This window comes from Geotrypetes seraphini, chromosome 5 (assembly GCF_902459505.1).
Source record: "Geotrypetes seraphini chromosome 5, aGeoSer1.1, whole genome shotgun sequence".
NCBI lineage: Eukaryota > Metazoa > Chordata > Amphibia > Gymnophiona > Dermophiidae > Geotrypetes > Geotrypetes seraphini.
Genome location: NC_047088.1, coordinates 233,301,213 through 233,445,391, shown reverse-complemented (window position 1 = coordinate 233,445,391; position 144,179 = coordinate 233,301,213). Strand labels below are relative to the sequence as shown.

The window sequence follows — 144,179 nt, the reverse complement described above, 5'->3', positions numbered from 1 at the left end:
CCTATTGTGGAAGATTATTCCAGTGGTCAACCACCCTTTCGGTGAAGAAATATTTTATGGTGTCGCCATGAAATTTCCCACCCCTGATTTTCAACGGATGCCCTCTTGTTGCCGTGGGTCCTTTAAGGAAAAAGAGATCCTCTTCCACCTCGATATGGCCCGTGACATATTTGAACGTCTCGATCATGTCTCCCCTCTCTCTGCGTTCCTCGAGTGAGTACAGCTGCAACTTACCCAGCCGTTCCTCATACGGGAGATCCTTGAGTCCTGAGACCATCCTGATGGCCATTCGCTGAACCGACTCAACTCTCCGCACATCTTTTTGATAATGCGGCCTCCAGAATTGTACACAGTATTCTTAGCATGATTCTATAGAAGTATGCACACCTAATAGAATCACGCTAAGCCCTAGTGCAGTGTCCTGCAAACTTCGTCAAGCCATGGCACACTAAACATAGTGGCAGCGGCTTGAGGCATCCAGAAGTAAGAAAGTGTGCTGATGTCAACATGATGTCATCACTTGCATGTGTGACATCAGCACATTGATGTCAGCACATGCGTGAAGGCCCTCCAGATGAGCCCTGAGCTGCCAGTGGGGGACGGGGGGTGCCGGCAGGGAACACGCGCAGAGTGAAGGAGAGGCGCTGGCTGATTGCCTACAGGATGAGCCTCTCACCTCGAGAGGCACGTCCTGTTGGCAGTCAGCTGGCGCCAGCGCCTCTCCTCCTCCCCTGCATCTCGCAGCACACCAAAAATCTCAGGAGGCACACTAGTGTGTCACAGCACACAGTTTTCGATACACCGCCATAGTGCACCACATACCTTTTAGGCGCCCACATTTAAGCTAAGGCAAACCAGGCCTAAATCCATGCACCTGGTTTGTGCATAGATTGCATGTGCAGTCACACCTTGGATAGCGAGTAACATGGTTTTGCGAGGGTTTTTGCAAGACATGCAAAACATGTTATTCAATTTTAACTCGATAAACGAGCGCTATCTTGCAGTTACAAGCACATATCACGCATCACGTCATCAGAACCCACAGTTGAAGCGCACACATCTTAACGCTGGGCACGGCTGAACGCAATAAAAGCTGGACATGATGGAAGTGTCACGCCCGATTTACCCACAGTTCAAGCACACACGACATATGCGTATCTTATGCCGAGCGCGGCTGAACGTAATAGAAGTGTCATGCCCAATTTGCCCATAGCTCAAGTGCTCACAGCATACGGTATTTTGCATTAAAGTTTTGGGGTTGTGGGGCAAATCGTCTGAGTTTCTGTTACTTCCTAAGGGGAAATTCGTTTTGACAGACGAGTGCTTTGGATTACGAGCATGCTTCCGGAACGAATTATGCTCATAAACCAAGGTTTTACTGTATTTTATAACAGTGCGTCTAACATTTAGGAATGCCCATGATCTGCTCATGCTCCTCCCCTGGCCATACCCCCTTTTCAGATTTGCGCACTAGAACTGGCACGCAGCACTTTACAGAATACGCTGACCAAGTTGTGTGTGGAACTTTTAACTAGAGCCAATTAGCATCAATTATGAGGTGATACTTGCCAATTGCACCGACTGACGCACCTTATACAGAATTTGGGCGTTGATGCCTAAAATTAGGCACCAAGTTATAGAACTGTCTACTCCAACTAGAGCATCTGCCATGTTATAGATATTTGCAATGAATAGAAATAAACCAATCTTTTTTTTAATGAACATGTCTGGAATATCACTTATAAAAATGTTGGCCTCGAGGCTCACTGCGGTTAAACTTTTTGATTTATTTTATTTATTTATTCAATTTTCTATACCGTTCTCTCAGGGGACCTCATAGCGGTTTACATGCATTTATTTAGGTACTCAAGCAGTTTTCCATCTCTGTCACGGCGGGCTCACAATCTATCTAATGTACCTGAAGTCATTATGCCATTGTATAGATCCATGGGCTAGACCACACCTGGAGTACTGTGTGCAATTAAGGATGTGCTGAGACTGGAGTCGGTCCAGAGGATGGTCACTCAGATGGTCTCGGGACTCAAGGATCTCCCGTACGAGGAACGGCTAGAGAAGTTACAGCTCTATTCACTCGAGGAACGCAGAGAGAGGGGAGACATGGTCAAGACGTTCAAGTATTTCATGGGCCGCATCGAGGTGGAAGAAGATATCTTCTTTTTCAAGGGTCCCAAGACAACAAGGGGGCATCCGTGGACAATCAGGGGCGGGAAACTGCACGGTGACACCAGGAAATTTTTTTTCACTGAAAGGGTGGTTGATCGCTGGAATAGTCTTCCACTTCAGGTCATTGAGGCCAGCAGCGTGCCTGATTTTAAGGTCAAATGGGATAGACACATGGGATCTATTCACAGAGATAGGTAGGGGAGGGTCATTGGAGTGGGCAGACTAGATGGGCCATGGCCCTTATCTGCCGTCTATTTCTGTTTCTATGTTTCTAAGTGACTTTGCCCAGGGTCACAAGGAGCAGCATGGATTTGAACCCACAACTTCAGGGTGCTGAGGCTGTAGCTTTAACCACTGTGCCCTTGGGCTACCCCTTCATTTTCAAGGACATTTGGGTGCATGTTTTATAGGATGGGCATTCCTATGCTGTCACACAGACACCCATGTCCCTTGTTTCCCTCCCCCATTCATAATCTAGATGCTTCAGTTTTTAAAATGAATGTTCATGCTGGATGTTTCCAGTGCATGGATGTCCAGTCCATCTCATATGTATCTTGTTCTAAAACACATGTGAGATGGATGTCCATTTGTGGCATTCCTGCTTGGATGTTCATATTCTGAATTGGACATCCTTTTTAAAAATCCAACTTCATGTTATTATGTTATGTGTCACTAAGTGACAGGTGTAACTTATAGAATACTATCAACTACACACATTGCATGATACACATTGGAGTAAATTCTAAATATGTCATTTAAAAAATTGGCACCAAAAAAATCAGCATTTGGCACTATTCTATAAACTGCTTCTGAATTTAGGTACAGTTTATGGAATCATGTATAGCAGTGTTCTTCAACTGCCAGTCCGCGGACCAGTGCCAGTCCGCGAAAAATTCCTGCCGGTCCACGCAGGGCTGGTGAGATCAGTGCGCAAAATTCCTGACAGACTGTGCAGGGCCGGCGAGAGCTTCTGACAGTAGTTTCCTCCCCTCCACTCCCCTCCCAGCAGCTCTCAGTACTTGCCTGCAGCAGCGATTCACTTAGGTAGCCTTGGGGATTTTGCTGAGTCGCGGCCCACCTCTGATGATGCAACTTCCTCTTTCCTCAGAGGCGGCGCGCCAAATCAAAGGGCCCAAGGCTGCCTAAGTGAATCACTGCTGCAGGCAAGTACTGAGAGCTGCTGGAAGGGGAGCGGAGGGAGGGAAGAGGGAGGAAGCCACTGTTGGAGGCTGGGAAGCTGCTGGATAAAGGGAGAGCTGCTACTGGAGGTAGAAGGAGAGATGCTGCTGGGAGGGGAGAAGGGAAAGGGAAGGGAAAAGAGTTACTGTTGGATAGGGGGAGGAGGGAAGGGAAAAAGAAAAAAGGAAGGAAACAGATGGCATGAAAATTAGAAGAGGGGAAGGAGTCAGGGTGGAATGGAGAGATCAGATGAGGGAAAGGGGAGAGACAGGAATGAGAAAGTAGAGAGAGATTGATGCTGGGAAGGGGGTCAGCAGAGAAATAAGGAGAGAGGAACAAATATGCTAGATCTGGTGTAGGAGAGATAAAAATGAGAGCAGTGAAGCTGGAATGAATTATGTAAAAAGGAGGCTGGACGGAAGGGGAGAGGGGCATAGAAGGGGAGAGAGGCTGGATGGAAAGGGGAGAGGGGCATAGAAAGATGGCAGATACCATATGGAAGGGAGAGAGGGTAGACAGTGGATGGAAGGGGCTGATGCTGGACTGAAGAGACAAAGAGGGCAGGCGCTGGATGGAAGAAAATGAAAAGAAGATGAAAGCAGAAACTAGAGATGACAAAAGGTAGAAAAAATAATTGTATTTCTATTTTGTGATTAGAATATATCAGATTTGAAATATGCATCCTGCTAGAGCTGGTGTTAGACATAACTAGGGACCGTAAAGCCCAGGCAGTGCTTCTTTAGCTTCCAGCTGGCTTAGGCCTCTGTCTGATCGGGAGGTAGTTGCCCTATTTGCACTCCCCTAACACTATTCCTGTCATGTGTGACTGCGGTATTCTGTTAGCATGATATTTCTGTGAAGCATTCTGTAATAATTTGGCTTATTCGGTTTTCTTGATAGTAGAGGGGATATATGTGAAGGGGAGGGGAGACAGGGGTTTTGTTGGTCCTTGCTCTGTATTATTTGTATTTATAAAATGACAATTGTACATAATATTGTTTCTTTTTATACTGTAATAAAATATGTTCAATATAAAATCATAACTAAGGCTTGTGTGGATGGGATCAGATGGTTTGTGGGGACCAAGTTCACGGGGACGGAGTGTAAACATTTTTTTTTTTTAAAATTCAGTCTTATTTTGCCTCTCCACAAAATAATTCTTTTATTTCCGCCGGTCCATAGGTATAAAACGGTTGAAGAACACTGATGTAAAGCCCCTGTCCATATGATTAATATTTAGGCACAAACATATATGCCAATGAAAACAAGATCTAAATGCCTGCATATAAGTTGTACGTGGATTGAGCATATTCTATAATAGTGCGTCTAACTTTTAAGAAGCCCATGACCTGCCCCTGCCCCTGCTCCTCCTCTGGCCACGCCCCCTTTTGAGATCCACACACTAGAATTTATGTGCACCACTGTTTAGAATATGCTTAGAAAATGGTGCTCATAAATTCAAATTTGTGCCAAGAATTGCTTGTTAATTGGCAGTTATCAGTGCTGATCCCAACGGAGAGCCAATTTACTGGCTGCTTCATGAGGGGATCCAAAGAAGAAAACCTTTTAAATAGTGCCACAAAAAAAGAGTTACTCAGGGTTATTCTCTCCCCATTCAAGCCTGCCTGTTCTTTTTTATTTTATTTTTTTTTTTTTGGGGGGGGGGATCTGTGGATGTTCTACTAAGTGATCAAAACATACCTGTTCTTTTTTTAGCAAAAAAATTAGGTGCCACTTTATAGAATTGCAGTGTTAGATTTTAAGCTCTTTAGGGCAGGAATTTACCATGTCTGGGACAATGCTATAAACCAGGTCTAGATCAGTGTTCTTCAACCTTTTTACACCTATGGACCGGCAGAAATAAAAGAATTATTTTGTGGACCGGCATCGGTCCGCAGACCGGCGGTTGAAGAACACTGGGCTAAGTCGTGGGCCAGACCCTGCCCATCTCTACCCAATCTCCACCCCAGACCGTGCCCCCGTAGTCCTAATTGTAACACTATTTTTTCCATTCATTTTTCATATATACACACAATATAATCTTATTAACAACGCATAGATCGCACTGTGGACCGGCAGTTGAAGAACACAGTTTTGGGCCTGATGCACATGCCGGCCCTGTGGACTGGCAGGAAATTTCTGTGGACCGGCACCGGTCTATGGACTGGTGGTTGAAGAACATTGGTCTAGATGATGTAGTAATTGCTTAGAAATCCATATCTTAATTATGTTTAAGTGGATGTAATATGATGAAAATACTTTAATAAAAAAAGGAAGAAAGCAGGTCTAGAAATACAAAGCTATAATTAATGTTTATTTTGTGGTTTTACTGAACATTTAATAATAATAATAATAATAATAACTTTATTTTTCTATACCGCCATAGTCAGGCGACTTCTAGGCGGTTTACATTGTAAGAAGGCTGGACATTCAGCGAATAACAAAGGTCTTAGTACAGTACAATGCTAATACATTACAATAAATCCACATATAATACAATACAGTGAGTCTAAATACAATACTATACAATAAGTTTAAATACAGTACCGAACAAAGAGTCTAGATGCCGTACAATAGTCTAAATGGTAAACTTACATATTAATTGGAGATCTAAGGGTAATGAGTGTCTGAAAGATTTAGAACATCCATGAGGGGGGTCTTAGTGGGGGAGGGGACCGTTTTAGTCAATGAATTTAGCGAATAGGGTGGTTTTGATCGATTTGCGGAATGCATTATAAGTCATATTTGGTTCGTTTATGTGGTTTTTCAGCCAGGTTTGCTGTCTGTTCGCTTGGAACTTAAAGGTTCTGTCCAAGAAGGATTTGTATCTGCAGCCTGTAGTCTTTGGGTATGCAAAGATGTTTTTGTTTCTGGTCGTTCTTGTGAGGGAGTCGATAGGGATGCCACCGCTCCTCCTACTCCTCCTTTTGAAAGACGCTCACTGGCTTCGGGTGGCGCATAGGATCACCTTTAAAACATTTTTCCTGGCATTTAAAGTTCAATCTGTTCACTCCTCATGCCACCTCAAGGACGCTCCGTTCATCTCAGCAATCTCTCCTTGCAATCCAATCCGTGCGCCAAATCGTGTATGATGCTACACGTAAAACCATTTTCTCCCTCGCTGTGGAACTCCCTTCCTATCAATCTGAGACAAGAGCACAGTCTGTCTAAATTCAAATCAGGCCTAAAAAATGTTTCTGTTTCAAGACGCTTTCAATATTTACCCCCTCTTTTTCTGTAGACAGTCATCCGGCGCCGACACCTCTCCTCATCCCCAGTGTACCGCGGCACACCAGAAATCTCAGGAGGCACACAGGTGTGCCACGGCACACCGTTTGCGAGACACTGCTATACATAATGTGTTTGGGGCGTGGCACTCAGAGGTCACAGACAGTGTCATGAGCTGTCAGCCAAAGACCCAGGTCAAAACTTTTCCCTCTGCAGTAAGAGACTATCTCTTTTTGATTCTGACCCTGTGAAGTAACAGGCCTCAGAATTTTGAGTTAATTAAGTGCCTACTTTAACTCTTTACAACCTTGTCTGACAGAGACATTGAAGGTCCACCCTTGACCCTTGCTCGCGGTTCAACAACTTTGCTTAGGGTTTATTATTTGCATATTGTAAAAGTGATAAGTAGATAGTTTCCAAACAAGCCAAGAAATGATTTCCAAGCAAATGACTTTTGTAAATAAGGAAGTGATTTGTACTCGAGGCAATAATCATAATTTTGTTTACAGAGATGCTCGTGAATTTACTTATTTATTGATCACCAAGTCTTTAAAATATACCACTCATTGCACTATATTCATACGCATGAATAGATTAAACTTTTATTCATATTTCACAGTATGTTCGCTCAAAGCCTTAGGGCAGGTGCAGAAATCTGGTTTTACACATGTTCCAGCAATAAAATGGCCCTCTGGGCTCAAATCTGTGCAGGCCATAAAGCAAGATGTCAAATTAATTGTACCGAAATAATGAGTTAGCACCAAATGTTCATTAAATATTGATGGCCGTTATACTTTCAATTATCTTCATTATGGCATGATGGCTTATATGGACATTAAATGCTTGCAGTATCTGCATTTAATTAGCTCTCAGTACAAAAAAGTGAACAGTACACCTTTTGTTTGATGTTATGCATTTAAAAAGCATAGCATAAAGCTTTAAAGTAAACTTTGGATACAATGGGCATTATTATTAATATATAAACAGCTACATTGTTTTGTTTTTTTTTCCAGCCTTCTTTATCTGTAATCTTTTCTCTTTATTGTGGTTTTAAACTCTAGCATTGATCATGATATTAAGATGCAAGTGACATTTAATTGACTTCAGAACAGAAAGCTTACTATCATTACTAAAGCCCTTCCGATGCGGCCCCGAGCTCGAAGCTTTTCAAAACCCGGGCTTTTTTTAGATTGTCCTTTCCTACGTTGAAAGGCGTTACCCACATTGGAAAACTAGGAAAGTCTCTGCTTTTCAAAATGACTGAGCTGTGGAATAATTTTCCTATTCAAGTGTGCGATCTGGGCTGTTTCCAACCATTTCAAAAACATCTGAAAACTTGGCTATTTTCAAAGTTGTCAGCAGCGCGTGTGTGAGCAGTATGGAGTGTTTGTGCCGGTAAGTTGCAGAGAGAGTGTTTATATTGAGTATTTCAAAATGTATTGTTTATTAAGTTAGCAAGCTGTGTGGTGTAGTGTTGATTTGAGTCATCTTGTAATTGTAGTACCCCTCCTGAAGAAGCCAGCGGGTGACACCTAGGTTGGGGGGTCGGTATTGTGAATAAACGGAGGAGCCCGGAGCAGTTATGTGTATCATCCACACCATTCAAAGTTAAGTTGCTGTCAAATTTATTATTTTATTTTCTTCAAGTTTATGTGCTGTTATTTAGTCTTTGTTTGGTGGAGGAGACTGTGAACAACAATGATGGTCTCCTTAATAGCTGCTCCGTGAACTTGTTTCACCGGACCTCAGCTGTGGGTCTGAGTGTTCACTTAACCACATCAACTTGTGTTGTAATTTGTGCTTGAAGTAAAACAAAGGTGATTAGTACAACAGTGATTTATAAGTATCACCTTGGATAAAAATATTCCCTTGCTGTTTTTTTATTTTCAAAGTTGTAAATTCCGCTCCTCTCCATACTATTCCAAATTCATATTGTACTTGTTCTCTTTTCTAATTTCTTGTAAACTGTGCCGAGCTCTATTGTTATAGAGAAGATGCGGTATATAAGCCTAAGGTTTAATTTAGTAATAGTAATAATGTGTGATAAACTGCAAAATTAAATTGTTTATTTCTCTTTTGCATTTAATACTATTTATTTATTTTATTCAATTTTCTATACCATTCTACCAAGAGAGCTCAGAACGGTTTACATTAATTTATTCAGCTACTCAAGCATTTTTCCCTGGCTGTCCTCACAGGCTCACAATCTACCTAATGCACCTGGGGCAATGGGGAGATTGAGGGCTCCTTTTGCTAAGGCGCACTAGCGTTTTTAGCGCACGCACAAAATTACCGCGTGCTACAGTGCATGGTATGCTTCTAGAACAGTGGTTCCCAACCCTGTCCTGGAGGAACACCAGGCCAATTGGGTTTTCAGGCTAGCCCTAATGAATATGCATGAAGCAAATTTGCATGCCTATCACTTCCATCATATGCAAATCTCTCTCATGCATATTCATTAGGGCTAGCCTGAAAATCCGATTGGCCTGGTGTTCCTCCAGGACAGGGTTGGGAATCACTGTTCTAGAATAACACCAGCTCAATGCTGGCATTAAGGTCTAGCGCATGCAGCAATTTAGAGTGCACTATTCTGTGCGTTAAGTCCCTAACGCACCTTTGTAAAAGGAGCCCTAAGTGATTTGCCCAGGGTCACAAGGAGCAGCGTGGCTTTGAACCCATAACCCCAGGGTACTGAGGCTGTAGCTTTAACCACTGAGCCACACACTTCCTACTACTACTACTATTATTTCTATAGCGCTACCAGACGTACACAGCGCTATACAGAGTTACGAATTAATGTCTACCCATTTGTCTTCTTAAAAAAAACAAAACTTATCACCTAAATCAACCCAGAAGTTTAATTCTATCTATCTATCTATCTATCTATCTATCTATCTATCTATGTCTGTTAACCAGTCATAGGTTTTCATTCTTTAATGTTACCATGGCAATCATTTATGATAATTCACTCCAGTTTGCCAATTTTTGCCTGTGATATTGTGTGCGCTTGTACAGAATGTTGCTTTAGCTTCCTGACACCATATACATTTTGGCTTATTGTACTCTCATCCTTTGTGATCTACTGATTTATGTATACTTTCTCTGGCTTGATGTTATTCTTAATATCCATTTGTAATGCTTTCTTTTTGTACCTATGCATTTGTTGCTACTTCCATATCATTGCTGCATCCTTTAATCAAGTGGTTCTCCTTTAAGCACCTTACCATGCTTTTTCTTGCCATATCCTCTTCCTTTATTCCCAAGTCAATCAATTCATATACCAGTCAAACCCAACCATGTTTTCTTATCATTGTTGCCTATTTTAATTGCCCTCTCTAACAGCATGTCTGCCATGCTAGATAAACAAATAAATTACCCTCCATGTGTTGAGAATTTAGACCAATAGGAAATGTCAATCCAAAATGATCTATGCACTAGTCTCCAGGTTTGTCTGGTGCAATATGCTAAGACTAGTTGTATCACAGGGGATATTAGTGTTCAGGTGAAATTGTATTTAGGATCCTAGCCATGTCTTCAATGAGAACTTGGCTGCCAGAATAGCCAGGGTGATCTGTCTATGGTTTGAGAAGATCAGAAAGCAACATGTAGCTGAATATGAATTGTTCTGTAGTTGATCCCTCCTTTTACAAAGCTGAGATATAGTAGTGGCTGTCGCTTGGCAAATGCTCCAACGCCCATTAAATCCCTATGGGCCTCGGAGCAATTACCGCAGCAGCAGCCACTACTGCGGCTTTTAAAAAGGAGCCCTAAGCAAGCAAGTAGAATAAATAGCCACACATAGGGTCAAAGGATTCAAAAACTTGTGACCAAATTCTGTGTAATGCATCTTCAAAATGATGATAAAAATTCTCTCTCTCAGGTTGACTAATAACTAGTAATTATGGGGAATTCCTTTAGTGTTCATTCGTGGGAGTAGTGCTAATATGCATAATTCCCCAGATTTTATAAATTTGTGTGGCCAAATTTATGCCTAGCATGGAAAGTTGTTTATGCCAGTTATAGAAAAAGGTCAATTATATGTATAAAATAATTTAATCATGAGTTGATAATTGGTGTTAATGAGAAATACACTTTCCCCTCCCAATTCGTGGTTTTAGGACTTGCGATTTTGATTATTCGTGATTTCCTAAAACTGGAATCACCCCCACCTCCCGGACCTCCCTGGATCTTACCTTGTGGTCTATTATTATTATTATTATTATTATTATTATTAGGTTCTTATATCCCGCCATACCCAAAGAGTTCTAGGCGGTTTACATTCGTTACATTAGGATCCGGTCTGAACCCGGAGTTACAAAAAATTTTTTATCGGAATTGCAGGTAGCGCAGAAGGAGGCGCAGGTTTATCATAGTTGGGTTGGACGATAAGATGGAGGGGAGTGGGAAACTAGAGGAGGGGGGGGAGAGGGAGGAGGGGGTGGGGGGGGTTGGAGTGTATGCGGGGAGTAAGGACTAAGGGTCTTGTTCGCGGAAGAGGTGTGTTTTGAGAAGCTTTCTGAAGTCTAGGTAGGTCGGGGCCTCTAGGATCATTTGGGCTAGCCAAGGGTTCAGCTTGGCCGCTTGGAAGGCGAAGGTTTTGTCGATGAATCTTTTGAGCTGGCATGATTTTATGGAGGGGAAGGTAAACAACTGGATTCTGCGGGGTTTCTTGTTGGTGGAATACATATTGAAATGTGGGGAGAGGTATTTTGGTGAGAGACCAAATACTGTCTTGTAACAGATGCAGGCGAACTTGAAGAGGACTCGGGATTCGAAGGGTAGCCAGTGTAGTTGGTGGTAGAAGGGGGTGATGTGTTCCCATTTGTTCAGGCCGAAAATGAGTCGGACAGCTGTGTTTTGGATCAGTTTTAGTCTTCTGGTGATTTTCTTTGTGGAGCTTAGGTAAATGATATTGCAATAATCCAGTATGCTGAGGATAGAGGATTGAACTAATAATCGAAATGCAGTGTCATCGAAGTATTTCTTTATGGTACGGAGTTTCCAGAGTGCTGAAAGGCCTTTCTTGACAATGAGGTCGGTGTGATTATCTAGGGATAGATGTTTGTCAAGCGTGACTCCTAGTATTTTTAATGTTTGTTCGAGTGGGAAAACCAATCCTTTCACCTGGATTGTGGTGTCTTTGATTTTGTCTTTGGGGGTGGCTAGAAAGAATTTTGTTTTGTCTGGGTTGAGCTTTAGTTTGAAGGAGAGCATCCAGAGTTCTATCTGGGTGAGTATGCTAGTTATGAAGTTGAGAAGATCCTGGGATAGACTGGTTAGAGGGATGACAATTGTGATGTCATCTGCATAGATGAAGAATTTGAGCTTAAGTTTGTGAAGGAGGTTACTGAGGGAGGCGAGGTAGATATTGAACAGGGTGGGGGATAAGGGGGAGCCTTGTGGTACACCGCAGGAGTTCACCCAGCTGTCTAGCGGTCTTTCGGGTCAGAAGCGATCTTCCTACGCTCCTGCCCTGTGCAGATCACTCATCCAAAATGGCTGCTGTGTGTTATTTTATTCCGTATGTTTTATTGTGACCGCAGAATTGTTGGATGCAGCGAGCTATAAATTTTTAAATAAATAAATCTAGCTGCCTGCAGTTAGTTGCAACCTCTTACACTAGCCTTTGACAGACTTATGCCTGCAATTGCCATTATCAAATCTGCACAGTGGCATAGTAAGTGGGGGGGGGGGCGAACCACCCTGGACACCATCTTGGTGGGGCACTTCTCCAACCCCACACCACGCTCATGCCCTCCCTTCCCCACCTCCTGTACTTCTTTAAAATCTTTTCCAGCACAAGCAGCTACTCTAGCCTATTGCTTATACCGGCCTGACTCCCTCCAAAATCGCTTCCGAGTCGCCGGGCCAGGAAGTGACATCAGAGGGAAAGCCAGTGCAAGTAGTAGGCTGGAAAAGTTGCTCACGCTGGTGAAGTTTTTAAGACGTACAAGGTTGGGAAGGGAGTGTGACGTGGAAGGAGCGGGGGGGGGGTTGGTTGGTGTGGAATTAGTAGGGGGGCAGAGAGGAGGGTGCGGGGGGGGGCACCTCTGCCCCAGGCGCCTTCTACTTCGCTACACCACTGAATCCGCACTTGGCATGCTGTAATCACAGTGCCTAATTTTAGGCACCCTTTCTGGAATCTGCCCCCGTATGTGTCAGAGTCCTTCCTCGCTCTACCCAATAATTTGTCAGTCCTTTATCAAATGTGCTGCTCAGTCCTCTGCATTCAAAGTCACAGTATTATTCTAAAGGTCAGGTTTGTACATTTCTATTTATTCTGCTGTTTAGCTCTCTAAGACTTTAAATATATTTTGGCATCGCCCCTCAGCAATAGTAAAGAGCTACCCCAAGGCACACGAATAACATTTAAACATCATGAGCACATGGGAGTAGCATTAGAGGCTGAATACTCGTATGCAAAGAATAATAGAATTAAAATTTAAAGAATAGAACTTCCCTTGATCATATAAACAACATCTAAACACGAACATATGCAAATGCCATTAAGGCCTGAAGAGTATGCAAACGAAAAGCCATTTAATTAAAAACACTTTCCTAAATAATGCATTTGGAGTTTGTAAGTTTTATGTAATTAAAGACAGAACTTCAATACTTGATAATACATAAAAGCAATTAGAAAAATGCAAATGAGATTGCGTAACAGAAGGCACTTCAAGTGAAAGAAAAAGTAAATTTGAAGGCTTCTGCTGCTTCCCTAAAACAAAAGATCTAGTTAGTTCTTCTTTAATGATAATTTAGTGGGTTCGGTTCTTTTGGAATTTTTTTTTAAATGTAAAGCTATTTTAGGCCCTCTTTTACTAAGATGCACTAACCGATTGGCACATGCTAATCAATTTAGCGTACGCTAAACACTAATGCGTACTTGTTAGTCTATGGACGCGTTAGCGTTTAGCGAACTAATTGGTTAATGCACCTTAGTAAAAGAGGGGGTTAGTGTCCCCATAATTTCTTGAGTTTACCAGCTATAGAATGTACCCCCCTCCCATAGGTTTTTCTTTAAATTTTGTTTTTGTTCCCATGATAGTGAAAAATTTACACAACTGATTCAGTACAGCAACAGAGATCATCAGATTTTTCTCTTTGGATTGCCCTTGTGAATTGTCGTTTAATGTGAGCAAGTGGAAAGTGATGGCTGTGGGAAAGAGGAACTATAGCTATGTGATGCTGGGTTCTGCGTTAGGAGCCACTGCCCAGGAAAAGAGTCTAGGTGTCATTGTTGAGGATACGTCGAAACCCTCAGCTCAATGTGCAACGGCTGCTAAGAAAACAAATAGAATGTTAGGAATTATCAGGAAAGAAATGGAAGACAAAGATAAAAATGTTATAATGCCCTTGTATCGCTCTATGGTATGGCCACACCTTGAATAGTGTGTGCAATTCTGATCATCATTTCTCAAAAAAGATATAGCGAAATTAGAAAAGGTACAGAAAAGGGTGACACAAATGATAAAAGGGATGAGTTGACTTTTATGAGGAGAAGCTAAAGTGGTTAGGGCTCTTCAGCTTGGAGAAGAGACGGCTCAGGGATGATATGATAGAGGTCTATAAAATACTGAGTGGAGTGGAAAGGGTAAATGTGAATCGCTTGTTCACTCTTTCCAAAAATACTAAGATTAGGGTACATATGATGAAGCTACTAGGTCTAAGTAATAGATTTAAAACAAACTAGAGAAAATATTTCTTCACACAACATGTAATTAAACTTTAGAATTCGTTGCCAGAGAACGTGTTGAAATCAGTTAGCTTAGCGGGGTTTAATAAAGGTTGGGATAATTTCCTAAAAGAGAAGTCCATAGGCCATTATTGAGATGGCTTGGGGAAAGCCACTGTTTATTCCTAGGATAAGCAGTATACAATCTGTTTTACTACTTGGGATCCAGCTAGGTACTTAGGACCTGGATTGGCCACTGTTGAAAACAAGATACTAAGCTTGATGGACTTTCGGTCTGTCCCAGTATGGCAATTCTTATATTCTTATGTTTAACAGACTGACATTTTTCCTTAGTATCTGAAGTAAAAACTATTTTAAGCACTTGATTTTAATTTAATTTAATTTAATTCTTATATACCGCTAATAACCGTGAGGTTTCTAAGCGGTTTACAAAAATGAATGCATTAAAAGATACAATAAATAAGATAGGTACGTGGAAATTCCCTAATTGTCCCAAAGGCTCACAATCTAACTAAAGTACCTGAAGAGACAATTTATGAAAAATAAAGATAAAATATAAAGACAGAGATAGAGATAGAGATAGAAATGAATATTTCACCAAGTAATGATGCAAACTCAGTAAGCATAAATGCGCTACCGGAGGAAGTGATCAGGCAGAGTACGGTACAGGGATTCAAGCAGGGATTGGATGGATTCCTGAGGGATAGAGGGATCGTGGGGTACTGAGTAAACCAACCTGGTCGTGCATGTGCAAGACCGGAGGGCTAGGACTTCGATAGGAGGGCAGAACTTAAATGGGAAACCAAGGTGGCAAGGGAGCCCCTTCTGATGATTCAGACAGGCCTTGACCTGTTTTTGGCTGCCGCGGGAGCGGACTGCTGGGCAGGATGGACCTGTGGTCTGACCCGGCAGAGGCACTGCTTATGTTCTTATCTTGGGACTTTTCTCCCTGGAGAAGCGAAGACTTAGAGGAGACATGATAGAAACCTTCAAGATCCTGAAGGGCATAGAAAAAGTAGACAGGGACAGATTTTTCAAATTAAGGGGCACCACAAGTACAAGGGGGCATTGGGGGAAATTGAAAGGGGACAGGTTTAGAACAAACGCTAGGAAGTACTTTTTCACTCAGAGGGTGGTAGATACATGGAACGCGCTTCCAGAGGCTGTTGTGGACAAGAAAACATTAAATGGTTTCAAAGAAGGTTTGGATAGATTCCTAGAAGAAAAAGGGATTGGGGGGTACAGATAGGTATAGACCATTGCTCAGGCAATGGGCCTGATGGGCCGCCGCGGGAGCGGACCGCTGAGCAGGATGGACCTATGGTCTGCCTCAGCGGAGGCAACTTCTTATGTTCTTATGTTCTTATCTTGCTATTGGTTAACTGCCTTAGAAAGATGCCTAATGCTTCAGGAAAGGCCCCCTGCTGATCTATGTTCATTGTCCGGATGTCCCAAACATTTCAAACATTCTCTTTCCCTGCGGTCCCGTTGCCACCCGTCATCTATTCCCTTCCCTTGTAGGTTCCATCTTGAAAAATTAACTCTTATATCCATGAATCTTTTAACTGCAGGGGAGAGTGTGGCGCAGTGGTTAAAGCAACAGCCTCAGCACCCTGAGGATGTGGGTTTAAACCCACACTTCTCCTTGTGAGCCTGGTCAAGTCATTTAATACCCCCCATGGTCCCAGGTACATTAGATAGATTGTGATCCCACTGGGACTGATAGGGAAAAATGTTTGAGAACCTGAATAATGGAATACTATGGAGAACTAGTGTTTGGGTCACTCAAAGCCCAAATGATTAAGTTATGATCGTCTTATTTTGGTCACACCATCAGAAAACAGAGATCACTGGAGAAGGCCATCAGGTGTGGGAAGATTGAAGGAACCAGGCAAAGAGGGCAACCTGCAATCAGATGGTTGGTCACGTGGAAAACAACCATGGGGATGATGCTGGAGGACCTTTGTGGACTAGCACAAAACCGCTTTCTTTTTAGATCTGCAGTTCATCAAGTCGCTAGGACTTGAGCACGAGTTGATTGCACCTAACAACAACCTGAATAAATGTATGTAAACCATTCTGAACTCCCCTGAAAATTGAATAAATGAGTAAATTTACAGCTCCAGTAACTACTCTTACATTCTTCTCAAATCAACTGAGTATCTCCCAATTAGTACACCAAGTTTCCAAGCTCATTCATGTCATACTATCCTGCACCAAGGGTAAACAACCTCTCAGGCAGCCTTCGACAAACACCCACATACTTCCAATTCAGGAAAGTATTGAAAACTCACCTTTTGTCCTCAATGCATTGACCCATTCCCATACAGTCCTCTGCATGATATCTTCCATGCATTTTCTATATAATATCTATGTCTCTGTAGCAATTCTATTATTGTATAAGCCGCAATGATTCCTAGCTGACATTTGTGGGATACAAGAGTTGGTATGGTACGGTATGGTAAAACAAAACAGTTAGCCAATTATAGATTATTTCATATATTGACTTTTTCTCTCCGGAGCGATTGTTTCACCTTGACCTTATTAGTATTTGATTTACATGGTTTGCACATTAAGGACTAAATGATGTATGAGGCAGCGCTCATTTAGACTTATGTCTGGTGCTAGTCACCCATGAGTTGCTTCCTGAGCTCATAAATCCCACGTTTACACTATTGGAGCTCATACTGATGTCCGCTTATTTACAGTGTTTGGAATAGATTTTTATTCCCGCAAGGCCTAACACTCTCCCCAAGGAGCAAAACTGTTAGCCAATTATAGATTATTTCACGGTATGGTAAAAACATCCTGGGTGGCTTACAATCTAAAATCATTTCCAAAGTAAAAACATAAAAATAAAAATATCACATAACATTCAAATAAGGTTAAAAGCAGAACTACATGGGCAATCTTCCTAGCAGAAGGAAAATACTAGCATCATATTTACAAGTTCTATGAACATAAGAATTGCCGCTGCTGGGTCAGACCAGTGGTCCATCGTGGCCAGCAGTCCGCTCCCACGGCAGCCCCTAGGTCAAAGACCAGTGCCCTAACTGAGACCAGCCCTACCTGCGTACGTTCCGGTTCAGCAGGAACTTGTCTAACTGTCTTGAATCCCTGGAGGGTGTTTCCCCCTATAACAGCCTCCGGAAGAACATTCCAGTTTTCCACCACTCTCTGGGTGAAGAAGAACTTCCTTATGTTTGTACAGAATCTATCCCCTTTTAACTTTAGAGAGTGCCCTCTCGTTCTCCCTACCTTGGAGAGGGTGAACAACCTGTCTTTATCTACTGCCACTGTAACCAGACAGCGCAATAGTTGGCTGATTCTTACTATGTCCTAACCCAACCCTCTGAGATGCCCACAACTTGATTAGTTAAAATATAATGCATGTTTTAGCCATGCAGCAGGGGAGCTTTTGAATAGCACACATTTAACCAGTTAACTCCTGAAATTAGTCGAATTGAATCAAACAGATTATTTCAACGTGATGTGCCAATGCAATCAACACTCCCAATCAATTTTTAAGGTTTAGATTCTTTTATTAAGTGTTAATTCTTAACAGCCATAAGAAAAGGCAACCCAAATTAAGAATAATGAAAAGCAAAAACAAAACAGAGACAAAATCAGAACAATATAGCCTGCGTTCAATCATACATGTATAACATAGTCCTAATAAATTGATGTTAGACCATTCTGAGCTCTCCTGGGAGAACAGTATAGAAAAACGAATGAACCAATAAAGTAAGGTGCCAAAAAGATCCACGCTAAACTAGTATTCTAGAAAAGGTGCATGATCTTTGTGGAATGCTAGTTTAATGTGGATCTTTGGTTCATGCTGGGCACTGCATTTATGTCTGCTGAAACCTGGTATAATAATGGCACCCAATTTAGGTGCATATATTACATTCTTCTATAACATCGTGCCTAGCTTCTGGGAACACCCCTTGAATCACCGATGCTTTTATCATAGCTACTGTACATCCCTTTTGAGTTGTGTGCTATGAACTAGAGGATGACACGGGGACAAATTTTTCTCCGTCTCTGCAGGAACTCAATTTCCCCATCTCATCCCCACAAGTTTTGTCGCCGTCCCTGTCCCATTCCAGTAGGCTCTGCCTTAAACGCACAAGCCTCGAACACTTATGATTTTAAAGTGTTTGAGGCTTGAGCAGATGAGGTCAGAGCTTAGGCATTGGTGGAATGAGGCATTATGACATCACAATCTGAGCTCTAGAATGTTGCTACTTATGATATTAAAGTGTTTGAGGTTTGTGCAGATGAGGACAGAGCTTAGGCATGGGTGAAATGAGGTCTTATGACATCACAATCTGAGCTCTAGAACACTGTTCTTCAACCGCTGGTCTATGGACTGGTGCCGGTCCGCAGAAAATTTCTGCCGGTCCGCGCAGGGCTGGCAAGATTGATGAACTTCAATTTCCTGCCGGTCCGTGCAGAGCCAGAGAGATCAATGAGATTTAATTTCCTGCTGGTCCGCGCAGGGTCAGCGAGATCATGGGGAGCCTCCAACAGTGGCTTTCTCCCCTCCCAGCTGTTGTCGGTACTTACCAGCACAGCGATTCAGGAAGGCAGCCTTGGGGCTTTTGCTGAGTTGCGGCCACCTCTGATGATGCAACTTCGTCTTTCCTCCGAGGTGGTGCAACCCATCAAAGGACCCTTAGTGAATCGCTGCGCTGGTAAGTACCGAGAGCTGCTGGGATTAAAGATGGCCACAGTCCTTGTGGTTCATGAATTTATTGTAGCCATGCTTTACAGACGGATAGGATTGTGATTCTCTCGAGTGGTAAAATCTTTTATCTGAGGGGGGGGTCACTGTTTGTAATTCCAGTCAGGTGATTTATTGCATCCTCTGTCCCTGTCACAAAATGTGCATCGGGCACACTAAGAGGAAATTAAAGTTACGTGTTGCAAAGCATTTAAGCCTCATAAGACAGGGGAGAACAGAAGCTCCTCTTATGCTGCATTGGCAGGAAAAACATCACAGTCTCTCTGATTTGAAGTTTGCAACTCTTAAGAAGTTTCATTTTGTACAGGGAGGTGACATTACTCGTTGTTTGACTTATCGGGAGAAGAGAATGATTCTTGCTTGGGGTACTGTGATCCTGGAGGGACTTAATAGGGAAGTAGAATGGACTGTTTGTTAGGCTGCTGGGCTGTCTCCTCTTAATATAAAATGAGCTTACCAGTAAGCCATGTGATACGATCCAACTTGTCAGTTGGAACTTCGGCATCTGTGGGCCCTGTGGTTTCTCCAGCTTTAATGTTATTTTTATTTTTAACTTGGGTTTTGAAATCAGTGTGTTGCCTTTTAGAAGCAAGGTCTTTCCTTCTGAGGAAGCTTTAAAGTGAAACACAAAATCATGTTAAGGAAAGGAAAAACAGTTTTAAAGTTTGTTATTGTTTGGACACTTTTTTCACTGGGGTTTTCAAGTTGGAGGCTGGGAAGCTGCTGGACAAGGGAAAAAAAGGGACAACTTAGAAGTTTGATTAAGCGATTAATCAAGACACCTAATAAACTTGAAACTTGAAACAACTGCTACTGGACCTGGAGGGAGGGAGAAGGTAGATGCTGCTGGGAGGAGAGGAGGGAAATAAGTCTGAGAAGCTGCTAGACAAGGGGAAAAAAAAGGGACAGCTGCTACTGGACCTGGAGGGAGGGAGAAGGAGAGATGCTGCTGGGAGAGGAGGAGGGAAAGGGAAGGGAAGAGAGTTACTGCTGGACAAGAGGAGGAGAGAAGGGAGAAGGAAAAAGGGAAGGAAACAGCTGGCAGGGAGATTAGAGGAGGGGAAGGGGAGAGACAGGCATAAGAAAGTAGAGAGATTGATGATGGGAAGGGGTCAGCAGAGAGGGACAACAATGCTAGATCTGATGTAGAAGAGATAAAAATGAAGAGAGCAGTGAAGCTGGAATGAATCATGTAAAAAGGAGAGAGGGGCACAGGCTGAATGGAAAGGGGAGAGGGGCATAGAAAGAAGATACATACCATATGGAAGGGGGAGAGGGCAGACAGTAGATGGAAGGGGCAGATGCTGAATTGAAGAGACAGAAAGGCAGACGCTGGAAGGAAGAGAGTCAAAAGAAGATGAAAGCAGAAACCAGAGATGACAAAAGGTAGAAAAAAATAATTTTATTTCTATTTTGTGATTAGAATATATATCCTGCTAGAGCTGGTGTTAGACATAACTGGGGACTGCAAAGTCCAGGCAGTGCTTCTTTAGCTTCCAGCTGGCTTAGGGCTCTCTCTGGCCAGGGGACAGTTGCCATAGTTGCACTCCCCTAACACTATTCATGTCATGTGTGACTGAGTATTCTGTTAGCATGATATTTCTGTATATAGCATTCTGTAATAATGTGGCTTATTCAGTTTTCTTGATAGTAGAGGGGATATATGTGAAAGGGAGGGGAGACAGGGGTTTTGTTGATCCTTGCTTTGTATTATTTGTATTTATAAAATGACAATTGTTCAGAATATTGTTTCATTTTATACTTTAATAAAATACATTCAATATAAAATCATAACTGAGGCTTGTGCGGATGGGATCAGATAGTTTACGGGGACCGAGCTCACGGAGACAGGGTGGAAACGGCGTTTTTAAATTTCAGTCCTAGTAGTTTGCCGGTCCACAAAATAATTATTTTATTTCTGCCAGTCCATAGGTGTGAAAAGGTTGAAGAACACTGCTCTAGAATGTTGCTAGAATGATTTTAAACTGTTTGAGGCTTGTGCAGATGAGGACAGAGCTTGCAGGGATAGGACAGGGACAGGAAAAGAACTCAGAATGGGAAAATGAGATCGTGTAGGGACAGGGAAAAATGTGTCCCCATATCATTCTCTACTATGAAAGTTAGGTACAGATGTTATAGAATAGTGACTAGAGCAGATGTGTGTGTAAACCCCTATTTGTTGTGAATTAACTTCAATTATTGATTGTTGATGCTTTTTCGATTGAGCTGTACCGAATAGCATATTTTACTATTTGGCTAAATATGAATAGTGGCATTGAGCTTTAATTTAACAAATAATAAAAGAAGCAATGTCAAACTAGAGATCAAGGGCATCATTTTCAAAAGAGGAAAACGTCCCAAAAGTGGCATAAAGAGGAAGATGGACATTTTGCTCACCAAACCCTTCCAATTTGCTATTTGTGAAACCATTTTCTAGACAGATTGGTATGCTGTTCATCCACAGTTCCTCTAAATCACAGGGGGGCATGTTAGAGGCGTAGTGTTGGTGGGACTAGGGTGGGCTTAAGACTTGGTTGTTTTTCTGTCATAATCAAATATTTAAGAATACATCTAGGGCACAGTTTGGGTATTTGGGGCTAGACTTGTTTTAATAATGAATGCCAAAACAGTGCCCTAACTGACCAAATGACCACTGGAGGGATGTACCACAAAAGGAACAGGAGATACTACCTTCTCAAGGTAGAAAGCCAAGAACACCAACAAAGGCCACCTGAGCCGCTCAATTTCTTTATTATATCAATCAAGACTCAACACGTAGGTGTTTCAAACACATTGGCCTGCTTCAGGATTCTGAAGCAGGCCAATTTGGCCAAAACACCTACGTGTTGAGTCTTGATTGATATAATGAAGAAATTGAACACTTTGGGTCACCTTTGCTATTGTTCTTCACTGGAGGGATGTAAACATGACCCCCCTCCCTCTCCACCTGTGACTAATGACCCCTTCCCACCCTCTAAAGATGTGCATGAAACAGTACATACCTGTCTGTATGATAGCTTCAGATGTTATGGTCAGTCCTAGTAAAGCAGCAAGCAGATTTCCTGGACTACCCTAGTGGGTGGTACAGGCAACCATAGGGATGAGGACTCAGGCCCATATCCTACTCTAACTATTACACTTATGGTGTAATATGTGAGCCCAATAAAGGGGTACTATATTCTTCTTCCATTACTAGAGATCTTCAATCTTACTACTAATTATTTTTAGTAGTATACTGGCATGCCTGCGATATTTTAAATTTGCTAATTTATCTAATCTAATCTAATACTTGACTTTATATACCAAGTTTTCATTCTAAGAAAGCTCAACTCGGTTTACAATAGTTAATTCTATAATAACATTTATCTAGTGCAGGGGTCTCAAAGTCCCTCCTTGAGGGTCGCAATCCAGTCGGGTTTTCAGGATTTCCCCAATGAATATGCATGGGATCTATGTGCATGCACTGCTTTCAATGCCTATTCATTGGGGAAATCCTGAAAATCCGACTGGATTGCGGCCCTCAAGGAGGGACTTTGAGATCCCTGATCTAGTGCATACATTAAATCCAAAATCCTTTGTTTTTGCTTTATGTTTGAAGTTTCACTTGAAACAGATAAAATAATGAATTGTTTGCTGCTAGGGGTTTTCTTAGCACCCCCTCCCCCTCTCTTTATAAGTCTAACTTTTGATTGTAAATAATGCTGAATAACTCAGAAGTAAACAAGGATGGGTAGCCCAGTGGTTCATTGGCAGTGTACAGCTGGATCTGGGGATGCTGTGAAGCCATCCTTCAGAGTCCCCAAGGGAGAGGAAGTCATGGTGGTCATCACTTAAACCAACTTAAAGCAAAGGTTTGTGACTACAGGGTTCTGGAAAAATTCTGGTGCAAGGCCCCTGTCTAGGGAGAGAAAGGGCATGTGGAGATGGTAAGTCCCAAATTTTCAAGGTACTGGCACTGAATTGTCCATACTCCGCTCTGCTAATATGACCTTCGTACATCTTGTCCCTCCAAAAACTATACCCATGCTCTTAACGATCCCTTTTGTTGCCTGACTAGGTCCATTTTGAAAGAAATATTAAATAAGGGTAAAAAACTTTTGAGAATTATGACTGCATGTTCATGGTGCTGGTTCTATTTGAGTTAGGGGCCCAAAAGATCAGGTTTCTTGAACTCAAAATCTGACCTATCAGAAAGCATATAAATATATAAGAAAAATTATAAATAAAAACAATGTATTATAGAAGTGAAGAAAGGTACTCGCTCATATTTTTTTTTTAATTTTAAATCCTTCTATTTCTCTCATATAATCAAAAAATGGCCCCCATCAGCCAGTGGTTGAATTAACTGGGGGGGGGGTATCAATTGTGCTCATAAATTAGCATAGCCCCACGCCTACTCATTTTCAAGAAGGGGGAGGGGACCTAGGTGTCTGAGTAGAAAAAGAGAAGTGAATTTGAGTTGGATGGCAACAGGAGTGGAGCTTACTAACTGAAGAAGATTTTGTCCTTTGAAGGGGACGAGTGGTGGTTTATGCAAGTGGGCAAGCTCTCTTGTCTTAGTTTGACCCTGCTAGTTTGACTCCAGATATGATAATCAATACACGCAGTCTGTTATTCTGAAGCACTAGAATCAAAATGGCAAATATTACGTAGAAATGCAACAACAAAAATTTTGTTCATGATGGATTCCTTTACTGCTATTCAATCACAACCAAGATAAATCTGTAAAAGTTTGGCATTGAGACAAATAATAATAATAATAATAATTTTATTTTTTATATACCGCCATACCCGGAGAGTTCTAGGCGGTTTACATCAATTAGATTAGGATCTACGTTTACAAGCAGATTTACAAACAAATAATCGATTATGTAATAAGTAAAAACCGAAATTGACAGAGGATGGAAGGAGCTTGTTGAAGATAGGGAAGAGAGAAGCTATTAAGAGGGGGGGGGAGAAGGGGGGGTTGCTATCACCAGTGCATTGTGTGCATTGGTGATAGCAAATAAAGTGATTAAACATAGAAACATGATGGCAGATAAAGGCCAAGTGGTCCATCTAGTCTGCCCATCTGTAGTAACCATTATCTCTTCCTCCCTTCAAGAGATCCCACGTGCCTATCGCACACTTTCTGAATTCAGACACAGTCTCTGTCTCCACCACCTCTTCCTGGAGTCTTTTCCACACATCTACCACACTTTCTGTAAAAAAAATATTTCCTTAGATTACTCCTGAACCTATCACCTTTTAACTTCATCCCATGCCCTCTCATTCCGGAGCTTCCTTTCAAATGAAAGAGACTTGACTCGTGCACATTTATGCCATGTAGGTATTTAAATGTCTGGAATGCGCTTCAAGAGGAGGTGGTAGAGCAGAGTACGACTTTGGGTTTCAAAAAGGAACTGGACGAGTTCCTGAAGGAAAAGGGGATCCAGGGGTACAATTAAAGGGTTACTATACAGTACAAAATGCTTTAGAATAATAAATCACTACAGTCATTGACCTGGGGGGCCGCCGTGGGAGCGGACTGCTGGGCATGATGGACCTATAATCTGACTTGGCAGAGACAATGCTTATGTGCTTATGTATCTCCCTTCTCCTGCCTTTCCACCAAAATATGCATATTGAGATCTTTAAGTCTGTCCTCATATGCCTTATCATGAAGACCATGCACCATTTTAGTAGCCTTCCTTTGGACCAACTCCAGCCTTGTTATACCTTTTTGAAGATGTGGTCTCCAGAATTGTACACAATATTCTAAATGAGGTCTCACCAGAGTCTTATACAGGGGCATCAATACCTCCTTTTTCCTACTGGCCATACCTCTCCCTATGCATCTTAGCATCCTTCTAGTTTTCGCCGTCACCTATTCAACATGTTTGGCCACCTTAAGATCATCACATACAATCACACCCAAGTCCCGCTCTTCCGTCGTTCACATAAATTTTTCACCCCCCTAAACTGTACCGTTCCTTTGGGTTTTTGCAGCCCAAATGCATGACCTTGTATTTCTTAGCATTAAATTTTAGCTGCCAAATTTAAGACCATTCTTCAAGCTTTGCTAGGTCTTTCTTCATGTTATTCACTCAGGGTGTCTACTCTATTGCAGATTTTGGTATCATCCTCAAGAGGCAAATCTTACCTGACAGCCCTTCAACAATATCGCTTAATAAACATAGATAAAATCCAACGTAGTAGGGATGATAGAATAGAAGGCATTTATAATTAGCAAAGAATCATCTACTACTACTATTTATTATTTCTATAGTGCTACCAGATTTATGTAGCACTGTACATTAAACATGAAAGAGACAGTCTCTTCTTGAAAGAGCTTACAATCTAATGATGACAGACACACAGGACAAAGAGTTAATCAATATATGCTGCTTATGAAGGGAAATACAAAGGGATGAAGAGGTAGAGAGGGTAGGGGTTACAGAGGGAATGAGAAACAAGATATAGTGTAAGACAAGTTGGAAGGGTTAGGACCTAAATGCAGATTCAAAAAAGTGGGCTTTGAGCCTGGATTTGAATACCACCAGATATGGAACCTGGTGAACTGAGTCCGTCATACAGCACAGCAAAGCAGAATGGATGGATTCTGGAGTTGGCAGTAGAGGAGAAGGGTACAGACAAGAGAGATTTACCCAAAGAATAGAGTTCCCAGGGCGGGTTTAGGGAGATAAGAGAGGAGAGATTGAGGAGATGCAGAGTGAATACACTTGTAGGTCAGTAAGAGGTCTCTGTTAGGGCACAGGTCTTTGACCTGGGGGCCGCTGCGTGAGCGGACTGCGGGGCGCGATGGACCACTGGTCTGACCCAGCAGCAGCAATTCTTATATTCTTATGTTGAACTGTATGTGGAAGCAGACAAGGAGTTAATGAAGTGACTTTAAGAGAGGGGTAATATGAGTAAGGGAAGAACTGTAGATGGAGAAAAGATGAGGTCCCAGAACATAGCCCTGAGGTATGCCGACCGATAGTGTAATGGTAGCAAAGGAGGATCCTCCAGAGCATACTCTAAAAATAAGATGGGAAAGGTAGGAAGAAAACGATGAGATAGCCTTGAAATCTAAGCAAGGATAGCGTATTCAAAAGTAGGTGGTTATCTATAGTGTCAAATGCAGTAGATAGATCAAGAAAAATGAAGGCAGAGTAGTGGACTTTGGATTTGGCTAGAAGCAGGTGACTGGAGACTCTACTAAGGGCAGATTCCATAGAATGGAGAGGGTGAAAGCCCGATTGAAGGTGGTCAAGAATAGCTCAAGATGAAAGAAAGTCAATACAACGGCAGTGAACAGCACATTCAAGTAGCTTGGATAAGAAGGGAGGAGGGAGTCAAAGCGACAGTTGGAGGAGCAGGTAGTGTTCAGTGAGGGTTTTTTGAGGAGCGGTGTAGTTTTAATAAACTTTGATTTCAATTCCAAATTCTGGTAAGGTCATAATGGGGGGTCAAACTGATGTGGTCAAAATGTTCCGCTTCTCTCCCGCTCACCTTGTAGGGATTTTTTGTTCAGCTTGAAGCGGTATTCAGGCTGGTTGTGAAAAGGGTGTGATTTTGTTGCAACTATCTAAACCTGAATCCCAGTTTGGAGGAATGGAGCAAATTTGGTAAATATGGGCAACTCCACCATCTACAGGCCAGGGTAGGATAGGGAAAGAATGGATATCTGGCTACCTTGCATCTCTGCAGGTTCTAAAAAAACAAGCAAGCGATCTGCAAAATCTGTAAGATCCAGTACAAAATTAAAACCAGCAGACCAGCATAAAATATATAAATACATTGTTTTGTTATAATGAACACTGACAGTTCTCAATTGCTCAACATGACTGTGTTTTGCCCCTCTGGGGCTGTTTCAGGGGCTGAGACAAAAACAGGTTGATAATAATCTCATTGTAAACACAGCACACAAGTCAGTAGCAGCCTAATTTTAAGCACAGCCTGCTGCTCTAGGAGGTCCCCCCCAAAAAAAATAAATAAATAAATAAAAAAATCCCCCCCAGGTTCTGCCATTTTTTGTGTGGAATGAAAAATGCCTTTATGATATGGGAAACTATCTGGGCTTGATTACTAATAATTACATAAGAACATAAGAAATGCCTTCACTGAATCAGACCTTAGGTCCATCTAGTCCGGTGACCCGCACACGCGGAGGCCAAGCTAGGTGCTCCCTGATGAAGACCCTGTTTTACCCGTATCCCTCAACGTGATTTGCAAGAAGGTGTGCATCCAACTTGCCCTTGAATCCCAGAATGGTGGTTTCCGTCACAACCTCCTCCGGGAGAACATTCCAAGCGTCCACCACTCGTTGTGTGAAACAGAACTTCCTGACATTTGTCCTGGGCCTGTTGCCCCTCAATTTCAGTCCATGACCTCTTGTCCGAGTCACATTTGACAACGTGAATAACTGAGCTGATGTTATATGCCATGCCTGTAGGTAAAAATATGATTTGTGGCCTTTGCTGCCACTGACTTAATGGATTAAATTTCATTATTTGTCATTGGAAGAGGGGAGTGTGGATGCAAATTGTGGTAAAGAGGGTTAACCTATGAATGCCTATGTTATAGGGTTTCTATGGATTGCTCTGAAGCTGTACGGAAAATGTGCTATAGGATCAATTCTGGATATTCCTTGTTTACCCCAACTCCCTTTTACAAAACCACGACAGCGTTTTTAGCACAGGCCAGTGTGCTGAATGCTCTGTGGTGCTCCCGATGCTCATAGAGTTCCTATGAGTGTCAGGAGCAGTGCAGAACACTCAGCGTGCTGGCCTGCGCCAAAAACTGCTTTTGCAGTTTTATAAAGGGGGGGGGGAGGGGGTTAGAAGGTTCACCATATTATTCGGTACTGAAATAAGAAGAATTAATGTTTTTTAAAAAAGTATTATACTTTTTATCATTAATGTGACAAATTATACTTATCATTTTGTCACTAGAATATTCGTTTCACTGTCAAATTTCACAAGTTAACAGGAAATATACTCGTGTGAAAATCAGAAGAATGTAAAACAGTTTCTAATGCATAACAGATTTCAAAACAAGTGCAGTTGCTATGTGTGGTGTCAAATTAGATTTAATTATTCATTAAAATATACAGCACATCTCCAGGAAATGCAAAGCAACACTAATGCTGAGGAGTTTTTAGAATTATCTCTTTTTCTGTAAAATCCATACAGTTTCAAGAAGAAAATGGGTGATCTAATAAAGTACCTTAGCAGAAAATATAAGGGGGACAAGAACACTAATTTACCCCACTGGCCTAAAGTTTGCATTTCCTAAAAAAGAATGCTGACGTTTTCAGGTTTATTAAATTCTTGCTATCCCACACTAAGGTCCTCTTTTACAAAGGCGCGTTAAGCGTTTTGGCGCGGATTTAGCGCACGTTAAATCAATGTGTGTGCTAACCACTAACGCATCCATAGGATAACATGCACGCGTTAGCGTTTGGCACGTGTTTAGCGTGCACTAATATTTAGCGGGTGCTAAAAAGCTTAGCGCACCTTTGTAAAAGAGGGGGGTGGGGCATATCTTCAAGGCAGCTTGCAAACTATGGGCTCCTTTTACAAAGCTACTGTAGACATTTCTACCATGGACCGGCGAGATAAATGTTCCGATCCTCACAGAATTCCTATGAGTGTCGGCAGTGGCATAGCAAGGGTGAGTGGCGCCCGGAGTGCTGGCACCCCTCTCGGCCCTCTTCTCTATCCTCTCACCATGCATCCGTCCCCCTTCCCTTTCCTCATACCTTTATAACTTCTCCATTGTGAGCAGCATGCCCACGTCAGTGTTGGTTTGCCCTTTGACATTACTTCCTAGGCATGGGTCCTGGAAGTGACATCAGAGGGAGCGTTGATGCTGACGAGGGCAGAAACCTCACACCGGGGAAGTAAAAAAGGTATGGTGGAAGGCAAGAGGCAGGCACTTGGCAAGGAGAGGAGCGGGGGCTGGGCGTGGAGAGGAGGAGGGGTGCCACACCCCTTAGGAAGACTGTGCCCGGAGCAGACCGCCCCCCGCACCCCTCTTACTATGCCACTATCAGAGCATTTACCTCGCTAGCCCACGGTAGAAATCTCTACCGCTGCTTTATACAAGGGGGCCTATATTGGAGGAGAGAACAATAGGGAAAATCTGGGTGTTAGGCCCCTCCCCGGTGCATCCCACGATGCAGCGGGAAGGGACAGGCCCACCATTCAGTGGAGGCGGGCCTGCCAGCCGGAGGGAGAAAGCATCCCTCTGTCCGGCCAACTTAAAAAAGGTACTGTGGGGTCTGGATGGGCTGGGATAAGAGGTCGAAGAGCATGCCTTTCAATGGGGAGGGGGTACCGACAGGAGGGACTGGGCATCCTTCCTGCTGATGATCTTAGAAGGGGTGGGGGTACTGGCAGGAGGGACTGGGCATCCCTTATGCCAATGATCTTAGGGGGATGGAGGGTTCCGGCAGGAGGGATTAAGCATCCCTATTACCGGTGGATACTTCGACAAGGTGGCGGCAGGTGGAATTTAGCACTCCTCCCATTGCGGATATTCAGGGATGGTTTCTGGGGTTCCAGCAGGAAGGACTGCACATCCCACATCTAAAAGGTCTTGTTCTAGGCATTTGGGACTTGAACAAAATTTTGGTCAAGAATGCAGTATAGAGATAGCCGTAGTGGCAGTCTAGGTGATTAAACACCTGTGACGTACAGGTAGATGATTTTTGAAAAAAATTAAAACATTTTGGATATACTTTTTGAGAATAGACATTTTGCCGCTGCCGACTTTGAGTGACTAGCCTTATGTGCAAATCAGACTTAGACATTAATTTTGATTATGCCCTTCCACGTTACTAAAAAATGAAAATGACTTTATGTAAATATGATTTTTGGGAAAAAAAAAATATCTTATCAAATGTCTAATTTTTAATCAAACACATTTTATATTTTCTAGATTTTAGAGCAGTGCATCGCAAACTGTGTACCCCAGAAGATTCCAGGTGTGCCCCGAGATGCTGGTGAGGAGGAAAGGCGCCGGCTGACTGCATACATGACCTGCCTCTCACAGCAAGACGCACGTCCTATAGTCAGTCAACTGGCTCCTGCGATTCCTCTCCTCACCAGCGCCTCTGCTCCTTCTCCACACCTCCCCTTCTGCAGCACCCCTCCACCGCCAGTAGTAGGAGGCTCAGAGCTGTGGCTGGAGGACATCCATGCATGTGAGGATGTCGACGTGATGACATCATGCACGCGCGTGACATCATCATGTTGACATCCGGGAATTTCTGGGTACCCTCCAGCTGCAGCTCTGAGATTAATGTGTCGCAGCTTAAAAAGTTTGAAAGTGTAATAGCAGAAAACCATCATTCCACTAGTTCATTCCTTAAAATTTGGAGCCCAGTTCAATTTTATTGTGCTTTAGATGGTTGACAAATAGTTTCTCAGGATATTTTGTTAAAAGATTATACTGATCTCCTCCCCTTAACTTAATTTAATATGTGATGCTCGTTGAAAGCTCTTATACATGTGGATGATTGCAAGTATGCCATTGGCTGATAACATGTGTGCTGGTAATGCCATGTACATTTGTCTTATTCATAATTTAATATAATATATATATATATATATATATATATATAATACTTATGCTTTGTATAATCAGATTGTTTCATGTTTTATTTAATATTTTTATACTTTGTTATAAAATCAATAAAAAATATTTGAACTTTAAAAAAAAAAGTTTGCAACACACTGCTGTAGAGTTTCAGGGCATCGGACATTTGAAAAAAGGTCAAAGGACTTTCCTAGGGGCCCTTTTACTAAGCTGTGCTAAGCATTAATGGTTGCTTATGGCAAGCTAAAAAAGCACTACCGCTGGGCATGCTTGGGTGTCCTGTGGTAGTTTTGGGATCAGCAGGAACTTCCCGTGTGATTAAAAAAAAAATGGCTTCTTATTTTTCAGTGCCGGGGGCGTGTCTGCAACTGAGCGTAGGTGTGCCTAGTGCTAGCCCGAGAGTTCTTACTACCTAGAACAGCGTGTCGCAGACTTTTAAAGGCGTGGCACACTAATCTCAGGGCCGCAGCTGGAGGGCACCTGGAAAGGCGTGGATGTCAACACAGTGAAATCGTGCGCATATGCGATGTCATCACATCGACATCTGAGCGTGCGCAGATGTCCTCCAGCCAAGCCTCCTGTTACCGCTCGTGGGAAGGCGCTGCAGAAGGAGAGGTGAGGAGAAGGAGCAGAGGCGCCGGCAAGCAGGAGAGGCACAGTCGCCGGCCGACTACAGGACGTGCCTCTCACTGCGTGGCACATCCTTTAAGCAGTCAGCCGGCCCTTTTCCTCCTCGCCAGCACCTCACGGTACACCTGGAAAATGCCATGGCACGCTAGTGTGCTGCGGCAGATAGTTTGTGATACACTGGTCTAGAAAATAGGTGTTGGTAAGGGCTCCTGTGCCAATGGCCACATGCTAATTGGGAAAACAGCCCCTAGGCATTAATGGAGGAAACAGGAAATGCGGTCATTTTACAGGCCACTTTTTTTTTTAGTGCAATTAAGTTGAAGGGCTGCTAGGTATGTCCAGACATACATCATTTTATCAATCATCTACATAAGAACATAAGAAGATGTCTCCGCTGGGTCAGACCAGAGGTCCATCGCGCCCAGCAGTCCGCTCCCGCAGAGCTGTGGGTGGAACAGGGTGTGACTTGGGTGGGGCTGGACAGAACTGGGCATGCCTGGGGGAGGAGCTATGGATCCAGATTTTCATTACAGAAAATCTGGTAACCCTAGCCTGAATAGCAGTGCACCTAAGGGTTCAATGCCTACTTGCTCTTAAGAACGCTTAAGTGCCATGAGGTGTGATTCTATAAATGGCACCTAGTGGTTGGTTGTCAACCGAACTGAACAGCACCTAGGAGTTAGATGCCATTTATAGAATCAGGGACTAAATGTCGCCCAAAGAGGAAAATGTAATAGTCCCATAAAAGAAGATTTGGGTCTAAAAGATAAATGGCAGTTCGATTAGTAGAAGTCTTCTCCAGCACCACAACTTGAAGGCGCCAATTTTTCTTCTATCTGCTTTTATGAGTGTCCATGTCTCTCAGTCATATGTTATGATTGGGAACACAATGGCAATGATCAGTCTTTGTCTGATGGTGACTGAGACGTCCTTGCACTTCCATATTTGGTTCATGCTCACCATGGCTGCACGCCCCAGTGCTAATCAGTGAGGAAAACAAAGCTGTCAACCACTTCTATTTCTTCATTGTTGATCTTTATGTGGACTTTCTTGTTGGTGGTAGTCATGATTTTGGTCTTCTTGATGTTCAGGTAAAGTCCAGTATTCTCACTTTCTTCTTTCAGATTCAGGATCAACTTCATGAGGTCCTTCTCACTCTCTGCCAGCAGGGTAGTATCATCTGTGTATCTCAGATTGCTGATGGTTCTTCCGCCTATTTTCACCCCAACACTCAAATCATCTAAATCCAACTTCCTCAGGATTACTTCTGCATTGAAGTTGAAAAGAAAAAGGAAAGAGGATACATCCTTGTCTTGTACCCTTTCTGATCTTGAACCATTCTGTATCTCCATACCTGGTTCACACTGCAGCTTAAGGCGCTGTGTAGGAAAATGAGTCTTTTGGCTAGAAAATGTATACTTCAATATTAGACGATCCCTGACCCTCTGAGGTTTTGGCATTGGCGGAACCAATTACATCAGTTGGCCATTTGGGAAGCTAGAGATGCTGGAATTACAAGAAAGCCAAAGATGTTGTTTATACAAATCTGGGATTCATATTTGCAAGCTTTGCATCCTAAGAGCCGTAGTGCGATTTTAAGTTGGGTCTCTTAATTGGGCTTTTATTTAGTTGATTGAAGAGAGTATTATTGGATAGAGAGTACCATTGGGTGGGGAGGGGAGGATGTGGAGAGGGGTGGTTGATGTTATTGAAAGGTTCAAACACATAATCACATATAGATAAAGTGGGGGTTTATTGAAAGTGGAATATGTCTATTTTAATATGTATATTATATTATTATATTTGATGCATTATTATTGTAATCAATGCTTTGATGTTGTATTTGTTGTATCTGATGATGTTTGCATCAATAAAACTATTTGAATCTAATTTGATTAACCTGATCAGGTGTGCTGGCACTCCTACCTCACTCAGTGCTTCCCAAAGTTTGTCATGCTCAACACAGTCAAAAGCCTTGATATAATCAATGAAGCACAGGTAGAGCTTCTTCTGGTACTCCCTCACCTTTTCTATGATCCTTCTCAAATTTGCAATGTGATCACAGGCCCCTCTGCCCTTACGGAATCCAGCTTGAGCATCAGGAAGTTCTTGATCAGGGATGTTGCCCAAGTGCCTCTGGATGATCTTTGAGTACATATGCTTTGAAAGTGAGTTCCCAAGTGTCCATTTTGAATATTAATGTATAGTGAACATTTAGGTGGCCCCTCATTTACACCTGGTATACTTGGCATAAATGAAGGCACTTAAATGTAACAGATATTACTATTACTACTACTTTTTATCACTTCTGTAGTGTTGAAAAGTGTACACTGCGCTGTACATTTGACATTTAATAGACACAACTGCCATTATGAATACTAGTGTAAGTTCACAATTTACGTACCTAATTTTAGGCATGAACGTTACACTAATTCAGTGTTTCTCAACCCAGTCCTTGAGGCACATCAATCCTATTCAAGATATTCACAATGAATATGAAGGAGATAGATCTGCATGCACTGATGTAAATCTATCTCCTGTATATTCATTGTGGATATCCTGAAAACCTGATGGAACTAGGTATGCCTCAAGGACAGGGTTGAGAAGCACTGAATTGCCGCATTTTTCGCTCTATAAGACGTACATGACCATAAGACGCACCTAAGTGTAGAGGAGAAAAAAACCAAGAAAAAAAAATATTCTGAACCAAATGGTGTAAACTGTTCACCCTTCCTACCCTGTCTCCCCTCTGATGGTCTAGTGGTAGGCCGGGACAGGAGGGGGCGGGGGAAGATGTGCCACCTTATTGTGCCTTTTGGTATAGGAATTTCCTGTCATCAGAAGTATGGTAATTCTTTACAGCTCCATGGTTCATTGATGTCTCGTTTTTTTTTAACCCCCCCCCTTTGTTGTCATCTAAGAATACACATCATTGTTTCCATGTTTTTTACTCCCAGTCGTCGTCTAAGAATGCACATTGTTTCCATGTGTTCTACCCCCCACCCCCGTACCTTTTAAAATCTTGATGGTCCAGCTATGTATCAGAAGGAGCGAGCTTTCCACGCTGCTCCCTGAATGGCTGCTATTAGTTCTCATGAATCCCGTGAGAACTGACATCAGCCATTCATGGAGCGGTGCGGGCCCAGGCAGGAGCGCGGAAAGCTCGCTCCTGCCGATACACCGCTGGACCACCAGGATTTTAAAAGGCGGAAAAAGGTAATATTCACTCCATAAGAAGCACAGACATTTCTACCCACTTTTTTGTGTGTGTGTGGGGGGGGGGGAGGGAAGTGCTTCTTATGGAGCGAAAAATACGGTAGTTTAATGGCTAGAGTAAATGTTATATCAAAGCAAATTGGTACAATTTTTCTTGCTAGACCAACACTAGGAACTTGATTGTACCTTAGTTCAATAAATAGAAAAAACATCAACAATTAAATAAATAAATAAATGAGTGAAAGGGTCTCCATACGGGCTCAATTATCCCTGCGAGTAACCAAAAAGCCCCAGGCAGGTATTTATGAGTGACTAGCACTAGACCAAAGGTCTAAATAAATCCTGCCCTGTACATCATAATATCCTTATATTTCATTTGAATGTCTCTAATGAATAAATATAAAGTGCAAACGTGCATCATTTTGAATTTTGGTATGGGCCAATTCGTTTTTTCACTACCCCTCTCATTTTTTTGTTATATACGTCATCACGTTATTGTGCGTTGCTGTAGGCGGGGCCTTTGTTCTCTTCTTAAAATAAACCCTCCTAGTACACCATTGTGCTCTCAGCTTCAGCGTGATTGTGCCATTGAGAATGGAGCAGTATTTATCGGACTGTGAACTTTGGATGACAGTTTTCAAATAAGAGGATTTACTACTTTGTTATTCTCCCTCCTGACGAAGTTATCGAAACAGGGCCTGTCGAGCGGAGATGCAGTGCTGACCTGAACTTATCCTCTGAGAATGAAATGGAATGGAACGGAGAGTTCAGCTATTTCAGCTAAGTACAGGAATTGATTTTGCATGATGACTCGAATCAAGACGTAATATTGATATGAACTTGAACATATGAATTGTAATATCCACTTTTAGTTCATGCAGTAAACTTAATCAAGTCATTTGACTGATTGATTAACTTCCTAACGTCGTGCTTTTTGATTTTTTTCTATTACTGTTTTTCATTGATTGCTTGTTCTTTCTTAATCGGAGATTCAATGGCGTGTTTATATGAATTTGTTGATATAAAATTTTACATGATTTTTTATATCAAACTTTATAGGACTTTTTGAAATCATTTATTTTTGAAATTATTCATGAGTTATATTTTCATGGGTTATGATTTAGAGGTGTTTACAGTTTTTTTTATTGGTTTTTGAATTTTTTGTCTTTGTGAGGGGTTTTTTCATACATTTTTATATTTTTCTTGTACCCACTATGGATGCACGTTTGCACTTTATATTTATTCATTAGAGACATTCAAATGAAATATAAGGGTATTATGATGTACAGGGCAGGATTTATTTAGACCTTTGGTCTAGTGCTAGTCACTCATAAAAACCTGCCTGGGGCTTTTTGGTTACTCGCAGGGATAATTGAGCTCGTACTGAGACTCTTTCACTCATTTATTTATTTAATTGTTGACGTTTTTTCTATTTATTGAACTGAGGTGCAACCACGTTCCTAGTGTTGATCTAGCAAGAAAAATTGTACCAATTTTCTTTGATATAGTTTATCCATTATTGGTATTTATATTTTTAGAGTAAATGTTAACACCATAAAAGCTAATATTCTGAAATCCACAGATCTAACTACCTGATCTGCCTATGACCCTCCAATGTCCACACCCCTCTCGAAGATGTGTGCTCTAGAATTTGACCTTGCAACTTATAGAATAGCCAATTATAGCCTATTATTGAACATTAATGCCAATTTTTGACTCGTTATTTTACTGTTATATGTTCAACTGACCTTATTGTATAACTTGTGTGTGCAAACTTGCAGTTAGAATCTGTTGAATAGCGGCTTGTACAACCCTTAATTGGGTATCAGCAGATACACTGCCCACAGATCTTTGGAAATTTGCCATATTTTCCTTAGCTTCTTTTTCAAGTTATAGCTAGAAATCATAGTCATTACATATATAGCAATACCATTGTAGAAGTCAAAATGCTATTGGAAGACTTAATGGGAGGCAGCTTTTCAAAACAATTGAGCATGCTAACCTCGACACAAATCATCCCTCTTTGGACACAGTGAAAGAGTTTCTTCAATATTAGGGAGTGATCAGGAAACCATAGAATTGGCACCTAGGGAAGGATTCAATAGGAAGAAAAATACACCAAAACTGCTTATTGTGAGATTCCAGAAGGATAAAGGAAAATCAATAAATTATAGTGTTCTACCAAAATGTAGAGATATGAAAACAATGTGCATAAAAAATAAGTTCTTTCAGTCAGGACTGAATATTGCTTGAGCTGACCTGAAAAAATTTTTTGTGGCAAACAAGAATAGCCTTACTGGGTCAGATCAATGGTCCATCTAGTCCAGTAGCTCATCCTCACGGTGGCTAATCCAAGTCACAAGTACCTGGCCAAGACCCAAAGAGTAGCAACATTCCATGTTACCGATCCAGGGCAAGCAGTGGCTTCTCCCCAGTCTCTCAATAACAGATTAAGGACTATGGAAAAAATGCTATCAACCAGATACCTCCTAATAGTCTTTCATTGGCATGTCTCTGGAATGTTCTGGAATTGGGGCGCAGGATCTTGGGAGCTACAACCACTCATTCATTTCCAACGTGAATATTGAGTAACAAACAGATTATGGAGTCAAATTTAATAGAGAAAGTAGAGATCAGAATTGGGACATTGAGGTTGAGATGTTCTCAATCCTGGTGATATTTTGTAAAATGATCTGAAGTTGCAGCGGTTTTTCCAATCAACCTGCAGGACTGCATGGGTAGTTGTTGGCACATAAGTGGAGGCAACCATTTACATGAAACTGTCAGCTTCCACATGGAAGTGTTAACACACATGGATGTGGTGATGTCATAACTTTCACATGTCAATGGTGCCACAACTATATTTTAGCTGCCCCATTTTGCAAACCTAGTAACATAGTACTTTAAGAATAAATGGGACATCCACGTGGGATCCCTACGAAGGTCGAGCTAAGGAACTAAGTCATATGCACTCAGACTTAATGGGGTGGGTCAGTAGAGTGGGCAGACTTGATGGGCTGTAGCCCTTTTCTGCCGTCATCTTTCTATGTTTCTATAGTAGATAAAGAGACCCGTATGGTCCATCCAATCTGCTCAACAAGATAAACTCATAGCATAAGTTATGTTGTGAATCTTTATATGCATACTTGATCTTGATTTTTGTTTGCCATTTTCAGGGCACAGACTATAGAAGTATACCCAACTTTGGCTTTGTTCTCCAACTACTGAAGTTGTCATCAAAGCCCCCAAATATGTCCAGCCATGATCAGGGCACAGACCACAGAAATTTGGCCAGCACTGACTTTGCTTATCAATTATTGGAGTTGCCATCTGATCACCGCTAAGCTTGCTTGGGTTCCATGCTTTCCGTCCATGATTCCTTTATGTTTATCCCACTCACCCAGAAACAAAATCAAACTCACTCCATTAGTAATGTTTGTGCATCAAAACAATAATTAACCAGCAAAAGAAAAAGCCTCAGAGTGTTGGAGGTGTGAACCTACACTCAGCCACTCTTACGTCATTGGCAGAAAAAACTTTGGCACAAAAGTTAAATAAGCCTTCAGGTAAGCAATTCTACTACCAAATTGACACAAGCTGTTTTAACATAGATAGCAGTGATAAGGGCCAACGATCGTTTCATGGCACAAAATCACCACTGCCTCAGGGGCACCCACAAGAACTAGCTATCCTAAAAAGGAAATAAACATAATGTGACCAAAAATAAATGCATAAATAGGCTTACCTCATACTAAACTGTAAAATAATATTCACGGTTCAGCGGTCTCTTTCTCAACTGTTTGCCGCGAACCAGCAGAACTTGAGCACGTCATTCAAAAAAAATGAGCAGGAACCAATCAGGAGCAACGCACAGCCGAATGGACCGCCCATGAAGACTGGCCAGTCAAGGCAAGGGAAAAGGTCTTTCATTCAGTAAAGAGGATATGTGTAACACAGACGAAAATGTGTAAATGCAGACAAGAGCAAGTGCTGCCCATTAAGGAATAATTTTAACTTGGTTTTATTTTAGAGAACCATAAACAGTGGGGGATTGTGGAGCATGGCTCCTTTGATCTCTTGGGTGAAGCCCTGGCCATAATAAACACTTTCTTAAAACTATACTTGTCTTTCAGCTGGTGCAAAACCTAACAAGGATATTTTCTCCATACACAAGTATTCCCTTTGTAAAACTGTGTACAAGTTGATCCTGCCCTAACTATACCACATGTAAATGGAAGCTTTCTAAAAGTAGTATTTACACATATATATGGTAATGCATGTGTAAATAATGCCATGTACGTTTCTACAATAATGTTTCTACAATAATGCCCATAATTACTGATTTTTCATCAGTATGTAGTCCGTGGACAGGGGAATAGTGTACCTGAATTGAACTCATCTTGAACCTACTATTGAAAAGCCACAACCTAAAGCCAAATAGCCACTTGAATACTATTTTTTTTATTATAATGTTTGATATTTTTTTTACTGTTTGACACTGGTGTTTTATAAATTATTTTCCAGACACCTGTTTCAAATAAAATACTTTGTGAGAGTATCACGCATGGCTGTGAGAGTATCACGCATGGCTTTAGAATCACGCATGGCTGTGACTCTTTACGCCACATATCGAAACTTTCTGATTCATTCCTTGTGTTAAACAGGTGTTCCATGTCAGACATTACATTTGTAAATGGACATTACATAAAACAGAGCTGAACCTTTGTAGATTAAAATACTTAGTTTACAGCACTAACACAACCACTATTTTATTTTTCACCTGATAGAGAGCCATTCTCAATCTGCAGAAAATGAATGAAAGCTTAATGTTGAAGTCAATAACTTTTCTGCCATTGCTGGATACCTATAGCAATTTCCTGAAAATTATACCAGGTTCCCATAATAGAGATATATCAACCAGAGGACAAATAGGGTGTCTCACTATGATAATTATAATCAGGGCAGACTTTTTGCACAAGTTTATAATCTATACTGTAAAAAGCAATGTATATGCAGATAACCTTGAATGGTTTAGAGCACAGCCAAGAAACATGGCTTTGTGTCTGTTCTTGGTAGCAGATCTTAAAAGGATCAAAGTTGCACGACGCAGTCTTCTTGGCTCGGTCAGTTTTTTCGTATTCGATTCGACAGTTGAAAGACTTGGAATCCTTGGTTTCTAGGGTTGACTGTGGAGACGCTTCAAACTCCACCACCTTAGAGGGTGGCACAAGGCTGACAGAAACATTTCCAAGGCCCGTTGAATTGTGTCGGAAATATACGCTGAAAGTCCCATTGCCATGGTCGACAATTTTCCCTGTTATCAGAAGGTTCAGTTTTACAGTTTTGATGTTAGAATGGAAATCCCCCCAGCCAAACATTTTCTTGAATTTCCCAGTTTTTACGATTGGTCTGCGTTTAGTTCGCACAAGGGACTCTTGTGCATCAGTTATGTTGGATAACCAATCCCAGAAGTTTTCTGTGCTGTCCAAATATGACATTTGACTGTGCTTGGTCACTGGTGATTGTTTAACAAACAGACGCAAAGGACTGATGATCCGAGAATGGACAGTGTTTCCAACCACCGACTTGGCAGCATCCTTTTCTTCCCACTCCAGCAATTCCGTCGCACTTATTATTTGCTTGCTGTTACAATAAATCTGTTTGGGGGGGGAGGGGAAATAGAAGCAAATGAATATGAAACAACAAAAAAAAAAGTTTATTTCAATTTTATATAGACACACACATAAATATATACATATAGGCCTGGATTCTTTGTAGGGCATCAATATCGGCGGCTGCCTAAAAATATGGTTGCTGATCGCATGCCAATCACACAACAGTGCCCTATAAAGAATCGTGCCTCTGTGAAAGATAGGCGGCAGAAATGTAGACCAGGCTTTACTGGGCCTACATTTCTGGTGCCTACCTTGGTCGTGAATCGTGCCTACATAGGCGATTTAGGCCGCCTAACATCACTTCTGCCATTAGCCATACCCATAGTGGCATTCTGTGGCCTAATACGTACATGTGTTTCCAGTACATATTATTTAGGTGCAAGTAAGCACTTTAACGGTGCCATTTGAAATGGCGCTGGTTAAATAACTTAGACACCGGTAGGGCGCCTACTAACTCCTAGATTTAGGTGCCGTTTCTAGTATTTCCCCCCTACTCTTTAGATGAATAGACTGTATGAAGAAACATTTATTTATTTATTTTTTACATTATAGGTTTTTTTCCACACGATTTTAAAATTAATATATAACAATTCAGCACTTCCATTAGAAAATTAGACCAATACAAACTACAGAAAAAGAACATAGGGATCCTTTTACTAAGCTGCGGTAAGCACAAATGTGTGTTTATTGCAGGGCATGCTGAGGTATCCTGAGGCAAATTTAAAATGCGTGCGTACTACCTAGATACTAAGAGGGCATGTCTAGAGGCAGAACGCGGGTATTTTGTGCTAATCTGTTACTGTGTCAGCATTGCTCCTTGCTAACAGATTGGCGCAGGATTAGCACATAAGCTCTTAGGCCCTGATTCTATAAAATATGCCTATACTTAGGCCCCTAGATCAGTATGCCTAGCCAATCTAGGCACCTAACTTATGCCCCCTTTTATCAAGCTGCTCTACTGAGCAGCGCGAGCTAAATGCCGAGCCACCCACAGAAATAGAATGGACAGCTCAGCATTTAGCTTGCTCTGTCAAGCAGCACACTTGATAAAAGGGGGAGGGTTAATTCTTTAATTGGTTCAATCAGTGATATTAATTCAACAGCACCATTAAAAATACCAATTGAAAAAAACATTTTTGGGTAGGTGCCTAATTCAGTGGGTGCAATGTAGGTATCTATACCAAGGCTCCTACCCATGCCTACCCAAAATGTGAGTGTGGTTAGGGGCCAAGTTTAGGTGGAGTTTGGCTTAATACCCTATGCCTAAGGCCCTCTTTTACTAAGGTACGCTAATTCGATTAGCGCATGCTAATTGGTTAGCGCACCTTAGTAAAAGAAGGGATAAGTTGTAGACGCCTACAGGTGCCTTACTTGATTTAAGCACTAGCTTGGTGTGATTCTGTAAATGGTGCCTAATTTTGAATAATTCAATTGTATAAATAACCGATCCCCTCCCTATATCATTTTAAACTTATTACATTATATGTACATTTCTCCCTCCGTATTCACGGTTTTAGCATTTGTAGTTTCGATTATTCACAGTTTTTAGTCTGCTATTTCCTCCCCCCAAATTACATCAGCTTGCATAGAGAAATCACTGATTCCAAGCGTTTACAGAGAAAAATTGCTGATTCTTAGCACTTTCTTCACCGTGTTTTGCCTCTCCTTGAGGAACAGGCCAGGTCTCCCACCATGTTATTCGCGGTTTCACCACATTCACGATGGTTTTTAATAGAAAAGAGCGAATAACATGAAAAAGTTATTTGCGGTTTTTCTGTATTTGCGGTTCTGTTAATCCCCTATCACAGCAAATACGGAGGGAGAAGTGTAAACTAACTTCAGAAGTGCTCAGAACCTGCAGGTAGAGAAGCTGTAAACGGGGACACGCCCCAAAATGTGAACCCACTTGGTCTATAACTGCACTTTGTCCTACACTAAAAAACTGTTTAATTAATCTTATTATTTTACTTTATTGTGATTGTCTTCTTTTAGTGCTTGAAATTCATGCTTAAGATTTCACTCATTTCATAAAAACGCTAAAAAAGTCCGTAGCCTGGTGAAGTCAATGAAGCTGACTGTGATGGTACTATCAGGTTCTGACGCATTTCGCCCTCGCGGACTGCCTCAGAAAACCCACCACTTCTTGTGACAACCAAGAGGGCTTCTGCTTCTCCTACGACAAAGTAATAGAAAGTTTTAAAATGTAATACTACTTGCTGTTAGTTGTTCACAAGCTTCCATGACGCTGCTGGAGAGTGTCTTCCGTTCTTCAGTGCATTTCCTGTTCAGCTACATCACTCTTTCCTTATCCAATTAAACCCCTAAACCTAATGTAGAAACGCCCACAAGAAGTGGTGGTTGTCACAAGAAGTGTTGGGTTCTCTGAGGCAGCCCGCGAGGGCGAAACGCGTCAGAACCTGATAGTACCATCACAGTCAGCTTCACTGTCTAAACCAGGCTATGGACTTTTTTTTAGCATTTATATGTAAATCATAATAAAATAAAATAATAAGATTAATTAAACAGTTTTTTAGTGTAGGATGAAGTGCAGTGATAGACCAAGTGGGTTTGCATTTTGGGGTCCCCGTTTGCGGCTTCTCTACCTGCGGGTTCTGAGCACTTCTGAAGTTAGTTTACATATAATGTAATAAGTTTAAAATGATATAGGGAGGGGATCAGTTATTTATACAATTGAATTTTTCACCTTTTGGATCAACCAAATAGTAGATTTATATTCTCCGCGTATGATTTTGGGCCCAATTTTGAATGACATGTAGGTGCCATTTTCCTAGGCACCTACTGATTTAGGTGTCATTTATAGAATTAGGTCCTTACCACCTACAAAATAGGTGACAGTAAGGGCACATGCTAGTTTTTGTTAACAGTTGTACATTAATAAAAACATTAGCGCATGGCTATTAATTCAGAAAGTGGAAAATCAGCCACTTTCCAGTTGTGGTAGAAATGACCTTAGCACACAGGAAAGACTCGTGTAAGGGTGTGCTAAGGTCCGCTTTCTACCACAGCTTTGTAAATGAACCCCATAATCAGGTACAGACTTTGAAGGAAAATAAGCTAACTCAAACATTCTCAAATATTAAAGTCCATGAATTGGGGCAAGAGCTACGAGAGGAGAATAATTGAAGAAAAACATTCAATTATCTTGGTTTACAGTACTCCCCCGAGATTCGCGGGGGTTCCGTTCCAGGAACCCCCGCGAATCTTGAAAAACCGCGAATACGGTTTTTACCGGAGGAGACAGGAGAGGGCAGCCAGAGAGGCAGGAGAGAGCAGCCGGAGCACCAGCAAGTGAAGGAAATCACTCGCGGTATGCTCCGACTGCCTCTTCCTGCACTAAAGTCAGGCCTCACCAATCAGGAGCAGATAAAGAGACCCGTATGGTCCATCCAATCTGCTCAACAAGATAAACTCATAGCATAAGGTATGATGTGAATCTATATATGCATACTTGATCTTGATTTCTCTTTGCCATTTTCAGGGCACAGACCACAGAAGTATACCCAACTTTGGCTTTGTTCTCCAACTACTGAAGTTGTCATCAAAGCCCCCAAATATGTCCAGCCATGATCAGGGCACAGACCACAGAAATTTGGCCAGCTCCTGATTGGTGAGGCTCGACTTTAGTGCAGGAAGAGGCAGTTGGAACATACCGCGAATGATTTCCTTCATTTGCCGGTGCTCCAGCTGCTCTCTCCTGCCTCTATGGCTGCCCTCTCCTGCCCGGTCAGAAAATACTGAGAATGACTGGGACCGCGAATCGCCGACTGCGAATGACCGGGGAAGTACTGTGCATCTAAAACAGATTGTTTTTTTTCTATTCCCACATGCTATCCTAAAATATAAGAGCCAAAAAATAACTGTGAAAATAGTACAAGAGCATTTCAAAACTCTTATCACCACATAATTCAATTTTCCTGCATCCTTTTATTTTCAAAGCATAGCAGATTTGTTATATCACAAAGTTTTGCAGTAGTCTTATTAAACTGTCAGTTTATAGCGGTGGATTGTTCTACATCAGCGGTCTCAAACTCATACACTTTGCAGGGCCATATTTCGGATTTGTAGGTACTTGGAGGGCCGCAGAAAAAAATAGTTATGGCCTCTTTTACAAAGCCACGCTAGTGGCTGCGCTGCGCTAACGGCCTCAAAGCCCATAGAGATTTAAAAGGCTTCGGGGCTGTTGCAGCGTGACAGCTGCTAGCGCGGCTTTGTAAAAGAGGCTGTTAATGTCTTATGAAAGAAATTACAACTTTTGATGAGGTAAAACTCATTATAGTTTACAAAGCTTTCCTTAATTGCTTCTGATCATTTCAGCTATACACAGCTGAAAGCAGCGCAACATGCAAAAAGTGAAGTTTAGATAGTTTTTCACTTTCTCCATGTTGCGCTGCTTTCAGCTGGGTATAGCTGAAATGATCAGAAGCAATTAAGGAAAGATTTATAAACTATAAAGAGTTTTACCTCATGCAAAATTGTGATTTAGATTCTAAAGTATCAATTGCAAGAGACAAGATTTTGGTGTAGTCCTCTAGGCTTTTTTGTAGAGAGAAAAATCAATATCTGACTTGTGCCTGGAAAACTTGTGCCTTAAATGTCTGGTGGTCACATCTGCAACCGCCTTCAGCTCTCACCTCCACAACCACCATCTTATATCAAGCAGTCACCGCCATTGTTCTGAATTTCACAAGAGTTCACGAGATTATGTACACACCCACAATTTGCACTGCCTCCAATGGTTATTTTACATTCTGGAACATTGCCCGCCTTACTGCTGTAACCTCACGCAAGGGCTTTCCTGCGTCTGTATGCGATTGTCCTCTCCACTCCACCACACAATCGCGTACAGACGCAGGAAAGCCCTTGCGTGAGGTTACAGCAGTGAGGTGGGCAACGTTTCAGAACAATGGTAACATATCAAGGGCCTCAAAATAGTACCTGGTGGGCCGCATGTGGCCCCTGGGCCGCGAGTTTGAGACCACTGTTTTATAGCAATAAAATTATGTGTAAGACCTTGTAAGCTTTTAATTTTATTTTGCAGGCAGGAAGACATCATGATACTATGGATTGCAGCAATATGTTTCAACAGCAATGAAAAGCTGGCAGAAACTTGTCTAGTATTAGCAAAGAGGTGGTCACACTCAGGGCCGCCATCAGGGCAGTACTACCAGTCCTGCATTCAGGGGCCTGGAGCTGACAGGGGGCCCGGGCTCCCCCAGGGTCCTAGGCAGTGTTCCCGGTGAGCGCATGAGCGATCACTCACTATTTTCAGTGGCGTCGCTCATACGCTTTCCCCTGTCGCTCACTCGAGGGCGGGAGGAGGTCAGAGAAAGCGGCGGCGGCGGCCTGTATTTTAAAGTTAAAAGATGCAGCGGCGGCTCCTCTCAAGATCCCCGACTGCATCGGACTTCCGATGCAGGTGGGGATTCGTGAGAGGAGGCGCTGCCACGTCTTCAGTGTCCTACCAAGGGGGAGGGGGCGGTCCGCCCCGGCTGTGCACCCGCCCTAAGGCTGCAGTCGGAGAGGAAGTTCGGGCCAGCCAATCGCTGCCTGGCTGGGCGGAACTTCCTCTCCGAGGGCAGAATTGACATCGGGGGAATGCTGGTCGCCCAGTAGGAAGCAGAGAGAGCTTGGGGCAGCCGCGGTGGTGGCTTTGGGGCCTGTTTCCCCAATGGTGGCAGCAGTGGCTTTGTGGAGGGTAGGAGAAAGAAAGGGGGCAGGCAGGGAGACAGAAGGGAAACAGAAAAAAAGAAAGGGGGCATCAAGAGGAAAAAAAAGAAAGAAAGGGCAAGGAGAGAGGAAGAAAAAGTTAGGGGAGAGAATGAGGTCTGGTGGAGAGGAAACATACAGGCTGAAAGAAGGGAAGAAAGATTGGATGCACAGTCAGAAGATGAAAGTGCAACCAGAGACTCATGAAATCACCAGACAAGGTAGGAAAAATTATTTTATTTTAAATTTAGTGATCAAAATGTGTCTGAATTTATATATGCTGTCTATATTTTGCACTATGGCCCCCTTTTACTAAATCGCAATAGTGTTTTTTAGTGCAGGGAGCCTACGAGCATCGAGAGCAGCGCTGGGCATTTAGCGCAGTTCCCTGCGCTAAAAACTGCTATTGTGGTTTAATAAAAAGGATGGGGGGTATATTTGTCTATTTTTGTATGGTTGTTACTGAGATGACAATGCATAGAGTCATCTGCCTTGACCTCTTTGAAAAAACCCCATAATAATAATAATAATTTATTTCTTATATACTAGGAATGATAATTAACATTTTCTCAGCGTATAGTGTGCTTTGTGTTTTTTAATTTTATTGTTGGTAGATCATTTTGACTTGGTCATTTTAAAGTAGCTCGCAAGCCCAAAAAGTTTGGGCACCTCTGAGCTAGAGCGTTGAAGCTGTGTATTTGTATTTTATCCCCCCTTTTACAAAACTGTGGAGCGTTTTTTAGCACCAGCCGTGGTGGTAGCAGCTCTGATGCTCAGAATTCTATGAGCGTCAGAGCTGTTACACCGTGGCTAAAATCCACACTACAGTTTTGTAAAAGGGGGAGGGGTTAGTTTGTGATTACATATTCCATACTAGGCAAAGGTGTTTTCTGTGTTCTGTGTGTTCGAAAGACATGGTTTTCAGTTAGGATTGGCGGTTTAGGATTGATCTGTGCTGGTCTGGCTTGTTTAGTTTTACAATGGGTGTATTGATGTACTGCTCACTGCAATATGTAAGATGCTGCCTTTTCCTAGGTACTCATGTGTGACGTGTGGTTTGTTACTAAAAATCATGTTTTTCTTACAGATGGGGGGGGGGAGTGCCCAAAAATGATGGGCCCCGGTTGCTACATATGCTAGGTACGCCACTGTATGTAAAGATACCAGAAAGCTGGCATAGCAAAAACTTTAAGTAAATTGTTATTCTTCTAAGCTTTGAGTATTTAACCCTCCCACAATCTCATGGGCACTCGTTTCAAGTTTATTGAGATTTTGATTTAAACGCAATATCAAATATTTTTAATGCGTATAACAAAAATAAATTTGGGGAAATAAATAAAACCATTTGAACAATAAACATACAAACATATCCATAGATGATTAAAATTACACAAGGAGTATAAGGATAAACTACATTTGTTTAAAAATGCGTCCTCCGCGCCTGCTCATAAATTTGTGGAGTATGTAACTTGTCGCTCATGCATATTTTTTTTTGCACACACCTCATCAATCCTTAGAGGGAACATTGGTCCTAGGCCACCATAGCACAAATTCCTGTATTATGCTTCTGCTGTGCACAACAATAAACAATAAACACTGCTGTCATACTTTTTTTTGTCCCCTGCCGATTTCCTGATAGCACCCCCCGGACAAAAGTGGGGGGAAGGGGTGCGTGGGGGGGCTCAATAGGATTGCTCAGTAAGGGGCCCAGAAATTTCTGATGGCGGCCCTGTTCACACTGGTTCTGGAGGGCTGCTAACTGACCAGATTTTCAGAACAACCTAACGAATAGAGATGAGATAAATTTACCTGCAAATTTATTACATAAATATTCATTAGGATTTTATGGATTACTTGGCTAGTTGATGGGTCTATAAGAATTGGAGCTACCACCTCTGCATTAATGCTAAAATAGGTATAAGTATGCAAATTTTATCTTTCAAATTACATAGGAAGAAGGGGTAATCATGTAAGAGATCACATTTTATTAAGTGAAAATATGCTACGTTTGAGAGTAAGGTTCCAGAAACTGAGTTTATGCTTTTAGGTAGAAAGTTGAGATCAGAATGTCCCCTAAAATTCTTTGAAATGCTCCCTATTCAGGACCAAAGAGGTAGGAAGAGCTCTGGAGTCTCAATGTGTACTGCAAATGAGGTGATTTTTTTTTAATATACTACAATGAAGGTTGTCTAAGTGGTTTATATTCAGGTATTTGTTCCTATCTGTATTGGCAGACTCACAATCTTTCCAATGTGCTCAAGGAGCAGCATGGGGCTTGAACCCACAACCTCAGGATGCTAAGGCTATATAGCTCTAACCACTAGGCCACTCCTTTCACTAGATGTAGGAAGAAGGGATTTAGGTTTATTAGGAACAGTGTGTTTCACTGGAGTGGAATAACCTTCCAGGATATATTTGGCAACAGCAAAATTTACAGAACTTTAGGAAAATGCTGAAAAGATACCTGTTCTGTAAGATGAAATAAAGGATCTGAGTTTTTGCTGAAGGAGAAGGAGTGATGACTGTTGAGTGCTAGTCACTGAGGTTTTCGATGGTCCGGTCTGTTCTGTTTGGCATAATGATGTTTGTCATTGAGGCGTCCTGTATGCTAAATGCAATTTCATATTTTGATGTATTTTAGGGTTTGGCCAGTTGTTTGGCCTTAAATGATGTTCGTCGTTGATTTGACGTGTATATCATATGCAATTAGATTTTTATATGTAAGTGTGTAATTTGTTTTATAGTGTGTTTTTGATGTGATTTGTACGATAAATGTTATGTCTTATTTTGTATGTTAATATGTAACGCGCCCTGGATAAGGGCGGGGGGATAAATAAACAAACAAACTAGGCAACATTCTGGGGAAAGCAGGGCGCTATTCAAAAATAACGGATTTTACCCTAACTGGGGTGGAACTAAGTTGCTGGTCCTAATGTCTAAAAAGGAGTTAGAGCACTAGAGATACTAGAACCTGTGGGAAAGTTGACAAGCACTCAAAAGTGCATGATTCAGAATTGGTATCTTTGATAGATACTAACAAAAAAGGATGTTAGCGCATCCCAAAAGAGACATAGAAACATAGAAAGATGACGGCAGAAGAGGGCTATAGCCCACCAAGTCTGCCCACTCTACTGACCCACCCCATCAAGTCTGAGTGCCTTACTAGGCCTCTGTAGGGATCCCACGTAGATGTCCCATTTATTCTTAAAGTCAAGCATGCTGTTGGCCTTGGCCACCTGCTCCGGAAACTTGTTCCAGTGCCCCACCACTCTTTCCGTGAAGAAATACTTCCTGATGTCACCCCTAAATTTCCCTCCTCTGAGTTTGAGCGGATGCCCTGTTGTGGTCGAGGGTCCCCTGAATAGGAAGATGTCATCTTCTACCTCGACACGACCCGTGATGTATTTAAACGTCTCAATCATGTCTCCCCTCTCCCTGCGCTCCTCCAGAGTGTAGAGCTGCAGTTTGTTCAGTCTCTCTTCGTACGAGAGACCCTTGAGCCCCGAGATATTCCTAGTGGCCATCCGCTGAACCGACTCGACTCTAAGCACATCTTTGCGGTAATGTGGCCTCCAGAACTGCACACAGTACTCCAGGTGAGGTCTCACCATGGTTCTGTACAGTGGCATTATGACCTCAGGTTTCCTGCTTACGAAACTTCTATTGATACATCCCATCATTTGTCTTGCCTTGGATGATGCTTTTTCCACCTGTTTTGCAACCTTCATGTCTGCACTGATGATCACTCCCAAGTCTCGCTCTACTGTCGTCTTAGCCAACGTTTCTCCATTTAAGGTGTAAGTTTTGCACGGATTCCGGACGTGTCAATAAAAGCAAAAAAAAAAAGCTCAGATGCCCTAATAATCAAGCTGATATTCAAAGCTATTAAAACAGTCGGGAACAGGGCAGGATTAATTCATCAAGGGCCCCTGGGCACACAAGTGCACTGGGCCCCCTGCCCCGCCCCACCCACCATGCGCCCAGGCAGAAACAGGAAACTGCGTCGGAGGGAAGCTTTGGGCAAGCAGCACCGCTTGCACAATTACAGTTCCCGTTGCCTTTCTTACCCGCGTTGCTTGCTTGTCTTACTTTCCGTCGATGGGGGGGGCCCGCGTTGCTGATCGGGGGGGGGGAACCCGCATTGCCGATCGATGCTGGAGGGGCCCATCGCCGTTTGGAAAAAACAATGTTGATGCCTTCCTTCATCGGGCCCCCCCTGACCATTTCAGGCCCTAGGCAAGTGCCTACTTGGCCTATTGGTTAATCCTGCCCTGGTCAGGAGCAGCTCTTGGCAGGTTAAATAGTGTTTGAGGCCCTGATTCTAAAATTAGACACCGATATTGGCACCAATTCTGTAAAAGGTTATGCACCCATTATAGAATCATACCCAGCGTCATGTACCGTATGCCTGCTTAGGCGGCATTCAGCATCCTATTATTTACGCACACCATATTTATGCCAGGGTTTTCTTTGCCTAAAGTTAGGCACCTAACTTTAGGTGGATTTTATAGAATCAGGGCCTTGGTGCCTAACTGCGTCAGACATGCTGGCCTTCACAGTGACTTTACTGCAATTCCAAACTCCTTACACCATCTGGCAATGATTAGCTAACAAAGTTATTGAGAAAGACATGGGGAAGCCACTGCTTGCCCTGGATTGGTAGCATGTTATGTTGCTACTTCTTGGGTTTTGGCCAGATTTTAGGCACCTGGATTGCCAACCGTGAGAACAGGCTACTGGGCCTGATGGGTCATTGGTCTGACCCAGTAAGACTATTCTTATGCTCTTAAAGTTGTCTGATTTTTCCATTTTCCTTTTTCTTTTTGTGTATGCCATATAGGGCTTTAGGTACTTACATTTAACTTTTTTTTTAAATTCCTGTGGACAATTGTACAGAATCATCATTCTAGGCTAGTTTAATGTGGTGTTACTGTGTGGGCCGCAGGGCTAAAATGTTTCAAAAGATTTACACTTCAGATATTCAGCAGGAGATAACCGGGTATCTCCTGCTGAATATCCATAGTTAGCGACCATATCATATGACATACATTAAATTAAGTGACTCTGATATGCTGCCAACAGCCTTCCTTGAACTGTCTCTCTGCCGCAGTCTGCCCTGGAAACAGGAAGTTGCATCAGAGAGAGGCAGACTTCCTGAATTGGTGCATTACACACTGTCTCTGGCCATATTCAAATCCTACCTAAAAATTCACTCCCCCCCTCTTTTACTAAGGTGTGAATGTCGGGGGGGGGGGGGGGGGGCGGCGATCTGGCAGGAAGGGTTGGGCACCCTCCTGCCGGCGATCGGACAGGCGGCTGTGGCCGCTATACTTATCGCAGCAGGGAGATCCCTTGCCACGATAAGTATAGCGGCAGTGTCTATTTACAATGTAGGCCAGCATTTGCTGGCCTACATTGTAAGCATCTCTTCCTCTACTAGGGAGACGCGCAGGGCTGCCTAGATTCGCCTAAGTCTCTTAGGCGTGCTTAGGCAGTCTTGTAGGCCTTCCTAGGCTCCCGGAGGCACCTTCAATATAGGTGGCCTGCCTGGGGAGCATTTTTTTTTTAAACGTGCATCCCAATTGGCTGATTAGATAGCTGTAGGACGCCTACAGCTGCCTAAAATCAGGATGCACTTTGCAGAATCAGGGCCTTAGTATGATTTTATGAAAGGTACACGAAACCTTGTAGAATTACATTAAGCATTGTTCTAGTCAGAACTATTTTTTTGGCCATTATATACTGTGTAAAATCAGGCCCTACGTACTTAACCGGTTAGCGATGAAATATCAGCATAACCAAAAATGAAAATGGATATTCAATGCTGGTGGTTGGAAATGGCTTGGCATTGAATCTACAGACTTACCGCTGGCAGCGGACAGCAAAAGTACTGCCTGCACCTATGGTTACCCCATTTTACTCCTGTATAAACCAGACCTATAGCCCCACTCCTAGGCCCATCCAGTTCCACCCAGCTCTGCCCCAGCCCCGCCCCCCCCCCCAGCCATGCCCCCCTCAACCTGTTCTTGTCCACGCATGCGTGTGACATCACCACACTGCATGCACGCGTGCGCAGATGCCCTCCCGATGTGGTCCCGAAATGGAAGTGTTTAAAAACCCGGACAAAGTGCCAGGTTTTAAAAAGCTGTCCGAATGCCTGGACATGTCTGGGAAAAACCTGACATCTGGTAACCAGCACCAGCTGAATATCTGGCCCAGTAGCCACTGTTTGCAAAGAGGGCACACTCTTTTCACAACAGTTCACAGTCTTTCCTGAAAGTGCTTGTCTGTATAACTATTATGTGCATTCTTGCACATGTACACTCTTCACTTTTTCCCAAAGAGTGTGCCTTCTTTGCAAATAGTGCCAAGTACTTGCAAATAGAGTACGTTATTGATGAGTGGAAGAGTGGTCTAGCAGTTAGAGCAGCTGTCTCAGTCCCCTGAGGATGTGAGTTCAAATCCCACCGCAGCTCCTTGTGAATCTGGGCAAGTCACTTAACACTTCATTGCCCCAGGTACAAAATACTGTAAGTACTTTTCTAAAATATATAAACCACTTTGATTGTAACCACAAAGAGAAAGTAGTATAGCAAGTTCCATCCTCTTACAATAGCCCCCCCCCCAAAAAAAAATGAAGACTAAACAAAACAAATAATGCTACAAATAACACAAGAAGCAAAAAGAAATGAAACAAAAGACTAACGAACACACATAAAGGACCAAATTCTATAAATCGGGAATGAGAAAAACACGCTAAGTGATATTCTATAAATGGCCTGTGGCATAGCGAGGGTGAGTAGTGCCCAGGACCTGTGGTGCCCCGCCCTATTCTTCACCTCCCCCACTCCTTCCCCCCACCCCGTCGCGCTTGAGCCCCCTTCCCTTCTTTTTAATTTTCCAGGCGGGAGCAACTTGCTGCCCGTGTCGTGTTGGTTATCCCTCTGACGTCATTTCCTAGGTGCGGGACCTGGAAGTGACATCAGAGAGAGGTGACACCGACGCGGGCAGCAAGTTTGTAATGCTGCACACGCAGGGAAAATGAAAGAGGTACGAGAGGAGGGAAAGTAAGGGGGACTGCACCCGGGGTGGACCAACCCCCATCCCCCCTTACTACTCTATTGTAAATAGCGCTCATAGTTAAGCATTGTTTAATGACTAATGTATAGCACTGGGATCCACATCCTGAACTGGGCATCGATCCAAGATGTGCGCTCAACCAAATTGGCAAATGAGCCAATTAGTGCTAATAATTGGGTGCTAATTCTCACCAATTTGAATGTGGGCACACATCTTGCTATCAACTATTCTATAACGATGTGCGCCCAAATACTATAGCATGCAACCCAAATGAGAGCATGGCCATGGGAGGTGCATATGTAACATTTGTGCCCAATGTTATATATAGAATACCAAGGATGTGTTCCCAAATTGGGAGCCAGGAATTACTCTTGTTTTCAGCAGGTGTAACTCCTGGCTATTCTCTAACGGGTGCTATTTTTTTAACCCTCATTTTTGAACCCCGTTTACTGAATCTATCCTTTAATGCCTGGAATACCTCCCCTCTCCTGTCATGCTCTATTACTGTGGCCAACACTCTCCTACTCCCTGTCTTGTCATCTTGCAACCTTGGGGGTGATCTTCGTCTCCTCTCTCTCCTTCTCCACTCAGATCCAACACACTGCTAAAACCCGTCGCTTCCTACTCTATAATATTGCCCAAAATTCCAACCTCTTCTCTCCGAGCGCACTACCAAAACCCTTATCCACGCTCTCGTCACCGCTCTCTTAGACTGCTGCAATGCACTTCTCTCAGGTCTTCCGCTCAACAGCCTCTCTCCCATTCAATCCACTCAAAATGCTGCTGCAAGGCTCATAGTCCATGAGAGCCATCATGCTCATGTTACCACTCTTGTCAACTCACCTAACTGGCTCTCCGTCCATTTCTGAACACAGTTCAAACTCCTCTTACTGACTTACGAGTGCCCCTCAATCTCTCTCCTCACTTATCTAATCTAATCTAATCTAATCCTTAGGTTTGTATACCACATCATCTCCACGTTCGTAGAGCTCGACGCGGTTTACAGTAGGAGAAATAGGAAGGAACTACAACAGAGGGTTAGAGGTAGAAGTGTGAAGAAAATTTAGAGGACTTGGGATGCCAAGATATAAGAGTTTCCTTGATTCCTAAGTTGGAGGGAGACTTACATTTTTTGAGAAAAGCCAGGTTTTCAGATGTTTGCGGAAAACTTGGAGAGAGCTCAAGTTCCGAAGAGGGGAGGTAAGGTTGTTCCAGAGCTCAGTGATTTTGAAGTGGAGGGAGGTCCCTAGCTTTCCTGTGTGGGAAATGCCTTTTAGCGAGGGGAAGGATAGTTTTAATTTCTGGGAGGATCTGGTGGTATTAGGGTTTGAGGAATTCCAAGAAAGAGGGATAAAGGGAGGGAGGATACCATATAGGATTTTGAAAGTTAAACAGGCGTATTTATAGTGGACCCTGGCGATTATCGGAAGCCAGTGGAGCTTGGCCAGGAGCGGGGAGACATAGTCAAATTTACTTTTAGCGAAGATGAGCTTGGCTGCGGCATTCTGAATCCGTTGGAGTCTGTGGAGGTTTTTCTTAGTTAGGCTTAAGTAGATAGAGTTGCAATAGTCCAATCTGGAGAGGATGATGGATTGGACAAGGAGGGTAAAATGTTTTTGATGAAAGCAGGATCTAACTTTCCTCAGCATGTGAAGGCTGAAAAAGCATTTTTTACCAAGGATTGGAGGTGGTCGTTGAAGGACAATGTGGAATCAATGATGATGCCCAAGACCTTGCTCGAGAACTCAAGTTGCAGAGAGGAGCCAGAGGGTAGTGGGATGGAGGTGTCTAGGTGATCTTCCCCTATGCTTCCCCCCCCCCCCTCCATGACCTCCATTCATCGGGTAAGTCCCTCTTATCTGTACCCTTCTCCTCCACCACCAACTCCAGACTCCATCCCTTCCTTCTTGCTGCACCGTATGCCTGGAATAGACTGCCAGAGTCAATATGTCATGCTCCGTCTCTAGTATTATTCAAATCCAATCTAAAAGCCCACTGTTTTGAAGCTGCTTTCATTTCTTAACTCCCACTCACTGTGAGATACCTATACCCAGAGACATAGTAAGGGTGAGCAGTGCCCGGGGAAGTGGTGCCCCCCCTCCCACATTGGTGTCGGCTTGCCCTTTGATGTCACTTCCTAGCGGTATAGAAAAATAAAGTTATTATTATTATTAAAAAAGATACAATCAGAAGTGGCGAGAAGCAGCATAGAACGCTACAAGAAATTAACATAAATTATAGAGGCTTTGATTCCTTAATAAACATAAAGAAAGAAAAAAAAAAGATACAGGTGAAAGCAAGGGGCACGTGCGCATGGCAAGGAGAGGAGTGGGGGGTGGGGGACAGAGAGGAGGAGGGGTGCTGCATCCTTAGGAAGACCATGCCCAGAGCAGGCCGATCTCCTCTCCCCTTATTACGCCAATGCCTATACCCATCACATCATTCCTCCTACCAGAAACTGCCCAACCCTGAGATGTCCTGTCTGTCCAAATTAGACTGTAAGCTCTTCTGAGCAGGGACGGTTTATTGAATATGAAATGTACGGCTCTGCACACACCTGGAGCACAGATTTCTATAAATGACACCTAACGTTAGACACCTACCGTATTTTCACGCATATAACGCGCGCGTTATACGCGTTTTTACCTACCGCGCATACCCCTCGCGCGTTATATGCGTGAGCGCGGTATACAAAAGTTTTTAAACATAGTTCCCACCCCGCCCGATGCCCGATTCACCCCCCCCAGCAGGACCGCTCGCACCCCCACCCCGAACGACCGCTCGCACGCGCTCCCACCCGCACCCGCATCCACGATCGGAGCAAGAGGGAGCCCAAGCCCTCTTGCCCGGCCGACTCCCCGACGTCCGATACATCCCCCCCCCGGCAGGACCACTCGCACCCCCACCCCGAACGACCGCTCGCATGCGCTCCCACCCGCACCCGCATCCACGATCGGAGCAAGAGGGAGCCCAAGCCCTCTTGCCCGGCCGACTCCCCGACGTCCGATACATCCCCCCCCGGCAGGACCACTCGCACCCCCACCCCGAAGGACCGCCGACTTCCCGACAATATCGGGCCAGAAGGGAGCCCAAACCCTCCTGGCCACGGCGACCCCCTAACCCCACCCCGCACTACATTACGGGCAGGAGAGATCCCAGGCCCCCCTGCCCTCGACGCAAACCCCCCTCCCCCCAACGACCGCCCCCCCCACGAACCTCCGCCCGCCGCCCCAGCCGACCCGCGACCCCCCTGGCGACCCCCACGACCCCCCACCTCCCTTCCCCGTACCTTTGCTAGTTGGCCGGACAGACGGGAGCCAAACCCGCCTGTCCGGCAGGCAGCCAACGAAGGAATGAGGCCGGATTGGCCCATCCGTCCTAAAGCTCCGCCTACTGGTGGGGCCTAAGGCGCGTGGGCCAATCAGAATAGGCCCTGGAGCCTTAGGTCCCACCTGGGGGCGCGGCCTGAGGCACATGGGCCCAACCCGACCATGTGCCTCAGGCCGCGCCCCCAGGTGGGACCTAAGGCTCCAGGGCCTATTCTGATTGGCCCACGCGCCTTAGGCCCCACCAGTAGGCGGAGCTTTAGGACGGATGGGCCAATCCGGCCTCATTCCTTCGTTGGCTGCCTGCCGGACAGGCGGGTTTGGCTCCCGTCTGTCCGGCCAACTACCAAAGGTACGGGGAAGGGGGGTGGGGGGGTCGTGGGGGTCGGCCAGGGGGGTCGCGGGTCGGCTGGGGGGGTGGTCGGAGGTTCTTGGGGGGGGCGGTCGTTGGGGGGGAGGGGGGTTTGCGTCGAGGGCAGGAGGGCCTGGGATCCCTCCTGCCCGTAATGTAGTGCGGGGTGGGGTTAGGGGGTCGCCGTGGCCAGGAGGGTTTGGGCTCCCTTCTGGCCCAACTATACAAAGGTACGGGGAAGGCGGGTGGGGGTGTCGTGGGGGTCGGCCAGGGGGGTCGCGGGTCGGCTGGGGGACGGGCGGAGGTTCTTGGGGGGGGGGGGCGGTCGTTGGGGGGAGGGGGTTTGCGTCGAGGGCAGGAGGGCCTGGGATCCCTCCTGCCCGTAATGTAGTGCGGGGTGGGGTTAGGGGGTCGCCGTGGCCAGGAGGGTTTGGGCTCCCTTCTGGCCCAACTATACAAAGGTACGGGGAAGGCGGGTGGGGGTGTCGTGGGGGTCGGCCAGGGGGGTCGCGGGTCGGCTGGGGGACGGGCGGAGGTTCTTGGGGGGGGGCGGTCGTTGGGGGGAGGGGGTTTGCGTCGAGGGCAGGAGGGCCTGAGATCCCTCCTGCCCGTAATGTAGTGCGGGGTGGGGTTAGGGGGTCGCCGTGGCCAGGAGGGTTTGAGCTCCCTCCTGGCCCGATATTGTTGGGGAGTCGGCGGTCCTTCGGGGTGGGGGTGCAAGTGGTCCTGCCGGGGGGGGGATGTATCGGACGTCGGGGGGGGGCATCAGGCTTTCAGGATGGGGACAGACCTTCAAGGGGGGACAGGACTTCAAGGGGGGACAGTGCACGGAAAGTCAGGGGGGGTGAACGGAGAGTCGGGACAGCGCACGGAAAGTCAGGGCAGTGCACGGAAGTCAGGGGGGGGGAACGGAGAGTCGGGACAGCGCACGGAAAGTCAGGGCAGTGCACGGAAGTCAGGGGGGGTGAACGGAGAGTCGGGACAGCGCACGGAAAGTCAGGGCAGTGCACGGAAGTCAGGGGGGGTGAACGGAGAGTCGGGACAGCGCACGGAGTGTCAGGGCGGGCAAAAGGAGCGTCGGGCATCATGCGCGGTATACCCATGAGCGCGGTATACAAAAGTTTTTGTACATATCATCGTGATTTCTGCGCGCTATACCCGTGTGCGCGTTTTACACGGGTGCGCGTTATTTGCGTGAAAATACGGTAGATCAGCGCACCTAGCCAATTTAGGCACGTAACTTAGGCCTTCTTTTTCAAGTTTTTTTTTCAAGTTTATTAAAAATTTGATATCCCGTCAAATCAGGTTTCAAGGCGGTTAACATTTTTTAAAAAGACAAATAAGCACAATATAGATAAACACAATTCATGGACTAAACAGGAACAAAAAGGAAAGAAGAACTACAATATTTTGGATAGTAAAGAAGGGAAGGGAAGAACGAGGGGGCGGGGAGACAAAAGGTCGGCTTTTGTGCCGGTACAAAGTAGAAGCAACATCCTTAAAAGGACGATCATAAATCAAAGGCGTCTTTGAAAAGAAAGGTTTTCAAGTTTGATTTCAAGATGGTAAGTGATGTACTTTCTCTTAAATAATTAGGAGCTGCGTTCCATAACGTAGGGGCGGTCACTGAGAAAATGTTAATTCGCATAGGGTTGATGTGTTTCAAAGATGGGACCGAAAGCAGATTTTGACTAATAGAACGGAGGCAGCGTTGTGACGAGTGTGGAATTAAAAGTCTATTAATGAAGTCTGGCTGACCTGAGGCTCTAACTTTGTAGGTCAGTAACATAATTTTATACGTAATGCGGTGTTCGAATGGAAGCCAGCAGGTGTTAATCAATAGGGGGGTAACATGATCAAATTTCCTCTTATCGTTTATGATTTTAATGGAAGAATTCTGGATAATTTGCAGGCGCCTAATTTCTTTTTTGGGTGATTCCTTTGTATAAAGCATTACAGTAATCAATACAAGAAATTGAGTGAATGAGAATGTTAAGTGCAGAGGGGTCTAGCAGTTTGGCGAGTGAACAAATCGTCCATAAACGATGAAAGCATTTCTGAACAACTGATCCTATCTGTTCATGATATGATAATTTTCCAATAATTTAATTGAATGCACTGTTTGGATCGGGGTAGATTCTAGCTCAGTCGGACTGGGCAAAGATAGCCTTTCCTTGATGGGGAAAATCATTGATTTTGATTTGCGCTCAACCAAGCTGCGGTAGAGGTTTCTTCTGTGGTCCAGGTGCTAAATGTTCTGACGCTGCTCCGGCACTCATAGGAATTCTATGAGCATCAGAGCGGCATCGGAGCATTAGTGATCCAGGATGTGGTAGAAACCTCTAGGGCGGCTTGGTAAAAGGGGAGGGGTTAATTCTTTTAACTGACTTAATCAGCACTAATAATTGAAAGTGCAATTAAAAGCCAATAAAAAATTATTTAAAAAAAATTAATTTACTGGTAGATGCCTACTACTTTGAGGTAGTAGGCATTTTCCCATGGTAGCTTTTAGAAGAGCGAAGACGATTGGGCAGTTTTTGAATTTTAAGAAATTTCAGGGCAATGACATCTCCACCACGGGTTCACATTCCCGGTGTGGTGAATGCCAGTGGTGTGAAAGGACGATTGTAGGAACCCAGTGGGAAGTCCCGGGGAAACATACCACAATTAGGGCCAGAAACAACACCAATTGTAATAGTAAAGGGGTTATATATGCCATTGTTTGCCCCTGCAGTTTAATTTACATAGGCAGAACAAGTCGCCAAATTAAAACTCGGTTAAATGAGCATAAGTCAAGAATCAATAGGGGCATAATGCTAGCCCCGATGGTTCCCCATATGATTAAATTTAACCATACAGTAGCGGAATTAAGATGGTGTAGAATTGACGGTATACAACAGAATGGGAGGGTGGGTGGTAACATTGAAAAAGCTCTTAACCAGAAAGAACAGCAGTGGATCTACAGGCTTGATACAGTAGTCCCACTGGATTGAATTTAGAGATTGAGTGGGCTTCTCTATTCTAGGCTGTTCGTGTGATGTTGATAAAGATGCATGTATTTTGAAATTCAGACTAGGGAAGGCCTAGCACACTGGGGCTGTGGGCGAACCCTCTCTGGTCCTATCCCATGGAGAGGGAGGCCTCTTAGCATACAATATAAAAGGAGCCTTTAAGATGTGGCAACCATCTTACAAACAAAGATTGATTAGAGTTGGATGGCGGCGGCATTTGTAAGTAGAAGGAGTTTTTAGATTCTTGTAGATTTGTGTAGAGTAATGGCACATGGGAGGAATATTAACCTGACTAATATATTTACTCTAGGACAGACCCCTGAAGAAACAATTGTGAAACATGTCGGGTCTTACCGCCAGTCTACCGTGAGAACTGATAGTTCGCCATTACTAAGATAAGTAAATTTAAGCATAAGAATTGGAGGAATGATATAAAAATTTAAATTAAATAGACCGGTGAGGAGTGCACCACTTGTATATCCCCGTGATTACACTTCGGTGGGACGGAGGAGTGGTGGTTCTGAGGTCTATTAAACAAATATTTATTAAGGTGACATAAGACGTTAACTGAGCACCTTAGAAACCATTTATTTATATACTACTTTGAGGTAGGCATCTAAACCAAGGCGCCTACCGGTGCATATATGGTAAGTAGGTGTGGTTAGGGGTGCATTTGGGGCAGAATTTGGGCATGGAATGACACTCATGACATGGAATAACAGGTGATGATAGTAGGGTTACCAGATTTGTTCCACCCTCAGCCCTGCCCCCACACAAACCTCACACTTTCTTCCCCACGATATGGCCTGTGTCTAGAGGGCCTCTGTGCATTCGTGGACATCAATGCGATAACATCATGCACATGTGCGCATGTATGTGATGTCATCACGTTAACATTTGCACATGTGCCAGAGGCTCTCCAGATGTGGACCTGAGCACAGGGCCTTTCGAAACCTCGACAAACTGCCGACAAATATCTTCCTACTTGGGGCCATGACACCAATAATGCTTTACGACATTCATTCCTACCAGAACACCTGGCTTTGGCCACACATGCAGAACACAGGTAAACCCTATGCAAATACAAGACCACAAACTAAAAGTCCTAATATATTAATTTATTTTTAAAATTTCTAAACCGCCTATAACTAAGCGGCTAACTGTTAAAACATGCACAGTAATTCAAAGGACAATACATTTGCAAAATGCAATCAATTACAATCAATTACAAATCACAGCAATTTAAACCACTTACAATAATGTCAGTAAACTCAACAAGTTTGCATATGTCATATCCCCACTCAATAAAGTGCAGCAATCACAATTCTAGATTCTCATTAAATAAGCATACCAACACAATTTCAAAGAAAAGCCTCCACATCTCTTCAACATCTTTTAACACTGTAACCGGTTAGAACAAACAATACACTAACCCCCTGTTTTACTAAGGTGCGGTAACCAATTTAGCGCACCCTAATCAAACTAGCGCACGCTAAATGCTAATGCATGCATGTTAGTCTATGGATGTGTTAGCGTTTAGCGTGAGCTAATTCGATTAGCACGTGCTAAATCAATTTGCGCGCGCTAAATCAGTTAGCACACCTTAGTAAAAGAGGGGGTATGCAAGCAAAACAAAAACCAGAGAAATAGAAAGAAATGCTTTTCATCATGAACAGTGTAAAATATATAAAACAGATGTAAATTCTGAAAACTGGCACTAAATTGAAAATAAAATCACTTTTCCTACCTTCGTTGTCTATTGATTTTATTTTTCTACTCTTCTTTTCCGTCTCTGGTTTCACTTCCTTCTGTCTGTGCTCTTAACTGTTTCCAAAGGCTTCTTATCCAATTGCTGTTTTTCTCCTTCATTTTTTGTCCTGTATCCATCTTTGGCATTAACTTTTAACATTAAACTTTCTTCCATTTTTATGACTCTTCAAATATATCTACTTTTCCATGTCTTCCCTTCCCATCTAAACATACCATCTTCTCCCTCTTTCTTCTCCCCTATTTCCATCTATCTATAAACAGCATTTCTTTCATTTTCTTCCCTTCCCCACTCCTCCAATCCCTATGCACCATCTTCTCCCTCATTCTCCCCTTCTCCTTCCCCTCCCCTCACATCCCTGTGCACCATGTCCTCCCTCTCTTTCCCTCTCCTGTGGTGTGACATCTGTCTTTCCCCTTTCCCCCTTTTATGGTCTGGGATCTCTATCCTATCTTCCCCATAGTCTGGGATATCTTTCTCTCTCTTCTTTCCTTCCTTTCCCTTCTCCCCCCTCCCCACCTCCCCCTCCCTTTTGTGGTCTGCAATCTCTGTCTTTCCCTTCTTCCCCTTCCTCCTCCTTCCTTTCCCTCTTCTGACATCTCTCTCTTCTACCCCTCACCCCCTTCCCCATTCAGTGGTCTGACATTTCTCTTCCTTCCCCTCCTCCCGTGGTCTGGTATCTCTTCCCCTGGAGGTCCAGGGCATCATTCCTTCCCTTTCCTCCCCATTCCCATGGTCCAGAATCTTTCTCCCCATCCTGTGTTTGCTCACCCGGCACAGATGTAAAGTTTTGACTGTCATCAGTATCAGTGAACTAAACACGCTGCCTTTGGCAACCTGTAAGCTTTTTCTCTGCAGAGAGAAAGCTTCCGGGTCATCGAAGGCAGTGTGTTTATTTCACTGATGCTGATGTTGGCTGAAGAGTTATAAAAGCGCTGAGTAAGCACAGGATCCCGCAGGGGGAGCGGGGGAGGGAGGGAGGGAGGAAGACTCCAGATAGGTGCAGGGGGGAGGGCTGGAGAGGCAACAGGACTCCGGATAGGTGGGGTGGGGGGGGACGGAGGGACAGCAGTGTCGGACTTTGGGGCGGGGATGTGCAGGAGAGCAGGGTTGGCCATGGGGGGTGGGGGAAGAATGCAGAAAAGCATCAACTGATATTGAAATGTAAAAATTAAAGTGCCAGCTATATGGTGGACTCGAATATAAACCAAGATCCCCATTGTGGCCCCAAAATCTCATTTTATATTTGAGTATATACAGTACCACATTTTTCTGCGTGATTAAACATAAGAACATAAGAAATGCTTTCACCGAATCAGACCTTTGGTCCATCTAGTCCGGTGACCGCACACGCGGAGGCCAATCCAGGTGTTCCCTGTTTAAGACCTAGGTGTTCCCTGATGAAGACCTTATTTTCCCGTATCCCTCAATGTGATTTGCAAGGAGGTGTGAATCCAACTTGCACTTGAATCCCATAATGGAGGTTTCCGTCACTACCTCCTCCGGGAGAACATTCTAAGCGTCCACCACTCGCTGTGTAAAACAGAACTTTCTGACATTTGTCCTGGGCCTGTCGCCCCTCAATATCAGTCTATGACCTCTTGTCCGAGTCACATTTGACAACGTCAATAATGATGCTTCTTGCTCTATTTTGTCGAAACCTTCTAGTATTTTAAAACTCTCTATCATATCCCCTCTCAGTCTTCTCTTCTCAAGGGTAAACAAGCTTAGTTTTCCGAGGTGTTCTTTGTAGCTCAAATTTCCCATACCTTTTACTAACTTTGTGGCTCGCCTCTGCACTCTCTCCAGCAGGGTTATATCCTTCTTTAGGTAAGGAGACCAGTGTTGGACACAGTACTCCAGGTGCAATCTGACCATTGCTCTGTAAAGCGGCATTATGACGTCTACCGATCTACTCGTAATACCCTTCTTTATCATGCCTAACATCCTGTTCGCTTTTTTTGCCGCCACTGTGCATTGTGCCGATGGCTTCAGGGTCCTGTCTATCAGTACCCCCAGGTCCCTTTCTTGTTCGCTCTTGCCCAATGTCACACCTAACATTTTATAATCATGTTCCATGTTTTTCGTACCCAGATGCATCACTTTGCATTTGTCTATATTAAACTTCATCTGCCACGTTTCCGCCCATTTCTCTAGCTGGTTCAGATCTCTCTGGAGTTCTTCAATGTCCTTTTGTGATCCAACTGAGCGACATAGTTTCGTGTCATCTGCAAAGTTGATTATATTACTCGTTGTTTCCTCTTCCAGGTCATTTATGAATATGTTGAATAATATTGGTCCAAGAACCGAGCCCTGGGGCACACCGCTTGTCACCTTTTCCCAGTCCGAGAACTTCCCCTTTATGCCTATTCAATCAAATTGGTTTAAATAGATATTATAACAAATATAAATAAATAATAAATTTATTTTAATATAAACAATCTAAAGGATCTCTGATGTAACACTTAATAAGCCCTTCAATAGATTTAGATATATCAGAATAAATCACAACTTTGCAGTATCGCTAAAACAGTGTCTCTCATACTTTTCTAGTTCTAGCGCATTATTCGGAGCACATGTTTTATGTGGCACATTATAATTGAAATGATAAAATTGCAAAAACCAACAAAAAATTAAATTTGAGAGGTATTTATTTAAAGTTCTTTAAGCCATGTATGGGCAAACTAAAGCAGATAGACTAGAAATTCTAATCAATGTGATGGATGTGCAGACACACATTTCATCATCCACCATCTGCAGTTCTCTTTTTTTCAATTTAATTTCTGTCAGAGCTAAAAATCCTAGTTCGAAAAGATAAGATCCAAACGGTAACAAAGCGTTGATTGCTTTGTTGATCAATAAAAATAAAGTGCTCCTTTTACTAAGCAGCGTTGGGGCATTAACACGTGGAATAACGCATGCTGAATTGCTGCGCACACTAGACCTTAACGCCAACATTAAGCTGGCATTAGTTCTAGCCACATAGTGCGCGGTAATATCCTGCGTGCGCTAAAAACGCTAGCATCACATCAAAGAATGATGCTTGTCTGGGCGGTTGTATCATTACGCACACAGACGCTCATAACATTAACAGATTTGCATACGTGACAAACTTATCATCTATTCTAGAATATACTTATGAAGGAAATTTTTTAAAAAATAAAGTAACATTCTGGAATCTCTTATGGCACACCCAGAATCTCTTCAGGGCACACCACTGTGCCCTGGCACACATTTTGAGAGACACTGCGCTACAAGATCATCAGAATTTCCCTGTCCAGTAGTTTATATAATTAGATTGGTTTAATAGCTCTGCCCCGTCTCTTGTAGTTAAAGCAAAATGACAAGCTGCTTCAGCAGATAAGTATTTCATGCTCGAACCTTGTAACTCTTTCAGTTTTCTGCTTGAAAATGAATCTTCTAAGGAGCTTTCCTCCTGATCAGGATTCTTCATTGTTTCACTACAGCTGACAAAATTGAAACCACCGTCTGCTGTCTGAACAATAGATTGCCATCAACGATCAATAGTATAGTTTGTCCAAAAGCCATCCTTTTTCTGAACCTGTAGGGATTCTTAGACTGGTGTAATAGGGAAATGACAGATGGGGCATGAGAAATTGCAGACTTCTAAACATCTATCAATACATTATTTTGTGTTAATATTCCCCAACATAATTCGTCATTTGCTGACAAGCTGGTCATGATCATAAAAATGGATCAGTCAAACTCATTTTGCCAATCTGTAAATTAGAAATTTTGCAGAGCTTTCCTTGATTTATTTAACCTTTAACCTTTGTAAATTTGACAAATGTATTTTGAAGCTAACAAAACACAGAAAGTAAAAATGAAAATCCATGTAGTATATTCAGCATTGTTTCAGTGTTTTGAGTTGAAGGCAGTAACTTTCAGCGTGCTTTTAAATAGCATGGAGGCTAGCATTAAATAAAAATCTAGGCCAAGTGGTTCTTAAACCTGTCCTGGGGGTTTTCAAGATATCCCTAATGATTATGCATGAGGCAGATGTGCATGCCTGTCACCTCTATTATATGCAAATCTGCCTCATGCATATTTTTAGGAATATCTTCAAAAATTCAACTGGCTGAGGGACCTCCAGGACAGTTTAATAATAATAATAATAACAGTTTATATACCGCAGTACCGTTAAGTTCTATGCGGTTTACAAAAGATTAGTGAAGTACAAGTTGAGTTGACGTACAAGTTGAGTTAACTTAAGATATGTGGGAACAATAGGGAGAAAGGGCAGGAACACCGTTAGAGAGGGGAAAGAGAGAAGTGGGTCAGCTGTCTAGGTATTTCAGGAATAGGTGAGTTTTGAGGCGTTTCCTGAATACCTCATAAGTGGTGGGCAATAGGAGTTGTTCTAGGTCTTTACCCCATCGAGCTGCTTGATGTGAGAGAAGATGCTCATGGTGTTTTTTAGTTTGCATCCTCTAACCGGGGGAGAAACGAAGTGCAAGTGGGAGCTTCTCTTGTGTTTGTTGGCTGAGAAGGAGAAGAGGTCATTGATGTATTTAGGGGTTAGACCGTAAAACACTTTAAAACAGAGGCAGGCGAACTTAAACTTTACACGAGCTTCCATCGGCAGCCAGTGTAGCTGTTTGAAGTATGGCGTCACGTGATCAAACTTCTTTAGACCAAAGATTAGTCTGACCGCAGTGTTTTGCATTAGTTGTAAGTTTAAGAACCACTGATCTAGGCATTTAATTTAAGAAGTTAGGTGCCCAGATCTGGCAAACTGAACAAAGTTCTCTATCTGATATAAGGCTGCCAATTGGCTCCAGGTTTTCAGGAAGGGCTGAACAGTCCTGGGTTTACCCTATTGCATACTGGAACTTGGGATTCTGATTTCCTGACTGCATTTTCTAGTACAATAACACTACAAGTCTAATCAGTGAGATAAAATTGGGACTGGGCTGACCTATTTTGAAAATTTGAAGCTAATCAGCAATCCTAATTTGAGTACCTAAATTTAAAGGCATAATTATCAATGTTGAGTATCACTAAAATGTTTTATTTATTACAAACATTTGAAGTTATCACAAATTCAATTTTATGCAATGAGACCCACCCCACTCCTTTTCTAATGAGTAGCGCGGGTTTCGGCGCCAGCAGCGGCGGCAACTGCTCAAACGCTCCTAAAATTCCTATGAGTGTCGGGGCAGTTGCCGCTGCTGCTGGCACTGAAACCGCTGCTACGCGGTAGTAAAGGAGGGGGCTAGTTACTAACAATTTGTGTTAGCAGTAAAACAATATTTTAATTGTAGCCCTTGTTGATAATTTCCCCTGTTAGGCTCTTAAATAACAAGACGGGTCAGGTCACGGGAAAGAAGTTTAGCAGCTGGAGTATAATTTTATGAGGGGCATATAATTTAATCAGTAAAGTATATTCCCCTCTTGCTAGTATTTTTATCTTATACAAATGAATGTGCTCACAAATGCACATATACATATTTTGGTGGGGATTAAACATGCTTAGGGAGTGTGTGGCGCAGTGGTTAGAATACAGCCTTAGCACTCTGAGGTTCTGGATTCAAATCCCTCACTGCTTCTTGTGACCCTGGGCAAGTCACTTAATCCCCTCATTGAAAGCATCGGCACAGTGTGCGACAGCATCAAAAAAAGCGAACAGAATGTTGGGTATCATTAAAAAGGGTATCACAACCAGGACGAAGGAAGTCATCATACCGCTGTATCGTGCAATGGTGCGCCCACATCTGGAATATTGTGTCCAGTACTGGTCGCCGCACCTCAAGAAGGACATGGCAGTACTTGAGGTGGTCCAGAGAAGAGCGACTAAACTTATAAAAGGTATGGAAAACTTTTCATACGCTGACAGATTGAAAATGCTGGGGCTGTTCTCCCTGGACATAGAGGAGACATGATAGAAACCTTCAAGATCCTGAAGGGCATAGAGAAGGTAGACAGGGACAGATTCTTCAGACTGTGGGGAACCACAGGTACTAGGGGTCACTCAGAGAAACTGAAAGGGGACAAGTTTAAAACAAATGCTAGGAAGTTCTTTTTTACCCAGAGGGTGGTGGACACATGGAACGCGCTTCCGGAAGTTGTGATAGGCCAGAACACAGTACAGGGGTTCAAGGAAGGTTTGGATAGGTTCCTAAAGGTTAAGGGGATTGAGGGGTACAGATAGAAGTAGAGGTAGGTTATAAAAATGGTCAGGAACTACTTCACAGGCCATGGACCTGATGGGCCGCCGCGGGAGCGGACCGCTGGGCGTGATGGACCTCTGGTCTGACCCAGTGGAGGCAACTTCTTATGTTCTTATTGCCCCAGGCACACTGCATAGAGTTTAAGCCCACCAGGACAGATAGGGAAATATGATAAAGTACCTGAATGTAAACCACGTAGCATATAAGTGGCATATAACAATAATCAGTTTATAAACTGCAGGACCGTAAAGTTCTATGCGGTTTACAAAAAATTAAAAAGAATACAATTAAGAGACAAATTAGATAACCAGATAATTAGAAATAATGCTATGATGATCTAGGTAATTCGTTACAATATCCATACCAACTAGTTGCCTAGATGTTTCAGAAACAAACATGTCTTTAAACGTCTCCTAAATTCCACATATAAATGATTAAATAAAAAATAATAAAAATGAAGGTACATCTAAATTTTTAAAAATACTGTAATTTATGCATGCATTTGAAAAATATTAGCACAGATATTTGCACCAGTTTGGAATGTAAATAAGTAAAAATCAGACACAGATCCTCTGAAAATGAAAAACTTCTAAACTGTGCCGAGCTCTGCGCTTGTGGAGATGGTGCGGTATACAAACCTAAGGTTTAGTTTAGTTTAGTTTCTTAAAAAAAACCTAGTAGTTCTATAAAGTGCAGATTACCGCTGATGAAAAGACGAAACAAAGCACTCTGTCAGGTGCTGTTGGGACCACATCTAATATCCAGCTAAGTAAATTTTGGAATATGGTCATTTTCCAGTAGTTGTAATTGTCCTGGGATTTAAATATTTGGACTATTTTATTACAATAGCAGCACTAGCAATATTAAAAAAAACAACAAACAAACCCAAAAAAGTGAGTGTTAAAGATGTAACACGGACTATGGATATTTCTTGCTTGATCTGCAAAGTTCCGTGACATACCATGGGGATTTCTCTGTCATTTTGAGTTCCTGGTTACTGAAACTCTCATATAAATATAAATTTTGTACTGTTATGAAATTGGAAGAGTTATGATAGACTTAGGGCTCCTTTTACGAAGGTACACTAGGGTTTTTAGTGCACACATAAAATTACCACGCGCTATAGCGCACGGTAGCCGAAAATCTACCGCCTCCTAAAAAGGAGGCGGTAGTGGCTAGTGTGCTCGGGAATTTAATGTGCGCTATTGCGCGCGTTAAGGCCCTAGCACACCTTTGTAAAAGGAGCCCTTAATTATACTTTTTGGTAGGCGAACTTATGTTGCAGTTACAAATATGAAAGAATGAACGCTGAATTTTTGGGATATAATAATGCATTTAGAAGGGTGTGGAGCCCGTTGACATCATTTGTTGAATCACATTAGTTGTCATGTACCTTTTCTTGTTAGTTAATTTCCTTACACATCAAGGGTGGGAAGGAGGGAGGTGGGTAGGCATCATTATTTCTTGCATTTAGTTTATTGAAATTCTATATGTGGTTATACTTTTATGGATGAATGGGAGGAAGGGGGGAGAAAATGATTGTTTTCAGAACGTTTGTATATTTAAAGTGCTTTTCCTGATTCGTTTATGTTTAAAATTTTTGCAATGCACTGTTAATATTTGAAAATTAAGAAAGATTTTTTTTCACAAACAAGCTTCTTTTGTAGTTTGAATCTGGTGTAAATGTAGTGGCATCTACTTGCCACTACAAAAAGTAGCCTTAACATAGATGCCTTAAAAAGGACTTTAGCTAGGTGCCACCTTATAAAATTAACTCTATAGTGGTGATTTTCAGTACAAGGCACCTAATTTAGGTGGCTAAAACTAGACACTATTGCTGTGCCCAGAATCAAGATCCTCAACATTTTAAGAAAACTCTGCATGTCCAGTACCCCTCCCTTCCCTCCAGCTCTGAGCCGCAAATCTAGTACCTCTCTCTTCCCTCCAGCTCCCAGCTGCAGGTCTTGCACCTGTCTCTTCAGCTCCAGTATCCCCTCCACATAGGTTCAATACCTTTCTCCCTTCCCTTCCCTTCCCTCCAGCCCCAGCCCCACCATGGGTCCAACACCTCTCTTCCCCCAGCCTCTAGCCCAGATCCAGCACCGTCCTTTAGCTCCAGCTTTGGAGCCATCCAACACCCCCCCCCCCATCCCTACAGGTACAGCGATAGCGGCAGTGGAACATCCCCTCCATGAGTCTGCATCTCCTGCCTAGCTCCCCTCGTGCCTACCTTATCTGAACGAGCCAGCCATGCCACAATGAAAAATCTTCAGAGACCAGTTTTGCAAAACCAGAAGTTACATCAAGGAGGAACTCATCAGCAGAAAGAAGGCCTTTGAACAGGCCTCTGAAGATTTTTCATCATTGGCGTGGCTGGATCCTTCAGGTAAAACCATGCCACACCTTCCTCATGCTGACAAATCCCTCCTGCGGACTAACCATGATATGCTGCAGTTTACCGTGGGAACCCATCCCCATGTCATTCTCTATTCTTCAGTCCCCCAACCCTTCATTAAACTCTGGAATTTGTTGTCGGAGAATGTGATGAAATCAGGTAGCTTAGCAGGGTTTAAAAATGTTTGGATAATTTCCTAAAAGCGAAGTCCATAGGCCATTATTGAGATGGCTTGGGGAAAGCCACTGCTTATTCCTAGGATAAGCTGCATAGAATCTGTTTTGCTACTTGGGATCTAGCTAGGGTTGGCCACTGTTGTAAACAGGATACTGGGCTTGATGGGAAATTACCACTTCCCCGCAATAGAATCCCCTCACAGTTATGGAACTACTTAAAAGGCATACTACAGAGCAGGGAAGAGATGACTCAGCAGGTCCCCAGCAGGGAAGGCATGGTCAAGACGGGATAAAATATCCTAGCACTTATCAGTCAGAGAGGCCCAGAGGTGAGAAGAGAAACCCGCCACCCTATGCCTTTACCATACAAGTGTAAGCTGCAGAAACTCTACTCGGGTAGGCCAAGTTGATCTTGGAATTCTGCTGAAATTGTAACTTTTGAATTGAGGACCAAGCCTGGCCAGTTGTGCTGCCTTTTGAGAGACAGATCAGCACATGCCATGGCCCTGCAGAAATTGGCCACAAGAGAGAACCTTTTGAAGAAACAAACTACCTTTTAATGTGTTTATTTTCTCATGACCTGTAAGGGGAACAGGTCACTCAATTTTCTGATCTCAAACAAATTGGTTTATTTTTTTCACTTTTAGCCCGCTCTATGGCTGTGTTATTTAAGGCTTCAGTCTGCCCTCGCTCACTCTACTACAGTACCGTTGCTGCATTTACCAACATAAATATAAAGGTTGAGAGCAAGTTATGCTAGTATTCTGTAATGGAATGTGGGTGCCCTGATGCCATTATAGAATAGGCTCTAATATGTGACATTAAAGATATCCACTTATAGAACTGCATCTTTTTTTTTAATTTATTTATCAAGTTTTCAAAATTATCATTTATGCAAATAATGATAAAAAGAAGGAGAGTTACAAAAAGAAAAGTAATATAGTCTTCTAATATAATAAAATGGTAAGTCACGCATGCGCACTTCCTATGCGTGCGTCCGTTTTCCATGAGCTGTAGCGACCCATAGGAAGTGCGCATGCGCGGCTTACGGTCTGGCCTCACGCGAGGCAAGACAAGTGCACATGCGCGCCCTTCCCTGCTCTCCACCTGCGGAGCGGCAGCTGCCGGCCGCTAGCACCCTCTGCCCTCTCCGTAGCCTCCCGGCTCCAGCGGCGTAGGCAGCACTATAAACACGCTGCTTCGCGCCCTTCTCTGCCGATTTCCTCTGCCGCGCTCTGATGACATCATCAGAAACAGACGCGGCAGAGGAAATCGCCAGTAAAGTGCTGCCTACGTGGCTGGAGCCCCGAGGTTTGTCTGCGGTGGGAGGGTCAGGAGCAGGCTGGATTGACAACGGCAGTAAAAGAAGGGGGAGGGGCCGAACGGAGCAGGGAAGAGAAGGTAAGAGAAGGCAAAGAGGGAGTGGGGGAAAATGCTGCTTCTACACAGGAAAGGGGGGGATAGGAGGGAAATGCTGTTGCTGCTGTATAGGGAAATGGGATGGAAATGCTGCTGCACAGGGAAATGGGGAAAAATGACAGACAGACAGCAGGAGGGAGGGAGACAGAAAGAAAGAAAGACACAGGGGCAGGGAGAGGGACAGAAAGACAGACAGAGAAAGGGGGCCAGAGAGAGAGTCAGCGGGAGAAGGAAAGGGGGCTACTTTGGGGGGAGGGGTGTGCTTGGGGCAAACAGCTTTGCTCTAGGGGGGAAGACAGAAGGGGCCATGGAGAGACAGGGAGAGGGATAGGGGGCTGCTTTGGGGGGGAGGGGTGTGCTGAGGGAGACAGAAGGGGCCATGGAGAGACATTTGGGGGGAGGTGGGTGCTGGGGGCAGAAAGCTTTGCTCGGGGGGGGGGGGGGGGGGGAGGGGGAGACAGAAGAATACAGACAGCGGCCAAGGAGAGAGAGATAAAGAAACACAGACAAACAGACACATCTATTCTAGCACCCGTTAATGTAACGGGCTTAAAGACTAGTAATAGTATATTTCACTAACTCCTCAAGTCCTCATAATTGAGAGAAATTATCCTGATATTAACTAAACAAAACATTCAAATAATCATGATAAAAATCAATCAATAACGGTGCTTTATACATCTCAAACTCCAAATATTAATTTGCATGGTGTCTAACTAGTTTCATGAAGTTGTAAAAATTGTTCCAACTGAACAGAGTCCCAATATACATAATCAGTTTCTTTAAACTTAATTAAGCATTTACATGGAAACTTTAGATAGAATGTAGCCCCTAAAGCCAACACCCTTGATTTCAAAGCTTTCCTTCTCAATTGTGTGGCTTGGGCCACATCTGGGAAAATCAATACTTTATCTCCACAACATTTCATTTGCTTATGCTGAAAATAAGCATTCATAATTAAAGATTTGTCTATCTCTCTTGCACATGTTATCAATAGGATGGATCTAGACTGGATTGTATCTTGTGAATCCTCTAGGAAACCAGTTAAATCAAAATCCATTTGTTCCAACTGATCTACCCCCAAATCTGCAGGAATTTTCTTTCTCTGAGGAATATAGTATAAGTTTGTTATGGGCAATTTCTCTACGTCAGCCATCCCTAATACTTCTTTAAAATATTTCCGAATCAATATTTCTGGCGACAACAGTTGAGTTTTGGGAAAATTAACTAATCGTAGGTTCTTTGGCCTCTGAATATTTTCCATTTTCTCAAATTTCATATGAATAATATGAGAATCTCTAACAGCTGTTGAAGACACTGCTTGCAATGTAACCACATGAGACTCTGTTATTCTAATACTATTTTCCATAATCTTCAAATTTGAATCAACATTTTCCAACTTCTCAGCCACTTCTTGTGAAAATTTTACATTCTGAGTCACCACTGACTTTAATAACCCCTCCATTCTAGTACTGATTTGCCATAAATCCTTAAGAGTAACTTCCTGTGGCTCTACTGGGGAGTCTCTTGCAAATAAAGCCTCATCTTGAAAAGATAAGGCTTTAGGTATCGCCCCATAAATTAATGAGGACGAAACCTGTTGCACTGATACTCCCACAAGTTGAGAACTGGAGCCAGACTTGGGCTCCAAACCTACAGGAATATTTGGTGGAGGTGGTGGAATTCTTCCTGGGGGACTAAGAGACGCCCCTGATAGCGAGTCAGCTCCCTGACTTTGACCAAGGACACTGGTAGAAACAAGGTGTCTATCTATGGGTCCAGGTAATATAGGCGTAGACCAGTGGTCTCAAACTCAAACCCTTAGTAGGGCCACATTTTGGATTTGTAGGTACTTGGAGGGCCGCAGGAAAAAATAGTTAATGTCTTATTAAAGAAATGACAATTTTGCATGAGGTAAAACTCTTCATAGTTTATAAATCTTTCCTTTTGGCCAAGTCTTAATAATAATATTGTCATTTATAGCTAAAGAGATATATGATCAAGAAACTGTTTTATTTTACTTCTGTGATTATGATAAACATACCGAGGGCCTCAAAATAGTACCTGGCGGGCTGCATGTGGCCCCCAGGCCGTGAGTTTGAGACCACTGGCGTAGACACTTTTGCTTTCCTCTTTCTTTTCCCCATAGTAAATCAACTTTAATACATACAATTAGTGTCCCCGTGACTCCCAGTGTAGAACTGCATCTTTTATATGTATCATCTGGTATCTAAGCATAAAATGATCATTATAACACCAACAGTACCTCTTAGAGGACTCTTTAAAGAGTCCAATACCATATAGCTCTAGAAAAAAAGAGGACGGATTGAGACAAGGTAGCTGCGCTATATAAGAAGTTTTGTTATGTTATGTTATAACTCTTTGACATCCTGACCAGAGAAGAGAGTTTGTACAGCCCTCACTATTTCCCACTTTTGTTACAAGATGAAAAATATTGCTTGAAGTTCTACTGAGTTATTCCTCACCCAGCTGCAATATCTTGCATTCCAGTAGCTACGGTAATAGTTTCCCCTGGCTCCTAATGCCTGGCTTAGCTGTATTTAGCCACTTCCAGCCTCAGTAGTCTATGCGCTATAACATTCTGCAGTGCTGTTCATTATCAGAGCACTGCGATTGCACTGACCTGAAACGTTTCATTTATGGCTCCAGCACGAACAGATGGAGTAACCTCAGGGGGGATGAGCTGTTTGAACAGGAACAGGCAGTGTGGGGGAAATGAACAGCACACGGGGTTTGGGGTTTTTTTTTCTTCCCAATGACAAATCCACATATATGAAATAAAAAAATGTTTTTGTTGAGTTTCCCCACCAGCTACAGTAATAATCAAGGCTGGTGTTGGACATTCTAGGGCTCAGGTCAGAAAATAAAAGAGAGTACCCCCCCTCTCCAGATCCCCTCTCCTCCTTGCCTTCCCTCTGATCTCCCTACCTGCCAGCACTATCCCACTGATATACCCTCACCAAATACAGAAAAAGGGATCACAATTTGAACTGGGAAGCTAAGTTAAACAGCATGTACCACAACACTGGAGAAATTAAAAAGGGACCTGGGTTGGCCACTGTTGGAAACAGGGTGCTGGGCTTGAAGGACCTTTGGTCTGTCCCAGTATGACAATTCTTATGTTTTTATGTGCGCCAAGTATAGGACAATCAAGCCATTTTTAACTTTTGCTTTTACTCTTTTCTATCCTATTTTTAAACGGAGTTCCTTTCTAGAGGAATGTGTATTATATATTGTACACCACTTGGATCCTTTTTAAGACTGTTATGCGATATAGAAAGTTTTTAATAAACATAAACATTGTGACATCAGTGATGAGGTTAGCTCTTAAGCATTGGTGGAATGAGGCATTATGACATCACAATTTCAGCTCTGGAATGTTGCTACTCTTTGGGTAGGGAGAACGAGAAGGCACTCCCTAAAGCTGAGAGGGGATAGATTCCGTACAAACGTAAGGAAGTTCTTCTTCACCCAGAGAGTGGTAGATAACTGGAATGTTCTTCCAGAGTCTGTTATAGGGGAAAACACCCTCCAGGGATTCAAGACAAAGTTGGATAAGTTCCTGCTAAACTGGAACGTATGCAGGTGAGGCTGGACTCATTTAGAGCACTTGTCTTTGACCTAAGGGCTGCCGTGTGAGCGGACTGCTGGGCAAGATGGACCACTGGTCTAACCTAGCAGCGGCAATTCTTATGTTCTTATGTCTCTGCCAGGTACTTGGGACTTGGGTTGGCCACTGTTGGAAACAGGATGTTGGGCTTGAAGGACCTTCAGTCTGTCCCAGTATGGCAAGTCTTATGTTCTTATGACATCTTTACATAAGAATAGCCTTACTGGGTCAGACCAATGGTCCCTCAAGTCCAGTAGCCCGTTCTCACGGTGGTCAATCCAGGGCACTAGTACGTGGCCAAAACCCAAAGAATAGCAATATTCCATGCTATTGATCCAGGGCATATACAGTATATGAGAAAATAGATTGACTCCTATCCAATCAAAAAAGCTATAGTCTCAAGAGAATGATCAAATACTTTCTTATACGCTTAGAGATATGAAACTCTAATGGGGAGTGAGAACATCCCCCTAGCAGGAGTTCACCATCCAGTCATTGCATTTAGATCATATGATCAATCTCTGTGGCTAAATACCGAGTTGTAACAATATCATAATTTTTAGTTTCTTTTTTGGTGTACTACTGTTGAAGATTATGTCAACAAAACAAGTGACATGAAAATCAGATTCCAACGTATCCCCCTTCAGCTATCAATAAAGCATACAAATGGGCACTGTATGCGAATCAATCCTTGCTATTATGCCCGAAATCCAAACAAGATGAATCATCAATAGTATTGTGTCCTTCCGTATTCCACCCTTGCATTCCACATCAAACGCATTATTAAAACACATTGGGATGTCATGCAATACCAGAACACCCCTAGATTTGCATTTGCAAAGAGCCAAAATCTTAAACAGCGGCTGGTTAGATCCCACTTTCTGAAACACCAGCTGGGCTGCGGACGGTGCAAGGTGCATGAACATAGCACTACCTTACTGCAAATGCAGCTTCCCCACCGGGTTACAGATTGCAATTCTCAACAAGGTGTTTATATTATTTGGTGCCCATGTGCACTGTATTATGTAGGGTGTACCAATCGTAGTATCAAAACCAGAGTGGGGGAAGACATATGCAGGAAGCTCCGTTAGTGGCCCCTGACTAAGGACTCCTTTTACAAAGCCGCGCTAGGGCCTTAACGTGGGGAATAGCGCGCACTAAATTGCCACGTGCGCTATCTGCTACTGTCTCCTTGTGAGCAGGCGATAGATTTTCGGCTAGTGCGTGCTACAGCGCGCTAATCCGGTGCGTGTGCTAAAACTGCTAGCGCGGCCAGGGCAGGATTAACCAATAGGCCAAGTAGGCACGTGCCTAGAGCCTGAAATGATCGGGGAGCCCGGAATGGTCGGAGGGCATCAACACTGTTTTTTCCAAACGGCCATGGGCCCCTCCAGCATCGATCGGCAACACAGCCCCCCCCCCCCGATTGGCAACACGCCCCCCCCATCAATGGAAAGTAAGACAAGCAAGCAACACGGGTAAGAAAGGCAACGGGAACTGTAATTGTGCAAGTGGTGCTGCTTGCCCAAAGCTTCCCTCTGACGCTGCTTCCTGTTTCCGACTGGGCGCATGGTGGGGTGGGGCGGGGCAGGGGGCCCAGTGTACTTGTGTGCCTAGGGGCCCTCGACAAATTAATCCTGCCCTGAGCGCGGCTTTGTAAAAGGAGCCCTAAGTTTAAAGCTATGTGAAGACTTCCTTGAATTGGTGATTTTCTGCCATCTCAACACCTTTTAAGAAAATGTAATAACAAAAAAAAGAAGAAAACACATAAAAAAGAAACTAAAAATTATGATATTGTTACAACTCAGTATTTAGCCTCAGAGATTGATCATATGATCTAAACGCAATGATTGGACGGTGAACTCCTGCTACGGGGGTGTCCTCACTCCCCATTAGAGTTTCATATCTCTCGAGACTATAGCTTTTTTGATTGGATAGGAGTCAAAGTCTATTTTCTCATATATATTTAATACATTTTTACTGATCTCCCATTTTTGAGTCATAGCACCCTGGTTGCTTCAATTGAATTGATCCAAGGCAAGCAATGGCTTCCCCCATATCTTTCTCAATATCAGACTATGGACTTTTCTGCTATGTACATTCCCTGTTGTTTACATATTTGACTTAATAAATTAAAAATAAAATGCTTTTTTTTCTACCAAAAAAAAAAGTTTTGCATGTAAAGAGGGCAAGCATAGAAAAGACCCAGTCAAATTATGTATATTCAGAAAATACACAGGACAGCACAGTTAGACATTTCCCTTTCATTGAAGGAAGACTGGCGAGGAAGAAGTGGGTTAAGAGGGGGGGATGGCTGTAGGAGCTGGATAAGAAGAAGAGTGATTAAGATGAGAGTGTGGGGGAGGAGGGGAAGAAAAAAACAACTGGAGAGTAACAGTGCAGAACAAAGATCTCCTGGATCGTGGCAGGGCTGATCCAAAAGCTGATAAAGAAAAACCGTATAAGAATTACTTATATAATGAGAATGCTATATGAAGACCGTGCCAAAGTCATGCTGTTGTTTCTTTTTGGAACAATTTGCAATGGAATGTATTTGTGATGTCCTTTTGAGAGAAATAGCTATCCTCTATAATAAAACCCTAAGCACACATGCGCACTTAGGGTTTTGTGATCACTGCACTGTGCTGTGTCCCTCCATGCTGAATTCCATTTTGGAACATGGAGGCAGGAAACACGCCGGTGACTCCCCCCTCCCGCCCTCACTCACCGCGAAACAAAATGTTGTCGCCGCCGCCATTCCTTCTGCTCCCCTTCTTGGAGTGTGCAGTGCGGGCCGTGCACGTGGACCCGGAGATGCACCGAGAGTGTAACGGGGTTCCTGGGCAGCCCAGCGCAGTTTCCAGGCAGCCGCAGCCTCAGCAGCTACCGGTCCTCCTCCCAGCTGGCGTCCAGAGTCTTTCCGGCTCCACAAATTTTGTGGCCGGAGAGCGCCGTGTGCAGTGACTGTGTGCTGCAGAGGGTGTTCAGGGAGGCTTCCTGGTGGCTGGGAGCTTCCGACGTGTAGCGGCACCGCGCAGCATGAGCAACGAGAGGGGGAAGAGAACGGCACTCTTCAGCGGAGGTGTTATTGTCAGCCGTGGTCTGGGTTTCACGCCGACAAATATTTGTCTGGGTGCTAGGAAACGGGCCTACGAGTGTGGACATGATGGAGGGATGGAGGGAGGGGGTTTCAGTGGAGACAGCATGTGGACTTTCACTGGCCATGTGGAAAGTAGGCTGTGGCGGCATGACTGAAAGGTTCCTAAGGGAAAAAAAATGGGGGGAGTTGGTAGTGGCAAACGTTGATTGTGAGCTGCTGGATTATGGATGCTGTTACTGCTGGACAGGGGGGAGCAGGGAAGGGGTGTTGCTGGACAGGGGAATTCAGGGAGGATGGAAGGGGCAGGAGAGAGACAGATGGCTTTGGGGACAAGAACAAAACTCAGCAAAACATTGGTATGGCACGAAATGATTGCAAAACCAGAACACTAAAAGATGTTCTAAAGCATGGGTGTCAAACCTTTTGGCTTCCTTAGGCCGCATTGGCTGAAAAATGTTTTTCTGGGGCCGTACAAAAGCGCAAACGCTGCAGCAAGACAGAGGAGGGAGCCAGCAAGACAGTAAACACCCGGGGGCAGCAGAGGAAAACACTGCATCGCCCTCGACCGGGGCCGCACAAAATACTTCACGGGGACGCAGGTTGGACACCCCTGTTCTAAAGCATTATGTCGCATTGTACTGGAAAGAAAAATACTCTGTCATTTAATTCTGGGCTACATTTTGATACCATATCACCGGCATGCCACGCGCCTTGTAGGTGGAACCTGCATGCCCATTATAGCCGAAGAAAACTACAGGTAAAAACGGCTCTGGGGACCAAATTGGTTGTCCGTTATATCCGAAAGTCCTTTATATGCGAGTCCGCTATATGCGATGATTTTCTGTATGTTTATAATGGCGCACGACCGGAACCAGTGGACCTCATCCGCTATAGGCGAGGTTACGTTATAAGTGAATCCATATATATATATATATATATAAAGATCACACATATCCCCTTGTTCTACAGAATGCACCAAAAGTTAGATGCCAATTTGGTACACAAGTTTTGCACTACAGTGGCAGTTACATACCAAAATGGGGATGAAGAGCGCTTAGGCGCTAATCTGTAACATTTGGGGCCTACAAGGCTCATTTTCAAGAGGAAAAAAACGTCCAAAAATTGGCATCAAGTAGCAGATGAATGCTTTTCTCACCAAGCCATCCAAATTGCAATTTTTGAAACCTGTTTTATAGACGGATTTCTACGCTGTTTGGCTGCAGATTGTCTAAATATCAAGGGGGCATGTTAGAGGCATGGTCTGGGTAGGAATAGGGCGGGCTTATGATTTGGATTTTTTTTTTTTGCCCAAATCAAGCATTTTAGAAAATGTCCAGGGCACAATTTGGACGTTTAGGGCTTCGCTCCTCCCCAGCAGGGGAGAGCCGACGGAGGAGGGCTGCAGTCCGGCCATCGGACCAACGGTCGGCTCGGGAGCCCGTTCCAGCTGGACTTCAGTTTTGACTGTTTTGATTTTATTTTCACTTCTTTTTAGTTTATGATATATTTTTTAATCTCACTTATTGTTTTACCACTTGTTTTGTTTTATTTTATCATTCAAATTTCCCCAGAATTCTATTGCTTCAACGGTTCTCCCTCTGCATCTATTCTTATCTCCCCTCTTTTTAACCTTTCAAATTCCTTTAGATCATTGTAATCTTATTAGTATGTTTATTTTCTTATTTTTCTCCTCTATCTCTATTTTCTTTCTTTATTACTCTTCTAATTGTCATTTTTCCTGGTACTTTAGTTAGATTGTGAGCCTTCGGGACAGTAAGGGAATTTCTAAGTACCTATCTTACTTATAATTTTAATGCACCAATATATTCATTGTAACCCGTTCTGGGCTCTTTTGGGAGAACAGGCTAAAAAAAATCGAATAAATAAATAAATAAATAAAAATGAATAAATGCCAAAAGGGTGCCCAAACTTATCAGATGACCACTGGAGGGATAGAAACATGACCCTCTCCCCCACTGCTTTCTCTCCCTTCCGTCTATATATCTCTGCTATCTAATTAAATATTTTTCTTAGGTACTATAATTAGATTGTGAGTCCATTTGGGACAGAGAGGGAAGTTAATTTGATTGTTTGAAGCCTCTGTATTAAATTTTAAAAAAGAAAATGCTGTTGCTGTTCAATTTTTGCAGTTTAGTTTCTGTTTTGTTTAGTTCTATTGGGGACAGAGGCTACTGTCTCTTTAATATCTTGTGGACATTACAGTTCTCCTCCTTGTACATTATGCCATTAACGCCAGAGAGAGATTGCTTAACATTTGCAAGGATCAGTTCATTAGAACACTAATTTCAAGCTCTAATTATCTTTTTGTTAGCAAGGCTAGTTGAACCAGCAGTGCCAATGATATGTTCTTAAATGCAGGACGCTTCACAGCTGTTCTAGTTTCCCACAGCCTACAGCGAGGTCTAAAGCAGCACTTGCTGGATTAAAAAAAAAAGGCATCTGTGAAAGCGATTCAGTGAATGCAGAACCAAAATTCATTTAGTTTTGAATCATTCAGCTCAGCAGACTTACAGCTGCGCTGCTTCTGTTGCAAGGCAAAAGAGGTTATTTTAGAAGCATTTGCTTGTGTAGATAGCGGCATTTACATAGAAACGTCAAAACATGATGGCAGATAAAGGCCAAATGGCCCATCCAGTCTGCCCATCCACAGTAACCATTATCTCTTTCTCTCTCCGAGAGATCCCACGTGCCTATCCCAGGCCCTTTTGAATTCAGACACAGTCTCTGTCTCCACCACCTCTTCCAGGAGACTGTTCCAAGCATCTACCACCCTCTCTGTAAAAAAGTACTTCCTTAGATTATTCCAGAGCCTATCACCTCTTAACTTCATCCTATGCCCTCTCATTCCAGAGCTTCCTTTCAAATGAAAGAGATTCAACTCATGCGCATTTACATTACATAGGTATTTAAGCGCCTCTGTTATATCGCTCCTCTTTTGCCTTTCCTCCAAAGTATACATATTGAGATCTTTAAGTCTGTCCCCATATGCCTTATGACGAAGACCACGCACCATTGTAGTAGCCTTCCTCTGGACCGACTCCACTCTGGACCGACTCCATCCTTTTTATATCTTTTTGAAGGTGCAGTCTCCAGAATTGTACACTGTATTCTAAATGAGGTCTCATCAGAGTCTTAAACAGGGGCATCAATACCTCCTTTTCCTACTGGCCATACCTATTCCTATGCACCCTAGCATCCTTCTAGCTTTTGCCATCACCTTTTCACCCTGTTTGGTTAGAGCTGCTGAGGTTGTGCATTTGATCCCAATGCCACTTCTTGTGCCCCTGGTCAAATCACTTAACCCTCCAGTGCCCCAATGACCATAGTTAGGTTGTGAGTCCACCAGGACATTTAGGGAAAATGCTTAGAGTACCTGACTACTATTCAAAGTAAACCACCTTGGGTGAATCTCTTCATAAAGGTAGTTAATAAATAAATAAAAAAATATGTCTGGATGGCCAGGAAACTTAGGGCTCTTTTTACTAAGGTGCGCTATGCTTTTTAGCACGTGCTAACCATGCGCTAAACACTAATGTGTCCATGTTAGTCTATGGATGCATTAGTGTTTAGCGCATGCATAGATTTAGTGCATTGTAAGCACACGCTAAAATGCTTAGCGCACCTTAGTAAAACAGGGGGTTAATTTCAAAAGAGGAATGGTTTGGGCAGATCAAAATATTATGGTGGCAATTATATAAATTTGCGCCAAGATTTAGGCACCCCAATGCCATGCATGTAGCTCCATTTTGGCACCAAGGTGCTTATGTTTATTGAGAGCTTCTCCACCACTACTAATGACTGGGGAGTCAATTCAGAGCTTCTGTAAAGGCGTTACGGTACATGAGCTTCTGTAGAGATGTTACCATACGGAGTTACGAAGAGCTTCTGTGAGGTGTTACAGTGCAGAGTTATTACTACCATCATGATTATACAGTTAAAGTGTAAGTTGACATTGGTGTATCCAAAGATAGATACCAACAGTTATGCCAAGTCAATGGCAGTCATAACTATTGGCATATAAATGTACTCTGAAGTGCTTGTAACTTACAGTGTTCTATAAGATATGCGCCTATCTCAGAGACATGCCCATGATCCGCCCGTGCTTTACCTATATGTAAGACTACCCTCACACTTAAGTGCTAAGGCTCGGATTCTATAAATGATGCCGCCCATAAAAGTGGCAACCAATTGCATGTCAATCACACGATGGCACTGTTTATAGAATTGTGGTTACATCACAGATAGGTGCCAGAAATGTAGGCCCGGGTTTTCAACGCCTACATTTCTGGCGCCTATCTGTGATGAGAATCATGACTATGGAGGTACCTACCGAGGCCTAAGGGTACTTCCAGCATTAACCATGCCCATTTTACCCTTAGGCACTGGTAGGCATCTCCATAGTTGTGATTCTGGCGCTGTTTGTGGAGGCACCATCTTTTAAAAAATGTGATTTTAACTGATTTTATACTACGTGATCAATTATCATGTTGATTAAAGGCATTCAAGCCAATTAAAAATGGTGCTGATAGGGCAGCTAATGGTGCCTAACTAGTAGCACCATTTATAGAATTTGGGCCTAAGCAATTCTGGTGCATAAGTTGTAGAATAGTACCAAGTACGTGGGCACATACAGTATATGCTAAATGTTGATGCCAATTGCGAACATACTGTAAGTGCTAGTATTCTATAATGTATGTATATGAGGGGCCACTGAAAAGTTCTCAGCCCAACCAACAAAGTTGAGGCAGCTTCCATCAAAGGCTTTACACTTAGGGGTAAATTCTGTGAAGGATGCCTAAGTTCTGCCTAAAGTTAGGCTGGACTTAGGCGTCTAAATAAAGAGGCTAACAAGCAATTTAAGGGTCTTAACGAGCAATAATTGGAACTTGGACGTACAAAGGATGTGGATGTCAGTTTCGAGACATGTTCACAATTTCATGGACACCCTTCGGAAAAAGCTGCACCTAAGGAAATAGGCGTAGGCGTGGTGTAGGAGTGGCATGGGAGAGGCTTCGATGTGGATGTCTGTTGAATGATTTACATACCACTGAGGGCCCGAGCGCATCTATCTAATGGAAGTGGAACATATAGACAGATAAGATAGAATGATGGAATTTAGATAGAAATAAGGGCAACTAACAAGAAAACATGTATCTGGAGTCAAAAAGATGCAGGAAAATGATCTCAACTAAATTAAAAGTGTAAAACAAGCCCAGCTACAGCTGATTACTTAGTAATCATGATTACTAGGGAGGGCCCAAAAGTAGGACGTCCAAGAGGGATTTTCAAATGGGAAGAAACATCCATGTCTAAAAAGAAGGACATTTTTATCTAGACCTGTTTCAGACATTTCTAAGTTACAAAAGGTTGCTCTGATTGAGCAATTGGCCACTGAAGGGATTGCAGGGGTCTCAAAGTTTCAGGATTTCCCCCAATGAATATGCATGAGATCTATGTGCATGCACTGCTTTCAATGCATATTCATTGGGGAAATCCTGAAAACCCGACTGGATTGCGGCCTTCAAGGAGGGACTGAGATCCCTGGATTAAGGCATGACCACTTCCTTAATCCCCCAGTAATCACTGTTCCTTTCTGCCTCCCCTGAAAGTGAAACTGGAAAGGAAATTCAGACGCCGAAGAAAACAAGCAGACCAGAGGAGTAGCCAGGGCCGGATTTTCCTATAGGCTAACTAGGCTTCAGCCTAGGGTCTCAAGATCAAGAGGGGCCTACATTCAAATTGTTAGCAAAATTAAAATTACACTATTCTAAAAACAGTGAACACTAAAACACTGAACCGAAAATAAGAAGAAATTCTACGCATATGACTAATAAACAAACATAAAAATGTATTGGTTAAGATCAATGCATTTGGCTCATTGGGTCTGTTCGTTTGTATATACTAGATTGCACCAAAGTATAGTTCATACGTTCACTGATTGCTATGGCAAATATTGACATGCCTTATGCTACTAAGCTGCTCAAACTCCTTCTTTAACTCTTCGCGATCCACTCGTCCGAAGAGATTTCTGCGAGCTGAAAATTTTGAATTTTCAATTTGTCTCGCCTCCATCCGTTCCAGGTTAGGGCTCCCGTTCTGAAATCACATTTGAAACCTCATTCTAAAGTGCCTAAATATTTATCAGACACTAGGTGGGAGGTACACGCAAAAGCTACAGAATTATGGAGATGATGCGGTATACAAACCTAAGGATTAGATTAGATTAGATTAGATTAGAAAAATGTCTATTTCACAGCCTTAATTGAACAGGAAATCTAAACATTTATGGCTATGAGGTTGTCAAGTTTTTGGCTGTTATAAGTAGGCCTTTTTTTGGACTTAAAGACATTTTTTATAATGTCTCTACACATGTGTGAAGACTATAGAGCAATGGCTCTTAAACCTGTCCTGGGGGGACCCCCAGCCAGTTGGGTTTTCAATATATCCCTAATCTGTGAGACAAACTTGTTTTTTTTCTGTTACATAGAGCATTATGGACCCCTGTTCGGTTACAAAAATTGGATAGCTCTAAGTCTAATAAATTATGGCACTGTCATCTCGAAGCAGGGACTTTAGATCATTTATTATTCTATTGTCCATTCATTATAAATTTTTGGAAATCAATTTGGGACCAAATTAACTGTTTATTAGATAACCCTGTGGCATTAACATATGATACTGTGCTGTTTTGTATGGCAATGAGAGCAAAAAGTCAGATATCTACAAATAATACCAAATTATTACTTATAATGACTGGGGTTGCCATTCAACAAATTACATATAATTGGAAAAATTGGAGTAGATTAAATTATAATTTTTGGTGGAATTCCTTATGTCATATTTATAAAATGGAGAGACTTATTGCGATACAACGGGGATGTTTCAGGACATTTCAACATATTTGGGAGCCTTTAACAAAGTATTGTACTGATTAGAAAAATCTTTTTTCCCTTAAATCTACAAGTTCAATTGTGAGGGGAGGGAGGGGGGTATTTTTATTGTTACAAGTTGTATAAGGTATTGATTATATGATAGGTAAGGGTGGGAGATAAAAGAATATCATATGTACCATTGTTGATTATTAAGTGATATATTTATGGTTAATTTGTTTGGATATATTATCACATTTGTTGTAAGTTTGAAAATGAATAAAGAATTAATATATATATATATATATATATATATATATATATATATATATCCCTAATGAATACGCGTGAGGCAGATTTGTATGCCTATCACCTCTATTGTATGCAAATCTGCCTCATGCATGTTTATTAGGGACATCTTGGAAACCTAAGTGTTTGGGGGGGTCTCCCAGGACAGGTTTAAGAACCACTGCGCTACAGTTTTGTTGTACACATAGAATCAAATATTAATTTAAAAACATTATTTTAAATAAATGTTCAGAGACCTGAAAAACATTTAATAGATAAAAAAAAAAAAAAAAAAATTAAATAGCTACTGTTATTGGATAGCAATTAGCTTCACTACTAACATAATTACATTGGCTAATTTCTTTCTAATGTAATTTCAGGCAGAAGAGAACATCAGCAAATATTTTCTTCCTCCATAAATCAGATTTTTTTAACTACCATTATAGGACTAATTCACCATGCTTTTCTACCATGCATACAGAATGGAAGAAAAATCTTAGTGATTCAGACTCTATACGAGTATTTTACTTTAACACTATTTCTGAGTATTTTAGAAATACGTATGTGAATGTTCTTTAAATCAGTGTTTTTCAACCTTTTTACACCTATGGACCGGCAGAAATAAAATAATTATTCTGTGGACCGGCATCAATCCGTGGACTGGCGGTTGAAGAACACTAGGCTAAGTCGTGGGTCAGACCCCGCCCATCTCTACCCAATCTCCACCCCAGACCCCGCCCCCATAATAGTACTAATTGCATTTGCACTTCCTGTGCCTCATCTGGAAGCCTTCCTCTGACGTTGCAACATCAGAAAGAAGGCTTCCAGTTCAGGCGCAGGATGCCCGTAGGAGCCACTGCCCGTGGCTTTGTGCACTGAATCAGTTACGAAGAGGGAGCTGGCTCGAAGATAACGCTGCATCGATTGCACCGTGGACCGGCAGTTGAAGAACACTGTTTTAGGCCTGATGCACGTGCTGTCCCTGTGGACCGGCAGGAAATTTCTGTGGACCGGCACTGGTCCATGGACCGGTGGTTGAAGAATACCGCTTTAAATTATTATGTTCCTCATTCCATAAATGTCACATGCAAAGATGCCCACCAGGCACCAAAGAAAAATAGGATAGTATGGAGGAAAAAGGGGATAGGGTTAGGAGGGAAAGTTAATGAAAGGAGAGTTTGGATTGGAGGAGGAGTTGTTGTTAGGGAAGGAGAAAGGAAGGGGAGAGAAGTGCAAGGAGATTGGTGAAAGATAGAGAGGTGGTGATTGGAAGGGAGAAGTGTGGATTTTGGCGGGTGAGAAGGCATGTTGGTGGAGGGCAGGGAGGGAGAGGGTTGGATAGGAGTTGTATGAAAAGTCCTTCCCTCCCACCCAGCCTGGTTATCATAATGTATCCATGGAGTTGGGGAGAGTTTGGAGGGGGGAAATTGATTATAGCTGAGTTGGGTGGTTGTGCTGAAGCTGGGGAGATGTTGGGTCCTAATGTGGCTGTGGTCTGAGTACATGCTCAAGTAAAGTTGGAGATGAGAAATGGGTCACTCGTGGGCGTCACCGCCTTGAGTTGGAGGTGTGACCTGACAATACCGTGGGTCATGCCTTAGGATGAAGTGGCAAGGGGTTGCCAAGAAGTACGAGCTAGTCGGGGCAACCGCTTTGGGAGTTGGGCAAATGTTACTGAGTTAAATTGTGAACTGTCTGACTATGTTAAAAAAAGGATAGTGGGAAATAAAGCTGTGACCAAACATTTATTTCACAATTATAGTATATGTGTTGCATTTGGAGTGATAGACTTATGGGTGGAAAAAGTTGCTAATGTTATTTCACAGTTGTGTGCATATTTATAAAATAGTACCATTTATGCATGTAATTTCATTGCTTAATTGGCCTTAACTATCATTAATTTGCTATTATATGCAAGAATTATGCCCCTTTTCTATAAAGTGCATGCATAAATTATAATTTATAGTTTACAGCTTAATATTTATGGTCCACCTTTAACAAGGTGGATTACAACTTTACATACATAATAAGCATTCAATACAACATAAAGCTATTACAACACATCAGATATGTCTCACTCATCATCCCATGTCTATAAAACATCAATAATCATATTTCATCTTACAGAATAAATGACGCTTCAACATTTTCTTAAAGTTACATAAGTCCTTCTGCTGCCCGATGTAAACGGGGAGCTTTTTCCATCCCGAGGGACCTGCATTTGCAAAAACACTGGTTCTCACCCTTTCCAAGTGCAGCTTCTTTCGGGTGGGGCTGATCAATTCAGCGTGCGTCGCAGAACATAGGGCTCCTTTTATCAAGCCGCCCTAGCGGGGTTAACGCACGTGACTTTTCATAACGCGTTAACCCCTGCGCTGGCCAAAATCTACCGCCTGCTCAAGAGGAGGCATACCGGCTAGCGCGGCTGGCGGTTTAGCACGCGCTATTATGCATGTTAAACCGCTAGCGTGCGTTGATAAAAGGAGACCATAGTGCGTGAGAGGGTGCACACAGCAACACAGAATTCTGCAAATAATTTGGTGCCAATTGATGTATGCTTAAGTAAACCAGTGTGGTGCAATGGTTAAAGCTACAGCCTTAGCATCCTGAGGTTGTGGGTTGAAACCCATGCTGCTTCTTGTGACCCTGGGCAAGTCACTTAATCCCTCCATTGCTCCAGATACATTAGGTAAATTGTGAGCCCACCGGGATCAGACTGGGAAAATGCTCAAGTACCTGAATAAGTTCATGTAAATCGTTCTGAATTCCCCTGGGAGAACAGTATAGAAAATCCTCTATAATAAAATTTCTATCTCTGGTAATCAGAGCTGGTATTGTGATGTCATAATGCCTCATTCCACCAATGCCTGACAGCCAACCTCATCACAGATGTCACAATAGCTTGGTTGTCCTATGTTTGGCTCACTTTCACTACATTATGATTTCTAGAGTGGTGCAGTGGTTAAAGCTACAGCTTCAGCACCCTGAGGTGGTGGGTTCAAACCCATACTGCTCCTTGTGACCCTGGGCAAGTCACTTAATCCCCCCCATTGCCCCATGTACATTAGATAGATGGGGAGCCCGCCAGGACAGACATCTAAAAATGCTAGAGTACTTAAATAAATCCATGTAAACCATTCTGAGCTCCCCTGGGAGAACGGTTTAGAAAATTGAATAAATAAATAAACTTATATTGTACTCTATATTGCATATCTCACACGTAACTGCAAAAAGGGTGTTTACATAAGAAGGTCATGAACAGGCCAGGGGGTTCTGACTATTCTCGCATGCTCTTTTTAGAATAATCTCATTTAGATATGCAACTTCACATTTAGGCATTATTATTTATACGCCTGAGAAACAATATCTACATTTGGGCAACCCTTATATAATTGCCTCCCGTGGGGGTAATTTTATAAAGTCCTTTTTTTTCTTATATATGGCTACATACATGTGTAAATGGCCTTTTATAAAATTACCTATAATAAAAAAACTGGGTTGTTGAAGAGAACTCTAAATATAACTCATACACGCTAATAGCAGTAATCAGCTTATAAAAATATGGAAGGAAAAAGTTCAAAGAGCTTCAAAGGCCTAGTTCACTTTCAACGTTGGCAATAAAAAAAACAAACAACCTTCCATAAGTCCAAAATAACTTTAAAAAATATTTGCTCAACTGGCAAACTGTGACTCATTTATTGCATAACAAATATGTTATTCTCTTTCAGCTCAATGTGTTAGGTCATTTTCAGATGATTAACTTGCCCATGACCAAAATTTTGTAAAAATTTCTAAACGGCATAAAAGTACGTTTGTCGACTTGATGGTATGTACTTAGTAGGCCGGTATATATATAGGGGTGGAGTTTGGGCACAGTGCGTGGATGGAGTTTGCAGGTAGGCGCATAAAACCAGATTCAGTAAACAGCACTCAAAATTAGGCACTGGGAAAAAAATCTGTTTGTGGCACAGTGGTTAGAGCTATAGCCTCAGCATCCTGAGGTTGTGGGTTCAAATCCTGTGCTGCTCCTTGTGACCCTGGGCAAGTCACTTAATCCCCCATTGCCCCAGGTACATTAGAGGACTTGAGCTGAATTTAAGCTAAACATTTATTTGATTTGATTTGATTACTATGTATTTTACCTTTGAGTATTGTTTTCCTGCTTTTCTTCAACTTTCTGTACAAGTGGATACTTGATTTATAAAGTGTAAAAAATGTAAAAAAAAAAAAAATAAAGATTGTGTATGAGCCCACCAGCACAGACAGGGGAAAATGCTTGATTACCTCAATGTAAACTACTTAGGCCAGGGGTAGGCAATTCCGGTCCTCGAGAGCCGGAGCCGGGTCAGGTTTGCAGGATATCCACAATAAATATGCCCGAGATAGATTTGCATCTCAAGGAGGCAGTGCATGCAAATCCATCTCATACATATTCATGGTGGATAGCCTGAAAACCTGACCTGGCTCTGGCTCTCGAAGACCGGAATTGCCTACCCCTGACTTAGGCTAAAAGTGGTATATAGATGCTTAAATAAAGAAACACTAGAAGGCACTTTGAGCTGAGTGCCCTTTATAGAATAGTGCTTATCGTGGATTCTTGGGCCAAACTTTGGGTGCAAGGACTTATGTCATCTGAAATCTGATGTAATTCCTGGCTCAAAAATTGGTGCATAAATAATGCTGCACCTAAATACATAGAATGCCCCAACCCGTCAAAGCCCTTCCCATGGCCCCTCCCCTTTTGGGTTAAGCACAAGACACTTTGGGCCAGATTTTATAAACATAGTAAAATGACAGCAGAAAAAGACCTGAACGGTCCATCCAGTCTGCTCTATAATTACATGCATTACAATTTCATGAATAAATTGTCTTTTTTTGTTTGCGCATTTCTTGTGGGCCACAGACCTTAGAAGTCCACCCGAACATATGCAAGTAAGTAGTTATGGTGGAAATCAAATAAATGCTGCCCTGACACAGTTAGTGAAACATGCATGTCGGCATACGGTTTGGCAGCGAGCCAAACAACGGCAGTTTGAGATAAGCGCACACAGAACAAGTTTTTAAATAATATCGGAAATAGTAAAAAAAAAAAAGTGTTGCCATAATAAAATTGAAGCCAATGAGGAAGCTTGTGGCTATATGAAAAATTCTCATTGGGTAAAACATTTCCTGTAAGAGAGCTGCTTCTGAGGGTTTCTAAGAATATTAAATATTGAAACTGATATGTATGCCAGAATAGAAAAGGTTTAATGAACAAGCCAGATGTACACATTGCATGGAAAAAGATTTATATAAGCATATAATTTAGGAATAAACACCTATATCAGCCATAAATGTTTATGCCTAAATACTGTACAAGTTTACAAGTATACAGTGTTCCCCTGGTCGTTTGCGGTTGGCGGTTCACGGTCCCGGTCATTCACGGTATTTTCTGACCGCGAACCGCCAACAAGGAGAGGGCAGCGGGAGAGGCAGGAGAGAGCAGCCGGAGCGCCAGCGAGTGCAGGAAATCACTCACTGTATGCTCCGACCACCTCTTTCTGCACTAAGTCGGGCCTTATCCAATCAGGAGCTGCTTTGACATGCAGCTCCTGATTGGTAAGGCCCTACTTAGTGCAGGAAGAGGCGGTCGGGCATATAGCGTGTGATTTCCTGCACTCGCCGGTGCTCCGGCTGCTTTCTCCAGTCTCCCCCATGAAAAACCGTATTCGCGGTTTTTCAAGATTCACGGATCGGGGGAGTACTGTATTTACAATGCAAAGATGCATTCGAGTCATAAACAGGATAACTCTTTTATCAACAATCTCAGGTTCAAATATTTATATCTAACCAGATCTGTATATAGTTCACAACTTCTCCCTTTCATTTTTAGACCTTGTTTTATTTGTAAAACATTTTTAATTACCCTCCTGATGTTGTTTTTCCTTAAATGTTCTCTTACTTTCTTTAATAATTGTAGTTCAATCCTTTTTCCTTATGTATCACTTATCAATTGTGTACATTGATTGTATGTTTGCCTGTTTAAATTGTTTTATGTTGTCCTTCCCCCCCAATTTTTTTTTATTGTTATACACATTGAAAATATTTGATATTGCGTTTATATCAAGATTTTAATAAACTTGAAACTTGAAAATGCCTATACAGGCCTAGGCAGTTTACAATTAAAATTAGCGGGTAGCTTTAAAATGACCAATACATTTAAGAACAGCAAATTTGACAGACTGACTTACTTGTACAATAGGATAAAAGGGGAGAATTACAATATTGGATAGGAAAGAAACAAATTGCGTAAAAACAGACGGTAAGGAAGAAATAATACCACACATACAAGTGTAACTTACAGTATCCTATAAGTTTTGCACGCATGAGTCTCTCCCAGACCCTGTCCATGCACTATGTAAGGTATGTATTTACATTATAGAGCTTAAGTAGAATTTTGCCATATATGAACATGTATGCTATTATTCCAATGACCTAAGCCTGTAACTGTTCACATATACTTTATAGTAGTGGTTCCCAAACCTATCCTGGAGGACCCCCAGGCCAGTCAGGTTTTCAAAATAGCCCTAATGAATATGCATGACAGAGATTTGCATATAATGGAGATGCCAGGAATGCAGATCTGCTCCATGCATATTCATTAGGGCTATCTTGAAAACCCGACTGGCCTGGGGGTCCTTCGGGACAGGTTTGGGAACCACTGCTTTATAGATTTGTCCAAAATATGTGCAAACTCATGCACTTTACATGAGACCGTTTTTACCTTCCACCAGGCAAACTTAAATGGTTAAGGCATGGGGTAATTCTGTAAAGACACATTAGTGTCTTTATGTCTTTTTAAAACAAACTACAAATAGGCTTTTTTTTTTTGGCCCTCTTAACCAAGATGTCTTATATAAAATTACCCTTATAGAGCATATGCACATAGCTGCATTTGGTTTGAAGCCTGTATACAATAAATATATCCATATGTCCTTTGGGAATACTGTATGTTGGGCTGAGGGAAGGATACAGGAGCTACTATGTCACAGTGCTTCCTATACAGTTCTAACTATGCAATAGTTTCTTATTCTATATTTTAACTGCTATACTTATAATTGAAAACCACCTTCATGCATTTATTCAAAAGCACTAGAGCAGGGGTGTCCAACCTTTTGGCTTCCCTGGGCCGCATTGGCCGAAAAAAAAATTTCTGGGGCTGCACAAACGCGCAAACGCTGCAGCAAGACAGAGGAGGGAGCAGGCAAGACGGTAAACACCCAGAGGCAGCAGAGGAAAACACTGCATCGCCCTCGACCAGGGCCGCACAAAATACTTCACGGGGCCACGTGTGGCCCTCGGGCCGCAGGTTGGACACCCCTGCACTAGAGCCTCAGCGACACCACATACCGCTCAAATCATATTCTTAAGAACATAAGAATAACCTTACTGGGTCAGACACCCAGTAGCCCGTTCTTTAGGTGGCCAATCCAGGTCACTAGCACCTGGCCAGACTCCAAAGAGTGGCAACATTTCATGCTACTGATCCAGGGCAAGCAGTGGATTTCCCCCACGTCTTTCTCAATCCATAGCAGTACGCTTTGTGTGCAGGCTCTTATAGTGCAGCATTGGTTGGATAATAAACGCAAAATTGGGGAATTATGCTGGCAAATTATTGATCAGGTGGTTGAAGGGAGGGAGGGTGTTAATGCAGAAACATTATTGAATTTTAAAGAGCAATGCTGGATTTATCAATTAAATATGGTAGTACCCTTTGGGCTTAATGCTTGAATGGGCGTCTTTGATCTAGCGGGGAAGTTTGTGATTGGCTAGACGAATGAACAGCTGTTTTCAAACGAGGTATAAAGTTAAGTGAAAAAATGCTGCCGCCACCTTGACTGCTTAAAATAACTAAGGGGTCCTTTTATTAAGGTGCACTAACCGATTTAGCGTGCGCTAAAGATTAACATGCGCTAAATGCTAAGGCGCCCACAGAATATAACGGATGCCTTAGCATTTAGCACGTGCTAATCTTTAGCGTGCGCTAAATCGGTTAGCGCACCTTAATAAAAGGACCCTTAAGTCTGATGATGAAGACGGCTCTGGTAAGATCATGGGAATTTGGGGGATATTAATGAATGAAGAGGAAGGAATGTAATATTATATCATTTATTTGTAGGGGGATATCCTTGAAAAAGCCATTGTGCAAAACATGTCGGTAATCAATTTCCCAGAGAGCTGGATCATTAGGATCTCATGTTAAGTAATGAATTTCACAGTGAAAATACTCTATTGAAAATCCCAATATATCTGAAAGTAGAAACAGTAGAGTATTGGATGAATAATACATATATTATGGGCCAGTGACGAAAAGGCACATAAAGCGTACCACTATGAGTTTGATTTGAGTGCTATGTGGTGTCACTGAGGCTCTAGTTATTTAATTCAAGGAAACTTCAATTTCATTTCTATGCTGATTTCCATTTGGTACTTGAGGTTCTTTGGTGAGGTTTGATAATGATAATCCCTGAGTGTACTTTACTTGAAAGATTAGCCATTGAAGGACTAGCATTATCCAAAAGCAGTCAAGAAAATTTAATAAACATAAGTATAAGCAAGTGCATTTTTTGGCTACTCTGGATAGTCCTTGGAGCCTGTGTTGGCTTTACAAAATAGCCCTCTCTTCCCCCAAAAATTCTCCCAACTGAACATATTAAGGGGTAAATTCTATACAGTATATGGTGCCTAAAAAAATCAGTGCCGAAAAAAGCACTTTTCTATAATACAAGCTTAAAGTTAGGTGTGGTTTATAGAATATATTTATTTTTAAATTTTCTATACCATTTTTTCCAAAACGGTTTACAAGGAGTTACATACATAAAATATTAAGAATCAATACAAAATAGGAATAAAAAAAGACAAATTCAGCCTTACCTAAAATCAATTGCTCAGAGAAATGCATTTACAAATAATTGAGTCTAGCATTTCCCTAAATTAATTCCTCTTTCCACATTTTCGAATCTGTCTGACAAGGCCATTCCATAACTTGACTCCTGCACATGTAAACGTCATGGCATTTGTTTCAACATATTTTGGGTTAGCCTTGGTTTTCAAGAGTATATGCACTTTCGGAACGCAGGGATCTTTGTGGTTTATAACGAGACATCATATTCTTAAAAATTTCAGGCATCGTACCATAAAAAAGTTGATGACATAACATAATTGCCTATAATGGGGCTTATGGCCAGGGACCGCGCCTAAATTTAGGGTGACGGGACAAAAGCATGCTGGACAAAGCCGTGCCAACAAAGCAGCGCAGACAATTGGGCGCAAGACTCCAGTGTGCCGCCGAAAAAGTTAATTTTAAAGAGCTCTGATGGGGGTTGTAGGGGGAACTCTCCCACTTTACTTCATACTGTTCACGCTGCCGTTGGGGGGGGGAGGGGGGGGTGCAACCTCCCACTTTATACACAAAACTTAACTTTTTCCTAAAAAATCAGGAAAAAGTTGTTTCCTCTATAATGGATGGTTCCAACCCCTCAACCCCCTCCCCAAGGGCAGCGCAAACACTATTAAGTAAACTAGGGGGGTTCCCCCTCACCCCCCCTTGGCGCTCTTTAAAATTAACTTTTTCAGCGGCGCACTGGAGTCTTGCGCCCAATTGTCTGCGCTGAAATGTTGGCGCGGCTTTATTCCACGTGCGAATGACTGTGACCCAAATTTAGGCAGAGCCATTTCTACCAATGAAGATTTGCCCCCTCTTTTACAAAGGTGCAATATGGTTTAGCACGTGCTAAATATTAGCATGCACTAACCACGTGCTACATGCTAACACGTGCATGTTATCCTCTGGACGTGTTAGCGTTTAGCATGCATGTTTTAGAATGCACTAAACACTTGCTAAAGCGCTTAGCGTGCCTTTGTAAAAGGCCCCCTTGGTGCCTACAGTTAGACACGGTTGCCCTTATTCTATAATTATATAAGTAACTTTTCGAAGTATCCCTGTTCCACCTGCCCATTTCTGTGCCCCTTTTTTTGTCCTGCACCTAAATTTATACACGTAACTTGTAATTGATTCTAATTAGTGCCAATAATTACTTGTTAGAATGCCAATTATTGGCACTAGTTAGCTTATTATTCAATTAAATTGTGCACACAAATTGGGTACACAGCCAAATTTGCATGCACAATTTTCAATGCTTTTTTTTATTATTTTAATAGAATTAGGGAGCACATTACCATATACAGGTCAGTGGTAATACCAAAATTGCGGAGGACCAAAATTCTTAAAAATTCTACATATCTGAATGTGAATGAGGGACCTTCATAAAACTTGCAAACTCATGCGCTAAGAACAGTGCGGTTTTACTGCATAAGAGTTTTTAATTTCAGCACTGTTTCAGCAAAGTGTCCCCTGAAACTGGGATCCTTGTTGGGACCACTGTTTCTAATAAAGACTTTAATATTGTTTAAAAAGACACACACACACACTTCTTCAGGTAATACTTGTAAGACTAGAGCTAACCTACAGGTTATTTCCTGTATTTTTTTTTTTTAATTTATTTAATCATTAATTTATTTAATCATATCTTAAGTGGTTTACATTCAGGTATTTATCATATTTCCCTATCTGTCTCGGCGGGCTCAAACTCTATCTAGTGTACCTGGGGCAATGAGGGGATTAAGTGACTTGCCCAGTGTCACAAGGAGCAACGAGGGACGATCACAACCTTTCTACAGTCACAAATTGCTTGTTTTTCACAGAAACCTGGCTGTCTTCCAGTGACAATCCACATAGCAATGAGTTTTCGTAGGCAACAGAATGCTTTTTTGTTTGGAAAGGACAAAAACTCTGCCCCAGACCATGCCCAAGCTCTGCCCCTGACTCCGCCCCCATAATAATAATACTAATTGTATAACCATTTTGTTCCATTAATGTTTCATAGGTACACACAATACAATCTTATTAACAACACATAATGGTTAACCACAAAATTAAGCTACACAAACCACACTGTATGCTTCTCAACATACATTCGTACAAGGTGTGTTCAATAATTTATCTACCTGAGTATGAAAGAAAGCAGCAAGCATGTTGAAACAACTCTGTGCATGTTGTGACATGTGCAGTTGCGGCTCAGTGCGAATCTAACATTCCAAGAGACAGGATGTCAGGAGAGTCCTCATGTGAATCAAGAAAGAAACTACTAGGTTTGGAACACTGTTCAGTGATAAAATTTCTCACAAAAGAAGGGAAAAAGCCAAAGGAGATCCATGAATGCATGACTGCACTTTATGGTGAGTCTGCCCCATCATCCTACAAAGTAAAACTTTGGAGCAAGCAATTTAAGTGGAGTAGAGAATCCATTGAAGATGACCCTCACCAAGGATGGCATGTGGAAGCAACTTCCACAGAAATGTGCAACACAATGATTGCATTGGTTGCCGTACATGAAGAAGGACACGGTACTACTCGAAAGGGTTCAGAGAAGAACGACAATAATGGTTAAGGGCCTGGAGGAGTTGTCATACAGCAAGAGAATAGAGAAACTGGGCCTCTTCTCCCTTGAAAAGAAGAGACTGAGAGGGGACATGATCAAAACATTCAAGATAATGAAGGGAATAGACTTAGTAGATAGAGACAGGTTGTTCATCCTCTCTAAGGTAGAGAGAATGAGAGGGCACTCTCTAAAATTAAAAGGGGATAGATTCCGTACAAATGTAAGGAAGTTCTTCACCCAGAGAGTGATGAAAAACTGGAACGCTCTTCTGGAGGTTGTTATAGGGGAAAACACCCTCCAGAGATTCAAGACAAAGTTAGACAAGTTCCTGCTGAACCAGAACATACGCAGGTAGGGCTAGTCTCTGTTAGAGTGCTGGTCTTTGACCAGAGGGCCATCGTGTGAGCGGACTGCTGTGCACGATGGACCACTGGTCTGACCAAGCAGCGGCAATTCTTATGTTCTTTGTGGGAGTCAATCAAGGAGAGAAGATGAGGAAAACTCACTGTAGACATGCTGCGTCTTCACAACAATGTGGTGGTGCATGTCATGACAATCACAGGCTGCCATCCAAGAATATGGGTTTCATCAGCTGAACCATCTACCCTACAGTCCTAACCTGGCTCCCTCAAGTGATGAAGACATCAACGGTGCTGTGATGTCCTGTTTTGAAGGTCAAACAGAAGAATTATTTTCAAAGGGATTAAAGTCATTGCAGGAAAAGTGAATGAAGTGTATGGAGCTACCAGGGGACTATATTGAAAAATAAACAATTTTTTTTTTTTAAAACTCTTCTTTCCTACTGAGGTAGTTAAATTATTGAATGCCCCTCGTATTAGACCAGACATGGGCTGGAATCCAATCAGGTTTTCAGGATTTCTCTAATGAATATGCATTGAAAGCAGTACATGCAAATAGATCTCATGCATATTCATTGGGGAAATCCTGAAAACCTGATTGGATTCCAGCCCACGAGGACCGGAGTTGCCCATGTCTGTACTAGACCACCTGGCCTTGGTCACTTATGCAGAACACAGATAACCCCTATGCAAATACAGGATCACAAACTAAAAGTATTCATATACATAAATGAAACCCTAAGATGCCAAAATCTACATGCAGTACAATACCAGAGAAATAGAAAGAAATTAATTTCTTCATGAACAGTGCAAAATAGAAACATAGAAACATAGAGTTTGACGGCAGAAAATGGCCGGCGGCCCAACAAGTCTGCCCACACAATAACCCTCCCTCCCACAAATCTACTCAAGACAACCCCCCCCCACCTGAAGTATCCATCTTTATAGAAACATTCTCAAAACTGACACATTTCAATTACTAAACTGAAAATAAAATCGTATTCCCTACCTTTGTTGTCTGCTGATATAATTTTTCTAATAATTTTTTCCCAGTTTCTGGTTGCACTTCCTTCTGTCTGTGCTCTTAACTGTGTTTTCAGGGCCTCTTATCTATTTGCTGTTTTTGTTTCCTTCTTCACTTTCTGCCCTCCATCCATCTTTGGCATTAAGTTTTACCATTCAACTTCCTTCCATTTTCAGCTTTCTTTTCAAAATCTATCTACTTTTCCATGTCTTCCATTCTTGTCTATCCATCTCATAGAAACATAGAAACATAGAAAGATGACGGCAGAAAAGGACTACAGCCCATCAAGTCTGCCCACTCTACTCACCCACCCCGTTAAGTATGAGTGCTAATGACCTAGTTTCTTAACTCGACCCCTGTAGGGATCCCACATGGATGTCCCATTTATTCTTAAAGTCAAGCACGCTGGTAGCCTCGATCACCTGCACTGGAAGCTTGTTCCGTGAAGAAATACCTTCTGGTGTCACCATTAAATTTCCCTCCTCTGAGTTTAAGCGGATGCCCTCTTGTGACCGAGGAATCTTTGAGAAAGAAGATGTCGTCTTCCATCTGGACACGTCCTGTGATGTATTTAAATGTCTCATTCATGTCCCCCCTTTCCCTGCGTTCTTCCAGAGTGTAGAGCTGCAATTTGTTTAGTCTTTCTTCGTACGAGAGGCCCTTGAGCCCAGAAATCTTTCTAGTGGCCATCCGCTGAACTGACTCAGCTCTAAGCACGTCTTTACGGTAGTGTGGTCTCCAGAATTGCACACAGTATTCCAGATGAGGTCTCACCATGGTTCTGTACAGTGGCATTATAACTTCAGGTTTTTGGCTGACGAAGCTTCTATTGATACATCCCATCATTTGCCTTGCCTTAGATGAGACCTTCTCCACTTGTTTGGCAGCCTTCATATCCGCACTGATGATTACTCCCAAGTCTCGTTCTTCTGAAGTCCTAGCCAATGTTTCTCCATTTAAGGTGTAACATTGACTAGGACTTCAGAAGAACGAGACTTGGGAGTAATCATCAGTGCGGATATGAAGGCTGCCAAACAAGTGGAGAAGGCCTCATCTAAGGCAAGGCAAATGATGGGATATATCAATAGAAGCTTCGTCAGCCGAAAACCTGTAGTTATAATGCCACTGTACAGAACCATGGTGAGACCTCATCTGGAATACTGTGTGCAATTCTGGAGACCACACTCACCCTATTCCCATCTATCCATAAGAAGCATTTCTTCTGTCTCTTCCTTGCCATATCCATTGCTGTGCACCATCTCCTCCCTTTCTCTCCATCTCCCATGGTCTGGCATCTCTGTCTTCCCCCTTCCCCTCTCATATGGTCTAGCATCTTTTTACTCTCTTTCCCACAGTCTGGCATCTTTCTCCTCTCCCATGGTCTGATATACAGCTTTTTATTGAAATTTTCTATGTGTAAAACAATGATCTCTAAAACTGTACCCCTCATTGGGATTATTTTCCTCTATACTGTACTATGCATTACTTTATGCTTGTATGTATTAAATTTCATCTGTCATTAGGTACCCAGTTTGTCATTCTCACAAGTTCCTCTTGTAACTCCTTTCCAACCTGCTCCAGTTTTAAGTACTCTGAATAATTTTGTGACACCTGCAAATTTGATCATCTCATTAATTGCTCTCTTTTCAAGAGCATTAATAGATATATTAAACATAACCAGTCCCAGAACAGGTCTCTTTCCACGGAGATAACTGTATTATTGTGTTAATTGTTCCTATTCTTTAATCAGCTACCAATCCGTAGTAAGACATTTCTTCCTATCGCATGAATAAATTTCCTGAAGAGTTTCTCATCCGGGCCTTTATTAAATAATTTCTCAAAAGCCAGATAGCCATATTGACTGGCACACCTTTATGCATATGTCTATTTACACTTTCAAAGAATGTTTTAATGTATTAATATGAGAACTTGCCTTTGCTAAATCCAAGCTGACTTCTTCATTAACACATGTTTATGCAAAAGTTTTAGAACTGTGTTCTTCACAATAGCTTCCAAAATTCTACCTGGCCTATAGTTTCCTGGTTTCACAATCTGAAATCTTTTCGGGCACTTTTTGCTGCAATGAGAGTATCAATTGTTAAGGCGGTTTGTCTACTCATCTGTACGCATTTGGTAGCCTGCCATTGTGACAGGCTGGGTGCCTGAACAGAACTCTTTCTTCTCCCTCCCACAAAAATGGAAATATATAAGGAATAGGAACTGAACACTGCTGCGGGCAGGAAACTCAGGCTATGCCTGTCAAAGTGAGAATATATATGGAATCAGAAATGAGCATTATGGAGTTGGGGGACAAGATCTTCCCTAGTGAAAGGAAAGAAGGTCTGATATAGGAGTAGAACAGCACAGTATGGGAGTTGGTGAGCCAGACCAGCAGAGATCCAAGGATATGCATGTTAATAGCAAATTCTAGTACCTGACTCTTTAAATAATATAGAGCAGCGGTCTCCAACTCAAAGCCTTTGCAGGGCCACATTTTGGATTTGTAGGTACTTGGAGGGCCGCAGAAAAAATAGTTAATGTCTTATTAAAGAAATGACAACTTTGCATGAGGTAAAACTCGTTATAGTAATTATAATGAATTTTATCTCATACAAAGTTGTCATTTAGTTGTAATATACAGTAGTTTATAAATCTTATAACTATAATAATGCTTATTGCCCATCCCCACTAAGTCTAAGGCCTGATTAGCCCAGGCGCCTAGAGCCTGGGCCAATCAGGCCTTAGATTAAGTGGGGATGGGTGGACCCGCTATGCCTAAGGCCTGATTGGTCCAGGCTTCTAAAGCCTGGGCCAATCAGGCCTTAGGCTTCGGAAGGATGGGCCGGGAAGGGGCGGGCCCGCCTCATTTCGACGAGGCGGGCCTAGCGGCTGGACGGGCAAATCCCATCTGGCCAACAAGAAAAGGTTAGTTTGGTGGGGGGGAGGTTTGGGAGCTGTTAGCGCTGGGGGGGGTGCGGAGGGGGTGCGTCTTCCGGCAGGAGGGATTGGGCACCCTCCTGCCGGTGATCGGTAGTGTCGGGGGGGGGGGGGAGCGGCATGAGGGTTTGGGCACCCTCCTGCCAGCGATCGGTAGTGTCGGGGGGTAGGGGCGGTCAGTAATGTCGGGGGGGCATCTTCCGGCAGGAGGGTTTGGGCACCCTCCTGCCGGCAATCGGACAGGCGGCCGCGGCCCGCTATACTTATAGCGGCAGAGAGATCCCTTGCCGCAATAAGTATAGCGGCCGCGTCTACTTACAATGTAGACCAGCATTTTGCTGGCCTACATTTTAAGCGTCTCTTCCTCTACTAGGGAGACGTGTAGGGCTGCCTAGGTTCACCTAAGGCCCTTAGGCGAGCTTAGGCGTCTTGCGGGCCTCCCTAGGCTCCCGGAGGCGCCTTCAATATAGGCGGCCTGCCTGGGAAGCATTTTTTTAAAAAAACGTGCATCCCGATTGGCTGATTAGACAGCTGTAGGATGCCTACAGCTGCCTAAAATCGGGACACACTTTGTAGAATTAGGGCCTTAAGGCACAAGTTTTCTTTTCGTTCTTTTTTTTTATAATTCTTTATTCATTTTAAAACCTTCAATAAGTGTAACATTACATAAAAACATTTTACACTTTAACATCACTTAATATTCTATCAAAATATAATTCATATCAAATATTTATATCCCTCCCCAAGTATACCCAACAATTGTACCCAACTATATGTAAAAACAAAGTGTCCCCAACCACCACCCAACTTGCATGTGTATATTCAAAGGGAAAAGTAATAATCATTCTTTACAAAATTTTGTTAATGGATCCCAAACATCCTTAAATTTCTTAAAATGCTTCTGCTGTATGGCTATCACACGCTCCATTTAAAAAAATGTGGTATAAAGAATTCCACCAAAAAATTATAATTCAGCCAATCCCAATTTTTCCAATTCTTCATAATATGTTGTATGGCAACCCCTGTCATTATAAACAGAAGTTTATTATTACTAGAAGATATTTGCTTGGCACAAGTTTTCTATAAAGAATCATTCTTTATAATACCGAGGGCTTCAAAATAGTACCTGGCGGGCCGCATGTGGTCTGTGGGCCATGAGTTTGAGACCACTGGTATAGAACTACTAAGTGATGCAATTGTAGTTCTCGTTATATAAGCTCCATCAGAGCACTTGGGCAACTCCCTGTGCATTATGGGACTGTTTTTATTGGTTGTCTACCTTCTATGCATATAGAGCTAGCTGCCCCCTTGTATGAGCATTGGAGCAGGGTCTGAGCATTTAGCATTCTGGGCTGCAGTAGAAACCTCTAATGCATCTCAGTAAAAGGAGGGGGGAGGGTAATTTAATGAATCAAAATCAGACAGGGGATTCTTCAACCAACATGACTCATGTTTCGCTGTAATGCTGTATCAAAGGGATAACCTTGATTTCTATAATGAAATCTTGGCACCAAGATGCTGCTATTTAGGCCCTCTTTTACAAAGGCGTGCTAACCGTTTTAGTGTGGATTTAGCGTGCGTTGCATCGATGTGTGCGTTAACCGCTAACACATCCACAGGATAACATGCACGCATTAGCGTTTAGCGCGTGTTTAGCGCGCGCTAAAAAGCTTAGCACACCTTTGTAAAAGAGGGGGGTTAATTGTTGCTAAAAGGCATTGGAGTACCCAAACTGAGGTACCAATTGTAGAATTATCCTGAAAGACTCCTGTATTATAATAATGATTATTAGAATCTATATAGTAATTATAATACAGAAGACTTTGGGCTCCTTTTACAAAAGCCGCGCTAGAGCCTTAACGTGCGAAATAGCGAGTGCTAAATTGCCACGCGCACTAGCCGCTACCGCCTCCTTTTGAGCAGGCGCTAGATTTTGAGCTTTGTATTTTTGGGCCCTTTGTATTTTTGCTCTTTCTGATTTCAATGTTCATTTTAGTTTTGAAATTTTTCTTTTCTTTTGTAATCACACATAGAAGGCCTTTTTACTAAGCTGTGTTAAGCGGTTAATGTGAGATGGAGGTGCAGTAGACAGTTGTATGGGGCTGTTAAACAGGGAAACTTTTAATTGTAAACAGGAGTGGGCATCCACTTTGACCCTCATTTTTCCCTTCTACTCTTAGCCTGTGTGGATTATAGTATCTCTTAGCAGGGGATATTATCAGCAATTTGGACTCGAATTTATAAGCAACAATCATTATTACAAAGAGTATATAAAGAGTACACAGTAAGAGATTTTAGAGCGTTGATTTTTCACATATATTTTGGGTTATGAAACACACTTGGAAGGTCCAAGGATGTTTTCCCGTTTGGGTATAAGGCAACACTAACAACTCTGGAAGCAGAATTTTCTGCAAATGAGTTGTGAATACTGAGGACCTTATCACTATTATTTATTTTATTTCTAAAATTTCTTGACCGCCTATAACTAAGCGGTTAACAATCAGTTTTGTTTTAGGGGTTGCTTGATGGTCCTTTTACTAAGGTGCGGTAGCCGAATTAGCACGCACTAAACAGTAATGCATACATTATATCCTATGGACACATTAGCATGCGCAAATTTTTTGCGCATGCTAAATCGGCTACCGCACCTTAGTAAAAGACTCAGTTGGTGTGGTCACCTAATATTATATATCTCTCAGTGTATTCATTATATGAAAGAATAATTTTTCTTATTCGCTATCTACTCAGTGGCATAATGAGGGTGAGAGGTGCCTGGGGTGGTAGTGCCCCTCCCCACCCTCTTTTCCTCCTCCCCTGGTGTGCGCACGCAGCCCTTTCCTACCCTGTACCTCTTTTAACTTCCCTGGCGTAAGCAGTATTACCAACTCACTACCCGCGTTGGCTCTCCCTCTGATAACACTTCCTAGGTGCAAGACCCGGAAGTGATGTCATAGAGAAAGCTGATGCTGGCTCAAGCAGCAGGTTGGAGTGTGCTGTTCAATCCAGCGAAGAGATAGAGGTACAGTGTGTGTGTGTGTGTGTGGGGGGGGGGGGGGGTGGGAGAAGTGAAGATGTGCACGTGGTAGAGGAGTGGCAAGGAACATGGGGTTGGTGAAGAGGAGGGGTGGACCGCCCCTTCTAACCCTCCCTCACTATGTTACTGTATCCACCACTAGGGTCCACTATCTCTTCCACTAATTGCCTTGGTTTCCTCAAATCCCAGCAAGTTTTTTTTTCTCTCCCCCCTCCATCTTATGGCATTGGACTCACCCAGATCTACCACAAATCCCCCCAATACCTTCAAATATTGATTTTCAACATGCAAGAACACTTTCCACAGCAGACAAAACCCCTACGCCAAAACAAAGCTAAATTGTTTTTCACAAATCAACAATAAAACACTTTCGTAGAAATCAGCAGACACTAGGTCTCAGCAGTCGCCTCTCTAATATCATGCTTGTTAGTCAGATTCAACATACTACCTCTACAATTCAGAGGTGCAGACTAGACCACCACAAGCCAAGTCACAGCAGCTGTGGCAGCCCATTGGAAAGCTTTCCTACAGACAAACCATCATAGCACTGAGCTCAGAAACATAGCTCCAAATTGAACCGTGCTGCCAAGATTCAATATTCGCCGCAAAGAAAACCCAATGGTAAGCCAAACAAATTGCAAAAATTACATAACCCAAATAACCACCCATGCTGCCTGAAGTAAGCACGAGGGACTGTCTCCTTTCCCATTTCAGCCCCCCTCCCCCATTTCTAACTTGATGATGCCAACGCCAGCCTGCAGCCACAGGAAGGGGGTTTAGAGACAGTCCCATTATTCAGCCTCTGCTATGTCTGGAGCTTTGAAACAGCTTAGAATACTGTCCTCTAAATTGTGAACACCCGCAGGACAATTTAGATGTAATTATAAAGAAATTTAAATCACCCAAGCAATCAATGAATTACAATGACTTTTTATATCCAATTTTACATTTTTTTAAATTTTGTTGCCATTATATTTTAAATTGAAATCATTATTGATAGAGTTAGAGCTCCGTTTAATTCAGATGCCATGCACATAACCAATTTGCGGGTTTTTAAAAAAAATTATTCTGTTTTCTACATTTGCTTGAACACCTTTTAAGTAACTTATTATGACGTACAGTGCATCCATTCAACTTCAAATATATCCACTAATTAAATTAAATTTAGTCAAGGTACATTGCATAGTCTAATTAAGTGGCTAAGTCAATCACATTGGGATAACTCAACCATATCATTATATAAATCCTTCTAATAAACATAATTAGAATTACACGATCTTGGCTCTACTCATGCCATATGCAGCAAAGAACGATCCCAAATTTATTTCATTGACTTCAAGAAGTAAATCGTTCAGGTGTAATAACTTTTTTTTTCCATCTAAAAGTTAATTTTAATATCATTATAGAGTTGAAAATTGCTTCCATTATCAGGTTGGAATAGCACCCGTGAAAAGTGTAATAAGAATCTTGATGCAAATATTAAATCTGAAATACAGAGATTGCTTGCAGTTGCTAAACAAACTTAAAGGATTTGAAGAGCATTTCAGCCAACTGTTTAAGGGCTGCAATGGAGAATTTTGGGGGCTATATAGCAAGAGGATGGGAAAGAGAAAGGGATTGGGACTTGTGTACCACCTTTTTGTAGTTTTGCAATCACACTCAAAGTGGTTTACATATAGGTGCTTCAAGCATTTTCCCTCTCTGTCCTGGTGGGCTCACAATCTATCTAAAGTACCTGGGGCAGTGGAGGATTAAGTGACTTGACCAAGGTCACAGGGAACAGTGTGAGGGTTTTAACCCACAACCTCAGGATTCCGCAGCAGTAGCTCTAACCACTGTTCTTCACTCTCCTCTAATACAATATCAGAAGTGAGCCAAGTAATAGAACAATGAAGCCATTCTGACATCACTGATGAGGTTAGCTCATAGACATTGGTGGACTGAGGCATTATGACATCAGGGGAAAGGGATTGGGACTTGCATATCGCCTTTTTGTATTTTTACAATCACACTCAAAGCAGTTTACATACAGGTACTTCAAGCATTTTCCCTATCTGTCCTGGTGGTCTCACATTCCATCTAATGTACCTGGGGCAGTGGAAGATTAAGTGACGCCCAGGGTCACAGAGAGCAATGCAGGGTTTGAGCCCACAATCTCAGGGTGCAGAGGATGTAGCTCTAATCACTGTGCCACACAAAGCAATTGATTTTCATACTTCAAAAAGGGTAATCTGCACAGTGTGGCAGGTACAACCCTAAATAAAAGCATAGCATGAGTATCCTTCCCAGTTATGCGTATTGTTATAGAATACCAGTATGCCTGATCTCCACACAACTGAGGCACAGACATTTGTGTCTGGTTTTAGCTGGCCTAAATGGGTGCGCCTAAAAGTTATATGATGCACAGGTGTTTAGTGTGATTCTAAATAAGGTATATGTATCTTGGAGAATTACGCTAAGGGCTGCTGTAGTCATCACTGATTCCATACAGTATATAGAATTAGGCCCTTAATGGTATTCCTCCTATAATGAAAAAATGGCAAAATATTACTATAATGAAAACAATGTCAAAATGGTACAAATGAGACGGCTGAGGGAAATATGATAGAAGTCTATAAAATATTCAGTGGAGTATCGAGTCTCCTATATCATATGGTATGATCCCCACACTACAATTAAAAAATAAGTGTGTTAAGTGGACATTATGGCACAGATGTGGGATGTAGTCCCTCTCTCACATCATGATAGATCAGGGGTCTCAAAGTCCCTCCTTGAGGGCCGCAATCCAGTCGGGGTTTTCAGGATTTCCCCAATGAATATGCATGAGATCTATATGCATGCACTGCTTTCAATGCATATTCATTGGGGAAATCCTGAAAACCTGACTGGATTGCGGCCCTCAAGGAGGGACTTTGAGATCTCTGTGATACATGATGGGGTATGCCAGGGGTGGGCAACTCCAGTCCTCGAGGGCCGGAATCCAGTCGGGTTTTCAGGATTTCCCCAATGAATATGCATGAGATCTATTTACATGCACTGCTTTCAATGCATATTCATTAGGGAAATCCTGAAAACTCGACTGGATTCCGGCCCTCGAAGACCGAAGTTGCCCACCCCTGGGGTATACCCTTTTCCTGTATTGCAGAGGTGATATGGTCTACCTGACACCCAGTTCTTCTGCTATGCCTAACTGCAATATACAGTATGCTACAGCATAGTGGACTACACTTGCAAAAGCTTGGAGACCAGTTTTATATAATGTCTCTTTTCGGCCATACGCTGGGTTAGAGTTCTACAAGTATTTGAATGCACCTTAAGGGAAGCCCCTGGTCAGATTGCAAACTTTATGAGAAAGGGAATTAAATTGTGCAGAAAAAGATCAATTTAAATGGGATGTTATGGAAGCCTAATTTCGGTGTCAGATCAAAAGCGCGCCGGGACAAAGGCGCGCCCAGACAATTGAGCGCAGCGCGCGCCGCTGCGCCGCTCTAAATTACTGTTTTTAGTGCTCCGACGGGGGGGCGTGGGGGGAACCCCCCACTTTACTTAATAGACATTGCACCGTGTTGTGGGGGCGTTGTGGGGGGTTGTAACCCCCCACAATTTACTGAAAACTTCACTTTTTCCCTGTTTTTAGGGAAAAAGTTCAGTTTACAGTAAAATGTGGAGGGTTACAACCCCCCAAACCCCCCATAACGCCGGCGCGATGTCTATTAAGTAAACTGGGGGGGTTCCCAACAAAACCCCCCGTCGGAGCCCCTAAAAACTGTAATTTAGAGCGGCGCGGCGGTGCGCGCTGCGCTCAATTGTCGGCGCGCGCTTTTGTCTTTCCCGCCGTTGTCTATGAACCCTAATTTCTGAATGACTAAAGCTGCATCTATCCTGCAAACAGGGTATTTTTTGATCCACAAAAGTTATTGGGCCAAGGTTAGACAAGCTAAATGCTGAATGGGTGCAGGGAATAGTTGTTGATCTTGTCAATCACAGATGGGCCCGGGAGTATTAGGACTTAATTTGGGGCTGTATTGTAACTATGTTTAATCTGCAGACGTCACTTACTAAATAAAATTGTGATTTGGAGGACTTTAGGCCTAGACTCTTTCAGTGGAAGCCAGGCTGTTTGATTTCCTAATATTGGTGGTGATTAAACTTATTGTTACTACTGTATTTGGAAAAATAATTCTACCCTTACAACATTTCAGCGGCTTAGAAAAGGTTTGGATAATTTCCTAAAATAAAAATCCATAAGCCATTGTCGGGCGGTTGGCTCTCAAAGGGACTGTGAGGATCTTCAGAAAGATCTAAATCAGCTGGAAACGTGGGCGATAAAGTGGCAGATGAATTTTAACATAGACAAATGCAAGGTGATGCATCTGGGAAAGAAAAACAAAGAACATGAATACAAGATGTCGGGGGTGATATTAGCCAAATGCAATCAGGAAAGGGATTTGGGGGTTCTTATAGACAGAACCCTAAAACCATCGGCTCAATGCGCAGCGGCGGCGAAGAAAGCAAATAGGATGTTAGGCATGATTAAGAAGGGGATCACGAGTAGGTCGGAAGATTTTATAATGCCACTTTACAGAACAATGGTCAGACCACACTTAGAATACTGTGTCCAACACTGGTCTCCATACCTTAAGAAGGATAAAATTCTGTTGGAGAGGGTGTAGAGGCGAGCTACAAAACTAGTCAAAGGCATGGAGAATTTAAGCTACAAGGAAAACTGGGACTGTTCACCCTCGAAAAGAGAAGACTGCGTGGGGATCTGATAGAAACTTTTAAAATATTAAAGGGATTTAATCAAATTGACCAGGAAGCAGCATTACTGACATTTTCAGATGTGACGCGGACAAGAGGTCATAGCCTAAAACTGAATGGCAGCAGGTTCAGGACAAATGTCAGGAAGTTCTGTTTCACACAAAGAGTGGTGGGCGCTTGGAATGCTTTCCCGGAGGAGGTGGTGGCAGAAAATACTGTGCTGGGTTTCAAACGCAAGTTGGATGCACACCTTGCAGATCATATTGAGGGATATGGGAAATCCGGGTCTCCAACAAGGAGCACCTAAATGGGCCTCCGCGTGTGCGGATCGCCGGACAAGATGGACCTTGGTCTGATCCGGTGAAGGCGTTTCTTATGTTCTTATTATTAAGGTGGACTTGGAAAATCCACTGCTTATTTCTAGGATAAGCAACATAAAAACTGTTTTGCTTTTTTGGGGGATCTTGCCAGGTACTTGTGGCCTGGATTGGCCACTGTTGGAAACAGGATAATCGGCTTGATGGACCTTTGGTGACACTTGTACTCTTATGATTTAGGTTATACGTGTTCTTAAAATGATAGTCAAAAGATTTGCCTGGATAACTTTGGAAGTTATCTTGACAAATATTCGTTTTTGAAAATTTCTCCCCACTAATCACTTAAATTGGCTGGACAAAATTTGGATGTTATCTAGAAGGCAATGTTGGAGTTATTCCAGGACTGTGGTTTGACTCTAGCTGGACAACTTTGGTTAGATCAAAGGGCTGTCTTAGAGTTAACCATACATCTTCGTCTGATTATCTTATTAACATTCAGTGGCATTTAAGACCTACTAAATATCCAGATAAGGTTATCTTGAGACTATCCAGTTAACCTTTTGGCTCCCCATGTTGCAGAACATTGGCTCCCTTGTCTTTAATTGGGGCAGTTTTCCTTTATTGGCACATGATTTTCATTCATGGGACCATTCTCCCTCCTTTATCCCTTCACCCTTCAAAGTGAACCCTTCAATATAAATGTACACAAGATGAAATAAATTGGATGTGGTTTTATTAAGAACATAAGAACTGCCATCTCCGGATCAGACTTTCGGTCCATCAAGTCCGGCGATCTGCACACGCGGAAACCCAGCCAGGTGTACACCTGGTGTAATTTTAGTCACCATATCCCTCTATGCCTCTCGTAAGGAGATGTGCATCTAGTTTGCTTCCTAGAACGGTGGATTCCACAATAACCTCCTCTGGGAGAGCATTCCAGGTGTCCACCATTCCTTGCGTGAAGCAGAACTTCCTGATATTTGTCCTGGACTTGTCCCCCCTTAGCTTCAGTCCAGGTCCTCTTGTTCATGTCACATTGGACATTGTAAATAATTTTATTTCCTGCTCTATTTTGTCGATTCCTTTCAGTATTTTGAAAGTCTCAATCATATCCCCTCGCAGTCTCCTTTTCTCAAGGGAGAACAATTCCAGTCTCTTAAGTCGTTCCTCGTATTCCAAGTTCTCCATACCTTTTATTAGCTTCGTTGCTCATCTCTGCACCCTCTCCAGCAGTTTTATATCCTTCTTTAAGTTGGGAGACCAATGTTAGACACAGTATTCCAAGTGTGGTCTGACCATTGCCCTATAAAGCGGCATTATAACTTTCTCCGATCTACTTGTGATTCCTTTTTTACCATGCCTAACATTCTATTTGCTTTCTTTGCCACTGCCGCACATTGTGCCGATGGTTTCAGGGTCCTATCTATCAGTACACCCAGGCCCTTTTCTTGTTCGCTCTTACCCAGAGTTGCACTTGACATTTTATACTCGTGTTCCTTGTTCTTTCTGCCTAAATGCATTACTTTGCACTTATTCACATTAAACTTCATCTGCCATTTCTCCGTCTATTTCTCTATAGAATCATAACATTATGCAAAATCCCTCACTCACCTGAGCTATACCATCTTCAACAATTAATTCCCCATTCTCCCGGTGGTCAGAGGATAATTATTAGCCATTTGTACTAGCAGAATGCTACCTCACAGTGGATCAGCCACAGATCAACCACTTTGGGCTCAGGCCCACCCAGGAGCAGCTTACCCTTGCAAGTGGCTGGTGGGGATCCCAAGCCTCACAAGCTAAAGATTCAGTGTTCACCCCCAGGACCTTTTTAGTGGACACACCATCTGGCTAACTTCTACCCACAGTCCTTTCTGTTTCACTCCCCCCCTGCCCATACCCCGGCGTATTTCTTCCCTTCTCACCGATAAGCCAGCATCACCTACAGTCTCTCATCATCTGCCCACCACCCTTTGCACATTTTAAAATTTATCAAGAGGTTTCCAGCAGAAAGTAGCAATTTGCACAAGTTGTTCATAACCAACCTCACAGTCTTCCCTCTTACACAATTTCCTTTTACACATAGCAAGGGTCATGTCAGAGGGAAGGCTCTAGGGTAGAGGTCTGCATGGGAAAGGGAATTGCGGGAATCCCGCGGGTCTCACGGGGACCCTACAGGGATCCCCTCCAGATCTAAAGGACTCCCACAGGGATCCCCCCCAGAGTCTATGGGACTCCCACGGGGATGAAACCGGGATTCCCGAGGCCTAGAAAGAAGATTAGTAGAAGATAGACAAAATGATGGAAAAACAAAATGTCCTACCAGCTACAGCAAGGGAGATGCTCATTTTGAGGGGGGTTAAGCTCAAAATGGGTGGCCCAGCCTCCTCTCAAGGTTATGCAGTACAAAATGAAGTACTTAATGAGTTTGTTTTGGGGTTTCCAGTTCAGTTTTGGCACATTTTTCTTATGCAACCATTGTCCTGAAAAGTGCCTCTCTCAATTCTGCTTTAAATGATTTTGATGCTGTATTGTTTGATTCTTTACTTATTGCTGCATTAAAAATCATTTGTGGATCTTGGAAGGACCTCACAAGTTACCTATGCCAGATGGTAGAACCAGATTTGTTTGCTCTACAGATATGAGATTTATATTACCAAAAAATCCAAATCTTTTAACAATAAATGGTTGACCCTGCAGTCACATGACCTAATGTCTATTCTAATTCTTTCCAGTGAAGTATGCATCTTTTATTTCTGTTCACTGTTATTTGTTTATATTGTATTTTATTGTTGGTTTAAATAAACTAAGAATTAAAAAAAAAAATCAAAACTGTCAGAAGTAATTGCTGCTTTTTATGGAGACATGTAATTTTTATGGGGGGGTCAAGTGGGAACAGAGGAGATTCCTTGTGGGGACGGAGGAGATTCTGGCGGGATACTGGCAGGGACGGGAGGGATTTCTGTCCCCGTGCAACTTTCTACTCTAGGGCTGGCTGTGAGCAGTGTGCCGGCAATCTCCAGAAGTAAAATTTTGAAAGGTTCACTGTGGAGGAGGGGGGAAGCAGTGGTGGTGATGATTGAGAGAACATGGAAGCTGCTGGATTATCATAGTGGGGGTGGGCTGGGCAAAAGAGAGAGAGAAAATGTAATGCCCCCTACTTTGGGCTTAGGCTTAACCAAAATTGGCACTCTTACTATGTCATTGTCCAGCTGGGTACTGCCATATCATTAACTAGGGATCTGTGAACTGGCTTGGTACCACTATGTCCATATAGAGCAGGGATCTCAAAGTCCCTCCTTGAGGGCCACAATCCAGTCGGGTTTTCAGGATTTCCCCAATGAATATGCATTGAAAGCAGTGCATGCACATAGATCTCATGCATATTCATTGGGGAAATCCTGAAAACCCGACTGGATTGCAGCCCTCAAGGAGGGACTTTGAGACCCCTGATATAGAGAGTCTGATGCAGAAAGCTAGGGCAGATGGATGCACACAGTTGGTATGGTCCTACACACAATTTTCTGCACAAAACTTTGTGACAGACACCAGAGTACAGCAAACAAAAAAAATCAATGATAATGAGACTATTTTACTCCCATTCAAAGAGCTGTTACAGAAGACTTTAAACAAGGACAACACAAGAACTTGAATAACAGGTCTGAGAAGACATATGTGTAGAAGGGTTAAGAACAAAAGAGTTACCATTACTGGGACAGACCGAAGGTCCATCAAGCCTAGAATCTTATTTCCAACAGTGGCCAACCCAGGTTACTAGTACATGGCAAGATCCTAAGGAGTAAAACAGATTTTATGATGGTTATCCTAGGATTAAGCTGTGAATTTTCCCAAGTCCATCTTAATAATGGCTTATGGACTTTTCTTTTAGGAAATGATCCAAACCTTTTATAAACCCTGCTAAGCTAACAGTTTTCACCATATTCTCCGGCAATAAATTCCAGAGTTTAATTACACATTGAGTGAATAAATATTTTCTTTGATGTGTTTTAAATATACTATTTAGCTTGTTCTTCTGCCCTATTCCTCTTGATCCAAGAGGTGACCTCCCATTCCCATGGTATCACCTAAAAAAATTCCCTGGTAGTCTAGTAGCCCTCCTCCATCATTGCCCCCCTCCCCCAACCCTAGAGATGTCTCCTTCTGACAGTCACAAAAAATTATCTGATGATCAAGTGCCTCCTCCCCCATATCTCTAATAGGAGGCAAAAGTGATACCCTCTTGCTTGTCTCTATGCTACAGTCTTCCAAAATGGAATTGCCTGTTACCAGGTGGTGAATCCTGGGACATACTATTTGGGCTCATTCTGCAAAACAAGTGAAATTTTCTCTTATTTTGTAGACTCCTCCCATGTGATCACATAAGGAAAAAAAAATTTCCTTGTTTGGCAGAATGACCTCATGCAGTGAGTTCCACTCGGTACCACACTGGATCAAATGTTGTCATTTTGAAACATGGCAGTATGAAGGCAGATGCAAGTGGACATTGCTCTTGCCTCCTGATAAAGGTTCATAGAGGATGGGTCTATTAGACTACCAAGTAAATTTTGAGGGCCTGTCAGAGGGGAGATCAAGGGGTTGTCTCTAGTGTCAAGGGGGTAGATGTGGATCCACTATACCACTAGGGATTTTCTACGGTGTGAGAACAGGGGAAAGGCTAGGGGTTGGGGCTTCTGGGGTCCACATGGGGGATCAGGTGAATTGGAGGGTCTCCTAAAATAGCAATAATCTTTTTGAGGGAAGAGAATGGAGGTGACCTGAAGGCAGAGGCAGTGGCCTTTTTTTAACATAAGAACATATGAAATGCCTTCACCGGATCAGACCTTGGTCCATCTAGTCCGGCGACCCGCACATGCGGCGGCTATGCTAAGTGTTGCCTGTTGAAGATCCATATCCCGCAATGTGATTTGCAAGAAGGTGTGCATCCAACTTGCTCTTGAATCCCAGAATGGTAGTTTCCATCACAACCTCCTCCGGGAGAGCATTCCAAGTGTTCACCACTCGCTGTGTGAAAAAGAACTTCCTGATATTTGTCCTGGACCTGTTGCCCCTCAGTTTCAGTTTCTCCCTTCATGTCAGCCAATCATTTCTCATACACTTACTGGAAGGAAGACATTTTGCTCTTCAGCAGAACAAATGACTGCATATTGCAGTGGAGGTGTTCAGTGTTTTGTTTGTTTGGGTTTTTTTGACACTGCACTTGTTTTATCATCAAGCAAAGAAGAACCCAACAGTTGCACAATAAAATGTTAAAACTAAAAGTGAAAAAAAGTACTGCAGGGAGGATGTTTGCTTGAGGATCACATTCATTTTGCCATCGGACACGTTGGCTCAAACTACTTGCATTATATCAACTTTGCTACCTTCTTTGGACCCTGGAGGAAGACATAGTAGCCGAAACATGGACCGTGTCAGGTCCTTACCACCTCATGCACATGTGGATTTTGTTAATTGAATGTATTACTGCATCATTGGTTGAATAAACAACTGTATTGGGAACATCCTTTCCAAAGTATTTTTTTTGTTTTGTTTTCACTTTTCATGTTTTATCATGGCAGTAATTTGTGGGCTATTTGCATATTGCACTGGCAAGCAAAAATCGTATATTCAGCTTGCAATAGAACCAAGCCAAAATGACTCGGGTATGTGAAAACCACTAATAATCAACAATACACTTTCACAAGAATGGATAATCAAAAGGGTACTGTAATAGTATTGGAACGTGAGCACATAGACCAATCTTAATGGAGGAAAAAAGGCCTCAGACAGGGGCCCGCCCACCTCCACAATGGTGGAATAACGGTGTTCGAGCGGTCACTTCACTGGCCAGAAACCTCCTAGTAAAAGTGGTTCAAGCAAAGTGCTAGTTTCCAATTCTTTTGAAACTTTAGTGTAGAATAGAAGACAAAAAACCTTATCTTTCTTTCATCAAGATCGGTACACCAACGGTGACCAGTGTTTCACTATAAAGCTGCCTCAGGGTGTAACAAATCCGATCCCACTTTAAATCGGACGCCAACAGTGTCTCAGAGATCTTTGGATTACAGTACCCTTTTGATTATCCATTCTTGTGAAAGCAGCTTGCAATAGAAGCCATGCACTAAGGCCATCAGCGCTCGAATCTAACACAAGCTTTCTGCATTGGCCCCAGAATAAGGTCAAATGGTTTTTGACACTATTTTCTAGCAATTGGGTGATAGAAATAAGGCCAGTGCAAATACTCCAAACTATAAACACAATGCCTGCTGACAAAGTTCCTGGAGGAAAAGTCCATAGTCTGTTATTGAGAAAGACATGGGGAAAGCCACTGATTGCCCTATATCGGTAGCATGGAATGTTGCTACTCCTTGGGTTTTGGCCAGGTACTAGTGACCTGGATTAGCCACCATATGAACAGGCTACTGGGCTTGATGGACCATTGGCCTGACCCAGTAAGGCTATTCTTATGTTCTTTTTTTTGTAATGCCCTAAATCAGTGGTCGCAAACTCAAACCCTTTGCAGGGCCACATTTTGGATTTGTAGGTACTTGGAGGGCCGCAGAAAAAAACAGTTAATGTATTATTAAAGAAATTGCAGTTTTGTATGAGGTAAAACTCTTTATAGTTTATAAATCTTTCCTTTTGGCTAAGTCTTAATAATAATAATATTGTAATTTATAGCTAAAGAGACATATGATCAAGAACCTATATGATTATGATAAACATACCGAGGGCCTCAAAATAGCACCTGGTGGGCCGCATGTGGCCCCCGGGCCGTGAGTTTGAGACCACTGTCCTAAATACTCCTCTTTAACCCTGCCCCATCCCCTCTTCCTCCACCTCCTTGCCCTCCCTGTCCAATCACCACTTCTCTCCCTGGATATATTTAATTTTTAATATATAACTACACGTGAACCTCACTCCCTCAAATCCCCTTCATTTTAATCCCCTCTCATCCACCATCAAGCAACAATGGAATCAAAGCTCTGTCACCTCCCTCTCGCTTAGAACTGAAAACCACACAAGCTTTTTATAAGCCATTGCAAAAAAGAATAACAATTATTTAATTATACTAAGGGCTCCTTTTACAAAAGTGCACTAGCGTTTTTAGCACACGCACAAGATTAGTGCGTGCAGCATAAAAATTACCACCTGCTTAAAAGGAGGCGGTAGGGGCTAGTGTGCATGGCATTTTAGCGCGTGCTAAAACCTCTAGCGCACCTTTGTAAAAGGAGCCCTAATTTAGTACAAACTTTGGTTTCCTATTATCAAGCCACATTAGGATTTTTTTTTATCACTGGCCGCTGCAGTAAAAGCTCTAATGAGTATCAGAGCTTTTATCACAGAGGCCGACAATTAAAAAAAATAAAATAAAAAAAAATCCTAATGCGGCTTGATAAAAGGGGGTCTCTATTTTTGCAATAGCAGCTATTCTGAGGAAAAAATTTGCAAAGGAGAAATATATATTTGAAAATTTTATCCAGTGGCACAAAATGGAAGAAAACCTTTATTACATCTAGCCCAAAATGAGGGTAATGTCTGTCAATTTCTAACACGTCTTCAATCATATTTCAAAGTATTGTACAAAGCATAAAATTAAACTTACAACATATGACAAGTTAATAAATTATATTAACATAAACACACTGTTAATATTCAAAAGCCATGGTTAGCCCTTACCGTATTTGCCGGTGTATAGGGCGCACATTTTTTCCCCCTCAAAATACGGGATGTGCCTTATGCGCCGGTAATCAAAATTATGAGTTGGAATTTCAGTCAGTCTAAAACTTCTGGTTTATATTAATATACCGTCACGTTGTTTCTGTGTTCTCTTGGACACCTTGAGGTCTCATAAGTATGCACTGCGCACCCGCATCAAACTGTTTCTGCTCGCTCTCGGAGGCTGTGAAATCTCACAAGTACGCACTGTACACACTGTACGCACTGTACACGGGCGTCACATTGTTTCTTCTCTCTCTTGGACCTAAAAGGTACCTAATTACAGTGTTCCCTCGTTACATTTTTTTTGTAGACATAAATAACTATAAAATTATTAAAACAAATCATTATGGAAATTCATAAAAACATGTAGAAAATTATTTTTTTTCTTAAAAATGTGTATAAAAAAGGGGCTGCATCCTTTATACCGGCAAATACGGTATTTTAAACATCAGCCACAGCATTAAAATTGTGCGCTTTTTTTTTTACTGCCGTGATCCACAGAAGCAGCGGTGCAGAATATATGTACTGATGATTGGGACTAGCTGTGTGGATAGTGGATTCTATCAGTTAAATGATTTTGAATATCCAGCCCATACATGATATCCCTTAACCCAATCAATACATCAAACAATATAGCAAAGGGTATCGTGCATGAAGCACAAAATTCAAGCTGCCTTTAAATTAGTTCATACCAAAAGCTGATCTAAAGGCCAGGTCTTAACAATTTTTTTCTAATTGGACAAATCATTTATTTTTTATTTTTATTTTTTTTATAAATCTTTATTCCTTTTCAAAAATTACAACAAGTGTATAACATTCATTCAGAAATACCTTAATTCATCCCTTGACATTCTTATTTGTATTACTCCAAATAAATAATTATATAAGAAGCCCACCCCTCCCGCCCATATACCAATAAATAACAATTATCAATTATTATCCTTCAGAATCCCACCCCCTTATCTTATTCAATACTTTGGTGTTTAAGATGTCTGATCATTTTTAAGCCTGGCTTGCAAGGACAGGGCATTCCATAGTAGGGGCAGGAAATAATAGGCACGCACAGGCCAAACATTTTCATCTTATTTAGGGGTCCTTTTTGTTACGGTGCGCTAACCGATTTAGTGTGCGCTAAAGATTAGCACACGCTAAATGCTAAGGTGCCCATTATATTCTATGGGTGCCTTAGCCTTTAGCGCACGCTAATCGATTTAGCATGCACCTTAGTAAAGGAGGGGGGTTAGTTTCTTGTGCCCTGTATATGATTTTTGCTTTGATTTTTTTAATTTTTATTTTGGTACTCTTTATTGATTGATGATGTATGCTATTAAGCAATAATACACACTATTGGCAACATGGGAAAAACACTTCTTTTTTTTTTTTTGCCTTCCCTTTGTTTTGGCTTAAAAATGACATTTTCCTTTCCTTCAAATGAATACACACCCTAGAAAATAAGAAACTGCATATTTTTGAGGGCATATGAGTGAGCTGTTCTAACGGTTCATAGACAACGCCGCGAAAGACAAAGGCGCGCGCCGACAACTGAGCACAAGACGGAGGCGCGGGCCAAAGAAAATTACAGATTGTAGGGGCTCCGACTGGGGGTTTTGTTGGGGAACCCCCCCAGTTTACTTAATAGACATCGCGCCGGCATTATGGGTGGTTTGGGGGGTTGTAACCCTCCACATTTTACTGTAAACTTAACTTTTTCCCTAAAAACAGGGAAAAAGTGAAGTTTTCAGTAAGATGTGAGGGGTTACAACCCCCCACACCCCCCACAACACCCCCACAATGCGGCGCGATGTCTATTAAGTAAAGTGGGGGGTTCCCCCCCACGCCCCCCCGTCGGAGCCCTAAAAACAGTAATTTTGTGTGGTGTGCGCCTCCGCGCTGCGCTCAATTGTCTGGGCGCACCTTTGTCACAGCGCGCTTTTGACCTGACACCATTCTAACAGAAGGAATTGTTTATATCTAAACTGATGGACTTTAATATATGGTATGACCATATACTGAAGGCATAACAAGTGGCTTATATTAAGTACTTCAAATGTCAGAAGAAGACCTTTAGATGTGTATGCACCAGAATATAAGGAAAGAGTGCAATTTAAACAATACGAGGCTATTATTTAATACACATCCCAGAAAAGGTTCTTGTCACCCTATTCTGGATGGCTTGCAGTCTACAAATGGATTTTACTGGGAAGTTAAGTGCCATCGACTCATGCTCAAGTCCTAGCGACGTGATGAATTACAGATCTAAAAAGAGACTAGTTTGGTGCAAGTCCGCTAAGGTTTTCCAGCGTCATCGCCAGGGTTGTTTTTAACATTTCTAGCCATCTAGTGAAACATATTGACAGTGGTGCAGTGGTTAAAGCTACAGCCTCAGTACCCTTGTGACCCTGGGCAAGTTACAGAATCCTCCCATTGCCCCAGGTGCATTAGATAGATTATGAGCCCGTCAGGACAGACGGGGAAAAATGCTTGAGTACATGAATAAATTCATATAAACCAGTGGTCTCAGATGCGCGGCCCGGGCACCACATGCGGTCCATCAGGTACTATTTGAGGCCCTCGATATGTTTATTATAATCACAAAAGTAAAATAAAACAGTTTCTTGGTCATATGCCTCTTTAGCCATAAATTACAATGTTATGATTAAAACTTAACCAAAAAGGACAAATTTATAAACTAAAAAGAGTTTTACCTCATGCAAAATTGTCATTTCTTTAATAAGACATTAACTATTTTTTTTCTGAGGCCCTCCAAGTACCTACAAATCCAAAATGTGGCCCTGCAAAGGGTTTGAGTTTGAGACCACTGTTGTAAATGATTCTGAGCTCCCCTGGGAGTACAGTAAAGAAAACTGAATAAATAAATAGTATGAAAAGTTTCAGCTTCTGATAACCAGAGCTGGTATTGTGACATCACAATGCCTCATTCCACCAATGCCCGAGAGGCAGCCTCATCAGTGATGTCACAATGGCTTGATTGTCCTATACTTGGCTCACTTTTACTACATTATGATTTCTAGAGTGGTGCAATGCTTACAGCTACAGCACCCTGAAGTTGTGGGTTCAAACCCACGCTGCTCCTTGTGACCCTGGGCAAGTCACATAACCCCCCACCCCCGGTACATTAGATAGATTGTGAGCCCACCAGGACAGAAAGGGAAAAATGTTTCAGTATCTGAATAAATTCATGTAAACCTTTCAGAGCTCCCCTGGGAGAATGATAAAGAAAATTGAATGAATGAATGAAAGAAAGAAAAAAAAAAAAGAAAGAAAGGTGGTTTTCAACCCGAGGCCACTTGGCTAGTCAGGTTTTCAAGATATCCACAATGAATACACATGAGAGAGATTTGCATGCAGTGGAGGAAGTGCTTTCTAACAACATCTCAGGCATATTTATTTATCTTATTTTATTGTATCCTTTATTGTATATTTAATGTATATTTCTCTGTAAACCGCTTAGAACTTAACGGATTTAGTGGTATATAAGAAATAAATAACATAACATAACATAACATAACATATTCCTTGTGGACATCCTGAAAACCTGACTGACCAGGCAGTTCCTAAGGACTGGGTGGAAAGCCACAGGTCTAGACCAAGGGTGGGTAAGCACAGTCCTCGAGGGCCACAACCCACTCAGATTTCCACAATGAATATGCATGAGCTTCATTTGCATGTACCACTTCCACTGTATGCAAATAGATCTCATGCATATTCATTGTGGAAATCTTGACAATCCAACTGGGTTGCAGTTGATGAGGATCGTGACTGCCCACCTCTGATTTAGACTATCATTGAACGAAGGATGTCAGAATTCATGCAAGGGCACAGTGTTTACTATTTTTTTTTTTTCAAAGAAAAAAGGCACTCCTTGAGATGTTGAAACTATTCATATCTAATTTAAATCCTTGATCCACTGTAAGTCCCCAAAATGCCAACAAACACAACACTTTCCAAAACCAAAAAGGAATGAAGCGTATCATCTGGGGCTTTTCCCACCCACAGATCTGTTTTATTTGGCGTCAAAAAGACATTATTCCTAGACAAAATATATTCCAGACCCTTATTAATATTTGTAGTAGACCAGCTGACTATTAATTCTAAAGGATTCCTCTACAGATGCTCTATAAAATGATGCAAATATTTGGAACAGTTAATAGCTGAAATTCTTGAGCTCTTGGAATTTTTTTCTTTCCATAGGCCAAGTGCTTTTCAATATTGATCTATAAAAATTAGCAGGCATAGATGAAACATCAACAATTACTTTGCCTCTTGTACATAAAGTGTGGAAGAGATTTTCCTGCGTTGTTGCCATTGGTCTGTTTGCACATGGCCCTCCATCTAGTGAAACATATTATTGCACTTTTCCGTCTTGTCTGGCAACTCTGCGTTCCCTTTTTTCTAATCGCATCCTTAATTCAGGTCCCTTAACTGCAACCGCCACTGCCCAAAATAAAAAAATGTGGAGAATGCAAACAGCCTTCTATTGTCCGGAAGGATGAGAGCGTAAGAGCAGCGTTCCTTATCGCAGGGCTGCAGCTCTGCAATTCATTGCCGTGATAAAAGTGCTTGAGCGTAAAAAAAAACATCACAACACAAGCACAATGCCCAAAATGGCTTAAGATTCGACGTCAGCTTCAACAAAAACTAATCAATCAATACATGCTGAAATATTAGGAATCCAGCTCTTAAAGGGAATATTTAACCCCTTTCCCTGGAGACAAAGAGAAAACTTTCAGAGGGAGGACAGCAAGGAAGGAAGGAAGAACTTTTGCAGTGTGAATTAGAAAGCTATCTGCTTCCTGAAAAGACAGGGAATGCAATTGGAGCAATTTCTTACGCTTTCAGATGGAGTCTTTTTTTTTTTTTAAATGGAAAAAATAGCAAATGCAATTCCCCGGCCACACAGAGGAAAATTCAGATTGTTTAATGAAAATTATTAATACCCAGAAACAAAATTGAGTGTTCAGTGTGTTTTTCAGTTTTAAGGCATGTTAATCACTATTGAACGAGTTATTTTCTTCCTGTTTTAAACGAGTCTCTCTGATTTTAGCTCATAGGATTATTCCAATTTTATTGCAGATTAACTTTATCTACTTTGGCAAAATGAGGCTAAGTACTTCAGTCTATTGTATGCTGCACGATTGTGCTAAACTTCATCCACTGAACTGTACGTACCTAAAGATTTTTTTTTTGTCTTTTTATGTATACAGTACATCACTCCCGATAGCAGTGCTTACAAATCTTTTTTGTGGCCACGACCACAGGATCACAGCCAAATAAAACTGTGTGACCCCTGATTCCCCCCCCCGCCCCCTCCCTCCGAGATACAGCATAATGATGTATCTATGGAAAACCCACCCAGGTCAAAACTCCAGTGCAGGTTTTGTGATCCTATTTGGGGTCTTGACCCTCAGTTTGGAAAGTTCTGCCCAACAGTAATATGCTATGGGAAAAAGCCACACTCAAACTTCTGGATTTAAGTGAAGTATATATAAATATTTTATGACTGTAGAGAACAAAATTCTTGTCTGTACAATCCATATACACAAAGCATATAGTTAAGGCTACAAAGGACTGATACGCTTGCAAACTGATTCTCCAAATTATTATGATTTTCTCTGCATATCCTGTCATTTTCAGTGTTGAAATCCCCCTGATTGCTAAACAGTGCTGGTTTTGTTTCTAGTCTATAAAGCAGTCTATAAAGCATCTCAGAAATTCAAATGTGTGCATGTTTCTGTCTCTGTGCATTTGTATTTGACAGAGTGTAATTTAATTTATTAAATACAGCTTTACCTTTATGCTCTGTGAACTAAGGGGGTCCTTTTATCAAGCCGCGCTAGCGGGGTTAGCGCGTCGGAGATTTCATTACGCGCTAACCCCTGCGGCCGGCTAAAAAACGAATGCCTGCTCAATGTAGGCATTAGCGGCTAGCGTGGCAGGCGGTTTAACGTGCGGTATTACGTGCGTTAAACCCCTACCGCAGCTTGATAAAAGGACCCCTTAGTTCACAATTTACAAGGGTGATTTGAAAAGTTTGGTAAAAAAGCAAGTTAAACTGGGCTATACACCCAGTCCAGTGAGTTTCCAGTTTTTTCATAAGCTATTTTTCCTAAAAAAAAAACAAACATCAACTTGGAAATTCAGTGGACTGAGTTTAACTTGCTTTTTTACCGAATTTTTCAAACTACCCTCCTATAAATCAATTTCTAGTCTTTCACTATGTCTTCCATAAACAAAGTCTGAGCAGGGAATACCTGCTGAGATGACTGAGAAAAATTATATTACTTAAGAGGAATTCTTGAGTTTAACATTGCTAAAGTTTTTGACAGCATCGGGATGAACTGAAATAATAAATTAAAACAAGAAAAAAATAAAAAATCATTCATTTAGCAAACGAGATATTTGCTCTGAAGTGGCGTCTTGGAAGATCAGAGCACAGATGTGTGGATGCCGTCAATCAAACACACAAAATCCAGCATTCACACTTAAAACTGGTAATTACAAGGAACTAGAAAGCCAACAAACACGCTTCAGGTGGTGTTTCTCTATTGCAGTCACAAATTTTTTAATTACATTTAAAGATACTAACTCCTGATAAGTCAGAAAAAAGTCTCACACAAAAAAAAAGTCTACAAAGTTGGCTAGTTCTATTAGAAGAGACCTCAAAAATTTGTTTTCTAACTTTCATTTCTACATAACTGCCTGGATTTATGCCCTGACCGCATCTATTTATCCATGATAATTAGAAATCACAGTAAAGACAGGTACACAGAATACATTCCCTGTACTATAATCTCTATTCTGTATGCCTGTCGTTTCACCAAGAAGTCCAAATGGCCTTTAAAGATATCACACCTAAGAGTCAAATACTATTTCTGTGAATAGTAATATAGAACAAAATCTAAATGCATCCTACTTACAAGCTGAAGAGTGCATTGTACCAGGATGAGTGACAGGGGGTGAAGGTGCTTCATTCTGGTCCCGAGTCTAGGAGATGATTTCCTTTATTTGGATCTTGCACATATCCAGTTTGGGGGGCAGAACCCAGTCCAAGGACATGCCACTGTGATTACCTTAATCAAAACATAAACAGTAAAAAAACAAACAAAAAAACCCCCCCTCAAATACAATGCTCTGTGCTTCTCAACACAGCACTACAATCATTACACTATTTAGATGCGAACTGCTAACGGGATCCACTGACACATTATACTTCCATGCATTACCTCGGAAAGGCTCAGCCTGAGATTCCTAGTAGACCCTCCAGCTCTCTCTCCGTAGCATCAGTGAAATGGACCCAAGGTCTCCAAGGGAACACAACGGGGCTCTTCTCTTTTCCTTTTCAGTAAACAAAGCCTTCATTAACTACATGCCATCTTCAAGGATTCCCCTTTTATCCTCATTTTCTGCAGGTTTCCCTGCACCCCGTTCAGGATGCTCGCATTTCTTCTCGTGCTTCAGGACCTCTGTGCTGTCCTCTGTCGTGTGTGGGAGAGTTCTGTGCACTGGCTGTTGTCTGAGGGAGTGTGGCTGCTGGAACTGTGCCCCGTGGAATTCTGTGGTGTGAAATTTCTGGTCTCCGGGGAGGAGGGGGGTTGCAGATCCGATTGTGCAGAAGTTGTATATCTAAGATAAGGATCTTGGGGACTGTCTGTTTGTCCAAAAGACAAATTGAAGGTGCGTGGATTGTGATCCTGCCAGGACAGATAGGGAAAATACTTAAGAGAATCTGATTACTATTCAATGTATTGTAAACCGCTTTGGGTGATTCTCTTCATGAAAAAGGCGGTTAGTAAATCTAAATTAATAAAAATAATAGATCTATGCAGAGAGATCATGGACGTGTTTATGTCACAGATGAGTCATTTCAAATCCTAATACTAGCCACTACTTTTTACCACTTCCTTAATGGGATATATTATGCAACAAAACCAAAATATAAGCCCCATGGCTGAATGTCTTTTAAAATGAAATTTATTGAAAAATTAAGTTGTAAAATCTGCTATATATATATATATAAAAATCCCTGAAAAGGAAAACACTCTTTAAAAATACTGCACACATCAGTAAGCAAACTGTACTGTATATTCCATAATATTTAACCTAATCAGTAATATTTTGTCTAATTCCTTTCTAATCTCAAGATATTGATCTTGTATGTTTCTCGTGCAAGTGTGGCATGGAGATGGCTGCTTCTGTGGGTTTTCATCTTGGTTCCATATTTGGTTGTAGGTCCATCAAAGGTTCTGGTCCAGTGTTTGAAAGGAAGCCAGCCAACATCTTGATGAATTGTTGATACCAATGCAAGCTGCTCTGGGTGCAAGGATTGGCCATTGCAGTTTGCTTGGATTACACTCGATGATTGCAATCTGATATTCTAGTTGACATATTTAGAAGGAGCTCAGTGTTAACCTGTAGCGCCAAAAACAACACCGAAGCTGATGATACCTTATGGACATGCGGATTAGAGAATGACACGGGGACACGTTTTTATTTCCATTTTCCCGTCCCATCCCGGCGAGTTCTTTTCCTGTCCCTGCCCCATTCCTGCAAGCTCTGTGCTCATCTGCACAAGCCTCAAACACTTTAAAATCCTAAGTAGCAACATTCTAGAGCTCAGATTTTGATGTCATAATGTCTCATTCCACCAATGCCTAAGCTCCTTCCTCATCTGCATAAGCCTCAAAAACTTTTAAATCCTAAGTAGCAACATTCTAGAGCTCAGATTGTGATGCCATAATGCCTCATTCCTCCAATGCCTAACCTCTGTCCTCATCTGCACAAGCCTCAAACACTTTTAAATCCTAAGTAGCAATATTCTAGAGCTCAGATTGTGATGTCATAATGCCTCATTCCTCCAATGCCTAACCTCTGTCCTCATCTGCACAAGCCTCAAATTCTTTTAATAATAATAATAATAATAATAATAACTTTATTTTTGTATACCGCCATACCCAGGGAGTTCTAGGCGGTTCACATCAATTAAACAAAATTTAATAAGAAATTACAGTAAACTATATTTACAAGTAATGAAGATATTGGAACAAAATTTAACAAGAAATTACAATTGATCATAGTTACAATTGATCATAATTACAAGCAATGACGTGATGAAGGTGAGCATGCGAGGGGGGGATTGAGTAGGTCATTGGAGTTAGTGAGATGGGGGAGATCAAAAAGAGGGGGGTACCGGGAGAGTTGAGTCGTTTGAGGGAGGGGTGAGAGAAATGGAAGAGCTCAGATTGTGATGTCATAATGCCTCATTCCACCAATGCCTCTGTTCTCATCTGCACAAGCCTCAAACACTTTAAAATCATAAGTAGCAACATTCTAGAGCTCAGATTGTGATGTCATAATGCCTCATTCCTCCAATGCCTAATCTCTGTCCTCATCTGCACAAGCCTCAAACACTTTAAAATCATAAGTAGCAACATTCTAGAGCTCAGATTGTGATGTCATAATGCCTCATTCCACCAGTGCCTAATCTCTATCCTCATCTGCACAAGCCTCAAACACTTTAAAATCATAAGTAGCAACATTCTAGAGCTCAGATTGTGATGTCATAATGCCTCATTCCACCAATGTCTAAGTTCCGTCCTCCTCTGCACAAGCCTCAAACACTTTAAAATCCTAAGTAGCAACATTCTAGAGCTCAGATTGTGATGTCATAATGCCTCATTCCTCCAATGCCTAACCTCTGTCCTCATCTGCACAAGCCTCAAACACTTTTAAATCCTAAGTAGCAACATTCTAGAGCTCAGATTGTGATGTCATAATGCCTCATTCCTCCAATGCCTCTGTTCCCATCTGCACAAGCCTCAAACACTTTTAAATCCTAAGTAGCAACATTTTAGAGCTCAGATTGTGATGTCATAATGCCTCATTCCACCAATGTCCTCATCTGCACAAGCCTCAAACACTTTAAAATCATAAATGTTTGAGACTTGTGCGTTTAAGGCAGAGCTTACAGGAATGGGGCAGGGACAGGGACAGCGACAAAACTTGTGGGTCGGAACAGGAAAATTGAGTTCCTGCGGGGATGGGGACAAATTTGTCCCCATGTCATTCTCTAATGTGGATGTATTAAGGCATGAAATTTTGAGAAAAAGAATCAGATGGAGTGGTCTAACCCTAAGTAACTGGTGAATCTTTAAGGTCTGTATCTGTGATATTTTAGCTGAAATATAGAACTACTGCTACTATACTAGCTTACCATATTTGGCCTTACATTTGGGGGAAAAAGCTATTATGTTCATCCTAAGATCAGTAAGGGCTCCTTTTACTAATCTTTGGAAGAGCTTCTTACCATAGGCCAGCGAGGTAAATGTTCTGACGCTCATTCTATTCTGCTTATGTTTATTAAAATTTGATATACCATCGTAACATACAACTGTTCACAGCAGCTTACAAAAAAAATACATCAAATAAATAGAAAATAACTCCATTAAATATAGAACAGACCTAACTAAATCAAGAAATACAATTTTATCTTCCTGTGTTTGCAGGCTAATCCTTGGATGTCGCCAGAAAAAGATCAATAAATATGATAATTCTGAGGAATATCATGCCCAAATGCTAAACTAAATATAAACATTTTCAAAAGTCTTTTAAAAGTCTTTAAATTCAATTCCAAGTGAATCTGACTTGGAAGCTGATTCCATAAACCTGGCGCTAGATAAGCCCTCTTTTACTAAGGTGCACTGGCCAATTAGTGCACGCTAAACGCTAACACGTGCATGTTAATCTATGGACGCATTAGCGCACCTTAGTAAAAGAGGGGGTTAGTACTGGTAAATTCCCACTTACCCCCTCTTTTACAAAGGTGGGCTATGCTTTTTAGCAGGGCAGCAGGAGAGAAGCGAGGAGTGAACACTGCCAGGGAGAGTCGGGAGGCAGGAGAACCCAGGGCAGAGGAGAGCCGCGAGGCAGAGGGAGAAGGCAGGAGACAGTGAGGGGCAGCGGCGAGAGTTAGCTCCGCTCACCCCTCCGACGTCACCAGAGCAGGATCGGAGCTCCTCCTTAAAAGGGGAGGGGCCAACGGCGATCACTGCAGAGAGAGCAGGGCAGCAGGAGAGAAGCGAGGAGTGAACACTGCCAGGGAGAGTCAGGAGGCAGGAGAACCCAGGGCAGAGGAGAGCCGCGAGGCAGAGGGAGAAGGCAGGAGACAGTGAGGGGCAGCGGACCGCGTGCTGCAGGAGAGGTTCAGCGGACCAGTGGGGAGGAAGGAGAAGCCGCCGAAGGAGTCGGGCAGAGGCAGGCAGGCAGGAATTCAGCTGGGGTAGCGGCGAGAGGAAGCTCTGCCCACCCCCCCGCGTCAGAGGCAGAGTCAGCGCCCGGGCTCCCCCTTAAAGGAGTCGAGCCGAGCGCGACCTGCACTCTGACCGCGTGCTGCAGGAGAGGTTCAGCGGACCAGAGGGGAAGAAGAAGAAGCCACCGAAGGAGTCGGGCAGAGGCAGGCAGGCAGGAATTCAGCTGGGGTAGCGGCGAGAGGAAGCTCCGCCCACCCCCCCACGTCAGAGGCAGAGTCAGCGCCCGGGCTCCCCCTTAAAAGGGGGGGAGGTAGAGGGAGAAGGCAGGAGACAGTGAAGGGCAGCGGCGAGAGTTAGCTCCGCCCACCCCTCCGAGCCTTAAGAAGAGCCAAACAGAACACCGTAGGGCATATCCTTCATTCTAAACACCCTATTGCTCAGATCTCTCTAACACCTAACTCTTCAACTTTACTCCTCAGAGGCCCTAACCTCACATACTCTCATACTATCTCTCATACCATCTCTCTCTCACATATTTACTCTCTCATACTCTCATACTATCTCTCATACCATCTCTTATACTCTCACATTTACTCTCTCCCTTTTTGTTGTTATGGCAGGGCGGACTAGGAGTGTGAAACCTACAAGCAAGGTCGGCATCCCCTGCACTGAGGTGATCCGGGAGATGACCTCAACCTATGTACAGACGGAGGAGAACACAGCACCAGGAAAGGATGTCTCCGTGCAGACCGAGACCATCCCACAGCAGTACATTACGGCCTCCACACAGACAGAGGAGGTCAGCCAGCAGGATGACGACATCATGCAGGAACTCAGGAGCCTCAGGTAGGAGGTGAAGCGTCTGAGAGGCATTAGAGAGGATGAGGCCTATATCGATGGGATAGTGCAGGAACTGTCCCAAATCACAGAACGGGCCCTTGATGGATCTCCCATGGTGACGCCAGGGCCGTCACCACAGAAACCAACTGTTGGAGTTCAGGAGATGGATGGAGACACTGACTCCTGGCAGTTGGTGACCTCATCCACAGGTAAACGTAGGAGACCCCGTCCCCCATTTACAAACTCTTCACCTTCTTACTCTTTCTCTCACCAGGACAGCTCCACATCGACTCCACATCTGAACCTGAAGAACAGATTCCAGGTCTTGCAGGAGGAGACTACCGACGTGGAGCAAGACCAGGAACAACATATATCTGCTTCTCCGGGGACAATGGATCGACACACCCAAAAGAAGCGTAGAGTCATAGCCATGGGGGACTCCATGTTGAGGGGCACCGAGGGACCAATATGCAGACCGGATATGCAGTCGAGGGAAGTCTGCTGCCTTCCTGGAGCCAGAATACGAGATGTGACTACCTGTCTTGATAGACTTCTCAAGCCCCAGGACCACTTCCCCATGCTGCTCATCCACGTCGGAATGAATGACACTGCCAAGAACATCCTGGATGACATTGCCAGAGACTTCGGAGCTCTGGGAAAGAGGCTGAAGCAGACAGGAGCACAGGTAGTATTCTCTTCAATTCTTCCTGTTAGGGGCAGAGGAAGGGACAGGGACGAACGTATCCTGAAGACGAATGAGTGGCTACAACGATGGTGCCGGGAGATGAACTTCGAATTCCTGAATCACGGAGAGACACTACAGGGACTACAGAGACCAGACGGACTCCACTTGACCAACAGAGGTAAGAACGTCTTCGGACACCGACTAGCCCACCTACTTCGAAAGGCTTTAAACTAGGTAAGTCGGGGGTGGTTACCCACTTTTACACCAGAGCAGTAAGTAACAATCCTGATGTGGCGAACCAAAACTCTGCTTCTAAGTCTAAGGTAAGTACCCTTACTGCAAAAGAATTGCTAGGAGTCACTTTAACTCAAATGGGTGGCTCTCTGCATGAGCTTAGTAAACAAAAAGAGTGGAGAGCTATGTATGTTAACGCACACAGCCTAGGGAATAAATTTCTAGAACTGGAAACAGAAATAGTTAATGCAGACCTAGACGTAGTAGCAATTTCAGAGACATGGTTCACAGACTCTCATGGGTGGGATATAACTATACCAGGATGCAACCTGCTTCGCCAAGACAGAGAGGGTAAGTTAGGAGGAGGGGTAGCACTTTACATCAAAGAAAACATCAAGACAACCAGAATCACGGATATCAAGTATACTGGGGAATCCATCTGGGTAAACCTGGCCAGAGGCGGAGAAAAATGCCTGTATCTTGGTGTGGTGTACAGACCTCCAAGACAATCGGAGCACAAGGACATTGAATTAATTGAAGACATTTAGAATATCACCTTACGGGGAGACGTTGTTCTGTTAGGAGACTTTAACACGCCTGATGTAGATTGGAACACACTCTCAGCGACTACTTGTGATAGCAGGAGGATATTAACGTCCATGAAGGGAGTACGGCTCAAACAATTGGTATTAGAACCCACTAGGGCCCAGGCCATCCTGGACCTGGTACTTACGAACGGGGAAAGCGTCTCAGAGATCTCGGTGGGAGAACCGCTAGCCACCAGTGACCATAACATGGTATGGTTCAACCTTAGGAAAGGCTTCCCTAGATCACAACCAAAACAAGGGTACTCAATTTCCGGGGCACTGACTTCACACGCATGGGAGACTTCGTCCATCAGACGCTTCAGGTTCAAGAAGTAACGGATAATGTGGAGGTTATGTGGTCAACCTTGAAATCGACCCTTCATGAGGCAACTATCCGCTACATAAAATCAGTAACTAAACAACAAAGAAAAAAGAAATCCCAATGGTTCACTGATGAGGTCTCGTACCTCGTCAAGGATAAGAAAAGAGCGTTTCTCTTGTACAAACACACGGGGGAAAAAGAAGCAAACATTGAATACAGGACAAAGTCTGCAGCAGTCAAAATAGCAGTCAGGGAGGCCAAACTTCGAATGGAAGAAACTCTAGCGAAGAACATTAAAAAAGGGGACAAATCCTTCTTCAGGTACATTAGCGACAGGAAAAAGAACGCAGACGGGATAATACGCCTTAGAACGCCAGTCGGGAATTATGTGGAAACAGATTCTGAAAAAGCCAAACTACTGAACGATTACTTCTGCTCAGTCTTTACCTGCGAGGCACCAGGGCACGGGCCATGGCTGGAAGCAAAAGAAAGCAAGGAAGACCCATTTCTGAATTTTGAGTTCACACCAGCTGATGTTTACAGAGAACTTTCAAGACTCAAGGTGAACAAAGCCATGGGACCGGACAATTTGCACCCAAGAGTGCTCAGAGAGCTGCGCGATGTTCTGGCGGAACCGTTAGCCATGCTCTTCAATCTCTCCCTAAGTACGGGGAGAGTCCCCCTGGACTGGAAAACAGCCAACGTCGTTCCTCAGCACAAAAAGGGTTGCAGAGCAGAGGCTGCAAATTATAGACCAGTGAGTCTCACATCAATAGTGTGTAAACTCATGGAAACTCTACTTAAAGGTAAATTAGACACGATAATGGATGAAGGGAATCTAAGGGATCCCTGTCAACATGGATTCACCAGAGGCAGGTCATGCCAATCCAATCTTATAAGCTTCTTCGATTGGGTGACAGGAAAGCTAGACTCGGGAGAGTCTCTGGACATAGTGTACTTGGATTTCAGTAAAGCTTTCGACAGTGTCCCACACCGTAGACTATTAAACAAGATGAAATCGCTGGGTTTGGGTGAGAAACTAACTGTATGGGTCAGTAATTGGCTGAGTGGAAGACTTTAGAGGGTGGTGGTCAACGGCACCCTCTCTGAGACATCGGAGGTGACTAGTGGAGTGCCGCAGGGCTCAGTCCTGGGACCATCCCTTTTCAACATATTCATAGGGGACTTGACCCGGGGGCTTCAGGGTAAAGTAGCACTGTTCGCCGACGATGCCAAACTGTGTAACATAGTAAGTGAAAGCAACCTCCAGGATAGTATGACACAAGATCTGATCACGTTGGAAAACTGGTCCTCGACATGGCAGCTAGGCTTCAACGCTAAAAAATGTAAGGTCATGCATCTCGGCAGCGGAAATCCTTGCAGAACATACTCCTTGAATGGAGAAACGCTAGCTAGGACTTCAGAGGAACGGGACTTGGGGGTAATCATCAGTGCAGACATGATGGCTGCCAAACAAGTAGAGAAGGCCTCATCAAAGGCAAGGCAAATGATGGGATGTATCAATAGAAGCTTCATCAGCCGTAAACCTGAAGTCATAATGCCACTCTACAGAACCATGGTGAGACCCCATCTGGAATACTGTGTGCAATTCTGGAGGCCACATTACCAGAAAGATGTGCTTCGAGCTGAGTCGGTCCAGCGGATGGCCACTAGGATGGTCGCGGGGCTCAAAGGTCTCTCATACGAAGAAAGACTGGGCAAACTGCAGCTCTAGAAGAGCGCAGGGAAAGGGGTGACATGATTGAGACATTTAAGTACGTCACGGGTCGTGTCGAGGTGGAAAACGATATATTCTTTCCCAGGGGACCCTCGGTCACAAGAGGGCACCCGCTCAAACTCAGAGGAGGGAAATTTAGTGGTGACACCAGGAAGTATTTCTTCACAGAAAGGGTGGTAGATCACTGGAACAGACTTCCGGTGCAGGTGATAAAGGCCACCAGCGTGCTCGACTTTAAGACTAAATGGGACATCCAGTGGGATCCCTACGAGGGTCAAGTTAAGGAACTAGGTCATTAGCATTCAGACTTAATGGGGTGGGTCAATAGAGTGGGCAGACTTGATGGGCTGTAGCCCTTTTCTGACGTCATCTTTCTATGTTTCTAATGCATGCATGTTATCCTATGGATAGGTGGTTAGCACACGCATTGATTTAGCGCATGCTAAATGCACGCTAAAACGCTTAGCGCACTTTTGTAAAAGAGGGTCTTAGTCCTTTTGACTGATGGCAATACCAACCTGTTATCCTGTATAGACCTTAACGTTTATAATGGAGAATGTGCAGTGGCACAGTGAGGGGGAGTGTGGGGGGTCAGTGTACCTTGGGCACCATCTTGGTTGGGGCGCCAGCACCCTTCCTCCTTTTTGCTCCACCACTCCTTCCCAACACCCCTGCTGCGTATGCACACCCCTTCCTTTCTCACGCACCTCTTTAATTTGCCTGGCGCGAGCAGCATCGCAAACTTACTGCCTGCGTCGGCTCTCTCTCATGTCACTTCCGGGTCCTGTGCCTAGGAAGTGCTTTACCTAACACCACTCTAGGCGTGGCTAATGCTGCATCATAAAGCACTTCCGTAGCTGTGATTCACGTGAGATGTAGAAGCCGAAAATGTAGACCTGCGCCAATGCTCACAGGAATTCTGATAGTGTCTGGCTGCGGTAGAAACCTCTACCACAGCTTAGCAAAAGGGGATAAATTTGCAGCTACAGCATGGTAAAAACATAAGAACATAAGAATTGCCATCTCTGGATCAGACCCTGGGTCCATCAAGTCTGGTGATCTGCACATGTGGAGGCCCCGCCAGGTCTACCCTGGCATAGTTTTAGTCCCCATATCACTGTATGCTTCTCAAGGGAGATGTGCATCTAATTTACCCTTACCCGTATCACTCTATGCCACTCTTAAGGAGATGTGCATCTAGTTTACCCTTAAATCCTAGAACGGTGGATTCTGCAATTACTTCCTCTGGGAGAGCATTCCAGGTGTCCACCACTCGCTGCATGAAACAGAACTTCCTGATATTCGTCCTGGACCTGTCCCCCCTCAGCTTCAGTCTATGTCCTCTTGTCCGTGTCACATTGGACATTGTAAATAACTGCTTTCCCTGCTCCATTTTGTCGAATCCTTTCAGTATTTTGAAAGTCTCGATTAGATCCCCTTGCAGTCTCCTCTTCTCAAGGGAGAACAACCCCAGTCTCCTAAGTCGTTCCTCGTAGTCCAGGTTCTCCATACCTTTCACTAGCTTCGTTGCTCGTCTCTGCACCCTCTCTAGCAGTTTTATATCCTTCTGTGGTAATCTGTGGTAACTGGAAATTGTATAAATACTAGGGATCTAGGGCTTGATAGTCAACTGGCGGTGATACAGTCCTTGGGCAGAGCACTTGAAGTGCATAATGAGGGGCATAATCAAAACATACGTCTAAGTCCGATTTGGGTGTATGGTGCTAAACACCCAAAGCTGGCAGTAGGGAAATGGCCATTTTCGAAAAATACGTCTAGAATATATATATATATATATATATATATAATTTTTTTTTCAAAAATTTTCTATCTGAACATCCTGGCTATTGTTCATCTAGACCGCCAGGACATTTATCTTTATACCACATTTTCAAACTAAATTTCGTCCAAGTCCCAAACGCCCAACACAAGACCATTTAGACATGGGAGGGGCCAATCTTGTAATGGACTGGCCACCCAGATATGGCAACAGAGCAGTGTGGCACCTTATAGGGCACTGCTGTGAAGTTCACAAAAAGGGTGCCAGATAAACATCTCATCAGAACTCATCAGAATAGGTTATGGTGAGCCCCCCCCAACCCCCCCCCACTATACCCACCTGTCTACAACCCCAATAGCCCTTGTGGCTGCAGGTAGCACCTATATGGAAGTAGAGTAGGGTTTGGGGGGAGTTTAGTTGGCACACATGCTCCACCATAAATGTAATGGTTAGAGTGGCTTATGGGCCAGGGTCCTACTCTCTATGGTTCACTAGCCCAACCCCCAGACTATTTAAGACAGCTGTGTGCAGCCCTACTAGGCTTTCCTATACCAGGTACTGATGTTCTGGAGACAGGTATGTACTTTTTTTTTCTGATCTTTGTGGTGGGTGTGAGGCGGGGGCGTCAGTGAACACAGAGGAGTGTCTGTGGGTCTTTACTTTATCTCTGCAGTGGTTATCTGGTCACTTTGAATACCTTTTTGGCACTTATACCTGTTTTTACATCGTCTAATTCACAATGTTAACGTTTAATCCAGAATGTCTAGTAAAATATTCGATTATCCCTGCAGGACGACTAACCTCCTGTTTTACTAAGGTGTGCTAAGCGTTTAACCATGCGTTTAGCATGCGCTAAATCTACATGTGCTAACCGCTAACGCATTTGAGACGTTCAAATATGTCATGGGTCGTATCGAGGTGGAAGAGGATCTCTTTTTCCTTAAAGGACCCACGGCAACAAGAGGGCATCCGTTGAAAATTAGGGGTGGGAAATTTCATGGCAACACCAGAAAATATTTCTTCACCGAAAGGGTGGTTGACCGCTGGAATAATCTTCCACAACAGGTAATTGAGGCCAGCAGCGTGCCAGATTTTAAGAAAAGATGGAATTGGCATGTGGGATCTCTTCATGGAGGTAGTTAGGGGGTGGGCCATTAGTGTGGGCAGACTAGATGGGCCATGGCCCTTTTCTGCCGTCATTTTCTATGTTTCTATTCAGAGACTAACATGCATGCGTTAGTGTTTAGCGCACACTAAAAAGCATAGCACTCCTTAGTAAAAGGAGCCCTAAGTCTAGGTCGGCCCCCATCCCGCCCACATACTGCCCTAACCACTCCTCCAGATCCACCCCTTTCAGGTCTGGGCACACAGCGGCATTCAGAGGCATAAAAAGTCCCGCAGCACGTCCAGAAAGTTGGTTTGATTATCGGCACTTGGATGACCTGTCTTTAAGGTCGTCCAAGTGCTGACTTGGGCGGGTTTTCAGACATGTTTAAGTTTTGACTACGAGCCCCAGTGTGTTTAGTTAGATTTTATGCAGATGACTTTAAGGGCTCCTTATACTAAGCTGCGATAGCGGTTTTAGCGCATTGAGCTGGCGTTAGTTCTAGCCACGTAGCACGGGTTTAGTGCGCGCTAAAATCCTGTGTGCGCTAAAAACTCTATCTCAGCTTAGTATAAGGAGCCCTAAATATTGTTACATTTTGACAATGCAGGTTTAGATTGGATTTTTATTAAAAACAGCGCTTAACACTGTAGAACAATTTATCTATATTTTTCCCAATTTATAAATTAGGTTGATACCCACTTTCAATAAATTGAAAATAAATATAGGAAAAAAGTACCCCCCCCCCCTTTTTACTAAGCCGCAGTAGATGTTTCTACCATGGCCCAGAGCACTAAATGCTCCGGTGCTGTTCCGAGCTAATAGAATTCCTATGAGCGACAGAGCATTTAGTGCTCTAGGCCTTAGTAGAAAGCTTTACTGCAACTTAATAAAGGGTGTGTGTGGGGGGGAGGGGGGGAAGTACATTTCTCTGGTTGGGTTCTTTTGATCTAGCCAGATGTGATCGGCTGTCAATTATAGGTCAGAATAATTATGTCTTTGATGTAAAAACTAGAGTTTTGAGAGTTCAAATGGATAATTAATTACTATGAAACATCAGTTTTATTTGGTTAGTAGGAAAGCTTTTGGCTTCTTAAAGAAACTGTGGATAGTATGTAAATATTTTGATACAGCAGGGTCTGCATCTTGGGATGCAGGGGGAGGGGCCTAAGGCCCTGATTGGTTCCATGCCTTCCATTTTGAGCCGTTTTAGCGGTGATGAAATAACTTTAATAATTGAGAGGCAAAGTCAGCGGTGCACAGACTTCTGTAGCCTGTGCCCTGAGTAGACAATGCCCTGAGTAGAGAATGACACGATGACAGAATTTGTCACCGTCTCCGTCCCCGCTGATAACCACGGGAAATCACCTTGTGTCATTCTTTAGTGTCTATCTCAACCTCAGTCCTTCTACACCAGCATTCTTCAATGCAAGGCTCGATGGTCAGTGGTTGTGCTCATTCATACTCAGATTCTTATGTGAGCCAAGTCTAGGATAATCAAGCCATTGTGACATCAGTGATGAGGCTGCCTCTTAGGCACTGGTGGAATGAAGCATTATGACATCACAGTCTCAGCTCTGGAATGTTGTTGCTCATGTCTGGACTGTAGGGAGCATGAGGTAACATCTCCCAGCCATATTTGCGTGGTTTTTCAATGACGAGTGGAGGGCTCCATCTTCCCATGACCAAAAAAATTTTGATAAGTTCAATCAAAAGTCAAACAAATGATGATTTTTGCTTATGATCATAAAGGCATCATCATCATAGACAAAGTTCCATGTGGAAGAAGTGTCACAGCAGTGTATTATCGTGATTTTTTTTGCAAAAAATGCACAAAACCCGACCTCAGTTGCTCTTGGCTGGGCCACTTATTCTTCATGATAACGCTCTCCTGCACACAATGAATGTCGTCATTGAAAAACTGCGTGAATACGGCTAGGAGGTGTTACCTCATGTTCCCTACAGTCCAGACACGAGTCCACCAGACTTCGACCTTTTTCTAAAATTGAAACAACCTATGCGTGGACATCGTTTTGCATCTCTGGAAGAGCTTTCTTCCGCCGGTACCCGAGCCATTCTGCAACTGAACAAAAACAGTGTCTTGGATGAAGTTTCCTGGATGGTGGGATTCGGTCATTGCAAAGCAGGGAGACTATATTGAAGGATTGTAAAGAAATACTTGAAAAAAAAAATAAACATAAATTAAAAAAAAAAAATAGTGTACATTATTTTTGAAATGACCCTCGTACCTTATGCTATGAGTTTATTTTGTTGGGCAGACTGCATGGATCATACAGGTATTTATCTGCCATCATCTACTATGTTACTGTTATATATAATTGCTCCTTTTCTCTGTGTTAAAGTATGCAAAGAGGCAAATACTTGTGATCACTTTCCTATAGAATTGCCTTTTTGCGTATATTCAGTGGTGCTGTGAACTTAAAAAACACCACCAAAATACATTTAAAAGGAAACTGTATCTATACTTTTATCTATACTGTATATAAGTTAAGCCTACTAGTTCTGTGGCCAAAGGCATTGAAGATAAGTGCGGAGCAGCTGAATTTCACTGCTTTCTGTGTAACTTTATGTTGGCATCCAACCTGCCTGAAATCTACTTATGCATAACTATTATTCATATACTGTAAGCCACCGTGGCCCGACAAATACACGTACCGAAAAGTGTGCGCAGGACAATGGCACCCTGTAAATTGCGCCCGTACAACAGATACTACACTAGTGCAATTGACGGGCCGTCGTCTTGCGCGCACTTGCTGGCACGTGCATTTGACAGGGCGTGATTGGTGGGTCGCAATTGTACCTGCGCGCATTTGTCCGTGTACCGTAACCCACAGTAGCTGGTGATACAAGTAAAACGTACGGAGATGATTGTGGAATGGTTAGGTGGCAATTGCCCATGTATAAATTTGATTCTACCTACACATATAAGCAATGGCATAGTAAGGGTGGGGGGTCGGTCAGCCCCAAGTGCCATGTTGGTGAGGGCGCCGGCACTGCTCCTCCTCTCTGCCCCCTCGCCTCTTCCCACTCCTCCCTTTACCACGTGCACATCCCCTTCCCTTCCCTTGTAACTCTAGTTGCTCACTGCCGCAAGCAACAACTTCAACGTACTCCTTGCGAATGTGTTATCTCTCCTGCTGATGTCACTTCTGGGCGCCACACATAGAAGTGACATCAGAGGGAGAGCCAATGGAGTCGCGAGGTGCACATTGACGTTTTTGTTGCTTGTAGCAGTGAACAACTAGAGGTACGGGGAAGGAGTGGGGGGGCGTGGGAGTGGGCACCACCACCCCAGGTGCTTCTCATCCTCGCTAGGCCACTGCATATAAGTAATAATTTAAAAAAAGGATGCCACTAATCAATCTAACTATTCGACAGATTTATTAGATGGAATTATCAGGAAAGGAATGGAAAACAGAGATGAAAACGTTGTAATGTCCCCGTACCGCTCTATGGTACAGCCACAGCTCGAATACTGTGTGCAGTTCTGGTCACCGTATCTCAAAAAAGATATAGCAGAATTAGAAAAGGTACAGAGAAGGGCGACAAAAATGATACAAGGGATGGGATGACTTCCCTATGAGGAAAGGCTAAAGCGGCTAAGGCTCTTCAGCTTGGAGAAGAGAAGGCTCAGGGGTGATATGATAGAGGTCTGTAAAATAATGAGTGGAGTGGAAAGGGTAGATGTGAATCGCTTGTTCACTCTTTCCAAAATTACTAGGACTAGGGGGCATGCAATGAGGCTCTTAAGTAGTAGATTTAAAACAAACCGGAGAAAATATTTCTTCAAACACAGTGTATATTCGCTGCTGGAGAATGTGGTGAAATCAGTTAACTTAGCGGGGTTTAAAAAAGGTTTGGATAATTTCCTAAAAGAGAAGTCCATAGGCCATTATTGAGATGGCTTGTGGAAAATCCTAGGATAAACAGCCTAAAATCAGCTTTACTACTTTGGATCTAGCTAGGTACTTGGGACCTGGGTTGGCCACTGTTAGAAACAGGACACTGGGCTTGATGGACTTTCGGTCTGTCCCAGTATGGCAATTCTTATGTTCTTAGATGATAAAGATTGAGAGAAAGCTATAGATACAGATAGATACCAATATATAAATGTCAACTGCCAGCAGAGACCTGAAGGCATGTTCTTGTCTGGTGTTTCAAAATTTACATGTTCCATAATTAAAAATGGCAATACATGCATATCTCTGAAAATTTTGTCATCAGCATTCACAAGTCCTTTAAGTTATGCATGATTGTGAGCTAATCTCTCATTTGAACCTGTGTTTGGGAAGAAAGCTCCAGGGAGAATTAGTGCTTAATTTTGGAGGGTTAAGAACGAGTCCAAAATTAGCGAGCTTTCGATCTTATCTCTTTAGGCTCCTGTTTTACATGCAGTTTTGAAAAATCTGCATGCATATACTGTATATATTAAGGAGATAAACTCCAAAGCTCACACATGTGAGCACACACCCAAATTGCCAAATATACTTGTAAATAACTGCTTACATGTGCAAAACCCCCTTATTCATGTATGCTATATAATGAATAATTGCTGACAATTAAAAACAAAACCATGGTGACTGCTGCCGTTAATCATATAAGGGCTCTTTTAAAAAAATGCTCTCAAATTTGCAGTTACTGTTGCTTAATAGGGGCTTTTATTGCACAGCAGCTGCAAATTTGACCCCTTACTTTTGGAGGCATTCTCTGTTTATTGTAGTTTGTGTGTTAATATTCCCATTAATGGTTACCTGCTAATAACTTACACAGAACTAAGGGCTCCTTTTACTAAGGTGCGCCATGCTTTTTAGCGAGCGCTAACCACGCGCTGAACGCTAATGCGTGCATGTTAGTCTATGGATGCGTTAGCGGTTAGTGTGTGCATAGATTTAGTGCGCGCTAAAACACATGGCACACCTTGGTAAAACAGGGGGTTAGTGATCCTGCGTTAACTCTGCATGAGCCAGTTTTCACCCTGTGAGGGCCATTGTCGATAGCGCGTTTAAGTCCGATTTGGAAATCTTGAGAAGCGCAGGTGGAGAAAATGTCCATTTGTGAAACTGCTAGGCGGCCTGGGTCCCCCTCTCTATGGTTCACGACACTGCCCACCAGGTTGTTATAGAGACAGCCACGTACTGTTTCATTCAGATCTTTGTGGGGCTGAAAGGGGGCCAGTGACTGATAGGGAAGTGGGAAGGGGTTATGACTTATTCTCGCCAGTATTCATTTGGTCAGTTTGGGTACCTTTTTGGCTCTTAGACAATTTTTTTTTTACAAGATAGCGTATTATTAGGACATCAGCTTTAGTTATCTCTTTCAATTTTGGTTTTTGTTTGTTTTATTTAGTTCTTTTCTGACAGCTCAAAATCAGCCCCTTAGAGCTGATTCCCAAATCAAAGTTGATAGACTAACATGCATGCATTTGCGTTTAACACAGCTTAGTAAAAGGAGCCCAATGTTGAGAAACATAACTATAAAAAAATGTTTTTGAAACTTTTTTTTTACCAAACTTTTCAAACCATCCTGTCCCCTCTCCCTGCCCTGTCCATTATATTTCCTTTCTATACCCAGCCACCTCCCTGCCAGACACTGCACCCAGCTCCCTTCCCTCCCTCCCCTGTCAGGCTCTGCACCCAGCCCCCTTCCTGCAGGCACTGCACGCAGCTTCATTCCCTCCCTGCTCTGCCAGGCTCTGCACCCAGTCCCCTCTCCCTGCCTTGTCCATTATATCTCCTCTCTGCCAATATCCTGCATGCTGATGTGCCTTCCGTATGATGCGCATACCTGGAATCCCTGGCGGTCCAGAGGTGTAGCGGGCAGGAACGAGTTTTCCATGTTCCTGCCCCGCTGCTGAGCCAGTTGCTGCTGTGAGTTCTGGCGGTTCAGCTGTACCGAGCAGAAGCACGCTTCCCAAGCTGCTGCTCGGCGCTGGACCCGTACCTAGGAAGTGATGTCAGAGGAAGAGCTGAAGTTGGAACGAGCAGCAGACTGGGGTTGCTGTTCATGCCGGGAATGTTAAAGAGGTACGGGAGAAGGGAAGGGATGTGCTGTGCGCATGGCAGAAGGGGGTGGGGAAGGACTGGATAGGTGTGTGTGTGTGTGTGTGTGTGGGGGGGGGGGGGTCAAAGAAGGTAGAGGAGGGGTGTCACTACCCCGGATGCCTCTCACCCTCACTACCCCATTGATCCCCAGCCACAATCATGACCCAGACCATAGAAGTCTGTCCAGTACTGGTTTTGCTTCTCCTTTGAGTTCATTCCACGCATTTTTGAATTCCGTTTCCATTAACAACTAGGTGACAGAGGTGATTGACAACTAATCACCTCTAAAACACAAAAAATTGCCACAGATGTATATCTCACATACCTGCTACAACTTGGTACATGCATGCCAAAAAGGTTTTTGTTTTTGTTCAATCTCTAATTTGGTTCATTTCAGATTTCAAATTACTTTGGATCATTTGGGTCCATTAAAGTCAATGGAGCAACCCATTTTGTACTCTTGGCATCTAGTAATAATCACAATTGCTTTTAAAAAAAAAGCTGTCAGAAATTTTGTCATAGAGCCAATTACACTCTAAAGCAGTGGTCTCAAACTCGCGGCCCGCCAGGTACTATTTTGAGGCCCTCGGTATGTTACCATTGTTCTGGAATGTTGCCCACCTCACTGCTGTAACCTCATGCAAGCACTTTCCTGCATCTGTACACGATTGTGAGGTGGAGTGGAGAGGATAATCGCATACAGACACAGGAAAGCGCTTGCGTCGGGTTACAGCAGTGAGGCGGCAATGTTCCAGAACGTAAGGTAACCATTGGAGGCACCTCTCCTGGCGGTGATTGCTTGATGTAAGATGGCGGTTGTGTCTGGTGCTGGAGGAGGCGAGAGCTGAAGGCGGTTGCGGACGCGACCACCGGACACTTAAGGCACAAGTTTTCCAGGCACAAGTCGGATATTGATTCTCCCCTCTACAAAAAAGCCTAGAGGACTACATCAAAATCTTGTCTCTTGCAGTTGATACTTTAGAATCTAAATCACAGTTTTGCATGAGGTAAAACTCTTTATAGTTTATAAATCTTTCCTTAATTGCTTCTGACAATTTCAGCTATACACAGCTGAAAGCAGCGAAACATGCAGAAAGTGGAAAACTATCTAAACTTCACTTTTTGCATGTTGCACTGCTTTCAGCTGTGTATAGCTGAAATTATCAGAAGCAATTAAGGAAAGATTTGTAAACTATAACGAGTTTGTAAACTATAACGAGTTTTACCTCATGCAAAGTTGTCATTTCTTTAATAAGACATTAACGATTTTTTTCTGCGGCCCTGCATGTACCTACAAATCCAAAATGTGGCCCTGCAAAGGGTTTGAGTTTGAGACCGCTGCTCTAAAGCATCAAAAGTGTCTTGAAGACGCTATTACACAAAAAGAGAGACAAAGAACACTAACAAAAGCGTGAAGCCTCTAGCCACTCTAAGGCCCAATTTTAGTAAGGTGCGCTAATCGATTTAGTGCATGCTAAATGCTAACGCGTGCATGTTAGTCTATGGATGCGTTAGCGTTTAGCGCGTGCTAATTCATGCTAATTGGTTAGTGCACCTTAGTAAAAGAGGGGGTAAGAGGGGCAAAGTGACATAATGGTGGAATTAAGATCCCATAGCATGAGGCATAAGCAATATTGTCAGGAAGACCACAAGGCACAGAGATAGGGTAAAGTACCACCAAGGTCAGCACTGAAACTCCAAGGCACTTGGGGAGAGGTGAATCTAGAAACATGACGGCAGATAGAGGCCGGGGTTGTTCTCCCTTGAGAAAAGGAGACTATGAGGAGATATGATCGAGACATTCAAAATACTGAAAGGAATCGACAAAATAGAGCAGGAAAAAACGTTATTTACAATGTCCAATGTGGCACGGACAAGAGGACATGGGCTGAAGCTAAGGGGAGACAAGTTCAAGACAAATATCAGGAAGTTCTGCTTCACGCAACGAGTAGTGGACACCTGGAATGCTCTCCCAGAAGAGGTAATTGCGGAATCCATCATTCTAGGATTTAAGGGTAAGTTAGATGTGCATCTCCTTATGAGTGGCATGAAGTGACATGGGTAGGGGTAGGCTAGATGCACTTCTCTTTACGAGAAGCTTGGAGCGATATGGGGACCAAAATTATGCCAGGGTACACCTGGCGGGGCCTCCGCGTGTGCGGATCGCCGGACTTGATGGACCTAGGGTCTGTTCCGGAGATGGCGCTTCTTATGTTCTTATGTTCAGTCTGCCTGTCCACAGCATCCACAATTTCCTACTCTCCCTAAGAAATCCCATGTGCATGACCCATGCTTTCTAAAATTCAGACAGTCTTTGTCTTCACCACCTCTACTGGGAGACTAATCCATGCATCTACCACCCTTTCTGTAAAAAAAAGTATTTCCTTAGATTACTCTGGAGCCTAACACCTCCTAACTTCATTCTATGCCCTG

The 144,179-nt window shown here is 42.8% G+C and overlaps 1 protein-coding gene across 1 annotated transcript; it reads right to left on the bottom strand.

Annotated features, from left to right (window-relative positions):
• Positions 1-39,048: 39,048 nt before the first annotated feature.
• On the bottom strand, positions 39,049-124,615 carry NXPH2 (neurexophilin 2). The gene is made up of 3 exons (XM_033946723.1): positions 124,371-124,615; positions 124,065-124,217; positions 39,049-40,123 (listed from the first exon to the last, which is right to left on the bottom strand). The coding sequence occupies exons 2-3, from the start codon at positions 124,116-124,118 to the stop codon at positions 39,380-39,382; spliced, it is 798 nt and encodes a 265-aa protein (XP_033802614.1). The 5' UTR covers positions 124,119-124,217; positions 124,371-124,615; the 3' UTR covers positions 39,049-39,379.
• Between the last annotated feature and the right edge of the window lie 19,564 nt (positions 124,616-144,179).

What these genes read in the sequence shown, in the direction of transcription:
- NXPH2 (XM_033946723.1), bottom strand. Translation starts at nt 124,118, where the DNA reads ATGAAGCACCTTCACCCCCTGTCACTCATCCTGGTACAATGCACTCTT. An exon ending in TACAATGCACTCTTCAGCTT is followed by an intron (nt 40,124 to 124,064) that starts GTAAGTAGGATG and finishes CCCCCCAAACAG; the next exon opens with ATTTATTGTAACAGCAAGCA.